Genomic DNA, 144,179 nt, shown 5'->3' with positions numbered 1-144,179 from the left:
TTTTTATTGTGCAATGAGGTTTTTGCCTTTAAAAGTTTGTTATAACTGAGCACATTCAGCCTTAATAGATACGGAAGGCGAGCTTGCTTACAGTTTTACTTTCTCAAATACCTTTATATTGCAAGTGATATGATAATTTTGGCATTTGTGTCATTACCTCATATAGTTCATATATTTTCTTTCAACTGTCATTTCAGAAAAGATTTAAGTTGGCTTATTAAAATTTTAAAAGACTAATAAAAAATGTAGGTTAGTCAAATCAAGACATAGGGTAAAGTGATAGGAACCCAGGAGTGGGGGGTAGACAGAAAAATGCATTTATATTTTCTTAAACATAGCCTTACGTTTCCCTTTAAGATAGTAGCCAATGCAAAGAAGAAACACTATTGATCACATGATTCTTTGGACCCTCCCTCAGTTAACACCAGCAAGGAAATTTATGTTTCAAATGATATCGATGGATGGATTATTTTTAAAACAATCATCTAAAGGCCTATGATATTTTGATTTTGCATAAAAAGTATTAGCATAACAATTGGACATGAAAGATATCTTTGTAACAAATTGACGATGTAGAACACTTTTCCTTTTCAGGTGATCTGATAATTTAGAGGGGAGAAAGGAGAAAGGCAGTTGGATCTGCCAAATTAGGAGTAGGAGGGTCTATTTCTATCAGTTCAAATTTAGAATGCTAATTTCAAGTCATAATGTAGGGGTGACTAGGTGACATGGATATATTATTTCAATAGGACTATGAGTAACTATGTTTATTTTCATTTATTTTATAATTTGAAATTCTTAATTTTGTAATATGCAACTAGATATTCTATATTAATATTACATACATTTCATGTTAACATCTATATATGTACTATAGAAAATAGTACATAGATGAATTTGACATCTTTCTGAAAAATTTAGAATTTTGCTATTGTGGAATGCATTTTTTACAAGTGTGATTCAGATTTTTAAATTCGTCTATAAGTCATGTACATCTGTATCTTGTTACATCCACAGAGTTTAGGTATAAGCACATGAACATTTGAAATTAGAGAGAAAAACAGTGGTGAAGAAAGTAAGAAGCAGGAAAAAATTTTTTTGCAGGAGGTCTGCGAAGAAGAAACCAGCTAACTCATGTTTTCCCAGGACCCATCAAATCTATTCACATGCATCATAGCTAATCATTTCTTTTATTCTCATGTGAAAATAGGAATTTAAAATATTGCTCTTAGAATTATCCTTTAAAGTTGTAGGTATTCATGCCCCATTATAAAATCTCAATCCTATTTACTTTAAAAAGGTCAGTATTTAAAAAAAATCACTGTTTCTCTTTATTTCAGGATGTTAGTGACATTTTAAAAATAACCAGCTCATTGTCTACCTTGATAAAATATAATTTGAACATTAAATAAATTAAAAATATAGTTTGTAAGTGGGTTAAGTGGTTCAGTGAATCATTTTCTCCATGCGATGGTTACAGTGCCTTGACCTAGCTGTCATGTTGCTTATCTGATCCTGTTGTCTAACCATCTTTGTGTAAATGTCTTAATCTCTTTATCTCCTGGTCCCCAGTGGGCAAGTGAGCAGATGCAGCACATCTGTAGCAGTTGAGTTGCCTCTAAGCTTTTCTCTAATTTGTGTTACAGATCTTTTCTCCCTAAATCATGCCCTCCTTTTCCTCTCCTTTCATTTGCCTCAAACAAGGTTCTAGGTTCTAGGTAAGAAACCGTTACTACCATTATATGTCAACAAATGGTTCCATAGCATGTAGGGAAACAGAAAGCAATACTCAAGTCAAATCAAGTACAATGTTTTCTTGAGTAACCTGCTTTGCTTATTGTAGCCACTTTCAGCATTTGTATTTTTCTGTTTTGATGTTTTAATTCTCTACATTATATGTTTAAAAAAGTGAACATGAAAGTACTTAGAAATTAATCTTCACTGTCAATATAAACCTGTATTCCCTGTAAATATAGCTAAACCATGAAGATCCAAAAGTAAACTTTTACTTGAACTGGACAACATACAATGATTTTAATTTTATTTTGGGTTTCTTACAACATCAGTTTTAGTACTTACATCACAGCTGTTTTGTGAAAGCAGAAATAAACATATCTTAATCAGACTTGGAAAATATACTGACTTAATTAATTTAACATCTGCTTCTGTAACCAGTACTAAAGAACCTAGCCTACTTTGTGGATGTCTTGATAACATCTGCAACCAAAGCATTAAGAGGCCTGAGAGAAGAGCTCCGATTTGACTATTTTGGTGTTTGAGCCAACGTTTGCCTAAGAAAGCCAAGCACATGACTGGCCTCCTCTTGGTGTTCATCCTCTGTGATATCTTGTTCTAACAAAAAGTGTTTTTCCTTAGGAAAGAACAAAAAACACTATTAGTTAAACTAAAATTTTACAAAACAAGAGTAAGAGTTGAAATCTTACTAATTTAAAAGTAAAGTTTATTTATTACTATCCAGTAGCTTGTCAGATAAGCACTTGCATTTTTCCCTGGATATATCTTCAATATAAGGATGCCTATGAGTTTTAATAGACTTACTTTTATAGATATCTAATTTCTATTTTCCATAGTGTCCTCCCACCAAGATCTTCTCATAAATACTTGCTTTCTGTAAAGAAACAAAACCTAAGATTCATTTGTTCATGAGCAGGTATGTCTCCAAGTATTCTCTCTTCATACACCAACCTTTTCAACCTGGAATAAAAAATCTCAAATGACTTCTTATGTTTGAATTTGTTGTCTTATTTTAAAGGAATTGTATTTTGATCATTTTCCATCTCTTTCTAGTCTTACAGGTACATTAATTTGACCTTTTTTTGACTTTTTGCTAAATCAGAATAATCTTTCTTCAAAATAATTTTACTATCCCAAGTAAAATCTTTCTATTTCAGTCCTCCATGGTCTCATTTACAACTGGACTCATTTTTTTTCCTAATTCATATTTATAACCCAGCTTAAGAAGTTTATGTAGGTCTTTATATAGAGAGCTAGACTGTATGCTTCCTGTGGACCAGGAACTAAATTGTCTACTAAGTCTGTTGAAATTCTGTGTTTAAATTTTTTATTGGTTGAGTAGTGTACTTACAGGAAACCTCATTTGCTTATCTGAGATTCATTCCAAGATACTGCACGGTGAAGCAGACACAGAGTATTTTCACTTTTCTGTTCACCAACAAGCCTGTTGTTAGCAAATGTGACCAGTAGATGGTACTCATGTTCCAATTAGGAATGTCATTTAGGTTCTGTCCCAGGGATTTCCTTTTCTTAGGAACAGCGAGGAACTCCCAAATTAGCGATTGGCGCTCTAAGAAGAGTTGTATATACAATTTAACATAAACATATAATAAACACATCAGCAAGTTGTAAAATGTCAAATGTTTAATAGGTGATCTTGCACTATGAGGCAAAATAAGAGCTATTAACAGTTGTTGAGGATGAAATATACACTAGGCATTGAAATAGGTATACTTTAGATGAATTGTTTCATTTTATCCTAATGGTCTAGCTGAAACTCAAATTCAAGAGTTCTGCCTCCAGTTACTGTTCTTAACCAGTTCACTAAACCAATCCCTGTTTTGATTATAGTAAATCAATCAAATCATTACAAAACAAAGTGTTGGGTACCAGAGGCAGAGAACAGATCTCATATACAGAGTCGGAAAATAATTTTAGCACAAGTATACAGCAAGATAAAATACCATATTCAAGCTATTCATTGGCAGTTTATGGAATTTTGTATATTCTTTGGGACATATGATTCATTCAAGTAATATTTATTAAGAAATTACTAGTCTAGCATTGTATGAGATGAGTAAATTTAAATATGAGGTTTTAACAAAACGTTTTTCATATACTTCAAAAAAGTAGAACTATATATTCTCTAATTCTAACATTTTGCCTGGATAATACCAGATTCAAAATGCTAAATGACATATTAACAACCCGTGATTTTGGAGGAAAATACATAGTCTTAAAAATAAATGTGTTTTGTTCAGAAGAGGTTATATTTTAAGGTTCAATTTTTTTTTCTTTTTGCCATTGATCCTATTTATATCTGGCTTTCTCTCTTCATAAATTAAAAAAAAAAATAATTTTCCTGTCGCCATGTGAGGCTTAGTCTAGCATCCGGAAATGGGGTCGTATTCTTTCTATCTGACCTACCACCATCCATTGCTCTGCCCCTCCTAACTGGTAATAATGAAGGGGTCAGGACTCTGCTGGAAACTGTTATGGTAAGAGAGGAGGCCCCCATTGAAATAGCTACACTGACTTCACTGCTGACAATGGTAAACGCTTTGTATCTGTGAAATTTTAAGATCTAATTTATAAGCTATGCAAGTACAGATACAACAACAATATTTTATGCAAATAGCACCTTTCTGGGCAGCCCGAGTGGCTCAGCTGTTCAGCGCCGGCCTTCAGCCCAGGGCGTAATCCTGGGGACCCAGGATCAAGTCCCATATTGGGCTCTCTGCATGGAGCCTGCTTCTCCCTCTGCCTGTGTTATGTCTCTGCCTCTCTCTGTCTCCCTCTCTGTGTGTCTCTCATGAATAAATAAATAAAAAATCTTTTAAAAAATAGCACCTTTCTTATAAGGCTCCCAGGCTCGCTTAACATGGAAACGTTAATAGGCGTAGAATAGCAACAAGTCACCACTTTTGTATACCTTTTCATTATTTGCTGTGCCACGTCATTTGCGTACATGCACATACTTTACATGAAAGGAGAAAATCATACACTGTGTGAAGCTGTTGTCAGTTTTCAATTGGTGAAGAGATCTTCCTACAGAGACGAAAATAAATTACTTCAGTTGGCAAACTATAATATAATGCAACTTTATTATTAAATATTAATTGGTTATTAATTATTAGCTTACAAAGGGCTGACAGTTTTGTAGTAAAGTAAAAGGAGTCTATGTTGGACAGTTCCAGGGAAAGCTAAAAGGTTGAACAGGGTGGCATCATGTTAGCTGAGGCTTGTGCTAGATGATAGCTGCTGATTAGGTAGCAAATACTGATAAGAAACCAGCAGCAGAAGAAATCATATCAAAACTCACTGGAAAACAATATGAGACAATACAAAAAAAAATTGACAGTGTTTGCTGAAAAATGACAGCAGTAGTGCTCTGTACTCATAGCAAGCCTTAGGATAATGCTGCCAATAAGGACGAGCCCGGAATGGAAGGGAGTGTGGTCATTTTACAGTGGGATCAGCACAATTTGTGTATAAGGAGCTATTAGTATTACTGAAAATTGCAAGTTTAACTACAAGTTTAAAAACTTTAATATGTGCAAAAGCTTCTTATCTTGATGAAGTCCCAATAGCTCAATTTTGCTTCTGTTTCTTTTGCCTTCGTGGATGTATCTTCCAAGAAGTTACCGTGGCCGAGTTCAAAAAGGGTGTTGCCTGTGTTCTCCTCTAGGATTTTGATGGAATCTTGTCTCACATTTAGATCTTTCATCCATTTTGAGTTTCTCTTTGTGTCTGGTGAAAGAGAGTGGTCTAGTTTCATTCTTCTGCATGTGGATGTCCAATTTTCCCAGCACCATTTATTGAAGAGACTGTCTTTCTTCCAGTGCATAGTCTTTCCTCCTTTATCGAATATTAGTTGACCATAAAGTTCAGGGTCCACTTCTGGGTTCTCTCTTCTGTTCCATTGATCTATGTGTCTGTTTTTGTGCCAGTACCACACTGTCTTGATGATCACAGCTTTGTAGTACAGCCTGAAATCTGGCATTGTGATGCCCCCAGCTATGGTTTTCTTTTTTAAAATTCCCCTATTTGGGGTCTTTTCCGATTCCACACAAATCTTAAAATAAATTGTTCTAACTCTCTGAAGAAAGTCCATGGTATTTTGATAGGGATTGCATTAAACGTGTAAATTGCCCTGGGTAACATTGACATTTTCACAATATTAATTCTGCCAATCCATGAGCATGGAATAGTTTTCCATCTCTTTGTGTCTTCCTCAATTTCTTTCAGAAATCTTCTATAGTTTTTAGGGTATTGATCCTTTACCTCTTTGGTTAGGTTTATTCCTAGGTATCTTATGCTTTTGGGTGCAATTGTCAATGGCATTGACTCCTTAATTTCTCTTTCTTCAGTCTCATTGTTAGTGTATAGAAATGCCATTGATTTCTGGGCATTGATTTTGTATTCTGCCACACTGCCAAATTGCTGTATGAGTTCTAGCAATCTTGGGGTGGAGGCTTTTGGGTTTTCTACGTAGAGTATCATGTCATCGGCAAAGAGGGAGAGTTTGACTTCTTCTTTGCCAATTCGAATGCCTTTAATGTCTTTTTGTTGTCTGATTGCCGAGGCTAGGACTTCCAGTACTATGTTGAACAGCAGTAGTGAGAGTGGACATCCCAGTCAACAAAACTAAAAGACAACCTACAGAATGGGAGAAGATATTTGCAAATGACCTATCAGATAAAGGGCTAGTTTCCAAGATCTATAAGGAAATTTTTAAACTCCACACCAAAGAAACAAACAATCCAATCATGAAATGGGAAGAAGACATGAACAGAAACCTCACAGAGGAAGACATAGACATGGCCAACATGCACATGAGAAAATGCTCCGCATCACTTGCCATCTGGGAAATACAAATCAAAACCACAATGAGACACCACCTCACACCAGTGAGAATGGGGAAAATTAACAAGGCAGGAAACCACAAATGTTGGAGAGGATGCGGAGAAAAGGGAACCCTCTTACACTGTTGGTGGGAAAGTGAACTGGTGCAGCCACTCTGGAAAACTGTGTGGAGGTTCCTCTAAGAGTTAAAAATAGACCTGCCCTATAACCCAGCAATTGCACTGCTGGGGATTTACCCCAAAGATTCAGATGCAATGAAACGCTGGGACACCTGCACCCCGATGTTTCTAGCAACAATGTGCACAATAGCCAAACTGTTTGGGAGCTTCTGTGTCCATCGAAAGATGAATGGATAAAGAAGATGTGGTCTATGTATACAATGGAATATTCCTCAGCCATTAGAAATGACAAATACCCACCATTTGCTTCGACGTGGATGGAATTGGAGGGTATTATGCTGAGTGAAATGAGTCAATCGGAGAAGGACAAACATTATATGTTCTCATTCATTTGGGGAATATGAATAATAGTGAAAGGGAATAGAAGTGAAGGGAGAAGAAATGGGTAGGAAATATCAGAAAGGGAGGCAGAACATAAAGACTCCTAACTCTGGGAAATGAACTAGGGGTGGTGGAAGGGGAGGAGGGCAGGGGGTGGGGGTGAATGGGTGATGGGCACTGAGGGGGGCACTTGACAGATGAGCACTGGGTGTTATTCTGTATGTTGGCAAATTGAACACCAATAAAAATAAATTTATTATTAAAAAATCTTTAATAGACAAATCATTAAATTAGGACTTTTACAATATTAGATGAATAATGGGAAAAATCTTGTTTGCTGACCAAAGAATTACCCTCTTAATAAGGGCAAAAATAATATGATTCCCAGATTCGTGGAGGATTCATTGTGAGGATTGAAACAGTAGAGTGGTTTCTACTCTAGACCACCATGTCTGCTTCCAGGATGGTCTTTGCCCTTAAACGTGTTCTCCTGGGAAAGCAGAGGGCACACATGATGGGTCTCTAAGTTGAGCAAGCTGCTGTGTTCTCATCTTCTCCATACCACACGGGATTGCTTATTTCTCCTTCCCTGTTTTACTTTTCTTTACCTGTATTCCCATATGACCTGAATTAGATTTCCAACTCCTCTGATTCTCTTATACTGATTGATATAAACACAAATCTTATCCTGATTTGTTCTCATTGTTAGTTACTTCAAAATGAAAATATGCTCTTTTTGACAGAATGGAAATGCATTTTCTTTTTAAAGTCTAAATTATTGACTTTGATATATTCTATATTGAATAAAACACATTTGTACATTTTCTCACTAAATCTTTACTGTAAATTGTGTACACAGGTGTTTTTTTTTAAATGAAACACAGGAAATATTTTTTGAAAACAGTTAACATGCCATACAAAATCAGGACACGTTCTTTCTGATACCATAGCTGGGTTTGTCTTTTTAGTGGGGCTACTGTCCTGCTTACTGAGGGTGGAACTGACTCTAGTAGAATGGCCAAGTATTTCAAGTTTATGTTTCCCTACATACCTAAATTTGAAGTTTCATTGGTTTGCTTCCATTATAAACCAGTGTTATGATTATTTCCTGTAAAAAAAAATCATGCTTCCAAATAAGGATCTTCAGTTCATATGAAGAAGTTCAGACAAACTCAAAACAGGTTATTGTTAAAAACTCAGAGCAATTTGGATTTTAACAACAATTAAATTCTCACTTATAAAGCCTTCTTAATATGTAACAGACTTATTAGTTAATAGATTAAAAATAAGGGGAAAGAGGAGTGTTCCAAGTGTTGCTTGAATTATACTTTGTAGGAGTAAATATTTACTCTTTCTATATCCTTCTTGGGGATTGATTTTTTTGTGTGTTAAGTATTCTTTAAGGAAAGAGTTCTGAAATGCATTTTTATTTACAGGATTCCTAATTTGAGGTTGTTTTGTGCTACTGCTACCTATATAAGTGTATTTAAAATTAAATATCTTTCTCTTCACCTGGTAGATTGATATGATAATCAATACAAATTGTAATTGTTTTAATTTACACATTGTTTTAACAAATGTTTTCACTACTGAGTATGTGACACTGTGTAGTATACCAAGGGGTACCATCTCTACTCCCAAGGAGCCTGTAGTTGCCAAGGAACCTAGGTTATAAATGCAATGTCCATAGTGCTTTAACAGAGATATATCCAGGATTCTGTAGAAAAGCATGAGAGAACATGTCTCTGTGTATTGATGGGAGTCCTTCACCAAGGACACACATCTGAAACGGTTGAGAAGAGTGAGTGGGAGAATTGGCCAGAGGTGATTAAAAACATCTATGTCTACAACTATATCTATATCCACATCCACATATTGTGAAGGAGGAAAAATCATTCTCTCTCTACCCTTCTAGGTTTTGGCTGAGACACTGTGTAATAAAAGGACAGATTAAGAGGGAAAAAAAAAACAGAAATTTGATAACCTATATATCTCCTGTACATATTGGAAATACCTAGGAAAACTGAGTAACTCCCCAAAATGGTTGAAGCCGTCACGTGAAATACCATTTTCTGCTAGAGGCAAAAGAAGGTAACTTATAGGAGGAAAAACACAGTAAACTAGAGTAAAATGGTGAAGCAGATTGAAGTCCGTGTCTTCACCATTGATAACAGTTTTCAGAGAATTGGATATCCTCCTCTTTCTGGTGAGAGAGGCACTCTTACAAATAGAGATGTCCCTATAAATGTAAATGTTTTGCAAAAGGGTAACTTCTGCTCAGTTTCCAGAACTTCTGCTGTGTCTACAATTTCTTAAAAATAACCAGGTCAGGATAATCTTTATGCCAAAGATACATATTTTGCGTCCAAAATTCTGCTTCCTTTCTTTTTTTTCTTTTTTCTTTTTTAATAATAAATTTATTTTTATTGGTGTTCAATTTGCCAACATACAGAATAACACCCAGTGCTCATCCCGTCAAGTGCCCACCTCAGCGCCCATCACCCATTCACCCCCACCCCCTGCCCTCCTCCCCTTCCACTACCCCTAGTTCGTTTCCCAGAGTTAGGAGTCTTTACGTTCTGTCTCCCTTTCTGATATTTCCTACCCATTTCTTCTCCCTTCCCTTCTATTCCCTTTCACTATTATTCATATTCCCCAAATGAATGAGAACATACACTGTTTGTCCTTCTCCGATTGACTTACTTCTCTCAGCATAATACCCTCCAGTTCCATCCACGTCGAAGCAAATGGTGGGTATTTGTCGTTTCTAATGGCTGAGTAATATCCCATTGTACACATAGACCACAGCTTCTTTATCCATCATCTTTCGATGGACACCAAGGCTCCTTCCACAGTTTGGCTATTGTGGACATTGCTGCTAGAAACATCGGGGTGCAGGTGTCCCGGCGTTTCATCGCATCTGAATCGTTGGGGTAAATCCCCAACAGTGCAATTGCTGGGTCATAGGGCAGGTCTATTTTTAACTCTTTGAGGAACCTCCACACAGTTTTCCAGAGTGGCTGCACCAGTTCCCATTCCCACCAACAGTGCAAGAGGGTTCCCTTTTCTCCACATCCTCTCCAACATTTGTTGTTTCCTGCCTTGTTAATTTTCCCCATTCTCACTGGTGTGAGGTGGTATCTCATTGTGGTTTTGATTTGTACTTCCCTGATGGCAAGTGATGCGGAGCATTTTCTCATGTGCGTGTCTGCTCCTTTCAACAGCTAGATCTATATCTATACACATATCCATATCTTTCAGTATCCATATTTATATGACATCTATATTGATATTTATATCAATATCTATACCTGTATAGCCCTGTGACAGCAGCACAGTGTGCTGTTTCATGTTTTGCAGAAATTCATTGAAATTCATGAGTATGGATAGATCCTGCAACCCGTAGAAGGTACAGAGCAGGAGATGTCGGGGTTACTAGCAGTTCCATTAGGAAAATACTTACATATCATCTTAAGGAACTGGAACCATTGAAGAGGTTTGATCAGGAGAAGATAATTCTGTATATGAATATGCTTGAATCAGTGAAATCAGTTAGGGAACTATTATGGTATTTGTATCCATGGATCATAAAAATAGAGACTAGAAATGTGGCAAGGTACATCCAGAGACTTCTAGGATAAGGAATCAAGAAGATGTTTGTTTTAGTGAAATACAAGCATAGAGAAAGATTTTAAAAAGTTTCACCTGGTATAACTTTCCTTATTTGGCTGAATTTAATTTGAAGACAATAGTCCTAATTTGTTTTTGTTTTAGTTAAGGTTTTTGTCGATATTATTGTTTTGTTTTTTTTTTTTTCCTGCAGAGATATTTCTCAAACATATAATCCTATTCTTTTGTGCTGTAGTTGCTATTGTTGTTAGAAAGAATATTAGATTTTAGGAATTCAATCACTGGTATCTAATCCATATATAATTTAGATATAAATATTTTGTATATACCCATATACATATATAATAACATTTTACTCTTGAATTTTAAGGACTATTTATTCTTATTTTCTAAGATGTTATTTATTTATTTATTAATGAGAGACACAGACTGAGAGAACAAGGTAGAGAGGCAGAGACATAGGCAGAGGGAGAAACAGGTGTGTCTTACAGGGAACCCAATGTGGGACTCGATCCCGGATCCCGGGATCACAACCTGAGCTGAAGGCAGGCACCCAACCGCTGAGCCACCCAGGTGTCCAAGAACTATTTATTATTAAACAAAAAAGCACACAATAACATGGAGAGTACTGCAATGTGTGCAATATTTTATAGCAATATAACATATCAATTCCCAATTGAGAAAATGTAAATAGCTTCTATGCTTATGGAATAAATTAAAAGCATTGGAAAACTTGCTCATTTAGATTGGTCCCAATTAAGTGATTCTCCATTAAAAAAAAAAAAAAATCAGTTAAGGGATGCGGGGGTGGCTCAAGGGTTGACTGTCTGCCTTTTGCCCAGGGCGTGATCCTAGAGTCCGGGGATGGAGCCCAATCCCACATTGGGCTCCCTGCATGGGGCCTGCTTCTCCCTCCTCTGCCTATGTCTCTGCCTCTCTCTCTCTCTCTCTCTCTCTCTCTCTGTGTGTGTCTCTCATGAATAAATAAATAGATTTTAAAAATTTCAGTTAAGATTAGTGAATACCTAACATCTTAATTTCTTTTTTTAATTTTTTTAATTTTATTTATTTTATTTTTTATTTTTTTAATAAATTAATTTTTTATTGGTGTTCAATGAAACCAACATACAGAATAACACCCAGTGCTAAAAAAAAAAAAACACCCAGTGCTCATCCCGTCAAGTGTCCCCCTCAGTGCCTGTCACCGATTCACCCCCACCCCCCCGCCTTCCTCCCCTTCCACCACCCCTAGTTCATTTCCCAGAGTTAGGAGTCTTTATGTTCTGTCTCCCTTTCTGATATTTCCCACACATTTCTTCTCCCTTCCCTTCTATTCCCTTTCACTATTATTTATATTCCCCAAATGAATGAGAACATACACTGTTTGTCCTTCTCCGATTGACTTATTTCACTCAGCATAATACCCTCCAGTTCCATCCACGTTGAAGCAAATGGTGGGTATTTGTCGTTTCTAATGGCTGAGGAATATTCCATTGTATACAGAGACCACATCTTCTTTATCCATTCATCTTTCGATGGACACCGAGCCTCCTTCCACAGTTTGGCTATTGGGGACATTGCTGCTAGAAACATCGGGGTGCAGGTGTCCCGGCGTTTCATCGCATCTGAATCGTTGGGGTAAATCCCCAACAGTGCAATTGCTGGGTCGTAGGGCAGGTCTATTTTTAACTCTTTGAGGAACCTCCACACAGTTTTCCAGAGTGGCTGCACCAGTTCACATTCCCACCAACAGTGCAGGAGGGTTCCCTTTTCTCCGCATCCTCTCCAACATTTGTTGTTTCCTGCCTTGTTAATTTTCCCCATTCTCACTGGTGTGAGGTGGGATCTCATTGTGGTTTTGATTTGTATTTCCCAGATGGCAAGTGATGCGGAGCATTTTCTCATGTGCATGTTGGCCATGTCTATGTCTTCCTCTGTGAGATTTCTGTTCATGTCTTTTGCCCATTTCATGATTGGATTGTTTGTTTCTTTGCTGTTGAGTTGAATAAGTTCTTTATAGATCTTGGAAACTAGCCCTTTATCTGATACGTCATTTGCAAATATCTTCTCCCATTCTGTAGGTTGTTTTTTAGTTTTGTTGACTGTATCCTTTGCTGTGCAAAAGCTTCCTATCTTGATGAAGTCCCAATAGTTCATTTTTGCTTTTGTTTCTTTTGCCTTTGTGGATGTATCTTGCAAGAAGTTACTGTGGCCAAGTTCAAAAAGGGTGTTGCCTGTGTTCTCCTCTAGGATTTTGATGGAATCTTGTCTCATATTTAGATCTTTCATCCATTTTGAGTTTCTCTTTGTGTCTGGTGAAAGAGAGTGGTCCAGTTTCATTCTTCTGCATGTGGATGTCCGATTTTCCCAGCACCATTTGTTGAAGAGACTGTCTTTCTTCCAGTGCATAGTCTTTCCTCCTTTATCGAATATTAGTTGACCATAAAGTTCAGGGTCCACTTCTGGGTTCTCTCTTCTGTTCCATTGATCTATGTGTCTGTTTTTGTGCCTGTACCACACTGTCTTGATGACCACAGCTTTGTAGTACAACCTGAAATCTGGCATTGTGATGCCCCCAGATATGGTTTTCTTTTTTAAGATTCCCCTGGCTATTCGGGGTCTTTTCTGATTCCACACAAATCTTAAAATAATTTGTTCTAACTCTCTGAAGAAAGTCCATGGTATTTTGATAGGGATTGCATTAAACGTGTAAATTGCCCTGGGTAACATTGACATTTTCAGAATATTAATTCTGCCAGTCCATCTTTATTTCTTTATGAATAACACAAATGAAAGTAACTGAAATACATTGTGACATTCATAATTATAAAATAACGTCCAGTATATGAACATTGTCACTAATTATGGATTATAATAATAAAGGATAAAAATTCAAGTCACTGTTCCTAGATACACATATGATGTCTTATATAATTCCTCTCTAACAAATGAAGAAAAGAAAAGCAAAAGAGTTCTCCACTCAGTCTATACCATTTACTTGGAAATTATTTATTAGAATCTGAAATAGTAAAATACCAACAAAAAAGAAAATGTATTTCAGGTTAATTTTGAGACTTGCAGAACAAATTAAAATGTATCAGCTGTTTTCAGGAAAAAAAGGCAAACAGAAAGTCTTTTTGGGATACATCCCTTTATTCAAAGAATGAACAATGCTTCTGAAATCTTAGCAAATTTTTACTAACCAAAGGACTGGTATGATTCTTAACTATAACGATGTGAATGCAAATGTATTTTTACAACTTTTGAGCTTGTCATAAATTAATCTGGCATATGCATCTTTTAATTCTTTTGCATTTTCTGAAGATGAATATTTAAATATGGTCTCCAAAATTTTTATTTAATATATAAAAAGCTGAGCAGTATTTTTATTTTGATTTAAGCTTGTAGACATGACTTTTAATTAACTCAGCAAGAGCTGATAATAAGATTATTAGCATGTACAAAGTGTGCACTCAATAGAAGCAGAACTAGAGGCAATTAGTAGAATTACTTGTTTTTTTCTATCGAGAAACAGTTTCCTAAATACTAATTGTTTATGCCAGTCCAATCACTGCAAATATCACTAATAGCATCATTAAATCAATGTAACACTATATTATAAGCACTAAATAGACTTAGTGATTTGGTATCAAATTGGCACAGTGATGAGCTTATTAATATTTTCTGAGTTATGTATACATTGGGGAAAGTTTGTTTTGCAACATTTCATTTTATACATTTTCAAAGGACAAAAACATGCTTACTCTGCCATAGGTACCATGTCTCTATATCATACTCTTAAAATCACTGCGACTTGTAAGGTTTTTAATTAATTATTTTCATGCATTTATTTTTATTAATAAAGATCTTGAAAATATCATGAAGTAGAAGTGCTGTGTGCTTTGCAGCCACTATGGAAAACAATATGGAGATACCTCAAAAAGTTAAAAATAGAATTACCCAATGATCCAATATTCACACTACTAGGTATTTACCCAAAGTATACAAAAACACTAATTCAAAGGGATACATGCACCCCAATGTTTATTGCAGCGTTATTTGCAATAACCAAATTATGGAAGCAGCCCAAGTGTCCATCAATAGATGAATGGATAAAGAAGATGTGGTATATATATATACAATGGAATATTGTTTAGCCACTAAGAGATTGAAATCTTGCCATTTGCTGTGACGTGGTTGGAGCTAGACAGTAGAAGTGAAATAAGTCAGTCAGAGAAAGACAAATACCATATGATTTCATTACAGAGATAATATCTGTAGTAAATAGGATGGAGAGGTGGAAAGGCTAGAAAATACATATATTTTTCTTCTTTGTTGTAAAAGCAATTTAAAGAATTTTAAAATATAAAATAAAATAAAAAACACTATTTCAACTTTACTTCTGTCCTTGAATTCATGGTTGTTATTTCAACTTTTTTATAGAAATATTTTATTTTATTCTAGATTCATAGCTATTCTGAAAGATTGATCAGTGTACAACTGAGACTGCAGATACTTTAAACAGTAACTAAAGCTTTCAGCCCCAAGATGCTGTATTTTATGAAGGAGTGGTGAGTAGGGGAGTAGTTTACTATTGACATTATCAAGAAATGACATGACATCTCTATCTCTGTCCCCCCGGGGAGAGTTTATTTTTTAGCTCATACCTCCCTTATAAACTTACTCCTCTCCATACAAAAGAAGATTGGTGGGCATTTCCTTATTTTATGGATTAATGAAACATACAGAATGCAGAGAAAAGACCCTCAGTTTTGAGCTCAGCAGATCAATCTGTTGCCCAGCATATCTGTTTCTAGATTATTATTTAGAAATATGCCAAGAAGCATTAAAGAAGCTTAAATGAATTTATAAACAAAGATCGGAAATTTCAGAAAATACAGTAAAACTCTACCATGGCAATATAAGCAATGTCTACTGATTCAGTTACATAAAAGCTATTATTGCAGGACAGAGTAAGAAACCAGTTTTAATGTATATTTATTCAAATTCACAATATCAAGCAACATAGTAATGAAAGTTCCTTAAAGGTAAACATAATTAATTGAATAAAATGTGAGGGTCTATATATAAAAGGCTAGGGAAGTAATTTTTTTAAAGACGTGAAAGTTATAAATCTTAAGATTAATGATGATTTCTATACCATAGGTGTTAATTGATATTAAGAATCAAATGTGACTGAGATAAGATCTTTATGACATCCAAAATGACCAAGAGTGGATATCTAAAAAATACTAAGAATATCTAAATTAAATAAAAATAACTAGGAAAACCAAGAGAAGATAACCAATACATATTAATGAGTAGTTAAAAATATAAGCCTGGGTGGCTAATAAGCATTTGAATATATACTCTTAACTTACAGAAATTAGAGAAATAAAGATGAAAAACATTTGTGAGATCCTAGTTTCATGTACACAAAAATGTGTGTCATTTCAAGTAAAAGACAAAGATATAGTGAGATGAACTTCAGGCTTTTACCAAGATTATCATATAAGATGACCAACCATTTGTAGACTTCAGTAAAGCAATATTTATCTAAACTATGGACACTGAAACCTGATATGCTCGATACTCATATTTGGAAATAAATTGTAATCTCCACTCTCTTCTGTATTGTCCCATATATGTTTCCTCCAACAAGAAGCAGTAGCATGTGATTTGGAAGGTAGAAACAGCTATTGTGACAAGAGACAATGGTATTGGACTCAGCAGATATGAGGTTTTTCAGCAGATTGAGATGTCCTTCTGTGAGTCACCTACCCATGATCATTAGAGGTAGTTTCAGATCCTCAGCTCTTTTTTTTCTCCTCCTCCTCCTCCTCCTCCTCCTCCTCCTTTCTTCTCCTTCTCCTCCTCCTCCTCCTCCTCCTTCTTCTTCTTCTTCTTCTTCTACTTCTTCTTCTTCTTCTTCTTTTTCTTCTTCTTCTTCTCCTCCTCCTCCTCCTCCTCCTCCTCCTCCTCCTCCTTCTCCTTCTCCTTCTTTTCTTCTTATTTTTCAGATATTCATCTTCTTGATGCCATGGAAGTCAGGAGAGAATCTGAAAGTAACAGCAGTCTTTCCTTATATGATTACTCAAGACCTTCCAAGAGTTTTGTTAACCTAATTTTCTGTATTAGATTCCATCTTCTAAACCCCTAGAAAGATATCTCACAATATATTGGTAGTGATAATGAATGAAAAAAAAAAAAACTTACTTGTGTAAAGGCACATCACATCATTACTCTTTATAACAATGAGTAATCACAGATGTCAAAACTGAACATCACATGAAGAATGCTTAAGTAGAATGTGAGTGGAATACTCCTGAGCAGGAAGAAGCAACAACTTCGAAGCATAAAGAATCATGGCTCTATCTTAAAACATTGGTGCTGAGAACAAAAGGGTAGTAAAATAATATGATTCATATTTAAGTATCATGTCTGCAAATCAAAACACATTTTACTCAACACCAGTCTATATTTCATACACTTTCATCATATTTTCCATTTAACTTAGGCAAGGAGAATAGATCCATGTGTACAGAGTACAGAGAAGAAGACCAGAAGAAAAGGGAAATTAAAACGCAATAAAGTGAAATGGAACAGTATAAAACTAAGTAAATAAAATACAAAAGGGATAACTTTCAGTGGACGTATGAATAGAGTGTGCTATGAGCTATGGAGTACAAAGGAATAAAATTCTCTACAGCTAAAGATCAGAAAGGAAAGAAGAAATAGGACACACACAAAAAGCTTTAGTCAGGGTTGTTTCACCTAAGTTCATGATATGATCCTCAAATTTATTTTTCATTATACATCTTTGTACTGAAATTTAGATTTTGAAAATTTGGTTCTAAATAAATATGCATCTCTTAGGCATATTTTCTTGAAAATTTTTACCTGTACCTGAATTCATATCTTGCAAATACCTATGAATTCTAAAACAATGATTAAATTAATTTAAAATGCAGAAACTTTTGAAATATTGCTGCTCTTTCAACATCCCTTTACAAATGTTGTGTTTATTAAATTCAGGTTTTTAAAAACATTAACATTTGAACATTTAAATATATCAGAATTGTTAAGGTGTTAACACTTAAAGATAATAGAAGAAGCAATATATAGCAGCAATATTAATTTTTTTAAGTACCAGATTTGCCCTCGTTAATCTACAGAAAGTTTATAGCACAGTAAGTAACACAGATGGGCCTTTGGGAGATGTTAGTTAACCTCCCTGTTACATGCCAATATCATTTCTATTGTAGAAAACTAAATGCTTTTCATTTTGTTTGAGAAGTAATGTCTTCAGCGTCAAGGGATACATCATGATTAACCTCAGCCAATCAGTCAATCAGTCTCTAGTGGAGACTAGAGATTGGTCAAGGGATGGACAATGACACGTAAATAAAGTCTGCCTCAAAAACTTTAGAGATGCTTTTCTTCCCTAATGCAGACAAGAATGGCAGGAGAATGCTTTTTTTGTTCCTCCTCATGCTTACCCACGCTTTGAACACAGTCAGTGAAAATGTGTTTTCTCTAACTGTAACAGTCATCTTGTACTTGTCAAATGATAAGGCAGAGAAAGAACTACACCAAACTGCTTAGGATGGTGAAATGCTTAACATGGTGACATGGAAAAATAGGAATATGGAGATAAGAATTCCTCATTGTTTGCTCTCTTTGCTGCTTTATTCAGTTATTTTTTTCATGGAGCCTCTAAAATATTGCTAAAATCTTATCATCAAATAGGATTCCACGAACAAGAAAAGCACATGGATATTGGGTAATTAAAGGAATTAACTTTGAATTTTATGATTCATAAAAATAGAAGGAGCCAATTCTCATATTATCTCCTATATTCATAGATTCTGTCTGGAGGGGGGATTCATCTTAAAAAGATTTATAGTTTAAAGCAGATGACTCATAGTTTCAAAATAAAATTTACAACTAATGTAAAGTATAATAGGCTTAATCTAGGAAATTTATTATATGTTATAATTTAGACAATTGTTGCTTGATTATCAAGTTATTACTAATTTCACAATTGGTTTTTTATGTACTTGGGTAGAGAATCCTTTAGGCCATAAGTCATCAATTGAAGATTATTAAATTAGTAACTAGGTCCTAATCAAATAATTTATTTTTGGAAAATAAGCATGATTAAAATTGCTTTAGGGATTTTTCATTACTCCTGTTACATAGTAATGTAAATTTATAATTAGTAATAAAATTTTTGTAACTGTTTCAAAACTTTAAGTGTTAAAAATAATATTGTTTTTGTAATAACAACTTATTCTCCATTTTTAAATATCTCCTGTTTACTGTAATGCTGACCATTGGCCTCCTCTCCTGCCCTTGTCTAATTTATCCTTTAAGCCATCTCCTGTTTTCTTTACAAACATAAAGCTGATATGCCATTTTCCTACTTAAAATACTCACATTGCCTCTTATTGCCTTTGGATACAATCCAGTATAATTTAAAGCCATTTGTGATTTGACCACGACCTCTCTTTTCCAGTCTTCTTTCAACTCCATCCTCTGTTCACACTCAATACCTCTAGAATTCTTATACTTAAAAGTGATTATTTGTTCCACATTTTTTCTAAACATGGCACTCTTGCTTTAAAAATCAAGAAGGATCTATCAAATATGAAATAACATCTCACTGCAGAGGAAGCTGATCATGTCTGTCCATTTTTAATTTTTGCCCTTCATAGGCATTCTTTACATTTTCTATATCCAGATTATCTGTCAATTATATGTACTACAAATATGTGTTCTACTGTTGGCTAGGTGGAGAGTTCTATAAAGGTCTATTTTATTCTATTGGTTGATTGTAATATTGAATTATTCGATAACCTTGCAAATTTTCCATTTGTTTTATCAGTTATTAAGAGTCTTGATATTCCCAATTGTAAAAGTATCTATTTCTTCCTTTAGTGCCATCAGCTTTTACTTCATACATTTTGCAGTTGCATTGGTAGGTTCATTCATTTTTAGAAGTTCTATGTCTTCTGGCAAGGCTGACCCTTTTAGCATTATACAATGTTTTTCTCTATCTCATTACTATTACTTTTTGTAATAAAATAAATCTTTTTTTTTGGTATTAAATAGTCTTTTTTTGGTATTAATGTAGCCATTCCTACTTTCATTTGATTAATATTTGCATGATATATTTTTCTGTTGTAAACTATGAAGTGCCTATAATTTATCATTGAAATTAGTATTTTGTATAGAGCATATAATTGGGTCATTTGTTTATTTGTTAAAGATTTTATTTATTTATTTGAGAGACAGAGCATGAGGGCTGGAAGGGGAAAAAGGAGAAGCAGACTTCCCAACAAGTAAGGAACAGGACTGGAGCTGGGTCACAGGACCCTGGGATTATGACCTATGAATTATGACCTATGACCTAGGTGCTCCAGCTACTAACTTGGTCATTTAAAAAATATTCTGCTAATTCCTGCCTATTATTTTTTAAATATTTTATTTATTTATTTATTTATTTATTTATTTATTTATTTATTCATTCATTCATTCATTCATTCATTCATTCATTAGAGACAGAGAATGAGGCAGAGACACAGGCAGAGAGAGAAGCAGGCTCCTCGCAGGGAGCCCGATGCGGCACTTGATCCTGGGACCCCGGGATGACGCCCTGAGCCAAAGGCAGACGCTCAAACTCCGCAGCCATCCAGGCGTCTCAGAACTCCTACCTATTAATTAGTGTAGCTATACTATTTGTATTTAATGCAATTTTTGATATGAAGATTAGGCCCGTCATTTTATATTTTTTTCTGATTTTTTACTGTGATTTTTTCACCTACTTTCATATGTGAACATTTTTTAGAATTCCATCTTAACTTATCTAACTTCTTTTAGTGTATCTCTTATTATATATATTTAATGGTTTTTCTGAATATTTCATTATATACACAAAACTTATCACAGTCTACTAACATCATCACTTTACCAATTTCAGTGAACTATAAAATCCTTACCTTTTTCTACATACTTTTACCTTACCACATTTATAATATAATTTTAAAATATTTCCTCTCTGTATAAAACCACCTCACACAGTGCTGCATTTTTTGCTCCACCTATAAAAATATAAATTCACTATTCAAAAACACAAATTAGGAAATTGAAAAAAACCTATTGTATTTAATCGACAGTTTTGCTTATTGTATTCTTTTTTCTTTCTGGTTTCCCAAAATAAACTGACCTTGCTTAAAGGTAGGCTAAGGAAAATTTTCCAAACAGGAAGTGATAAAAAGTTTCCCTATGTCTGTTTTCCTTCACCTAGAATGTCTTAATTTCTCCTTCACTGATGAAGTATATTTTTTGTAGAAAATCAATCAGTTCTGCTTGACAATTCTTTCCCTTTAGCACTTGAAAGATATTGTGCCACTTCTGAGTTCCATGATCTCTGGTAAGAAATCCACTGTCTTCCAAATTATTTTTCTCCTAAGGTCTCATAGGTCTCTTGTTTTCAGGATGCTTTTTTGTTGTTGTTGTTTAGAAACACACAACACAAACATACACACACATTTGATTATGCTGTTTCTTGGTTTGGGTTTCATAAGGTTTATTCAGATTAGGATTTTCTCAGTTTTCTTCATTTGTACATTTCTGTCTCTTGATAGTTTTGTCTGTCATTTTTTTTTTTTTATTAGCCATCATTTCTTTGAGTATTTTTCACCTTGACATTCTTTCCCTTCATCATTTGGGACTCCAGTGATACAAATATTAGATAATTTTTTATAGTGCCAAAGGTTCCTCAGACTCTGTTATCTTCTTGTTTTGTTTTTTATTTTTAAATAGGGTTTCTCTTCTTGTTTTATCTTCTTATTGTTTTCTCTACCAGCTCATTAATTATTTTTTCTAGCTTCCATTCTCACAGTGAACTAGACTGACCCATATATTCTTGTTTTTAGCCCCAGTTGGTTCTTCTTTATGTCTTCTATTTTTATCTGAGACTTTCATTTTTTGGTGAGACTTTTGTTGTTATTTTTGTTTCATTTGTTTTAAGCATGTTCATAATGGACTGGTAGAAAATTATTATTGCTGATGCTTTAAAATCTTAAGTTGATGGTTCTAACATAATCTGTCATCTCAATTTTGACATCTATTTCTTTTCTTTTTTTCATTCAATTTTAGATCTTTCCTGGTTCTTGGTATGATGAATGATTTTTTTATTGACACTTGGGCATATTCTTCTGTTATGAGATTCCTGAATTTACTTAAACTTTTTTTTTTTTAAGCTGGCTTTCTCTGACAATAGTCTGTCAAGAGAAAAGGAAGAATCACCTTGTTACTGCCATATAGAAATAGAAGTTCAACTTCCCCATTCAATTTTTCTTGATATCAGAGTTGGAAAGCTCCTCATTGCTGCTGAGAGTAGAAGTCTAGTCTCCTGACATGGTATCCAGGGACTCCAATGTAGGTGGAAGGGCTTGTTATCAGCCACAAGGATGAAATTCCCTGTTTCTACCGGACTTTCTCTAACATCACCCCCACATAGGTTGAGTGTCTCTTTATAGCCTTACAAGGGCAAAAGTCTAAGTTCCTTACTTGCTGGGTAAGTGGGAATGGGGCCAGAGATTTTTCTGTGGTAGTTGTCTAGAGTAGAATAATCATGATCTAAAATTTTTCTGATCTGCTATGCTCCTTTTGTAACCTGCTCCTTTGGTTAAAGAGAACAGTTCTTTTTGGGCAATATTTTCATCTGTGCTTGTTGGCATTTCCAGGTAGCAGATATCTTTAACTACAAGTCTGGGATATATGAGACAAAAAAAAAAAAAAAACCAGAGAAGTAATCTGCTTTTAAAAAAAATATATATGTATTTATTCACGAAAGACACACAGAGAGAGGCAGAGATGTAGGAAGAGGGAGAAGAAGCAGGGTCCATGCAGTGAGCCCAATATGGGACTTAATCTCAGGACCCTGGGATCAGGCCCTGAGCCAAAGGCAGATGCTCAACCACTTAACTACCCAGGCATCCCAACCACTGAGCTACCCAGGCATCCCAGTCATCTGTTTCTTTTCCTCCCATCCCCATGTCCCTAGCATCTATACTTTCTTTTTTCCACCTTTGAAGAATCTTCTTATATTTTTTTTTCTTATATAATGTTCAGGACTTTTAGTAGTACTCAGCAGAAGAAATCAGTAAAATTATGCCTATTTAGAAGCTTCATCATTGCCCTTTATAAGCTCTAGGTTACTTCCTTTCATATTTATTCTTTTATTACAACCCAATCAAGACATCTTTTTCTCCTGAGTTACCACAAGCTCACTTGTGTGGCAACCATTTTCTTTATTCCCTTTAAAATTTACCTCATAACTGTGCATCCCTGTTGTATCCCACAATTATAAATCTCTTTTACTTTTGCCATTAAAAAAAGCTTTATATAATTAGATTCTCATAGTATGTAGTCTTTCCTCTGTATTATGGGTTTCTTTCCTCAATATTATGTTTTTAATATTTAAAAAAATTTTTTTTTAATTTATGATAGTCACAGAGAGAGAGAGAGGCAGAGACACAGGCAGAGGGAGAAACAGGCTCCATGCACCGGGAGCCCGACGTGGGATTCGATCCTGGGTCTCCAGGATCGCGCCCTGGGTCAAAGGCAGGCGCCAAACCGCTGCGCCACCCAGGGATCCCTTATGTTTTTAATATTAATCTGAGTTTTTACTTGAAATTATTGCTTATATTTTTGTTTTTTCTACAGTAATCTCTTGATGAATAAATGATAATTTGCATATACATTTTACCTTTGATTTATTTTGAACTACTTCTAGTTGTTACCATTGATCAAAATAAAAATGTTATCATACATGTTCTCATACATGACTTATGCAAGTGTGCAGGCTTCTAAAGCTATATATGTTATTGTTGTTGCCATTGTAGTTTTTAACATGAAAAAGTGTTGTATCCACAAATGAAGACACATTCATCTTGTAAGAATAGAATTTGAAGTAGTAAATACATTATTTTTCAGGTTGAATTATTGTGCATGTTCCGCTCCAGTTTTGTTTTCATTTATTGGCTTAGATTTTTTGCATATTATAGGAAATGGTAATAGGATACTCTTTGTTCTTAGGTGTCTCTTATTTCATGCACAGCCCTAGATCAGTTGACTATGTCTATTGAATATCCCTATACCAGTGTGCCAAATATTTTTAATCCTTTTGTTTTTCCTTTTGTAGTGGGTCAAGTTTTTACAATTTTCTAGGTTTCTGAGGTTTAGTTCCAGTCTACACTGTAGAAGAGCTATGTATCTGTTTCCCAATCTAGTTTCTTTATTATACACTGATTGATATTATTTATTATATATCAATAGTTTGGTTGTTTGCAACAAACATGTTCCTCTTCATGCTTAGAACCTCAGATTTCTCTTTCTTGTTTCTATTTTCTCTTGATTCTTATTTTAAACATAGTGTTTGTCATATTTTGTCAATTTCTGTGTGTAAAATGGAGATTTAGAAAACAACTGTCTTGGTCTAACATACTGACCACAATTCTACCAAATAGTCTGTAAAAATTAAGACACAGGGCAGCCCGGGTGGCTCAGCGATTTAGCGCTGCCTTCAGCCCAGGGCATAATCCTGGAGGCCCAGGATCAAGTCCCACATTGGGCTTCCTGCATGGAGCATACTTCTCCTTCTGCCTGTATCTCTGCCTCTCTCTCTCTCTCTCTCTGTTTCTCTCATGAATAAATTTTTAAAAATGAGACACAAATGTGATCTATTATTTCAATAAAACACTATTTTTGTACTATATTAAAAAATCTTCAAGTGCAAATACTATTATTTAGTTTGGTACTACTTTGGAGTCACACATTGTTAAAAGTAGCTGCAGTGTAAATCTGAAGAGTAGTTTTCTCACTGACATGAACTTCAACCTGAGTTACCAAATAATCATTAAACAATAAAAGAGAAACAGAGGTTAAGGAACATAAATTTAAAATATATCTATGTATGACTTTTGGAAAAAAAAGACAATAAGCCCTTGAAAATAACACTCTGAATCCCCTAGAAAAATCAATAATGGTTCCACTGAAAAATAACTTTTTCTACTCCAGCTATGAGCATTAATTATTGTCAAGGTTGAAGACAGAAAAAATACATATACTGTTCATTTTACCAAAAATCATGTTTTTAGCTTTCAGTGTTCTGTTCCTTAGCAAACAATGTTTTTTTTAACTTTTTTTAAAATTTTTATTTATTTATGATAGTCATACACACACAGAGAGAGAGAGAGAGAGAGAGAGAGAGGCAGAGACACAGGCAGAGGGAGAAGCAGGCTCCATGCACCGGGAGCCCGACATGGGACTCGATCCGGGGTCTCTAGGATCGCGCCCTGGGCCAAAGGCAGGTGCTAAACCGCTGCGCCACCCAGGGATCCCTTGTTTTGTTTTTTTAACAATAGCATATGCGAAGTGGAAGAGAGTGAAAATACAGTCTTGAAAAATATTTTAAAATTTCAGTTCATCTTAAAATATGTAAAAGTAGTGCAAATGTGTTAATATTGGTTAACTTCTATTCATGAGTGTTTCATTAAGATGGGGATTTAAATAATGCTATCTTCAATCCAACTCCTTTGTTATAATCATTATTTATCTTCTTTAATTGGACTTCCTAAACTTCAAGACTTCACACTTTAGGGAGTTCCAAGGCAATAAACTGATACTTTCAGGATTTTAAGTTATGAATACTTAACTATTTGTAACATTTTCCCTTATTTTCTTTATATTTATTAGCTTTAAATTTACCTCTATTTGATTATTATTCTGTTGTATCATTATCCATAATAGTTTATTGACCATATACTACAGTCCAAACACTTGCATGCTTTAATCCTCACAATGTTATGAAATAGATGGGACTTGGGGATCCCTGGGTGGCACAGCGGTTTGGCGCCTGCCTTTGGCCCAGGGCGCGATCCTGGAGACCCGGGATCGAATCCCACGTCAGGCTCCCGGTGCATGGAGCCTGCTTCTCCCTCTGCCTGTATCTCTGCCTCTCTCTCTCTCTCTGTGACTATCATAAATAAATAAAAATTAAAAAAAAAAATTTGAAATAGATGGGACTTGATCATCATTGTGTAATTAACCTCGAGACCTGAGGATTTCAAAAACTGTCCAAAGCTACAGAGTTTCAAGTGTCAGCCACTGAATTGTAAGTCATATCTAAATGGTCTTGAAAATTTTTCTTTTTTAAGTTTCACTCTACTACCTCCTTTATTTAAATTACAATTAAATAAACAAACTATCACATCATTGTAATATGTCATTTGTAATGCTGGTATTTATCACTTCCATTCATAATTATTTTCCTATCTTTTTCCTTCACTACACTTAAATTGAATTAGATATAATATGCATATTCACTACTTCACTTTATATATTTTGTTTCTTCACAAGTGTGTATAACATTTCTTCATATAAGTAATAATAATAATAATAAAAATAGTAAAAACTACTTGCCATTACTTTATAAATTGATTCACAAATTTAAGAATTATGTGGCTTCTACATTTGCTCTTCTCTACATATCCAATTTTATTCCTGTAAAATGTTTAATGTATACTTACTTCACCTTTATTTAAATTAATATTTCCCTTTTTGGTGGCTACTCTCATAATTTAGGTAAGAAGTGAAAGGTAACAAAACAAAAATAAAATGTCAAAAATAGCAAAAGACACAGTATCTAAGAAACTAGGATAATGCTTTGGATATACCAGGACTTCAATAAATGCTTAATACTGGGATCCCTGGGTGGCTCAGTGGTTTAGCACCTGCCTTTGGCCCACAGCGTGATCCTAAAGTCCCAGGATCGAGTTCCGCATCAGGCTCCCTGCATGGAGCCTGCTTCCCCCTCTGCCTGTGTCTCTGCGCCTCTCTCTCTCTCTCTCTCTCTCTCTCTGTGTCTCTAATGAATTAATGAATAAAATCTTTAAAAAAATACTTAATGCTAAATGAGATGTTTGTGTATTTAAGATGTTTTAGATATATGTAAAACTTTAAATATATAAATTGTATAAGTTTATAAATACATAGACATTAATGTACTTTATATACAAAATACAAATTAACCTTTAAGAGGTTTTAAATAAATATTTAAGAACAATATCATTGTTATCACAGTGCTTTATATATAATAAACGCTAAGTACATTTGTTGATTTAAATTCCAAATCAATTAACTAATGAAAGAAAAGAATAATATATTGTGTTCTTTTCTTTCATGGTTTCCATGAGGCCAGGAGATTATATTCTGATGTAAATACTTCAGGGTAAATACTTTCATACTCGAAATAGCTTCTTCATTCACCTTGTGTTAATGATGACTGGAAGCAAACATGAAACGGTTGCATGGGTTATGGCGTGGGTTTGTATAAAAATGCCAACTATAGAGTGCAGGTATATGCTTTACAATTTTTAGTGGTATATTAGAAGACGAAGATGAAGACGAAGACGAACATGAAGATGAAGACGAAGACGAACATGAAGAAGAAGAAGAAGAAGAAGAAGAAGAAGAAGAAGAAGAAGAAGAAGAAGAAAAGAAGAAGAAGAAGAAGAAGAAGAAAAGAAGAAAAGAAGAAAACAAGAAGAAGAAGAAGAAGAAGAAGAAGAAGAGGGAAGAAGAAGAGGGAAGAAGAAGGAGAAGAAGAAGAAGGAAGAAGAAGAAAGAAGAAGAAGAAGAAGAAGAAGAAGAAGAAGAAGAAGAAGAAGAAGAAGAAGAAGAAGAAACAATGGAATTGGAGTCTCATCAATCATGTTATCATTATCTGCAAAATTAAATTTCAATGTGACTTCCCAAACTGCTACATCAATTTGTAAGTTGTGCTTTTGTCAACAGTGCTGTTTCTTCCTCTTTAACAAACTATATAGTAGTGTTTTTAGTTTGTGAATGAGTATTCAAGGTGAATATTTATGTCCTAAACTATTCTTTGCAATGTTCTGTATTATTTTTGTGTCACTGTAGACTTTCAGGTAAATTTTTTTCTCATTAGTGTACCTATATTAATAAAGCATTCTGAGAGATTTTTTAATTAAGGGTACTCGTGAAGCATAACCTAGATCTCTAGTTTTGGTTGAAAATACATATTGCAGTTCAAAATGATTCCCCTGTTTTACTCAGCTACTGTACACCTAGACGTTATATTTCTATGGGTTATTTTTGTTCTTCTCTACCATGGAAAAAACAATTACTTATATAGCATCTATGTTCTTGTTTGCTGTAAAATGAATGATTGTTAAAATGTAATAGCAATGTATTTCACTGTAGAAAATATGATTTTTCTGTCTTCAAACAATGTAGTTTGTTGAGTTATATATTTTTAAAAAGGAAAAAAAACTCTGAGAAAGACAACAAATTAATATTGACCATATGTGTCTATTTAACTTTTCATCTTACTAGAGAGATTTTAACCCTGCTTTTATGCCGAAAGAAATTGGTAATCTTTAAAGACACCAATGCTTTGGCTCTACTGCATACAAATGAGGGTAGGCTCCAGGCATTATTTTTTAAGCTCTCCAGATAAATCTAATATGTATTTAAGGAATATTACTGCTCTAGACAGTAATTACCTCTGTTGTGCTGTATATTATAAGAAAAACTATAAAACCGCCCCTTTTGTTGAAAAGCTTCTATGTGTCTGGTTTTTATATATTCCATCACATTCTATAATCTTTACAAATACCATATAAATTCATTATTCTTACTTTTAGATAGGGAAGCAGAGTCAAAGGATAAAGTAATTTTTACAAATTATATAGCATCTAAAAGTTAATGCTGAGATGTGTATTCAGGTCTGTGAACATGATTTTATTATTGCATATAACACATGGTGTTAATAATGATCTACTTCACTTCTAGAGCCCATTTATATCCAATTCCCTTCTCCTTCTGGGAAGAAGGAAGAGTCCACTTCACTGCCTCCTCTTGATTAGTTGGGGTCATATGACAGGTTCTGGAAAATGATGTGAGGGGAAATGATGTGCATCATTCTAAGTGTGGATGCATTATCCTACACCATGCTGTCAGAGAATGCTTCATGTTTGCAGCTACAGGATGGTGGCATCACTGTCACACTGAGATCTTCAATGTTGACATAAAGCAGAACCCCTGCCTGATTAGCTTCGGCTGTGTAGTTAAGAGAGACATATATTACATTAAGCCATTGAGATCTATGTGTTGTTTGTGTCACAGTATCATGTTACACATACTTTTTAACTTATAATACTTTCACCCTTCCAGTCTGTGCCATTTGGGTACCTAAGAAAAATTCCTGGTTAACAAAACATGGATAGATGCTCAATTGATATTGTGGAAGAGACCATTTTTCTTCTGGTTGAATTTTTTTAAAAAGATTTTATTTATTTACTCATGAGAGACACAGAGAGAGGCAGAGACGTAGGCAGAGGGAAAAGCAGGGTCCTTGTAGGGAGCCGGATGTGAGACAGGATCCTAGTACCGTGGGATCACGCCCTGAGCCAAAAGCAGATGCTCAACCACTGAGTCCCCCAGGTACCTCTCTTCTGGATGAATTTAAAGCAGTGTAGGGGAGGAAAAATATTTTTCCCCTCCCCTTTTCAGTTCTTAACTGAGACTGCTATAATAATAAATAAGAGAAAAACAAACAAAAGTTTATGAACATATATATTTCATGTATACATGGAGATATCCAGAGAACAATAAGTAACTAAAAAGATGGCTTTAAATTCAGGGTTAAATATTATCTTAATTTGGAAGGTAGAGGGGAAGTGCAGGTATCTTAGGGAAAAGCAAATGATTTTTTAGGAAAGATGAATAGATTCTTATAAGAATAAATGGTAGGTTTGATAGTTTGTGACATTTGTCTGGGTATGGTATAGAACTTTAGACTCCTCATCAATCTTCCCTGGTTGACGAAACTCTAGGAGAGGATATATGACAATTGAATTCCTTTTGGAGGATCTATCTTCAGCCAGATAAAGAGAGTTCAGAGAAAGCCCTTCTCTTCAGTTACTATTTTCCACGTGCCAACAATTCAGAATAACCAATACCAAAGGGACATATTTGGGGTATCATAATCTGTTATCCTTCAGTAATAAATCAGTTTCTATTTGTATTTTATATATGCTTGAAAAATAATTCTAACAAAAGCTATATATTACTTGCTGAATATTGGATTTTAGTTATTTTCTCCAAAGGATGTTTACACATTTTACAGCACATTCAGTTAGATGAGAATGTTTTCCATAAATAACCACCAAATATTCTCCATCCTGGATCATCCATTCATCCATCCATCCGTCCATCTACCCATTCATCCATCTATCCATTCATTATTAACTATATATTGAATCTCCGTAATAGGTCTGCAACAAGGAACAGCTTCATCACACAGCAAAAGAATCAAGGTGCCATTACCTTTGTGGAGCTTCAAATTCTCTCAGGGAGAGAAAAATGGCTGAAACACTTATTGAACAATAGATGCTTTCACTGGGAGAAACTGGTCATGATTATAGTAGGATTTTTCTTTCTCTGTCTTCTAACCATAGGGTGGTTTTCAAGGAAAGATTGGCAAGGGATCCTCTAATTTAAACAATACAAAATCCTCTTCCAACTTTGTAGGCTCAAAAACTTAAAGGAGTTCTGTAACAAAGGAATTGATTGGAAGCATTGAACTAGGAGCCAAGTATCTTTGCTTACCCTTGAAAGCTTATACTCAATGAAACCAGGAAAATTCATGAAAAACAACTCTGAAGTGGTTAGCAACTATGTGAAAGATGCATTGCCCTGAGAAGTCTACCTTATTCTCTACTTAAAAAAATAAAAATAGAAGTATCTCAAATGAGAAATGAATTGTCTTTGCAGTAAGGTTTATTGTAGAAGAATGATAATTAAAATACTATTTTGTGTTTTTAGTTTATTTTGTTTTTTTCCCTTGTTTCAAGAAGACAGCAAATTATATCATGCTTCTTTGCTATGGGACATCTTTACTTAAAAAGTTAGCCTTCCTGAAGAAGTTTCTTTTTTAATATTTCTTTTCCCAACTCCTTATTGGGAAGCTTAAGAAAAGAATAGAAAGGAAAGGGAGATGAATAACAATTAGGAAATATCAGAAAGGGAGACAGAACATGATGACTCCTAACTCTGGGAAACGAACTAGGGGTGGTGGAAGGGGAGGAGGGCGGGGGGTGGGGGTAAATGGGTGACGGGCACTGAGGGGGGCACTTGACGGGATGAGCACTGGGTGTTATTCTGTATGTTGGCAAATTGAACACCAATAAAAAATAAATTTATTATTAAAAAAACAATTTGAAAATACAAGAAAGTGTGACTGTACTTGGGGAAGAAATACATTCTCTGATCTGGAAAGGATTGGTGGGGATTCACTGGATCCAGAAATAGCTATATCCTACTAATATGAAGGTCCTTAGTGATATGATAGGGTCTCAAATAAGAATGGCTATATGGACAAGGAACCTCTGACTTGGCAAAGACTGACACAGTCAGACAGCTGTAGACATATCTATCTGCCTTTCAGAAATCATGGCAGTATGGACAATGCATGTAACAGTATAATCAATGTGGGTAGAAGACCAGAGAGATTTAATTGTGGGGAGCTTCTGAGTACCTTTACTGGGCCTAAATATAAGGATGCAATAATTATTGTACTTCTCCTAGCCCCATAGAATATGCCATGGAGTAGGTTACATTTGCTATAAATAATTGAATAAAAATCCTATCAGTTCATCTAGAAAACAGGAGAGAGAGGTTAAACAAGCAATTTGTTGGACAGTAGGGAATATTTTAACTATGCTCATGCCCTTTGTAAGCCTTGTAGGTGTCACAAGCACACTTGGGAGAGAATGGGAAGTGGAAAGTGAATTATACAACTCTGTGAATTATCATTGATGAAACATTTTCCATCTCTCATAAGTGAAATTCATCAAGACGTTTTTCCCTAGTTTATTAGATGCTTAGAGATTCTTTACTATTTTTATGTATATGCAGATATTTGAAATGGAACTCATAATTTACTGAATTCATTCCTAATCATCCATAACAAACATACACACACACCATGATACCCCTCATAGTCACTCCTACCTACCTTTTGGCCAATTCTAAGGATGTCTCCCTTCCTACAAGAGCATGCCTACTCATAGAGCTGTGTGAGAGATGTGGAGGTTTGTTTTCAGTCAATTCACATTCTTCCTGAGTCTCCCTCATCAATGGCACATCTAGCACAGTCCTTTAAGGTGGTTCTGACATAGTCCCCTAGCTATAAAACTATATTAGTTGGGGAGTTTACTGGAATATTTAGCTTTACTGGAAGTATAAACAATGAACTTGTAATGGCAATGAAATATCCTCAGAAAGTTTCATCTTCAGTGATTCCTTTTATTTGGTTTTATTTCTATAGCCTGTTACAAGCTATCCTTTCTTGGTAGCCTTGTCTTGCTTCAACGTTAGTATTAGCTGGCTATTATACAGGTCTTTGACTATTTTAGCCTCTTAGAAAAACTCCATAACTTGTAAACTTGTACCTTTGGTTTATAAAGAGTCTTGCCCATCAATCTTGTTATTTTCCCTCAATTTGACAAGTGAGAAATTCTGGAAGAGCTCCTCAGGATAGTCAGTATTGTGAAATTCTTCTTTAGCCTACCTGCTCTTTGTTAACCTTCTCCAGTCATGCATATTTTCATAAGCTCAACAATTTTATTTTTCTTTAAGTATGTATTATAAAAATAAGTTAATTCACCAGTAAATAACATTTATTCTTAGAGTTTACTTTTATTCTTTTTATCTCACATTATTATGATTTCCTTCTTATTTCAAATATGATTAAAAACAATAATTAATATAGTAATAATGAATTACTTTTATGTTCATGGCATTTCCAAGATTGATATTGTATTTGTTTCAGAATGGAAAATTTGGAATATTTATTGCTTTTACATTTTGATTTCAAATATTAGAGTTAATAATCTCTTTCTTTAGTTACTTTTTTATATAAATTTATTTGTATTGGTGTTCAATTTGCCAACATATAGAATAACATATAGAATAACACCCGTCACCCAGTCATCCCCACCCCCCGCCCACCTCCCTTTCCACCCCCCCCCCCACTTCGTTTCCCAGAGTTAGGAGTCTCTAAAGTCTGTCTCCCTTTCTGATATTTCCAACTCATTTTTTCTCCTTTCCCCTTTATTCCCTTTCACTATTTTTTATATTCACCAAATGAATGAGACCATATAGTGTTTGTCCTTCTCGGATTGACTTATTTCATTAGGCATAATACCCTCCAGTTCCATCCTCGTTGAAGCAAATGGTCTTTCTTCAGAGTTGGAACAAATTATTTTAAGATTTGTGTGGAATCAGAAAAGACCCCGAATAGCCAGGGGAATATTAAAAAAGAAAGCCATATCTAGGGGTATCACAATGCCAGATTTCAGGTTGTACTACAAAGCTGTGGTCATCAAGACAGTGCGGTACTGGCACAAAAACAGACACATAGATCAATGGAACAGAATAGAGAACCCAGAAGTGGACCCTCAACTTTATGGTCAACTAATATTTGACAAAGGGGGAAAGACTATCCACTGGAAAAAAAGACAGTCTCTTCAATAAATGGTGCTGGGAAAATTGGACATCCACATGCAGAAGAATGAAACTAGGCCACTCTCTTGCACCAGACACAAAGATAAACTCAAAATGGCTGAAAGATCTAAATGTGAGACAAGATTCCATCAAAATCCTAAAGGAGAACACAGGCAACACCCTTTTTGAACTCGGCCACAGTAACTTCTTGCAAGATACATCTTTAGTTACTTTTTGTTTCTTTTTAGTCTTGACTTTTGAGTGTATGAATATGAAATACATTTAAAATGGAAAAATGAAGAAGCACAAGAACAAAGAAGCACTGCAAAATTTCTATAAAAATTTGCATATAGAATTGACAAATGCAGTCTTTCAACTGTGCTCCTGAAATGTCAGCGCACTGAACTTAATCATTTAAAAATATAAATTTTTTCAATGCATGTTTTTCATGAAATATATATCATGTACCCATGGAGTTTATTATATGTGATATGTGTTAGAATTGTTTGGTATATTTGCTTTATTCTTAAATATTGCAGCTTCTATGTACATTTTTATTATTGTACTTAATTCCGGATGGTACATTTCTGAATTGTGGCATAATCCAGCACTGAGTATCTGCAAAAATGACATAGATATACTCTGGAACCTAGTATATCAGAGGAGAGTCAGGCATGGTTGGTTTGTCACAGTATGGTGGCTTTCACACAGTGGGGAAGCTTTAGAGCACTTTTCGAATGAGTGCTAGCGGGACCAGTAGCTGCTGTGGTTGGCCTTATGAAATTTAATGGGCAGCACAGGCCTCTGCAACAGGCCCTGCTAAGGGAAGAGACAAGAAAAAAATAATAGATGGGAAATGAGCTGATGAAGCTTTTGTAAGATGACAAGAACTCCTGGGGACCACAGGATATGACTTGGAGGGATTAATGAGGACAGTATTGCACAGGGCTGGGGCTCTTAAAGTACAAGTCGGAGTCTTGAGAGTCAGAAAAGTTATTGCTTTTGTAATTTTTATTTTAACCCATCCCTACTTTCTAAATTTGTAAGTCCTGGAGAAATGTTGACTACATCATTAAACTTCTATTTACAGATGTGTGTGTGTGTGTGTGTGTGTGTATACCAAATATAAAATTATCCTCTATATAAATTTATGCAGAGGCAACGTGTTCCTAAAAAAAAAAAAAAAAAAAAAAAAAAGTATAAGCCTTGTCTAATTTGGCTCAACTTTACCAGAAGCTGTAGTGAATGGAAATCTTGGATATGTGTTATTTTCAGTGGAATGCCTTGGCATGATGTTTAGAACACAGATACCTAGACCGATAATCCATTATTAAGTATACCATTCAAAGAGGATTTATTTTTTAAAAATTCAAAGGATAAGTGTACAGTTCGCTGAATTTTATGCTATTATGACATTATTGTATATTATTACAAGTTATAATTTTACAAGATTTATAAGTTGAACATACTCATGTAATCAGTGGTAAGCTAAATAATAGAATATTATTAATATTACTGAATCCTCATTGTGCTTCCTTCCAGTTACTAATCAACACACCAAGGATAATGATTCCCTCAATTTCCAACACCATAAGTTAGTTCTCTGTGCTATCAAACTTTGTATAAATAGAATCTTATATTTGCATTTTTCAACTTGGCTACTTTGTGAAGTTTATTAGGTTCATCCACTTTGTCACATGTGTCAGTGGTTCCATTTTCTTGTTTGGATATCTCGTTTTGAAGCTGTTTGTTTTCTCCTTGGTATGTAAATGTTCTTTGTATATTCTGTATATCAATACTTTGTCAAATTTCTGTATTGTGAATGTTATCTTCTATCTGCCTGTTTTAACTTTATATATTTACTCTATTTTCTCCTTTTTTTTCCTACTGATTTTGTCAGTTCCATTTCCTGACGATGACCTTTGTACCAAACCTTCATTCTGGAATTAACACAACTTAGTCAGGAAGGATTATTCTTTTTTATATATCACTGTTTTACTTACTAATATTTGGCCTAGAAACTATGCATATATTATAAAGAAAATATTTGCCTGCAAATTCTTTTTTTATTTTATTGTCCTGTTTGATGTTATATTATGATAAAATTAGTTCAAAAGTATTTTCTCCTTATACATTGGATTTGTCAGAAGAAAAATTATTTTTCTTTTGTCTTTATCTTATTTATTTTAGATTTTACATATAAGTGAAAACATGCAGTAATTGTCCTTCTTTGTCTGACTTAGTTCACTTATAACCCCCACAGGTCCATCCATGTTGTCGCAAATGGCAAGATTTTCTACATTTTTGTCTTGAGTAGTATTCTTGACTCCTTTTTCTGATATTTCATTATTAATGTATAGGCATTCAATAGATTTTATATATTAATGTTATATCCTGTATCTTTACTGAATAAATTTATTTGTTCCAACAAGGCTTTTTTTTTAAGTCTTTACAGTTTTCTATAGATAGTATCGTATCATCTGCAAATACTGTTTTACTTTTTCCTTTCCAATTTTCATGACTTCTCTTCCTTTTCTTGCCCAATTGCTGTGTTGAGGATTTTATTTTATTTCTTTCAAAGATTTTATTTATTTATTCATGAGAGACACACACACACACACAGAGGCACAGACACAGGCAGAGGGAGAAGCAGGCTCCATGCAGGAAGCCCAAACATGGGACTTGATCCTGGGTCTCTAGGATCACACCCTGGACCGAAGGTGGTGCTAAACCGCTGAGCCACCAGGACTGCCCTGTGTTGAGGATTTTAATACTGTGTTGAAAGTAGAACAGTGAGGCTCTTTGTTTTATGATCTGATCTCAGAGGGAAAACTTATAGCTTTGGATCACTGATCATCATTTGAGTATGATGTTTGCTGTGGGTTTTACTTTGTTGAGATACATTCCCTTACCTATTTTGCTTAGAGCCTTTATCATAAATGGGTATTGAATTTTGTCAAATGCCTTTTAGGTATATATTGAGATGATCATATAATTTTAATCCTGTATTTTGTTAATGTGTTTCAAATTGCTTGATCATAGATGTTGAAGCATTTTTGCAGCCTTGGAGTAAATCCACTTGATCATGGTGTATAATTTCCTTAATGTATTATAGAATTCAGTTTGCTAACATTTTATTAAGTATGTTTGCATTCATGTTCATCAAGGATATTAGCCTGTAATTTTCTTTTTAGGAGATCCTTATCTGCTTTTGGTATCAAGGTAATACTAGCATTATTAAATGAATTTGGAAGAGTTCCTCCCTCTTCTTTTTTGGGGAATAGTTTGAGAATTGGTATTAATTCTTTGAATATTTGGTAGAATTCACCAGTGAAGCCATTTGTTCCTCGAATTTTGTTTGTTGGGAGACTTTTTGTTACTGATTCTATCTTACTGGTAATTACTCTATTCAGATTTCCTATTTCTTCCTGATTTAGTTTTGTAAGAAATTCCTATGTTTCTAGGAATATATCCATTTCTTCTCAATTTGTGAATTTGTATGTGTATATTTGTAGTAGTTTTTATAATCCTTTGTATTGACATGGTATCAGTTATAACTTTTCTTTTTTTTTTGTTTATCATTTTGCTTATTTAAACTCTCTTTTTTCCTTGGTGAACATGGCTAAAGGTTAGTCAATTTTATCTTTTCAAAGAACCATCTCTTAGTTTCACTATTGTGCTTTTATTCTCTATTTCACTTTTTTCTGCTCTGCTGATCTTTATTATTTCCTTCCTTTGACAAACTTTAAATGCTTCTCTTTTTTTAAGATTTTATTATGAGAGACAAAGAGAGAGAACCAAAGGAAAAAATACAAGCTGAAGGGAGGAGCATAGACAGAAGCAGACTCTCCACTAGCAGGGAGCCTGATGTGGGGCCTGATCCGAAGACCTGGGATCATGACCTGAGCTGAAGGCAGACACTTAACTGACTGAGCCACCCAGGTGCCCCTAAAGTCTCCTTTTTCTAGTTCTAATAGATGTAAAGTTAGATTGTTTATTTGAGATTTGTCTTATTTCTTAAGATAGGCCTCTATTGCTAAGACTTCCCTTTTAATATTGCTTTTGCTGCATCTCAACAATTTTGTTTTTATATTTCTGTTTTCATTTGTCTCTAAGTATTTTTAAATTTCTCCCTTTTTAATAAATTTATTTTTTATTGGTGTTCAATTTACCAACATACAGAATAACACCCAGTGCTCACCCCGTCAAGTGCCCCCTCAGTTCCCCTCACACATTCAACCCCACCCCCCGCCCTCCTCCCCTTCCACCACCCCTAGTTCGTTTCCCAATTAGGAGTCTTTATGTTCTGTCTCCCTTTCTGATATTTCCCACACATTTCTTCCCCCTTCCCTTATATTCCCTTTCACTATTATTTATATTCCCCAAATGAATGAGAACATATGTTTGTCCTTCTCCGACTGACTTACTTCACTCAGCATAATACCCTCCAATTCCATCCACGTTGAAGCAAATGGTGGGTATTTGTCATTTCTAATGGCTGAGTAATATTCCATTGTATACATAAACCACATCTTCTTTATCCATTCATCTTTCGATGGACACCAAGGCTCCCAAACAGTTTGGCTATTGTGGACATTGCTGCTAGAAATATCGGGGTGCAGGTGTCCCGGCATTTCACTGCATCTGTATCTTTGGGGTAAATCCCCAGCAGTGCAATTGCTGGGTCATAGGGCAGGTCTATTTTTAACTCTTTGAGGAACCTCCACACAGTTTTCCAGAGTGGCTGCACCAGGTCACATTCCCACCAACAGTGCAAGAGGGCTCCCTTTTTTCTGCATCCTCTCCAACATTTGTGGTTTCCTGCTTTGTTAATTTTCCCCATTCTCACTGGTGTGAGGTAGTATCTCATTGTGGTTTTGATTTGTATTTCCCTGATGGCAAGTGATGCAGAGCATTTTCTCATGTGCGTGTTGGCCATGTCTATGTCTTCCTCTGTGAGCTTTCTCTTCATGTCTTGCCCATTCATGATTGGATTGTTTGTTTCTTTGGTGTGGAGTTTAAGAAGTTCTTTATAGATCTTGGAAACTAGCCCTTTATCTGATACATCATTTGCAAATGTCTTCTCCCATTCTGTAGGTTGTCTTTTAGTTTTGTTGATTGGGATGTCCACTCTCACTACTGCTGTTCAACATAGTACTGGAAGTCCTAGCCTCGGCAATCAGACAACAAAAAGACATTAAAGGCATTTGAATTGGCAAAGAAGAAGTCAAACTCTCCCTCTTTGCCGATGACATGATACTCTACGTAGAAAACCCAAAAGCCTCCACCCCAAGATTGTTAGAACTCATACAGCAATTTGGCAGCGTGGCAGGATACAAAATCAATGCCCAGAAGTCAGTGGCATTTCTATACACTAACAATGAGACTGAAGAAAGAGAAATTAAGGAGTCAATCCCATTGACAATTGCACCCAAAAGCATAAGATACCTAAGAATAAACCTAACCAAAGAGGTAAAGGATCTATACCCTAAAAACTATAGAACACTTCTAAAAGAAATTGAGGAAGACACAAAGAGATGGAAAAATATTCCATGCTCATGGATTGGCAGAATTAATATTGTGAAAATGTCAGTGTTACCCAGGGCAATTTACACGTTTAATGCAATCCCTATCAAAATACCATGGACTTTCTTCAGAGAGTTAGAACAATTTATTATAAGATTTGTGTGGAATCAGAAAAGACCCCGAATAGCCAGGGGAATTTTAAAAAAGAAAACCATATCTGGGGGCATCACAATGCCAGATTTCAGGTTATACTACAAAGCTGTGGTCATCAAGACAGTGTGGTACTGGCACAAAAACAGACACATAGATCAATGGAACAGAATAGAGAACCCAGAAGTGGATCCTGAAATGTATGGTCATCTAATATTCGATAAAGGAGGAAAGACTATCCATTGGAAGAAAGACAGTCTCTTCAATAAATGGTGCTGGGAAAATTGGACATCCACATGCAGAAGAATGAAACTGGACCACTCTCTTTCACCAGACACAAAGATAAACTCAAAATGGATGAGAGATATAAATGTGAGACAAGAGTCCATCAAAATCATAGAAGAGAACACAGGCAACACCCTCTTTGAACTCGGCCACAGTAACTTCTTGGAAGATACATCCACAAAGGCAAAAGAAACAAAAGCAAAAATGAACTATTGGGACTTCATCAAGATAAGAAGCTTTTGCACAGCAAAGGATACAGTCAACAAAACTAAAAGACAACCTACAGAATGGGAGAAGATATTTGCAAATGACATATCAGATAAAAGGCTAGTTTTAAATTTCTCTTTTGGTTTATTTGATGACCTAGCTGTTATTTAATAGCATTTTAATATCCACAAATTTGTATTTTTTCCAATTTTCTCCTAATTGAGTTCTAGTTTTATACTATTGTTGTATAGAAGATGCTTGATAAGATTTTAACCTTGTTGAATATATTGAGACTTGTCTCCTGGTCTAACATGTAATTATGTTTCATGTATGCTTGAGAAGAAAGTATATTTTTTTTTTGGTTCTGGATAGATGATTCTGTATATATCGACTGTGTACTTCAAGTTTAATGTGTTGTCTAAGTCTCTATATAGTTTTTCATCTTCCTTTTTCATTTACATGCATTTTCTTTTTTCTTGCCTAATTGCTGTAGCAATTGTGGATGGAAGCGTCCTATTCCTTCTTGCAAATGAAATGGGAACAGCTCTTTTTATTCAACTAGAACATATGCTCATGGTCCCTTTTCTGCCAAACTTTTCCAGGAACCTCCACTAGCCCCCATCCCAAACCATGGCTCTTTTTTTTTTTTTAATTTTTATTTATTTATGATAGGCACACAGTGAGAGAGAGAGAAGCAGAGACACAGAGGGAGAAGCAGGCTCCATGCACCGGGAGCCCGACGTGGGACTCGATCCTGGGTCTCCAGGATCGCGCCCTGGGCCAAAGGCAGGCGCCAAACCGCTGCGCCACCCAGGGATCCCCTAAACCATGGCTCTTATACAGCAATTGTATTAGCTCATGAAAATGACGGCACAGATGCCCTCAGGCTGAATCTCTAGTACAAGTAAATAGTACTTTTTCAGAGGAAGACTAAGATATGTTTCAGTCTGCTGTCTATGCAGTGATCTCGAGGTGTTGGTTTGCCAGAAACTGTCTTTCTTATTGTTATAATTCCATTGAGTTCAGGAATGCCAACGCCAACACAAGATAATCTATCCCTTGCGTGGATTGATCCTAGTATAGTTTGTGTGCACCTGCTGGGTTTAGTAGGGCATCTGGAAAGTATAGGAGGTGAGGTATACTCATTCACTTCAGAGGAGCAGCGAGAAAATGTGTGCATGGGCTTCATCAGGGCTGTAAGGGCCCCATAAGGGCCTTATCTGAATGCTTATTTTGGGCCCAGATTGGATGCATGGTAATACTGTTATCACTGTACCTGCCAGCCCCAGCCAAAGTGTGTGGGAGCATGACAACTACCTGTGCCTGCCACCTTTAGCAAGGGAGCCGTAGAATGCTGCAACTATTTGCACTCAACTGTTGCAGTCAGGGAGCAGAAGATCACAATGCCTATCAATCTCTCTAGCCTCAGCAAGACAGTGGGACAGTTCCAGGACTCTTTACCCTCCCCATCGAAGTGAAGCAGCAGCATGATGCCTCATACAAGCATATCTTCCAATGCTAGCAGTATAAGTTGGAGAGCACACTAATGGCATATACAAACACCTCCATCTCCAGGGATAGGTCCAGCTGCCCTCTGCTTCTTGAGTATATGCCTCCAGACCAGCAGATTAATCGCCTTCACCTATTGTCTAGGTACTTTTCAAATTGGTATTTTCTACTGGGTCCAGGAGTGAGTAAGCCCACCTGCTAGACCTTTACACTTGATCTTAGCCAAAAGGCCGAGAAGCAACCCTGCTAGATCTTTAAAAGAAAAATCCAATTTCCTATACCACTTTGGGTTCCTTGGATGCTATTCCCATTGGTTTTCTAAGCCAGGCATTTTTTGGAGCTTGTCTCTCCCGTGCAGATCCCAAAGGTTTGAATGTTTGATGTTGGGCCCAACCTGTCACTTCGCTAGAAACACCAGATTAGTGAGATCCTTCCTTGTAGTGTGTTGTTGTGTCATAGGGTTTTTTGCCAAGACCAAGACTGTGTCTCTGCTTCTTCCTCTGCTTCTCCTAATTGTCTCACAATGGTCCTTTTATCTTTTTTTGTGTGTGTGGAAGAGCAGTTCTTCTAATTTTCAGATATTTTTCAGAGAGAAATGAATCACATGTAGCTATACATTTGGTGAGTTCAAGATCTTCCTACACCACCATCTTAGGCTCCTTCTATCCTTTAATTCACAAGCTCTATATGTCCACTAACATTTAAGGTGTGTTTCTGGTAAGGAATATATAACCCACTTTTAAGATAATTCTAGTATGAAAATCTTTGCTTTTTGTTTAGTATTTAGTTTTTGGACATTTAATAGTTACAAGTATACATTTATGTATACACACACATATATAATGTTTATATCTACCATCTTGCTATTTATTCCGGTATATACTCCCCCTTTAAGGCCTTCTTTGGAATTAGATTTGAAATTCTATGATAAGCTTATTTTATGTACATTGTTTTGTTAGATGGTTGCAATAGAAATTAAGCATGCATTCTGAGCTTATTTCATCTAATATAAATTATTACTTCAAGCAATGTCAGTGATGTTAAAATTTTCCCACCTTTGTTTCTTTGTGTATTTAATTTTAATGTATTTACTATTTGCATTATGATTATTGTTTTATTTAGCCATATCAAATATATTTAATCCAAACATTTACCTTTTCAAGTATAATCTTTTCTTCCTGTTTCTGGTGCCTCTATTTAGAATGACTTTCTTTATCCTTCCCAAACCATTCTTTAGTACTTCTGCATATGATAATGATATGTTCCTTAATTTTAGCATTTCTGAAATAATCTTTATTTTGTCTCAGCTTATAATATTTTTGCTGAGTGTAGAACTCTCATAATTTTGTTTTGTCTGTGTTTGGAAATAATTTTTCATGGTTTTCTGGTTTCCAGAGCTCTATAAACAGTCAAGCCATCAATTATACTGTTTCTCCTGCAATGATAATGTGTAGTTTTTACAGCTGTTTTTGTCTTTCTCTTTGGTTTTCATTGATTTTACTGTGATATACCAAGATGTAGATTTCTTTGTATTCATACTTCTTAGAGTACACAGAATTTATTACACCTGTGGTTTGATGTTAGTACTTGGCTTTGGAGAATTCATGGCCTGTATTTCTTAAAATAGTGCTTTTGTTATTCTCTTCTTTTCTTCTAGGTCTCCAGTTAAAAGTAAGCTAGACTTTTAAATTTTATTTCAATATATCATTATAATCTCTTTCTAATTTTTACTCTTTTTTTATGTGCTTCAATATGAATGCTTTCATTACTCTGCCTTTTAGTTTCCTTCAAACATAATTACTTTTTATGCTGTGTACATTCTACTGTCAGAGCCATTTGTCAGGAAAGGATTTCCATAATATATATTTTCTGTATTTTTAACATATTCTCATTATATCTTGTTTAAAGATGTTCTTATAACTACAATGTCAAGTTTACCACTAATTCCACTTATACCTTTTATTCTGTTAAATTTTAGTCTTTGTCTCTTTGCATAATGTATTTATATAATAAATTCTGAGCATTCTATGTGAAAAATTATGGAGTTGCCTCATCATATCATTCTCTAGAAACATTTAACCTTTCCTCTGCTCAGACAGCTAGAGCAAAAAATCACTTTTTTCCATCAAGAAATGAAATGACTTTAAATTCATTTGAAAATAACAAAAACTTCTGTTTCTGGAGCTACTGTTCCTCCCAGGGTGTAGACTTTTCAGGTACCAACTGTGAATCTGAGATGATCACCAATGAGCTCTCTTCCACTGGTCGTCCTTAAAAATGAATCTTTTTCTCCTAAGAATCACAAGATTGTTGAGACTTGCCTTTATTTTTCAGGACAATCTTAGTGTCTTAACTAAGACTTAGTGTCTTAACATCCAACACTAGGAAAGTTCAGAGTTTTATTTTTCAGAAGTGAATGCTCTGATGTAAAAACTGATATGGAAGTGAATTCAATACCCCACCCTTCTTTAAAAATCCTAGAAATCTCTTGTCTGTAGCTATTTACTCTGAAGCCCAGAGAGATGTCATTTCTCTGTTGATTTTTCTGTCTCTTAGTACCAACTGTTGCCTAGGCCCATTCCCAGACCTCCCATCAACTCATCGCTGTAGTTGTTTTTTCTTGATTTTGTCTCTGTTAGGTTTGGTTGCCTCATATTCTTTCCAATTCTTTAGCTAGTTTTTTGGGGGTTTTGTTTGTTTTTGTTTTTTACATTTTCAGCTTTTTTTACTTGTTTTTTTTTTTTAAGTGGGAGTTTTGTTATTCTGTATCCATCATAGCTATAATTGGACCATCATAAATGTAATTAGCTTGTTTTTTTTTTTCATTTTGATTTTCAGATAGAAAATTGGGATGATATGATTTTAAATACATTTCAAAAAGTACCATGTAATTATTATTATTACAATTAGAAAATATACATTTACTAAAAATAAAAATTACATTTAGCAATCCACTCTGCTGGGACTAAGCTATGGAATAACACATTAGAAAATACATTCTTAAGCTAGAAAATTTTTCTTTTATAAACCCTACTTTACCTGATTATTGGAAATGACTAGATTCTTATTCTTCCGAATTAAATAGTTCATGGTGCTAGAAAATGCCCTAAATTCTCAATAATTTCCATACCTGTAGCCCTCTTCATCACATGATCCATTATAGAATTCTCTATATGATATATACACTCAGACCCTTACATCAACAGATTTTTTAAATACCTTTTTATGTTCCTCATCACCATAATAATTCTAGTCACCGCAAACAATATATTCCAAGTATTTACCGGTTGAGAAGGAGTAGGTATTATATCCTTTCTACTCACTGGATGATGATATGGCCAACAGACGCAAACACAGATGCCTTACAAGCAATCCTCTATAACCACATTGGAGACATAGAATTCATTATAGCCATGGCATGGTTCCTACTAAATCTAAACACATGAGATTTTCAACAAATCTTCATAGCAACTAATAACAATATTAATATACCACTAATATACCACTCAATATACCAAAATTGGCCCAAGTAAGCATTATTTTGTAATCACGAGTATTTAATTTAAAAACTTATTTGGATATTATGTATAGCTACACACACAAAGTATCACCTTTTCAGTGGCAAGAGATTTTAATTTGCTATTGAAAATTTGGATTTGAAATACAAAAGCCTAATGTGAGTATTTATGTATGGTGATTACTTTTAATTCTGAGACATATTTTCTATGCAATGTAATTTCTTTATACATATAACTTTTGAATTTAATAATTCATTGCCTATTTATAGAGAGCCTACTGTGTATAGCATGTATTTAAATGATACTATATATTTATAGACAAGAAGGTTTTCTTTTGTTCAATTTTTATTTGGTTATAAATTTTAACCATAAAAAAGACATGAGACTGAGTCTGCAATACCAAGTTCTTATCTGAAGTAATGAAATTCAAATGGTTATCTTTCTGAACACTTTCACCACCTTAGATGATAGATTCTAAAGGATATAGCATCTTAAATAGGCCGTCCAAATAATGTGATAAAATATTTCAAATTTTATGCTGCTGACGTTTTTACCATCATACTTTTTGTTTTGGTGTAGTCTTCAAAAGTCATTGAAATCTCCTCCTTTGAGAAAATTACAAAGACTATGTTAAAACTAAATATTTTCAGGATATTTTTATACTGTAGTTAATAACATTTATATGCTGATATAAGTTATCTATATACTTATATAAGTATGTCCATGTATAGTTACATAACTTAATATAATTATAGTTAATAATATAACTAATCATTATATTTTATTCATTTCTATACTCCAGTATCATATATTATCCTGACTCATGAAGGGTTGACTATTTTTAAATGAATAAATACATTAATTTTATCTATTTATTGATAGTATACATGTAGAATTTAGATTTTTCAGTTCTAGTTTAAGACACACATTTTACTTAACAATATAATAATAAGAAAAATCTAAAAACAGGGACTCCTGGGTGGCTTAGGGGTTGAGCATCTGCCTTCAGCTCATCGTATGATCCTGGAGTCCCGGGATCGAGTCCCACATCAAACTCCTTGCGAGGCACCTGCTTTTCCCTCTGCCTGTGTCTCTGCCACCCTCTGTGTCTCTCATGAATAAATAAATAAATAAATAAATAAATAAATAAATAAATAATAAATAAATAAAATCTTTTTTAAAAAAAGAAAAATCTAAGCACAGTTTACTATAGAAACTTCCATGCTCTACATAATATAACTTCTGACTGTAAGACTGTGGTTAATCACCATAACTAATAATGAGGAATTAAATTGCCTAAAACTCTGAAAATAATCATCTCAAGCAGTATGGCCAAACAGAAGGATGTAGTTCTAGGAGAATAACTGCAAATAGATGTTGTAATGAATTAAGTAAATAAGAAAAATGAAGGAAAGTACAGGTATTTTACTAATTATTTTTATAAGAAATCTACTTTTTTCTAATTAAAAAAATCTTATGTGCCTAATAAAGTTAACTTAATAATGAAGATATATTAAAAGAGCACCCAGTCTTTTAAAGATTAATAAATATTTATTGATGGACTGTTTACATCAGACATTGTTCTACATGCTGGTGATCAAACAGTGAGCAAGAAAGTATACTACACTGGGCTGAAGATAAGATAAAGAAATCTCCCAAATAAACACACAAATGTTAACAAGATAAGAAATTTAAGAGAAAAGATGGGACATAACTGTAAGATAATAGATCAAAGTCTTCAAAATCTTATAGAATAATAGTTTCCTATCTATAATATATATATACACTTAAATTATCCAAAAAAGATGAGGGCAACATAAAACTATTTCCATATTTGCAAGGACTCAAAGTTTATCTCAATAAAATATTTTTAGGATCCACTTTGAGGATGTATTTTAGTAAAATGAGTAGTTAAAATAAGAAAAGAAAGTTATTAAATTCAAGTCCAATGCTGGGCAAATTTAATCAAGATCTAAATAAAACTAGCTCCAGACAAAACTTAGATAGTAGATATGATCTAGACAAAAACTAGAAATTTCATAAAAAGCAAATATAAAAATGGTGATTCCAATACAGGAAAAATAAACCATAATGTATTATGATTTTGAGCATTTTGTGGAGTGTAGGGAGGAGGAAAAAAGCCACTTAAAACTGAAACCATCACCTTTCATTGGCATAATATCAACATCTGGAATCCTAGAGAAGGAACCATTATTACAGTACATGAAATGTATTAGTCAAATGGCAAAGTCTGAAGGTACAGTCCTTATAAGATTGCCCTTGTTTCAGACACTAGTCAAAAGCTTGGGAGCTCTGGGGATGCCTGGGTTTCTCAGTGTGTGAGCATCTCCCTTCAGCTCAGGGCATGATCCCAGAGACCCAGGATTGAGTCCCACATCGGGCTTACTGCATAGAGCCTGCTTCTCCCTCTGCCTGTGTCTCTGCCTCTCTGTGTGTCTCTCATAAGTAAATAAATAAATAAATAAATAAATAAATAAATAAATAAATAAATAAAATCTTAAAAAAAAAAAAGAGAGAGAGAGAAAGTTTGGGAGCCCTGGTACCTTCTTACTTCATACCAGTTGTCTAGAATTCTGGGGTTCTCTACAACCACCCTCAGGTTAAATAGTTTAGTAGAGTGACTCATAGAACTCAGGAAAGTGCTATATTTACTATTACTGTTTTTTAGAATAGTTAAAGTATACAATTAAAATCTATCAAAGGAAGGGTGAAAAAAGGACAGAGTTAGGGCAGTGCAAACACGGAGCTTCTGATTGCCTTCTCTCTGTGGGGTTAGGGGCAGCACAAACTTTCCAGGCCATGATGGTGACAGTACCTGTATTACTAAACAGTGAAGCTCACTAGGCCTCTGGAACCTTTGGTTTCTACAGTTTATTAGGACTTCATTACATATTGCTTGTGTGGCTGACCTAAAGCTAAAGCTGATAGCTGGGGTTCAGGCTAATGGCTTTAGTCTTTAGGTTCTTGAGAGGTAGGGGTTTATATTACATATCCCAAAGCCTCCATCATATATCACACTGTTAGACTTTGCAGTGGACAAAGCTTCCGGGCAAACCAAGACACTCCTATGAGCATGACATCCTATTGGTCCTAGAGATTATCACCCTGTGGCCAAAGGCAAAGACCAGACCTCTCTCTGAGTAAGGTTAACTCTTCGCTGCATTGTGTATTACTTCTTATTGAAAATAATTAGAGAGTTATGACAATTAGATGTTTTCTACTGGCTTTTTACTTACAAAGAGCAACAACAATAAAACAAAAACCCAAAGAAATAGATAAACAAAAACCACAGACCAATCTTAGAAAACTCAACTATGAATTAAAATATGATGGAAATACAAAACATATTTACAACACTGAGATTGGGGGATGGAAATAAAAAACAGTGCAAGAGAGAAGATGAGGGAAAATTAAGTACTGCTATCTGCATCTGACAAAATGGGAAGTCAAGATATAATATCTTTACGTTTCGAACAAGAATGGAAGGTTTGGTACACTGAAAATGCAGATTTGACAAATGGAAAGAGATACTGAGAATAATTGTCCCACTGGATTGAGAGACATAAAAAGGGAAGTGGTATTATAGCAAAGGAGCTAGAGCTATATCTTTTATATGAGAGAATGAGAAGATAATGTTTTGATAATAAATCAAAAACTGATTCAACTGTATTACATAGTAAAATAGAGTTGATATTTTAAGAAGTAAAAGAAAAATAGTATTTGCCTTTAGATATTGGCTTAAGATTGTTTTATTACAGCTTCTCTGTACTATTAGATGCTTTTAAGACCATGTATGTAGGTTATTTTGTTAAAATTTTTAAAAGAAACTTAATAGAACTTCTTAAAAACACTACATATGGACAAAGTAGGTTTTTTTGACATGAACTGACATAACAGAATAAAATAAAAATATAGTCACCCGAACTTAATGTTACCAGAAAAAAAATGATGAAAATTATTTCTTTATAGCCATTATAGTCAATTTTGGATTATTACAGGCAAGTCAATATTATAGTGAGCTACTTATTATTTTCTTAACGATTTTATTTATTTATTCATGAGAAACACACACACACACAGAAAGAGAGAGAGAGAGAGAGAGAGAGAGAGAGGCAGAGACACAGGCAAGGGAGGGGCAAGCTCCATGCAGGGAGCCCAACATGGGACTCGATTCTGGGTCTCCAGGATCACGCCCTAGGCTGAAGGCAGTGCTAAAATGCTGAGCCACCTGGGCTGCCCTATGAGCTATTTATTCTTAAAATGGTCCAAGAAAACTATTCTAGTTCAAAGATAAAGGGAACATTTAAGGGGGAGGAGGGTTGGAAGAGACTTTAATATTATGATTTGATATTGTGATTACTCTACAAAATCTTAAGTTAAGACAAAGGGAAATTATTTTTGGAATATTAGAATTGTATAATTATAAGAGAAAAATGACAAAATTAAGCAAATAGAAGAAAATTTAATTTCCCAGCTTAGGCAAAATCATCTTAACTACTGAATATATATATATATACAGTATATATATGATGGTTATTAAATTGAAATATGTGATAAAATAAAATTAGGAAAATATTTCTGACAGATTGGCATCAAGTTTCCCCTAAGAGGATATTATTAGTTGAATATACTGTATTACATTGTTTCTATATTTATGCAATGAATACATGAATCTAGAAATCTGAAGTAAAATGCAAATGCCATATCAGTTAGCACTATTAAAAACATTCATTTGCCTGACAATGGATTGATTATCTCTCCAAAAGCCTGTGCTACAAAATGCATTTCAAGTCCTTGAGCTAAAGCAGAATTGCCATCCTGTTAAAGAGAGTACAGTAAAATGTGGGTATATTTATTTCCAGATTTAGTGTAGAACTGTATCAGCCTAACCATTCTTTTCAGAGTTCCACATTCTGATTAGAAAATAAGCATATTTTTGAGCTTCTGTTTGAAATAGAGGCATAAATCCATAAAAGTTCATAGTGTGGTTATAGTTAGTTTCCCTAGGCCCCAAGAAAAATGTGTTAACTCCTAAAAATAGTTTGTTATTCCTTGAAAATGTTAGGTTTTTAAAAAATTGATTTTTGAAAATTTAGGGAGAAACATAGAAAGTTGGAGAAATACTTCCTTAAGTAAAGAGCATCCGGTTATAAACAGAAATGGAATATTGCTGAAGTGAAACATTTTGCTAAATGGAATTTCTGAATCTACTGTTTCCTATTTTATTAAATATTTACTGAAAAACGTTTATTTTATCTTATTTTCTAATTACACCTTAAAAGCGTTGAACCTGACCTTTAAAGAAAATAGAAATTCTTTTGTGTTATACTACTGTTTTTCTGTTCTAGAATGGGCTTAAAGTCAGTGAAGTACATACTGGTTATATGGCATCTCTTTGCATTTTCACAGATAACCAAATTCTGTACCACCCTTACATGTCAATAGTGCATCACTCAATATGCTCTCTTTGAAAGAGAGACAGAGACAGGGAGAGATAAGAGAAGTGAATGGGAGAGAAGAGGAGGAGGAGGTGTGGAAACTTGGGGGAGGAAGAATTAACAACACGGGAGGGGTGCACTGATGCCATAAAGTCATGATTTTGAATATTTGCTTAGCAGCCCAGTTTTCCTCTGACTGCATGTAAATCACTTCTTTTTCATCAACTTATTCAATACTTACAAACTCCAGTCTATGTATCAGTCACTGTGTTTGAAGATTATAGTACATAGAGAATTGCTAATCACTATTTCTGCCTTAAACATACAATATACTATCAACATATCAATTTTCTGAGCAAGCTTCTTCATCTTAAAAAGAATAATAAACATATAATTTATCTGTTAATTTTTTCTTTAGTTTTGACCCTGATTCTTTGATAATAATTTCATCTTCATTATGACAGCAATTCAATGAAATGTGATTTATGATGGGGACTTCAGAACACATCATATCAGCTAATGAAATGTATATTTTCATTCCATTTCACAAGATGATAAAATTGAGTTTCTATGTGCTTAATGTCATTTGGAAAATAATGCTGTGAAACAAGCTAAAATCATCTGGGTCCTGGCAGTCCCAAACTGATTCTGATGTTCTCATACTTTGTGTCTGCTGCTAGGATCCATTTATTCAACCTTTAATGCACCTCTATGCATGCCACACAATCCCCTCTCCTACCATTTGAAAGTAACTTTATTAAGCATTATCTGTTTTTTTTTTTAATAAAAAGCTGAAACCCAGAATCATTGGCTATGCTGCCAATTCATCAACAATAAGCTAATAGAAAGCATTTATTTCCATACGTGATATTATGAAATATTAATTTTTGTGCATAATTAAAGAATATCAGTCATCAGTGAACATATAATAAATTATCTGAGGATTTGGGGGTCTTCTAGTACCCTCAAATATTATCATTTCTTACACACTTGTAAATGTAGATTTAGAATGAGTATAAAATTGCCAGTAAGGCATGTCTTTAAGTACAATAAACAAAACTCTTATTCATTCCATCCTTAATACCAAATGTAATTACTACATGATTACTTTTTTAGTAATTGCATTCATAACCTCCTTGACAAATAATAGGTACAGAAAATTAGGCTATAGCTTCTCCAAATCCTCTGTAAGCAACTGCCTCATTAGGCTGCACTTGTTTCTGTTCTAGTATCTATGGTGTCTGAAAAAAATAGAACCTTTTATTGTATAAAGATGCACCTTTTCACAAGTGTAACTCTGTGAAGGAAGAATCCATATTATGTGCTTACTCATAGACCCATTTTCAGCAACTAACTCTACATCACAAAATGTCTGGCATTAGAAGGAGAATTGCACATAATAATTATTAAGTATTTATAGCAAAATACATTTCTTGGTTCTCTTTACCTTTAGTGTCTTCCTCTACCTTTTTATTTTACCAAAACCAAAATATCAACAGCTTTCACAATACATTTCAGATAATAAAGGAAACTGTCACATTTCATGTCCTAAAGAACATTTTACTTTATTTCATTTGCAGTGTTACTGGTTTATTGCCTATTTGTCCATTGTCATTGCAGTTGATATTGAAGTTGTTTTCTGCTTTTTATACTTACTGAATGACTGAAATGTTCTAAGCATCCGAGAGAATCATTCATACAATGCTCAGCTGCTGTTGTTAGAGTGGTGGTACCTTTCTTAGAGAGGAAGTAAATGAACACAGTGGTCTCTAACTATGTAAGTTATGGTGCCTGAACTCCAGGGTCATACTGTTAATTAATATTTCATCCTTATAGTTAATTTCACATAAATTACTCAATTTATTCATTCAATTTAGCAAACAATGCAATAAGGAAGACAAATAGATAAAAGACAAGCAATAAATACTTGTGAGAGTGTATTTTAGAGAATGGAAAAAAGGAAGGGAATCTAACCCAGGTAGTAAAGCCTCATGATAGTTTTCTTAAAATATTGGAAGGTAGTATCCATAAAAAGGCCAATCAAAGGTAAATATTGGAAGGTAGTATCCATGAAAAGGCCAATCAAAGATTTTTTCAGGCAGAAGAAATAACATATATGAGGGCAATGTGTTTAACAAACATGAAAAAAAGTAGGCAGTTTGGATGAGTTTGAATACACACAGTGGATGGTACTGATGAGAGATGAGACTTTTTGGTTTATCATTTAGATTTCATTTTGTATTTCATTTTGTGTAACTAAGAGTGCATATCTTGGGACACCTGGGTGGCTCAGTGGTTGAACATCTGCCTTTGGCTCAGGGTGTGATCCTGGAGTCTCAGGATCGAGTCCCACATTGGGCTACCTGCATGGAGCCTGTTTCTCTCTCTGCCCCTCTCTCTGTGCCTCTCATGAATAAATAAGTAAAATCTTAAAAAAAAAAAAAAAAAAAGAATGGGCACCTTGAGATTTTTCTGTTACATGTGAAGTGACCAAATAATATAATTTATGTCAGTATTGTTTTTCAAATTGTTGCTCCCAAAACGGACAACACTGTACAAGTGACTCATAGCTATTTTTTACTAGTGTAGGAAAAAGGAGCCACATGTGAGTCCCTATGTCTGGAGGGTTAATAGCATTTTCTTTAAAAAAAAAAAAAAGATTTCTTCATTTGAGAGAGACAGAGAGAGCACAAGCATGGGGAGAGGCAGAGAGAGAGAGAGAGAGAGGAAGAAGCAGACTCCTCATTGAGCAGGGAGCCTGACCTGGAGCTTGGCTCCATCCCAGGACTGGAGTTCATGACCTGAGCTGGAGATAGACACTTAACCGTCTGAGCCACCCAGGCACCCTGGGTTAATAGCATTTTCTTCATTCGTAACACTGCACAGCATTATATGCCTAGAAACTATCTTGTAATATTTTTGAGTAATTAGATTGCAATAGTAACCTGCTCTAAATTTTAGGTTTTATTCAGAAAGTTGAACCCCTTGTATTTAGAAAGTGGAACCCCTAATGGTAGGAACTATTATAAGAATAGGACTTTATATAATTGCAGGAGCTGGTAAAGAAAACTATGAAAATATACTACTGTGTATCAGCTAATGAGTCTGTAATTGCTTTAAATCAACAGGACCGCTAGTTAAGAAGAAAAGGTTGGTGTGGAGGAGGAGAGAGTGAGGAGGATACACTGGACATGTGCCAGGTCCCACTGCCTATAACCTTGACAACATTAGATGAATGATAGAGGAAGCTAGCAATCTTTCCTGCTGAACTCTACATATACCGGGCCCAGGACTTGGAGAACAAAATGAAAGAAATTCAGTAGAGGAATTTCAGGCCTGAAATCTGCCATGCACCAACAAGTTGAGATAGCCAATCAGTGACAATTAAAATATTTAACACTTTACTTACACCTTATAAATCTTTTGCCATTTTATTTGGGCTCAACATTATCTCAACATCACCAGTGCATGCTGGAACATTTAGTTCCAGCTTGGCTAACAAATTACCAGTTTGTTACAAATTGGCTACAAATTACCATTGGCTACAAATTACCATTTGGCTAATCAATTACCACCATCAAATCCTCATCAACGTGGAATCCATATGCAATTGCTTTAACAATATTTAAATTCCAAAGAAAGACAATAGCAAATTATGCTCCACATTCCCTTCCCTTGAATATGGACTACACTTGATGACTCACTTCTCATGAATAGAATACAATGGAAACAAAGGCATGTCACTCCAAGATTAGGTTATTAAAAAAAAAAAATGAGGCTTCCCATCTTGGAGTTTCTCTACCTTTCTCTTATATCTAATCTTTCAATACGGAGAAACTGTGTCATTAATAGCCCTATTGAAAAGCCTGCATAATGAGAGAATGAAACCTCTAGCCATGAAACACACTAATGAACTTGGAAGAAGATCCACCAGTCCTTAAGTGCAAAGACTGCTGTCTGCCCTGACAGCTTGATTGCAACTCCATAAAAGACCCTGGAACAGAACCACTCCACTAAGTGCCCACTCCTAGAATATTGACCCTTAGAAGGTGAATGAATAAATGTTTGTTGTTTTAATATGAAAAAGTATGGGATAGATTTTAATGCAGCAATATTTGTCTAGTATCAATGTTTGTATCTGGAAGTTGAGCGCTGCCAAAACTACAATCTAAAATGGGAGAATGGTCTTAGAATGGGCTTTGAGGAGAGTTTAGTGAAAGCTTAGAGTACCCCAAACATACCACCTATGGAGGTTTGGACTTTGAGCATGCTGTAGATAAGAACTCTCCAGGTGAAGAATATAGAATTGGAAACTGGAGAAAAGGAGATCTTTGTTAGATAGTTGCGGAAGGTTTAGCAACTCTGTTGCCTACATCTATATGGAAAGTGGAAAATACTATAAACTGGATGGTCCAGGTAAGATTTACAACTAAAGAAGTGTCAGCTTTTGCTGTAGTCCTTTTTTCCTCTTGCTCTTTAGAGGGAAATGCAAGAGGACACGTGAAAAACTTTTTATAAAGAACAAAGGAAAACTGTTACACTTTTTGTGTAACAAAAAGGGGGTCAAAACACAATTTTGAAGTTTCTCAGCCTCTTTAGCAGGCAGATGATACTAAAATTAAGAAATTATCTTAGAGCAAAGATTACATCTAGGGTATGGCAAGACAACTAGGGCTTAAAGATGAAGCTTAGAGTGTAACTACAAAATATTTTATTAAACTTCCAAAAAAAAAATTCAAGATAGTATCTTAGAGTACCTTTCCATAAAACAAAAGCCCCTCTAAGGAAATTAAGGATATACCTCATAAATCCTCTCAATCAAATAATAGTGCCCCTGAGAAGCTCCAGGGTATTCTATCTCAATTGTCACAGTGGTAGCCCAAGGTACAGAAGAGCTGAATCTTGAAGAGAGTTGTAGTTTATCCTTTGTCAAATGAACTAACACCTAAAATGCACTAGAGGATACCCAAAATATTTTTAGAGTTATATTGGAAGCACTGTCATCCTGGACTGAAATAGAAAATGAATATAACATGAAGTCTATTCCAATGCTGGAACACCTGGGTGGCTCAGTCCATCGAGTGTCTGCCTTTGGCTCAGGTTGTGATCCCAGGGTCCTGAGGTGGAGCCCCTCTCCCTCTGTCTTCCCCTCTCCCTCTGTCTCTCATGAATAAGTCAATAAAAAAAAGAGTCTATTCCAATGCCAAAACTGTATCAGCAGGAAGCAAACAAAAAACTACTCATTTTTATTGTCAACATGTGATTGTTGCCCTTCATGAAAAAGAAAAGACAGTGGGAGAACCAGGAGAACAGACCACAAAACAAATGGTAAAATATTTCTATAAAGAAAATTTCCTTTGATCTACTCTTTAATAGTCATTATAACTTATATAGGAAATACAGGATGAATGTATCACTCTTTCCCTCTGCTTTCTAAATTTTTAAACTAATGAGCTTATGCCCAATATGCAACAATTTCTCCATTTTCTTCCCAAGCAGCATCGTATGCTTCTGATGCTGCAAGAGTCAATTTCTTTCCATTCTTTCTTCAAGGTAATTAAAATGAAGGTAAAGATCTTTGTTTTAGGAGTGTTTAATTGGGCCTTGATCTACCCTTTGAATGTTTTAATACCATATAGCAAGTCAGAATGTTCAAATCTACTTCATGTTACACTCTTTCTACTCCCTCTCTGCCTTGTTGGAAAGAGAAGAGCCCTTCTTGAGACAGAATCAGAATACTCGGGTGTTAGTAGTGGTTTTGTTATAGCTGTTACTACTGTGATGTATGTACTTACATGTCAAAGGCAAGACACATTAGCAAATATAGTCTCATGTGGTTTTCTCTGATGTCATTTCTGTATTTATAATAAAGGACTGTAATAGACTTTCTAAAATTCTGACTCTTTAGTCATAGGACTATTATTTTGAGAACTCTGATACGAATTCTAGTATCTGACTTTCTACCCTTCTTGAATTTATATTTAGCTACAAACCCAAACCAAAACCAAAACCACCCATCGTCAGAAACAGACTGATCCTTTACTTCTAAACTTGCATGCATTTTAAAAAGGCAAAGAATCAAAGAACATTGTGACTAAATATTTCCTTCATTCCATCAAAACTCACTCAAACACTCTAGTAACTTCTCTTACAGACATAGTTCACATACTTTTACCTATTGAGAAATACTCGGAAACTCTTCTGGATCAGGAAGCATCACAAATGACTTTTGTGTTATCTCTAATTGAAGTGCTTCTGAAGAACATCTTCCATACATAGGATTTAGATAATTTAAAACTATTTTTAATATATGTCTTAATTTTTTCTCCTATCACTTTTTATCAACTCTCCTCATTATATTTGTGGGTTTAACTATCATCTGATAAATTTGGTGGTTTTTTTTTTTTGTTTCATTTTTCTTTTACTCAATTATCTCTGTGTATTTACTTTGTCTTGTTTGCTAGTTATATAGACATAGCATGCAAAAGTATTTGTTATTTTGTTTTTAAATATATGGCCATTAGATAAAACTGATATTGATCTGAATAATTCTGACACAGAAAATTCCGTAATATTCCAGAACCTCATCTTACTTTTGCTCTGCTTTTCACTATTGATGAATATTTTTATTGTAGGTTCAATAATATCTGTGATATTCCCTTTGCTTAGAGACAAAACAGACATTAAATAAAAGAAGAAGAGATTCTGATTAGTGATACTGACCATCTTTTCATGTGTCTCTTGGATCATCTGCATGTCTTTGAAAAAATGTCTAATAAGTCTTCTGCCCATTTTTAATTGTATGTTTGGGTGCTTTTGGTATTGATATGTAAAATCTCCTTATTTATTTCAGATAGCAACCCTTTATTGAGTATATAATTTTCAAATTTCTCTCCTTCAGTAGGTTGCCTTTTTATTTTGTTAGTGGTTTCCTTTGCTGTGCAGAAGCTATCTATTTTGATGTATTCCTTTTTTAAAAAAAGATTTTATTTATTTATTCATTTGAGAGAGAAAGAGGGATGCCTGGGTGATTCAGCAGTTGAGTGTCTGCCTTCGGCTTAGGGCAGGATCCCAGAGTACCAGAATCGAGTCCCACACCAGGCTCCCTGCATGGAGCCTGCTTCTCCCTCTGCCTGTGTCTCTGCCTCTCTCTCTCTGTCTCTCATGAGTAAATAAAATAAAATCTTAAAAAGAGAGAGAGAGTAAGACAACATAAGCAGGGGCAGCAGCAGAGGTTAGGAAGAAAAAGGCTCCCTGCTGAACAGGGACCCTAATGCAGACAGGACTCGATCCCAGGACCTTGGGATCATGACTACACTGAAAGCAGACAGTTAACCGACTGAGCCATCCATGCACAACCATTTAGGAATCTATTCCTAATAGATTATTTCTACTTTTGTTTCCTTTCCTTCCTTGGGAGACATATCCAGAAAAATGTTGCTACAGCTAATGTCAAGAAAATTACTGCCTATACTTTCTTCTAGAATTTTTATGGATTCAGGTCTCACATTTAGATCTTTAATCAATTTTGAGCTTGTTTTTGTGCATGGTTTAAGTGGTTCACTTTCTTTCATTTGCATGTTGCCGTCCAGTTTTCTCAACACCATTTGTTGAAGATGTTGTTTTTCCCACTGGATATTCCTTCCTGTTTTGTTGAGGATTAACTAACCATATAAATGTGGGTTTGTTTCTGGGCTCTCTGTCCTATTCTATTGATCTATTTTTGTACCAGAATCACCCTGTTTTAATTATTATATTTTTGTAGCATATCTTGAAATCTGGAATTGTGATACCTCAAGGTTTTTTGTTGTTTTTGTTTGTATGTTTTTCCTCAAGATTGCTTTGGCTATTAAGTCTTTTCTGGTTCCATACAAACTAGGAATATTTGTTTTAGTTCTGTAAACATTGCTGTTGGTATTTTGATAAGGATTACACTGAATCTGTAGATTGCTTTGGGTAGTATGGACATTTTAACAATATTTGTTCTTGCATTCCATGAACATGGAGTGCCTTTCCATTTGTTTGTGTTGGTTTCAATTTCTTTCATTAAGATTTTATATTTTTCAGATTATAGGTCTTTCCCCTCATTGGTTAAGTATATTCTTAGGTATTTTATTATGTTTAGTGATACTGTAAATGGGTTGTCTTCTTAACTTCTCTTTCTGCTACATTTTTATTAGTATATACAATGCTACCAATTTCTGGGTATTAGCTTTGTTTCCTGAATTACAAAATTCACTGATTTTATTTATCAATTCTGATAGTTTTTTGGTGTGGCTTGTAGATTTTAATGCCATCTGCAAATAGTGACAATTTAACTTCTTCATTATGAATATGAATACCTCATTTATTTTCCTTGTGTGATTCCCCTGGCTACAACTTCCAGTTGTACTATGTTGAAAAAAGGTTGTGAGAATGGAAATCCTAATCTTGTTTCTGATCTTAGGGGAAAATATCTCAGTTTTCCACCATTGAATATAATGTTAGCTTTTGTTTTTTTATGTATATGTTGAGGTATGTTCCTTTGAAATCCACTTTATTAAGAGTGTCTAATCATGAACAGATATTGAATTATGTCCTGTGCTTTTGCTGAATCTATTGAGAGGATTGTGATTTTTATCCTTCACTTTTTTAATATGGTAGACACTTGTCAAAGTGGTTAGAATAAAAAAATAAAAAACAAGAAATAACAAATGTTGGAGAGAATGTGTAGAAAAAGAAATCCTTAAACATTGCTGGTGGAAACGTAAATTGATATAGCCAATGTGAAAAAAAAGTATGAACAGTCTTCAGAAAATTAAAAATAGAAATATAACATGATCCAACAATACCAGTACTGGGCATTTACCCAAAGAAAGCAAAAACACTGATTTAAAAGGACATGTGAACACTTATATTTATTACAGCATTATTTACAATAGCCAAGATATAGAAGCAACACAAGTATCCATTGATAGACAAATGGATAAGAAAGGCCTGGTATATACACACAATTGGATATTATGCAGCCTTACAAAAAGATGACACCATGACATTTATGACAAAATGGATTAACCTACAGGGTATTATGTGAACTGAAATAAGTCAGACTGAGACAGACAAATGCTGTATGATTTCATTCATATGTGGAATCTAAATAAACAAACAAAGGAAAAGCAGAATCAGAGCTATAAATACAGAGAACAAACTGATGATTGCCAAAAGTGGGGGAGCATGTGGATGGGCAAAATCGTTGAAGGGGAGCAGGAGATATAGACGTCTAGTTATAGAATGAATAAGTTAAAGGAAAAAAAACACAGCATATGGAATATAGTCAATCATATTATAATAGCATTGTATGGTAACAAATGGTAACCACGCTTGTGGTGAGCATAGTACATCATATAGAAAAGTTGAATCACCATGTTGTACACTTGAAATTAATGTAACATTGTGTGTCAACTGTATTCAAATTAAAAAAATAAAGCATAAAAAAAGATATTCTGAAAGGCAAATATCAATAAATAACTCTTAGAAATCCATGAATTCTTAATGTCTCATAATAACACCAAGATTTTTTAATAATAAATTTATTTTTTGTTGGTGTTCAATTTGCTAACATGCAGAATAACAGCCAGTGCTCATCCCATCAAGTGCCCCCTCAGTGCCCGCCACCCAGTCACCCCCATCCCCCGCCCTCCTCCCCTTCCACCACCCCTAGTTCGTTTCCCAGAGTTAGGAGTCTTTATGTTCTGTCTCCCTTCCTGATATTTCCTACCCAGTTCTTCTCCCTTCCCCTCTATTCCCTTTCACTATTATTTATATTCCGCAAATGAATGAGACCATATAATGTTTGTCCTTCTCAGATTGAATTACTTCACTCAGCATAATACCCTCCAATTCCATCCATGTCGAAGCAAATGGCGGGTATTTGTCTTTTCTAATGGCTGAGATTCAAAGTGCTATGAAGGGAAGCTACAAACACATTGCCATGGTAGTGAGGGAAGGAGTAAAGGCTCAGACAGTTGGCCTTCAACTAAAGACTGTATCAGATGAGGCAAAAATTAACACTTGAGTGTGATAATGGATGATATCCTTTCAACTTAAAAACATTTCTTGAATTCTAAGGATATGATTTTTTTAAACCTACATATTTCAGATTTTGTGATGGAAAGAACATTCTAAATCTGTAATTAAAATAAACAAATATTTGCTCTTGTAGGATATCCAGAGAACACTTGTTGATCCTACAGATAAAAATTACCACACACAATTTAGTTCAGGACAAGATAGATAAGAAGTTAATCTACTTTCTAATCTCATGAATATTTCCACAGAACAGGAAATGACTAGGGCATTATTTGATGAATACTTTTGGCTGACATAAATCCATTTTTGATATTACATTTCTAAAATATCTGAAACACTATTCTAATGCTAAAGGATTCATTACAACACATATATCTAATATTTTCAATATACACAAAATGTATTCCTAATATAATATTTTCAACATATTATTTATCTTTTATTTATTTTTAAGATTTTATTTATTTATTCATGAGAGACACACAGAGAGAGAGGCAGAGACACAGGCAGAGGGAGAAATAGCCTCCATGCAGGAGCAAATGGTGCATATTCCTCCTTTCTGATGGCTGAATAATATTCCATTGTATACATAGACCACATCTTCTTTATCCAGTCATCTGTCGATGGACACCAAGGCTCTTTCCACAGTTTGGCTATTGTGGACATTGCTGCCATAAACATTGGGGGGCAGGTGTCTCAGCTTTTCACTGCATCTGTATCTTTGGGGTAAATCCCCAGCAGTGCAATTGCTGGGTCCTAGGGTAGCTCTATTTTTAACTCTTTGAGTAACCTCCACAAAGTTTTCCAGAGTGGCTGAGCCAGCTCACATTCCCAGCAACGGTGCAAGAGGGTTCCCGCTTTCTCCACATCCTCTCCAACATTTGTTGTTTCCTGTCTTGTTAATTTTCCCCATTCTCACTAGTGTGAGATGATATCTCATCGTGGTTTTGATTTGAATTTCCCTGATGGCAAGTGATGCGGAACATTTTCTCATGTGCTTGTTGGCCAGGTCTTCTTTGGAGAATTTTCTGTTCATGTCTTTTCCCATTTCATGATTGTATTGTTTGTTTTGGGGTTTAATAAGTTATTTATAGATCTTGGATACTAGCCCTTTATCTGATATGTCATTTGCATATCTTCTCCCATTCTGTAGGTTGTCTTTTAGTTTTGTTGACTCTTTCTTTTGCTCTGCATCTTTTTATCTTGATGAAGTCCCAATAGTCATTTTTGCTTTTGTTTCCCTTGCCTTCAGAGATGTATCTTGCTAGAAGTTGCTGTGGCCAAGTTCAAAAAGGTTGTTGCCTGTGTTCTCCTCTAGGATTTTTATGGATTCTAGTCTACACTTAGATCTTTCATCCATTTTGAATTTATCTTTGTGTACAGTATAAGAGAATTGTCCAGTTGTATTCTGCATGTGGTTGCTTGTTATATTCATTTAACTTGCAGATCTGCTTATTAAAGTTGTTGGTAAGCCTTATTATTATTATCATTCTTAATGAAATAGAAAATATTTTATTTTGTGATTTTTTTGTAGTAATGAACTGAATTAAAAGAACTTTTGGGTTTTATTATTAAACAAAGAAACATGGTTGTCATTGGGTATTACTATTGTAAGAGGAAAATATACTTTGTAAATTTTTTTCATTAACATTGGAAAAACTATGATTTATAGATAGACACTACACTTTTAAAAATAGATCTATTCTCAAGGGATTAATTAAGAATAGATTATGACACATATAATGTATGTCTCCTAAAACATGGAAGTATCTTTTCATTCTGTATAATTGGCTTTAAATAGGGTTAAATCAATTAAAGTAAAACTAATATGCAGGGACTTGGAAATCTGTACTTGAGATGACGGCTTAAATATGACATTTTAAAATGTTCTATGCATTTTTGAAAGCCATTATTAATACAGAATACCTGTGCCTACATGTACTTTAATATCTGTTTCTTAACCTCTGTGGACATGATTAACACAAATAAACCCATTATTAGTAGCAGACTTTAGAAATAAAACTCTGATATCTTCATATGAATATGCTGCTATTAGCTCATTTTTCACTTGCTGAAAGATACAGACTATTTAATTAAAAATCAACCTATCCAGGCATAGCTGCATTTCTGTCAGACAGAAAGCTGGTGGGAAGATTTGGCAGCTGTAAAATTAAGATCTATTCTAGAAGTATTTTTCCCATACAAATTCCTTCCAGAAATATGTATACCTCATTTTTTATTAGGGTATAAGAGAAAAAAATCCCTTTGTCTTAGAAAATCACTGTCACATATATTGGTATTTTTACTACATTAATAAAATCTAGGGATTTATTTTAAAGAACATCACATTATGGATTTTTCTTTGAGAAAATACAACAGTGAGCTTTGGTTAAACAAAGAAGTATGTGTCTTCATTTCAAAGAAATTCAGTTCAAATATAGTATTTGAAATATAAGTTCAGGCAGAATTTTAATTAGCATACAAGCCCTGGGATGTACTTCTCAGGAATGCTGAGTGTTTTGAGTCTCTACCTTCAGACATACTCAGTATTAATTTTAGCATGATAAGCTATCTTGTTTTTCATGCTTCTTAAAGTCAAAGAGATAAGATTGTTGTTTAATCTAGTTATTTTATATTAACTCTCTGTTACCTGGATATTATCAGCTGATCCTGAAGTTCAGAAAGATCCAGGATTACATCTGAAAAACTTCCAAGTTAAAAGGGAATTGGAACATGAAGTTGCTAGGAGATAGTGGTTTCTTGGGCAACACATCTCTGTATCCAAGGAAAAAGCTAAGATATTAAGCATTGTCTTTGTTTAAATTTATACAGTGCATTACAAAGACATGGTGTTAAGTAAAGGACAATAGACAGTAGTAGCAGCTCTGTTAATTACATAATATACTAATAGCTACAAACGTTATTGAACATACTTGGTGCTGTGCTAAGCCTATATTTACTTCTTCTTTTAAAGAGAGAGCGCTAGATAGCACAGGAGTGGGTGTGTGGGGAGGGACAGAGAGGAAGGAGAGTATCTTAAGCTGGTCTTGTGTCTGGGTCATAGGACTTGATCTCATGACCCTGAGATAATGACCTGAGCTGAAATTAAGAGTGTATTAGCCTACTGAGCTACACAGACACCTCTATATTTATTTTCTTCTTAAGCATTCACAATTACCTATGTTTTGTACATTTTATAATGAGGAAAATTAGATTGAAAATTTTTAAATAATGTATCTAAGCACTACTCATCTTGGAAATGACACAGAGAAGATTCTGATGTAGGCCTATTTATGCCTAGAGTTTCAAATATTTAATGTCTTTGTTATATACTAACTGACAGTTATTCTGGTAATTTGACAATACAACTACCACTATTAACTAACACTTATTACACATTTGCCAGACACTCTTCTAAATGAGCCTTACTAATTCTTATATAGACTCTCCTATGTGACAAACTATCAATAGGGTATCTATTTTCTTATCAAATATTTAACCTATGTAATATGCCTAAATGTGTATGTGTGTATATTTACATATATTATATATACATATATAATATATATCAATATATAGACAATAAACCATTGAACAATAGGTGGGTTGGGGACTTTGAGCCCAGTGCATTTGAGAATAGTGTGTAACTTTTGACTCCTCCAAAACTTAACTACTAATAGCCTACTATTGACTAGAAGCCTTACCAATGATATAGTCAATTAACATACATTTTATGTATTATTTACTTTATTTTTAAAATAAACTAATCTAGAGAAAAGAAAATATTATTAGGAAAATCATAAAAAAGAGAAAATACATTTATACTATTGTACTGTATTTACTGGAAAAAACACGTGTAAGTGGACTTACACAGTTCAGGTCTGCGTTGTTCAAGGATCAACTGTATACACACATGCACATACAGACTACATGAACACACTTAAATATGTACTAGAATGTTTATAATACCCCTATTTGCAGTAGCTCAAAACTGAAAACTATCCAAATATTTATCAGTGGTTGAATGGATAAATAAATTATGGTATATTGAAAGGCTGCAATACAGCAACATTATATTAAACCTCAAAAATAAAATGTTGAATGAAAGAAGCAAGACTCAATAAGGTGTGTACTAATCCAATTTTATGAAATATAAATGTAGGCAAACTGATCTATGCAATTAGAAGTCTACATAATGTTTACTTTTTTGAGGTGGGAAAATTGGTTAGAATGGAACACACAGAGAAGGTAGTGGAATGCTAATGTGGCTCTTTTTTTTTTGAGTAGTGGTTTTATGAATATGTTCAGCATGTAAGTAATCATAAAACTGTATACACATATACATATATATTTAAAGCACTAATAAAATGTTAAATCATGCTATGATGGGTTTATATTAGTTTGACATTATTGGGCTTCTTTTTTCTGGATTTACTTTCCTAGCATTATCTCCTCATAACCCACTTATTCTATTCCCTTTTTTCTTTATTGAAGCTAGGCATAAACTTCAGCTTGTCTTCTGTTTCTTAAAGAGATTATGTCTTCTGCTCATGAAAATAACTATAGACTTTGGGAAAACCTTTGTTATCATAAAATGTTTAAAATATTCCATTTTTAAAATAGATAACATTTTTATTTATATCTGAATATATATATACATATAATATATATGAACATTATGTCTGAATATTGGTGCTTAAGTTCCTAAACCGAGCTTCAAAAGCATCTTTACATTTTAGTCACTTTCATCAGTTTGCATTTCAAAATTAAAGTTCACTTATTTTCATTCCCTCTGTGACCTTTAATTCTTTTAAGGATACCATCAAAATGCAATTTTAACTTTTAGAAATTTATAATAAAGAGAACCTGAGCACCAAAGAATCTTAAAAAACAAATAAGCATTGATACTCATAAACAATAGAAATACTATAATTATATTTGCAATCTTACCATATTGATAAAATGTTGACAGTACCAGTTTGCCTACTGACTGCTATCACTTAAGCACTTTCATCATGAAACCTGACTTTTCTCCAGATTTTGAAAAATTCTTATTTCAAAATGTTTACTGCTAGCACACTATATAACAGGTCCTCTTCTCATTAGTGGTAATACAACACTGAAAATAAAAGGCAACAGTCACTACCCTCAAAGACCTTGCATACTTGTAAAAGTGGGGGCCATATCCAATAAAATATGGAATAAATGTGTAGTATGTGAGATATTGATAGTTGGGAATTTGTACTAGTGTGGTAAGAATGAGTTGCAATTTTTAAAATATTTTTTATTTATTTGAGGGGGGTATGGCAGAGGAGGCGTTAGAGGCAGAGGGAGAGAGAGAAGAGGAACCCCCCCCCCCCCACTGAGCAGGGCACCTGATGCAGTGCTTCATTCTAGACCCTGAGATCACGACCTGAGCTGAAGGCAGACGTTTAATTGACTGAGCCACCAGGAACACTGTGAGTTACTCATTTAAATAGAGTGTTCAAGAAAGGCTCTTTTAATAAAGTCCACATCATGACAGAGACCAGATGGAAGTGAAGACCGAGCAAAACAGGTATCTATAGGAAAACCAATCCAGATAGAGGGAAGAACAGGACAAAGGCTTCTTGTTGTGAGTGACAGTAGGGAAGAGAGCTAGCATCTGAGTTCATATACTAAAATAGCCAGATACTCAGATCTTGGATGATTTTGTAGGCTACGATAAGAATTTGTTTTTTATTCTGAAGGAGATAGGAAGCCATTAGAAGGTTTTGAGATGGATGGCGCGATTTTTTATATTTAGTTTTAGAAGTCTTACAACAGTATCATTGTTAAAAATAAACCCCGTGTGAGTGTGTGTGTGTGTGTGTGTGTGTATACACATGCACACGCAGGCACATGTGTGTTGGTGATGGTCATGGTAGGAAAAACACTGTAGAGACAAAGCATAGAGATAAATTAAGACATTGACATAATCCAATAGAGAAGAGGTGGCAGTGGCTTAGGCCTGTGTCTTAATGGGGGAAGAGGAGGGAGCAGATATCAAATGTGTTTTAAAAGCACACCTTAACGCTCTGAAGAAAGTCCATGGTATTTTGATAGGAATTGAATTAAACGTGTAAATTGCCCGGGGTAACACTGACATTTTCACAATATTAATTCTGCCAATCCATGAGCATGGAATAGTTTTCCATCTCTTGGTGTCTTCCTCAATTTCTTTCAGAAATGTTCTATAGTTTTTAGGGTATAGATCCTTTACCTCTTTGGTTAGGCTTATTCCTAGGTATCTTATGCTTTTGGGTGCAATTGTCAATGGGATTGACTCCTTAATTTCTCTTTCTTCAGTCTCATTGTTAGTGTATAGAAATGCCACTGATTTCTGGGCATTGATTTTGTATCCTACCACACTGCCAAATTGCTGTATGAGTTCTAGCAATCTTGGGGTGGAGGCTTTTGGGTTTTCTATGTAGAGTATCATGTCATCGGCGAAGAGGTAGAGTTTGACTTCTTCTTTGCCAATTTCAATGCCTTTAATGTCTTTTTGTTGTCTGATTGCTGAGGCTAGGACTTCCAGTACTATGTTGAATAGCAGTGGTGAGAGTGGAAATCCCAGTCTTGTTCCTGATTTTAGGGGAAAGGCTCCCAGTGCTTCCCCATTGAAAATGATATTTGCTGTGGGCTTTTCGTAGATGGCTTTTAAGATGCAGAGGAATGTTCCCTCTATCCCTGCACTCTGAAGAGTTTTGATCAGGAATGGATGCTGTATTTTGTCAAATGCTTTCTCTGCATCTAATGAGAGGATCATATGGTTCTTGTTTTGTCTCTTGCTGATATGATGAATCACATTGATTGTTTTATGAGTGTTGAACCAACCAGGTGTCCTGGGGATAAATCTTACTTGGTCATGGTGAATAATCTTCTTAATGTACTGTTGAATCCTATTGCTTAGTATCTTGTTGAGAATTTTTGCATCAGGGATATTGGTCTGTAATTCTCCTTTTCTCCTCTTTGTCTGGTTTTGGAATTAAAGTGATGCTGGCCTCATAGAACGAATTTGGAAGTACTCCATCTCTTTCTATCTTTCCAAACAGCTTTAGTCGAATAGGTATGGTTTCTTTTTTAAACGTTTGATAGAATTCCCCAGGGAAGCCATCTGGCCCTGGACTTTTGTGTCCTGGGAGGTTTTTGATGACTGCTTCAATTTCCTCCCTGGTTATTGGCCTTTTCAGGTTTTCTATTTCTTCCTGTTCCAGTTTTGGTAATTTATGGCTTTCCAGAAATGCGTCCATTTCTTCTATATTGCCTAATTTATTGGCATATAGCTGTTCATAATATGTTTTTAAAATCGTTTGTATTTCCTTGGTGTTGGTAGTGATCTCTCTCATTCATGATTTTATTAATTTGAGTCTTCTCTCTCTTCTTTTTAATAAGGCTGGCTAATGCTTTTTCTAGTTAATTCTTTCAAAGAACCACCTCCTGGTTTTGTTGATCTGTTCCACAGTTGTTCTGGTCTCGATTTCATTGAGTTCTGCTTGAATCTTTACTAACTCTCTTGGGAAAATTGGATATCCACATGCAGAAGAATGAAACTAGACCACTCTCTTGCACCATACACAAAGATAAACTCAAAATGGATGAAAGATCTAAATGTGAGACAAGATTCCATCAAAATCCTAGAGGAGAACACAAGCAACACCCTTTTTGAACTCGGCCACAGTCACTTCTTGCAAGATACATCCACGAAGGCAAAAGAAACAAAAGTAAAAATGAACTATTGGGACTTCATCAAGATAAGAAGCTTTTGCACAGCAAAGGATACAGTCAACAAAACTAAAAGACAACCTACAGAATGGGAGAAGATATTTGCAAATGACCTATCAGATAAAGGGCTAGTTTCCAAGATCTATAAAGAACTTATTTTTTTTAATAAATTAAAATTTTATTGGTGTTCAATTTACCACTATACAGAATAACACCCAGTGCTCATCCCATCAAGTGTCCCCCTCAGTGCCCGCCACCCAGTCACCCCCACCCCCCGCCCTCCTCCCCCTCCATCACCCCTACTTCGTTTCTCAGAGTTAGGAATCTTTATAAAGTTTATAAAGTTAGGAGTCTTATAAAGAACTTATTAAAAAGTCAACACCAAAGAAACAAACAATCCAATCACGAAATGGGCAAAAGACATGAAGAGAAATCTCACAGAGGAAGACATAGACATGGCCAACATGCACATGAGAAAATGCTCCACATCACTTGCCATCAGGGAAATACAAATCAAACCCACAATGAGATACCACATCACACCAGTGAGAATGGGGAAAATTAACAAGGCAGGAAACCACAAATGTTGGAGAGGATGCGGAGAAAAGGGAACCCTCTTACACTGTTGGTGGGAAAGTGAACTGGTGCAGCCACTCTGGAAAACTGTGTGGAGGTTCCTCTAAGAGTTAAAAATAGACCTGCCCTATGACCCAGCAATTGCACTGCTGGGGATTTACCCCAAAGATACAGATGCAATGAAACGTCGGGACACCTGCACCCCGATGTTTCTAGCAGCAGTGTCCACAATAGCCAAACTGTGGACGGAGCCTCGGTGTCCATCGAAGGATGAATGGATAAAGAAGATGTGGTTTATGTATACAATGGAATATTCCTCAGCCATTAGAAATGACAAATACCCACCATTTGTATCGACGTGGATGGAACTGGAGGGTATTATGCTGAGTGAAATAAGTCAATTGGAGAAAGACATACATTATATGTTCTCATTCATTTGGGAAATATAAATAATAGTGAAAGGAAATAGAAGGGAGAAGAAATGGGTAGGAAATATCAGAAAGGGAGACAAAACATGAAGACTCCTAACTTTGGGGAACGAACTTGGGGTGGTGGAAGGGGAGGAGGGCGGGGCGTGGGGGTGACTGGCTGGCGGGCACTGAGGTGGGCACCTGATGGGATGAGCACTGGGTATTTTTCTGTATGTTGGCAAATTGAACACCAATAAAAAATAAATTTATTATTAAAAAAATAATAAAAGCACACCTTACCAAATATACAATTTTGTGTATTGCCAGTATCTTATGAAATATAAACTGAAAATATTTGCTGATTGAAGACCGCATCAGGTAATCCTTTTATCTTCAGTTGTCTCTAATTGTTTCTTAAGTCACTGTCAATTGTAGAAATTTCTTTGCCATTACTCTAGGTTAGTTTTTCCTTGTGCATGTCCTCAGCATCCTGGACATACTTCCATCATCATTCTCACCAGTATTTTCTGTGCACCAAAAGCATGGTTAGAGAATTTAGAGCAGCACTAATGGAAATTCAATGTAATCTACATAGGCAATTTAACATTTTCTGGAACTAATATTTAAAAAAAATAGTGTGATTAGATTTCTGGTATATTTCATTTATCCTCATTTATCCAAATATTTTCATTTCAACATGTAACCAGTATAAAAAAACCAGTGGGATATTGTACAGGCCTTGCTTTTTATATTGTCTTCCAAATCTGATATATGTTTTATTCTTATAGAACACTTCAAATGCTAAATTTTAATAAGAAAAAATTAGTTTATATTTAACAAAGTATATTGTTGAAAAAGTAGATTTATGTAGTTGAGTTGTCTGAAGCATACTTAAAAGATTTCAAGTAACTGAATTGAGAATCAATTTTAAAATTCAAATATAAAGCAATTGAAATTAAATAAGAATTTAAAATATAGCTCCTTAGCTCATCCAGGCATATTTCTAGTGATCAGGTCCCATATGCAGCTATGGCTATTATATTGGATGGTGCAGGTCTAGAAAATCTGTTTCTCTATTTTAATACAGTTTGTGAATATTTTTCCCAAGCCACATTCAGCTGCACAAATAAAGCCATGAATAGCCAAAAAGGCCTAAGATGGAGATTTTGTCAGGAGAATGAGAAGAAAAGAGAATATAAGAACTTGAGTGCATAAGTAAGGCAGCAGTGATAATAATGGACTATAGAATGATGAACAAAAATATTCATTCTGAATGTAATGAAACATGAAGCCAGTCAGATTTGAAAGGCATATGGTAAGCCATTTGGTTTATATTCTTCAAAATATAAAGGTCATGGAAAACAAAGATATGCTGAGAAAATGCGCCAGATTGGAAGACATTAAGAAGACACAACATCTTAATGCAATATAGAATTCTAAGTTGGATCATGGACTGGGAAAATATAGTGAAATTTGATTTTCTAAGGTGGATTATAGAAGAGTACTTTATCAATTGTAAATCTCTGATTTAGACATTGTACTGAAGTTATGAAAGAGAACCTCTTTGTTCTTCAAATACACATTGAAGTGTTTGGAATAAAAGGACAAAATGTTGTCTACAACATATGATCGATAGATTTAGAAAGAATATGGAGAGAGATAACAAAGGAGAAAAGCAAAAACAACAAGATTGCAAAACAAATGGGGTGACCCCATTGCTGATCTAGTTAAAGTGTAGATAAGACTTGTACTATTCTCATAGCTTTTTTGTACATTTGTAATTCTATTAAATTCACAAAAATATGCTGAATGAGCATTTGTTTATTCACTTATCCATTCAAGATATTTTTTGAGTCAGTTGTGTGCCTAGTTCTGCTATGAACAGTGACATGATAGTGTGTCAGATACATTCCATTTTATGATTTAGATTTCAACCTCTCTTTTGTACTATTACTTATTAATTTTAATTTTTAATATGAAAGTCATGATGGTCCAATAGGGAAAATATGAAATGTTATAATTGCAAGGTATTTACTTACAAGCAATTTTATAAGAAGAATTAAATTAATATATAGCTGTAAAAATTCATCTGTTTTAGATTATGCATTTTTATCCTTTGGATGAATATAGATATCCCCTTTTCTCTATTTTCTCTAATGTTCATATAGTGTCCTCTTAATTTCTATTATACACATTACCCAATCAGAAAGCAATAAATAGGGCAAAGCACCTTGGGCTTTCCACATTGTGTATATACATATAATGGAATATTATTTGAACAGAGATAGAAGTGAAATTCTGATACACGAATGAATTTTGAAAACTTCATGCGGAGTGTTATAAGCTAGACACAAAAGGACAAATATTGTATGTTTTCAATTATATGAATTATCTAGAATTTGCAAGTTCATAGAGCCAAAGTAAAACAGAGATTACTAGGGCTGGTGGGAAGGAAGGAATGAGACTCTTGTTCAATAATGACAGAGTTTCTGTTTGCAATGATGAAAACATTCTGGAAATAGTGATGATATTTGTACAACATTGTAAATGTATTGACACCAGTAAAAAGTACACTTAAAAATGGTTAGAATGGTAAATTAATATTATATTGATTTTACCACAATAAAAAAAAGAGGCAGGTGTGTGTGTGTGTGTGTGTGTGTGTGTGTGTGTGTGTGTGTTGGACGAATTAAGCAATACTTTTAGCCTCGATATTCTGGCTTATAAAATAAATGACAATACTTATTTTTGAATTCTACGTAAGGATTCAATAGATTATCTGTATAATCCATCTCGTCTGTCACAGGGTAAATATTTATTTTATGATAGTCCTTGTGTTGTATTATGTGTGGAGAAGAGTAGGAGTTATTGAAATGCATAGAAGAACTAAAGATTCCCTAATGCAGTGTTTTCTAAGTGTGTCCTCTGAAACACTAATCCAAAGAAAAATGGTTAAGCAACAAAGACCAGTAGGGAAATCTTCTTTGGGAATTGCTACACATACCACCCATCTATTGGGCATTGATGGTGAAAATTGTCTTGTTAAAGCTTATGAAAACCTGCAATACATATCCTGTCTAACCTTTCCTGACTCAACAAGTATTTGAGCATATGGTGATAAAATCTCATAGTGTGGACATACTTTGTAATGCTTCAACGTGGTGTAATTTCACTCTTTTAGTGAAAAGGAGGGCTTTTCTCTTCTACTGATAGCCAAATTTATATTTCTCTTGGAAAGTTCTACATATTCCTTCCTTCTGGAAATTATTTCCTGAAATGGAGCAGATTGCCACAGTTTCATTTTCTTTTATTTTAGAAAACCCCTAGGTTGATTTGATGTTACAGGACCCTGCAACAGTAAATTTTTCTTTACCATTGTTAGATCACCTGACCTGTTCTCTATTTATGATCACTCTAACAAAACTCCTTGGACATAGAGAACTTAAATTTTAATTTCCACTGTTAAAAATGATTAAAAATGGATAGATGGAGCGCAGAACATATTTAGGGCAGTAATTGTATTCTGTGTTATACTATAATGGTAGATACATGACATATATATTTATTTGAACCCACAGAACTGTATAACACAAACAGTAACATCTAAACTATACATCTAAATCAGTAATATCACCATAGAGAGATACCTCTCTATGAGATACCATAGAGAGAACCTCATAGAGGTTCATCAATTGTAACAAATATACTATATTAATGTAAGATGTCAATAGGAAAAAATGTATGTGGAGTAGGGGGAGAGGGTCTTCTGAGCAATTTTAAAATAATAAAAGCAAAATTTCTTTAAAAAATAAATTCTAACAAAAATGCATGTTAAAAATACATACACACGTGTATATTTATACACGTGTGTATGTATAAATATATATTATATATTTCTTCTGAATGCTTGACATATTTTTATCCTGTCATTGAAGTGAGTGCATTTTAAGGAATCTGAACACTTACCATTTAATGCCAGTATCATGGAAACATTTTGATTACCTGAGCAATCATATATCTATAGTGAAGCAACCATTGAATCTTGTTTTTACTAAACTTTCTAGGCAACCTCAGTTCCTGGCTTGTCCATTGATACTGTGATGAATTAAGAGGGAGAATATTGGGTACCTTGGCTTTCTCTGATTACCAATAAGGCATATATTTGCCCTTTTTAGGAAATAAAAAGTTAAAAATGCTATAAGTCACAAAACAATAAACCATAGACATGAATGAGATATCACTGAACACATACAGATGTTACTAAGTTCCTCACAAGAAAAGCTTGAAGCAATAATATAAGCAAGTTGACAAGTTTTTAATAGAGGCAATGACTACTTCCAAAATTCCTTTTTAATGGAAATAAATTAAAATAGTTTATTTTAATGTGTTGTGAAAATTAAGTTTTTGAATGAGTCATTTAGTATATTAAATATGTTTCATTTTATATATTTATAGATCTACCCAGGCCGTTAGAAACAGATAGGACCGCATGAATCTCATAATCCAAATCTAAGGTGAATATTTGCATAGCTTTTCGGACTAACCTAAACATGGTAATAGAGATTTCTTCAAAAGCTGTTTCTGAGACAAAGATTCAAGTGCAAACAATTAACTTGGATGGCGAAAGGTAGAGTATAAGGGAGTGAGAAATAAGACAAATGGGATGGAAGGGGGCAATGTTGAGTTCATTATTGAGCTAAGTATTCCTGTGGTGAAGGAATGCTTGTGTAAGACATGCATTTAAGGTCTATCCTGTCTGCACACTGAGAGAGTTGGAGTTTGTATACCAGTTTCCATCAATTGGATGAGCCTGCTCTCAGATAGCATTGGTTCCCCAATTCCCTGGCCTCGAGAACAGAAGGAAAAACATGTTTCAATGGTAGAAAAAGACTGTAGGGAAAGAAATACGTGTCCTTGTGGAAGAATTTTGGGCTATGTGCTTCAAAGTGGTAAAAACAAAGAGATTTATTGGACACTACTACCATCATCTGCTATACTGATTAAGATCTTACCAACTATAGGGTTAGCAAGTTATCATCATTGCTGTTTTTACTGCTACTATTATAGTTTAAATTTTACTATTTTACTTGGGAATATTCATTTTCCCTTAAAGAACAAATTAAAGGTTTCTTTAACAAAGTCCACTGTGACACTAAGAAATGAATTGAAACAAAATAGAATAAGAGTACTCTGCCACAGAAACAAATGTACTAGCATTTTCACTTAAGCATTGAATGAACGTATTATTCATGTATAACATTTTGGTTTAACGAACAGTTATTCATTTAATTAGTAAAATTCTAGCTTACATCTATTTCATATCATCTTTCTTATAAATGAGCTATGGTGAAGAAAAAGGGGCACAAAACATACCTCATGGAGATTCCTTTGGCCTCCAGGGAGCATAGAAAGTAATTTAGAGCTTGAAAAGAGACCCAGATTAGGTGGATTACAACCTCTATTTAAAATTTATTTTTAGTTGTGTGACCTATGTTAAATTACCCTCCTGTGTCTCAGTTTCTTTATATGAAAATCAAAATATGTTAATATACCTAATTTAGAAATTTACAATGTGAATTAAATGAGGAAAAACATATAGAATACTTAAGACCATGTCTGGAACATATATTTGTAAGATATTATCAAGGTTCATGTATGTGTGTGTAGCCATTTCCATTAACAAATATGTACCTGTTTCCTCCCAAACTGAGTTTATACAGTTGGGTTCAGGTAACTTAAAAAGAGTAGGGTCTTGAATGCCATTTTTGAGGGATTTATTTTAATTTGATAGTTTATTGTTTTGTCAGAGAAGAAAGGAAAGAACATTTACAAAGCTATGCAGATAAATATATTTTGTATTTCAAGGCATTTAACCTTTCTTTGACTCTTTGATTTATCTCACCTTTAATGTTTATTTGCATGACTAATTGTGATAATCACCTTTAATTGGTACACAATAATTTATTAATAACCTGTCTGTGTCATTACTCTGAGATTTAAGAAAAATAAGAAAACACCATCAAGGAGATTATAATTTACCTGAAAATCATTTCCCACTTATATTTATTTGTGTGGTTTGCTTCATAAGTGCAATCATAACTCAGATAATTGTTTTCTTTGTTACAAGATTATTCAATTATAGAATAAAAATTCCCCTCAGAACTTATAGAGTTTGACAAGTAGAATGGCTATGAACATTCAAAACCATTTAGATATACTTAAATTCATTTTCCCAAAGAGGGTATTTTTGTCAATATATTTTTTTCAAGAGTGCTTAAGTGAAATTACTATCAGTTTTGATTAAGAAGAAATAAAAAAAGCAAATTGAAAGCCACAACCTAACTCTAAAATGCTTAATTACAGGAAATTATTCAGCACATTGGGCAAAAAAAATCAGTAACAAAAATAGCATTAGTTAGACAACATGAATTGAGGAAAATCTCAGAAGTATTTGATTACCTTAGAGAACACAATATAGCTATATGAAACAAGAGTCAATTGTAAATTTATAAGTAAATTTTAATTGTAGATTATGTAATATCTTGAAAATTTTATTTAAATTTCATTTATTTTAAAAGAAACTTTAGAAGTATTTTAAAGGTAAACACTTTAACAATTCTGAAAGAATAAAAATATACCTATTTTTATTAAAATAGAGAACCACCCAAGTTCAATTTTGACAAAAAAATATAAGCAGAACTACCTTGGTGGATTAGAATGCACCCAATTTTCTGGGGGCCCAGTCGGCTAAGAGTCTGCCTTTGGCTCCGGTCATGATACCAGGATCTTTATTTTTAATTTTATTTTTATTTATTTTTTAATAATAAATTTATTTTTTATTGGTGTTCAATTTGCCAACGTACAGAATAACACCCAGTGCTCATCCCGTCAAGTGCCCACCTCAGACCCGCCACCCAATCACCCCATTCCCCATCCTCCTCCCCTTCCACCACCCCTAGTTCATTTCCCAGAGTTAGTAGTCTTTATGTTCTGTCTCCCTTTCTGATATTTCCTACCCATTTCTTCTCCCTTCTATTCCCTTTCACTATTATTTATATTTCCCAAATGAACATACACTGTTTGTCTTTCTCCGATTGACTTATTTCACTCAGCATAATACCCTCCAGTTCCATCCATGTCGAAGCAAATGGAGGGTATTTGTCATTTCTAATGGCTGAGGAATATTCCATTGTATACAGAGACCACATCTTTTTTATCCCTTCATCTTTCGATGGACACCGAGGCTCTTTCCACTGTTTGGCTATTGTGGACATTGCTGCTAGAAACATCGGGTGCAGGTGTCCGGGCGTTTCACTGCATCTGTATCTTTGGGGTAAATCCCAAAGATTGCTGGGTCGTAGGGCAGGTATATTTTTAACTCTTTGAGGAACCTCCACACAGTTTTCCAGAGTGGCTGCACCAGTTCACATTCCCCCCAACAGTGTAAGAGGGTTCCCTTTTCTCCGCATCCTCTCCAACATTTGTGGTTTCCTGCCTTGTTAATTTTCCCCATTCTCACTGGTGTGAGGTGGTATCTCATTGTGGTTTTGATTTGTATTTCCCTGATGGCAAGTGATGCGGAGCATTTTCTCATGTGCATGTTGTCCATGTCTATGTCTTCCTCTGTGAGATTCCTCTTCATGTCTTTTGCCCATTTCATGATTGGATTGTTTGTTTCTTTGGTGTTGAGTTTAATAAGTTCTTTATAGATCTTGGAAACTAGCCCTTTATCGAATACCTCACTTGCAAATATCTTCTCCCATTCTGTAGGTTGTCTTTTAGTTTTGTTGACTGTATCCTTTGCCGTGCAAAAGCCTCTTATCTTGATGAAGTCCCAATAGTTCATTTTTGCTTTTGTTTCTTTTGCCTTCATGGATGTATCTTGCAAGAAGTGACTGTGGCCGAGTTCAAAAAGGGTGTTGCCTGTGTTCTCCTCTAGGATTTTGATGGACTGTTGTCTCACATTTAGATTTTTCATCCATTTTGAGTTTATCTTTGTGTATGGTGAAAGAGATTGGTCTAGTTTCATTCTTCTGCATGTGGATGTCCAATTTTCCCAGCACCATTTGTTGAAGAGATTGTCTTTCTTCCAGTGGATAGTCTTTCCTCCTTTATCGAGTATTAGTTGACCATAAAGTTCAGTGTCCATTTCTGGATTATCTATTCTGTTCCATTGATCTATGTGTTTGTTTTTGTGCCAGTACCACACTGTCTTGATGACCAGGATCTTGGGATAGAGCCCTGAGGCAGGCTCCCAGCTCAGTGGGGAGCCCACTTCTAGTCTCCCTCTATCCCTCCTCCTGCCCCTGCTCTCTGTCTCTCTCTCAAATAAATAAAATCTTTAAAAAATATTAATATGTTAGAGTGCAGCCACTAACCTATATATTATAGTCCATAGATCTAGGAAATAAACTTGTAACCATTTTCATCCCATTTCCCCCTCCAAGGCAAATTTCTTTGGAAATACAAAGATATATAACATATGTTATGGTCTTTGCCTTTTTTAATTGATATATTAAAATAAATTTAATCATGGATATCTTAAGTTAATTTGCTTTATTTTCTAAAATAAAACTAAAAGGAAAATGAGATATACGATTTTTTAAGTTTTAGTGGCATAAAGAGAACTGCCAGATCACAAGTGTGTAAGTAAGCATAATTTATTCAGACTGATTCAGGTATACACTACAGGGCAAATAGTAAGGGTGATAGTAAAACCATAACAGCATGATGCCATTCATCTAATTACTTGCCAAATATAGATTAAACACCAATTTTTATGCTGTACACTGAGCTTGGTACTGGAGATAATATAGTTAAATAACCCAGTAGGACAGGCCAATCTAATGGGTGTGTAGGAATGATCAAATTAGGATGGAGGATTTTCAAAATAAATTCACTGATTTTGTTGTTTGCCTAAATCTAGTTGAGCTCCACTTACAGTTATATTTATATTGGTATATTTCTCTCAATTATACAAGTTAGTCATAATTAAGCTCTTCATTGATTTTGTATATACTCAATATATTTGATGTTTTAAATTGATGGCTTCATTTTAACACTTATTCTTATTTGCATATTTTAAAATATTTTACTATCATTAATATGCTTATCTCATATTTTTTTGCTGTCATAGAAATCATCTGGCCAACAATAATTTCTAATACATCTTCAGGCATTTATTAATTTTGAATATTATTAAATGTTTTCCTTCTATGAATAAAAGTCTTCTTAAAATAGCCACTTAAGATTCTTTACAAAACTTCATCATAATATAGCTCTTTATTACATTAATGAAATAGAAAGGTAAATAAGTACTCCGCATCACTTGCCATCAGGGAAGTACAAATCAAAACCACAATGAGATCCCACCTCACACCAGTGAGACTAGAGAAAATTAACAAGGCAGGAAACAACAAATGTTGGAGAGGATGTGGAGAAAGTGGAAACCCTCTTACACTGTTGGTGGGAATGTGAGCTGGCTCAGCCACTCTGGAAAACTGTGTAGAAGGTTCCTCAAAGAGTTAAAAATAGAGCTACCCTAGGACCCAGCAATTGTACTGCTGAGGATTTACCCCAAAGATACAGATGCAGTGAATGGCTGTATACCTGCACCCCCATGTTTCTAGCAGCAATGTCCACAATAGCCAAACTGTGGAAGGAGCCTCGGTGTCCATTGACAGATGAATGGATAAAGAAGCTGTGGTCTATATATACAATGGAATATTACTCAGCCATTAGAAACGACAAATACCATTTGCTTCGATGTGGAAGGAACTGGAGGGTATTATGCTGAGTGAAATAAGTCAATCGGAGAAGGACTAACATTATATGGTCTCATTCATTTGGGGAATATAAAAAATAGTGAAAGGGAATAAAGGCGAAAGGAGAGAAAATGAGTGGGAAATATCAGTGAGGGTGACAGAACATGAGAGACTCCTAACTCTGGGAAACGAACAAAAGGTGGTGGAAAGGGAGGTGGGCGGGGAGTTGGGGTGATTGGGTGATGGGCACTGAGGGGGGAACTTGACAGGATGAGCACTGGGTGTTATTCTGTATGTTGGCAAATTGAACTCCAATTAAGAAAAATAATAAAATAATAAAATAAGTAAATAAATAATACTCAAAGAAGATGTTTCTAGAGTTCCTGGGGCTTCCAAGAGACCCTGAATTGAAAGTGGCTGTCTCAAAATAATTAATAAATAAAATAAATAAAAATTAGAAATTTAAAATTTTAAAAATAAAAATGTTTCTTTAAAAAGGCAAGTGACTGGGTGATGGGCACTGAGGGGGCACTTGATGGGATGAGCACTAGATGATATGCTATATGATGGCAAATTGAACCCCAATAAAAATAAATAAATAAATAAATAAAAAGGTAAATAAGTATTAGATACTCTCAATTACATAAGTTTGACTTGTGGGAACGTATTTCACTTATGTAATCAATAAATGTATCAGAATTACTAATAGTGATGATTTAATGTCCTAGAAAATCCATCAGTAGTAAAAATCAAAACTATAGTCATGAGCATGGAGCATGGAAAATAATTTTTTTCTTTGAGGGAAGGTACTGAAGATTTAGGAATTAACACACAATTCAGGCATAGAAAATCCTATTTGCTTTTTTGTTTTCTTTGGATTTTTTTAAAAGGATATTAGAACCTAAATTCTAAAGGTTAAGTACAGTAGTAAAGACTGTGAGCAGCAGGGTAATTTCTCTAGGAAGACACGATAGAGATAGGTAGACAGATAGATAATATGATATAATAATATTTATCAGAGCCTCATCAATGGAATTTAATAATCTTTGGGCAGTAGTATCTTTGCAAATTTAATAAAATACATTAACCCATTCTGCAGGATAGTACAGAAATATCTAGAGACATGATTTTACAATTAATTTATGTCCTGATTTTAAACTTTTGATCTTATTTCTAAGATCCTTTCATTCTTTAATATTTTATATCTTTATAACCAAAGCATAGAGTTCTACCTCAGGCTATGATCCAATTTTCCAAATAACCTGGGCCAAGGAGAGTGAATAGAGTGTTCCAATGGGTAAGTTTGAGGTTAGCCAAAATCAACATTGTTTATTTGGGGCAGAATGTTAAAGAAGAAAAGCAGATTAAAATTTAAAGATAATTTCAAATATCACAAGTGTATAAGTAAATATGATTTATCATTTCCTAACGAGTAGGTATTTTTAAAAATATCCATTTTAATATATTTTAATAGAATATTTGTAAAGTATATTTCATCCTATGTTAGGAGAGACTTAAAAGAGCAATATATTCTTGGTTCTGGTTAGCTACTCAGAGTATAGAGCTGGAGGGTCTCACAAGACCTAAAAATGTGGACAAACTGCAAATTAATAACTTTTCTTGAATTCATTAGAGAACTAAAGTTGCAAATCAAACTTATAACAAAAATTTGGAAGCAGAAATGTACCTTCAGGGAGGAAAAAGACCAGAACATTTGATTACCTAAGGAACCCCACTGGGTGTAGGGGAATGACAGCCATTGCTGAAATCTGCCCTGGCTAATTTATATTGTCTCTAAAACAAAAAACAAACAAACAAACAAAAAAGCTTCATAAAGAAAGTCCTCAAGACCTGTAGCTTGTGGGTACTGGCAAATTCCTATTACAACTGGGGTAGGGAATGGAACATAATACCTAAAATCTATGTAGGTCCATCTCTCTTAATTAACAGAAGTCTTCATCTTTGAGGGATGGACTCCAACACTGTTACCTGAGGAAATTGGTGGAAATCCAGTACATTTGGAAGAAGGATTTGGAAAATAAAAACAATCTTCGCCCACAGAGAAAGGTCAAGGCCACTATTGTGATTGAAGGAGGGACAGAGATATTTGTGCAGTCCACATCTTCTAACCTGGGCTGAAAATGCCTACCTAAGGGTAAACTCAAGCAGATCAAAGAAATCTTCATCCTCTTCCACCTCCCAGCAATGAGCTAATAGATTAAGTCTTTTGAAGAAGGACAACCAAATAATCTGTTATATGCAATCGCTTTTTGAAGGAATAGATGAGCAAAAAATGCACATAGGACTTGAGGGGCTATGATATTTCATTTTGCCAAATACACTAATGTTCAATCTCATCTTAATGATGTTCCCACATCATGGTGTGGGGCATTGGAGTACAAGTAAACAGTAAAAGTCTTCCTGCTGCTGAGAGAGATTGCAGTTTCATTCCACCAGACTATGATTTCAGAAACACAACCAATAGACGAAAGAGTTATAGAGAAGCACAGAAATCTATATACAGATAGCACTCCATTGTTTTTTTAAAGATTTTATTTTTATTTTTTTAATTTTTTTTATTTATTTATGATAGTCACAGAGAGAGAGAGAGAGAGAGAGAGAGAGGTAGAGACACAGGCAGAGGGAGAAGCAGGCTCCATGCATCGGGAGCCCGATGTGGGATTCGATCCCGGGTCTCCAGGATCGCGCCCTGGGCCAAAGGCAGGCGCCAAACCACTGCGTCACCCAGGTGTCCTAGTACTCCATTATTTCAGTCCTGAGCTGTACATGTGAAAAGAACAACTTGGAGTTACTCAGTAGAACAGAACAGCTGAGAAGATAAAGTGCTGACTAGAGATTTTAGAAACTAGAGGCAAAGTTGCCATATAAGTGGGGATGAGCTTTTACAGTGTGGGCTTTTAGTTGAAAACCTGTAAGACCACAAACTGAGGAAGAGGCATATGTAAAGTTAATTTCCTGTCCCTAGGAATAAGCACTGTGCCTTAAGAGCAGGGGGAAAAACTGAAATAGGCCCATCTGAAAAGCAATCAGTCAACATCAACATGATCAATTATTACTCAATTCCAGAAGAAAGAATAAAGCTTATCTCTCTTTAGAAAACAGATCTACTTAACTTGCATTAAAAGTTTATAGGGATCTCTTGGTGGCGCAGTGGTTTGGCGCCTGCCTTTGGCCCAGGGCGCGATCCTGGAGACCCGGGATTGAATCCCACGTCGGGCTCCCGGTGCATGGAGCCTGCTTCTCCCTTTGCCTGTGTCTCTGTCTCTCTCTCTCTCTATGACTATAATAATAATAATAATAATAATAATAATAATGGTTTATAAAGTCAATGAGTAAGCATTATTTTTCATTATGTGGTTTCTTACCTACTTTATAAAGAATATACTATCTCTATGGCCACAATACTTCATTTGTTTTTCTTTCTTTTTTTTTTTTCTTTTCAAGAGGGAGATGAGAAGGGGAAGAGGGAGGAGAAAGAGAATCCCAAGCAGGCTCCACACCCAGCTCAGAGCCCACACAGCTCTGTCTCACAACCCTGAGATCATGACCTGAGCCAAAATTAAGAGTGTGAAATTCCATCTTTCCTTTCAAGTGATTTAAGAATCCTACTATATGGGGCCACCTATATGGTGGTTGAGCATCTGCCTTCAGCTCAGGGCGTGATCCTGGGGTCCTGGGGTAGAGTCCCAGATCCAGGTCCCTGCTTCTCCCTCTGCCTCTGTCTCTGCCTCTCTCTCTGTATCTTTCATGAATAAATAAATAAGAGGAATCCTCCTAACTCTGGGAAACGAACTAGGGGTGGTAGAAAGGGAGGAAGGCGGGGGGTGGGGGTGAATGGGTGAAGGGCACTGAGGGGGGCACTTGACGGGATGAGCACTGGGTGTTATTCTGTATGTTGGTAAATTGAACACCAATAAAAAATAAATGTATTATAAAAAAAGAACATGTGAATATGTATGTATATATAGCTATCAAAAAGAATAAATCTTGCCATTTGCAATGACATGGATAGAACTAGAGGGTATTATGTTAATTGACATGTCAGGAAAGTAAATTACCATTTGTTTTCACTCTATGTGGAATTGAAGAAGCAAAACAGATGGACATCTGGAAAGGAAAGGACAAATAAAGAAGATGAAAACAGAGAGGGAGGAAAAAGAGACTCCTAATCATAGGAAACAAACTAGGGTTGCTGGAGGGGAGGGGCTGGGAAGTAGGGTAACTGGGGGATGGGCATGAAAGAGGGCACATGATGTCATGAGCCCTGGGTGTTATATCCAACTGGTGAATCACTGAATTCTACCTCTGCAACTAATACTACACTATATGTTAATTGATTGGATTTAAATTTAATTTTAAAAAAAAACATGAAAAAAAAGTTAATCCCTTCATGAAATTGAATTGTGACTACCTTGTTTAGATGACAGTGCCCTCTTTGGGGGCTGAGGCTCTGAGCCTGGGCATGCAGGGTTAGAAGTAAACCTCTTCCAAGAGGAGGTTCACTTTGGTTTCCTCTCCTAGCCTGCCTTTTAGGGCTAAGTGCTTAGCACTGTAGGAAAAAGTTGGCTGCAACATTAATGATGTTCTTAGAGCCAGGGCCCATGGTAGGGACAGAAGTCTTAGGAGAGGATCTGGAGGGACCATGATGCTTATAAGACAATGTGTTCTCAACACCTGCACACCAGCAGGTCCAGATCTACAAAGCCATGGAACTCAACATTAATCATGGTGTATCAGCAGAAAAGCTCATGAATAAGAAGGCATGGTCCTGATTATCAACTCAGACAGGCATGGAGATTCCTGCTTGAAAAGTCACCACAGTATCATCTCATTGGTATTGTGCTTCTTGAAGAGAACTACAGTCTGATAATACAAAGTGATAAGGACCAGCCCCTCTCTGAAAAAGGAGATCCTCAGGCTGGGGTCAGGGATTCCAAAGGTCATCTGATCCAGTCAACTGCCTCCAACTGGACCCCACACCCGTGGACTGGGAAGGACAGGCAAACACAACTCAGGGAGATGAAGTGGGAAGGCTGGAGCTACCATTCCACTCTATTGCATGCTCACCAAGCCCTTTTGTCCAATGAAATAATCTTGGTTGTAACTACAGAGATCTGAAAATTAGGGGAAATTAAGAAGTCAGTTCTCTCTGGATTTGTCATTAGAAAACCCACATTTGAGTTAAAGTCTTTCCTTTTACCAGTGGGATATCTTTTATTAAAAACTCAATCTCTAGGATTCCCTGGGTGGCGCAGCGGTTTAGCGCCTGCCTTTGGCCCAGGGCGCGGTCCTGGGGTCCAGGGATCGAGTCCCACATCGGGGTCCCTGCGTGGAGCCTGCATCTCCCTCTGCCAGTGTCTCTGCCTCTCTCTCTCTATGTCTATCATGAATAAATAAAAACAAACAAACAAAAAAAGGAATCCTCATGGCCATTACTGTCTAATTCGTTTTCTTATACTTGGATCAATTTTTCCATCCATTCTTTGCATTAATATTACTTTATATTTATATAATTCATTATTTTTCCTACTTAACTAAACTGTTTTCTTTGAAGACATATTTTTACTTCCTAGTTTTTCTTTCTGTTGGACCTAGGATAGTACCTTGTATAAATCTTTAATTCATCTTCCCTGGTGAATGAATAAACGGATGAATAGAAAAGGAAAGAAGGAAAGAACAAAGAAATAAACATTTCTTTATTGATATTCAAGGAATCCATAATCTTCCATGTTAATTTCAAATTGCTTCAGCTTTTTCAAACAGCACTATACAATTTGAGTAAGTCATACTTTTCCTTTTTATAGGAGATCTGTCTCCTTTGGATAGAAGGTTTTTTTTTTTAATACATATTTTACCTTTTAATGTATGAGAGACACACACAGAGAGAGGCAGAGACACAGGCAGAGGGAGAAGCAGGATCCACGCTGGGAGCTCAATGTGGAACTCAATCCCGGGACCTCAGGATCATGTCCTGACTGAAGGTAAATGCCCAACCACTGAGCCACCTGGGCATCCCTTAAAAGATTTTTTGAATGAAAAAAATCAAACTGGTTCACATATGCCTTCTTGATGTCTTGATGTCCATAGGTACATTGTGATGCTAAACTACACAGAATCATGTCCTAACCCAATTTTTATGCACCCAGAGGGACTATCCTTATAACCAAAATAGATTTAGGTTGGCTGCTCTTTCCCACTTTGTACCTCTTTCAGTTTCCACTTGCTTTTTTGGCCCATCAATAAAAATAGTTTATTCATTGTGCTAAAATCAGAAGATATAAAAATGAATAAAACATGCATATTTACAAATTTTATAGTCTAGTTCTAAGTATACAGATGATAAAAGTTAAGTCAGTATCTAATCATAGTCACTGTATCAAGCACACAACAATTCAGTATCTAGTTTAATCCATGGATTTAGAATCAGGATTCAAAGCCAGGATAGCTAGTGCCACATCCAGTCACTGCACTTCCCCTGCCTCTCCTAAGTGCAGTGGGAACCCAGGAGAAGTGCTATTGAAGCTGGATCAGAAGCGTCTTTCAGGAAGAACAGACACTTAATTGAGAGGAGTTTCTTGTTGGTTTCTCCCACGTACACCATGACTTTAACTTTTAGTTCATCTATTTTGAACTAATTTGTATCAGCTTTACAGTAATTTGAATCTCTTTAATTTTTTTAGAATTACTGTTTGTAGTTCTCATAAATATGTAAGCTACATCTTGCTTAATTGTGTTTGTTAGATACTTTAATTTTATATAAATTTCACTTCTGTTTTTCTCAAATTAAGTACTAAAAGCCCAAAGCATTTACTCAAGAATTTTTCTTCTTTGACTTTAACTCTTTTATGATATTCAACATTCTCTTCTAGAAGTTTATTATAATATTTGAAAACCATTTGTATTGTGGTACTATCAATAGATGACTTAATCTAAAAGTTTCCATTAATAAAGTAATATGTTTGGAGTTTGAAACCTATTTTGGTCCATTCAAAAACTATTAATATCTATTTTTTAAGATTATGGACCTGTCAAGAGTTGTACTTCAAAAAAGGTACATGACCTGTCCATCCAATCTGACATGCATTCAATCAATACTGCAGCAACAACAGATTGATATCTGGTTTTAAGTCACTGAAAATTAATTTATTTTAGTTTTGCTATCCCTGTGATACTAGAGATTTTTTAAGCTATTTTTGGATTCATAGATAAAACAATGGTTATTAGAGCACCCTTGAGCTCATGCTAGTTCCTTGTAAACCCTTCTATGCACTTTCACTCCTACATATAACATTTTTTCGAAGTTGATGTAGAAAATTATTAACATCACAAAAGAAAATAAGACACTAAATTTTAAATTTCATTGATTAGTATGTGTTTCATGATCAAAACGTATTTACCAGTTTTTTCTCCATTCTCTATAATCATGAGCCTTTATGCTTTTCCTACAGCTTAATAAATATACTTGTATATGATCTTGATCTTATAGAGTACAGCATACATTCATACACAATATATTATTTAAGCTGCACTCGAGCCCTGTAAAATAAGAATTGGGTATTGTTAAATCCTCAACACCAACAGTTGAGTGGAAATCCCCAGTTCCTCGGAGTTTATATTTTCAGTTTTATTGAAATGAAATAATTTAAATGTCCATAACACATATGGGAAACACCAGAGCCTCTCTACCTCAGTATCTGCTAGAATTTTCAGAAAGTTTATGTCTCCCAGTCATGGCCCTTCAGATTACTAACATTTACTAAATGCTCATTTTACTCTAACTAACATCTTACATAGGATACTTCTCTGTGTTCTGCAATAATTCTGAAGAAGAAATACAAGCTTGTTGTATTTGCCTGACTTATTGAAACCTTGAAAGCAGTAGACATAACATGAAATTATACAGCGGAAACTTAGAATATTAGGCAGCTTTGTTTTGAGAGTCCTTTGGTCTTTCCTGCTCCCTTCACTGTGAATGTCTCTTTATGCCATGTATATAGTAATTAACTATACTATAGGAGACAGATATTTATCTGCTCTGGTTCTGATTGTTCAGCAAATATAAAATCTGGCAAAACTTTGGAATTTTGATCTTTACCCCCACCTCACAACACTAAATGAAATGGAGTAGAGCCGGGCAGAGGCCGGGTCCAGTGCCCCCAGGACAGGAAAGCCCCGTCCCGGAGGAGCAGGAGCTGCACCGACCTTCCCGGGCGGAAAGGGGCCCGCAGGGAGGTGGAGCAGGACCCAGGAGGGCGGGGATGCCCTCGGGCTCCCGGGGACACTAACAGGCACCTGCGCCCCGGGAGAGCCCCCGAGCTCCCTAAGGGCTGCAGCGCGCACGGTGGGACCCGGAGCAGCTCGGAGGGGCTCGGGTGGCGGCTCCGCGGAGGGAGCTGAAGGGCAGGCCACGGAGCACAGGGCGCCGGGACACAGCCCAGGATCCGGCCTCCCCTGGGACAGGCAGAGGCCGGGAGGGCCCAGGACAGCGAGGACGCTCCTGCCCCGAGCTGAGCAGATCAGCGGCCCCGCCCGGAGCCTCCAGGCCCTGCAGACGGAGAGCCCCGGAGCTACTGCGGGAGCTGACTCCAGGGCTGCAGAGCTGGCCCCGCCGCTGCGGTTGTTCCTCCCGGGGCCTCACGGGGTGAACAGCCCGCACTGAGCCCTGCACCAGGCAGGGGCAGAGAAGCTCCCCCAAGGGCTAACACCTGAAAATCAGCACAGCAGGCCCCTCCCCTAGAAGACCAGCTACTTGCAGCCAAGAATACTTTATCCAGCAAGGCTCTCATTCAGAATAGAAAGAGAGATAAAGAGCTTCCAAGACAGGCAGGAACTGAAAGAATATGTGACCTCCAAACCAGCTCTGCAAGAAATTTTAAGGGGGAATCTTAAAATTCCCCTTTAAGAAGTTCAGTGGAACAATCCACAAAAACAAGGACTGAATAGGTATCATGATGACACTAAACTCATATCTGTCAATAGTAACTCTGAACGTGAATGGGCTTAATGACCCCATCAAAAGGCGCAGGGTTTCAGACTGGATAAAAAAGCAGGACCCATCTATTTGCTGTCTACAAGAGACTCATTTTAGACAGAAGGACACCTACAACCGGAAAATAAAAGGTTGGAGAACCATTTACCATTCAAATAGTCCTCAAAAGAAAGCAGGGGTAGCCATCCTTATATCAGATAAACTAATATTTACCCCGAAGACTGTAGTGAGAGATGAAGAGGGACATTATATCATACTTAAAGAATCTATCCAACAAGAGGACGTAACAATCCTTAATATGTATGCCCCGAATGTGGGAGCTGCCAAATATATCAATCAATTAATAACCAAAGTTAATACATACTTAGATAATAATACACTTATAATTGGTAACTTCAATCTAGTGCTTTCTACACTCGATAGGTCTTCTAAACACAAAATCTCCAAAGAAACGAGAGCTTTAAATGATACACTGGACCAGATGGATTTCACAGATATTTACAGAACTTTACATCCAAACTCAACTGAATACACATTCTTCTCAAGTGCACATGGAAGTTTCTCTAGAATAGACCACATACTGGGTCACAAATCGGGTCTGAACTGATACCAAAAGATTGGGATCGTCCCCTGCATATTCTCAGACCATAATGCTTTCAAATTAGAACTAAATCACAACAAGAAGTTTGGAAGGACCTCAAACACCTGGAGATTAAGGACCATCCTGCTAAAAGACGTAAGGGTCACCCAGGAAATTAAGGAAGAATTGAAAAGATTCATGGAAACTAATGAGAATGAAGATACAACCATTCAAAATCTTTGGGATGCAGCAAAAGCAGTCCTAAGGAGGAAATACATCGCAATACAAGCATCCATCCAAAAACTGGAAAGAACTCAAATACAAAAGCTAACCTTACACCTAAAGGAGCTAGAGAAAAAAACCTCAAATAGATCCTACACCAAGCAGAAGAAGAGAGTTAATAAAGATTCGAGCAGAACTCAACAAAATCGAGACCAGAAGAACTGTGGAACAGATCAACAAAAACAAGAGTTGGTTCTCTGAAAGAATTAATAAGATAGATAAACCATTAGCCAGCCTTATTAAAAAGAAGAGAGAGAAGACTCAAATTAAAAAAAAATCATGAATAAGAAAGGAGAGATCACTACCAACACCAAGGTAAGACAAACGATTTTAAAAACATATTATGAGAGGCTATATGCCAATAAATTAGGCAATATAGAAGAAATGGACTCATTTCTGGAAAACCACAAACTACCAAAACTGGAACAGGAAGAAATAGAGAACCAGAACAGGCCAATAACCAGGGAGGAAATTGAAGCAGTCATCAAAAACCTCCCAAGACACAAGAGTCCAGGGCCAGATGGCTTCCCTGGGGAATTCTATCAAACGTTTAAAGAAGAAATCATACCTATTCTACTAAAGCTGTTTGGAAAGATAGAAAGAGATGGAGTACTTTCAAATTCGTTCTATGAGGCCAGCATCACCTTAATTAGAAAACCAGACAAAGACCCCACCAAAAAGGAGAATTACAGACCAATATCCCTGATGAACATGGATGCAAAAATTCTTAACAAGATACTAGCCAATAGGATCCAACAGTACATTAAGAAGATTATTCACCATAACCAAGTCGGATTTACTCCTGGGACACAGGCTGGTTCAACACTTGTAATACAATCAATGTGATTCATCATATCAGCAAGAGAAAAAAAAAAGAACCATATGATCCTCTCATTAGATGCAGAGAAAGTATTTGACAAAATACAGCATCCATTCCTGACCAAAACACTTCAGAGTGTAGGGATAGAGGGAACATTCCTCAATATCTTAAAAGCCATCTACGAGAAGCATACAGCAAATGTCATTCTCAATGGGGAAATACTGGGAGCCTTTCCCCTAAGATCAGGAACACGCCACGGATATCCACTCTCACCACTGCTATTCAACATAGTTCTAGAAGTCCTAGCCTCAGCAATCAGGCAACAAAAAGAAATAAAAGGCATTCAAATTGGCAAAGAAGAGGACAAACTCTCCCTCTTCGCCAATGACATGATACTGTACTTAGAAAACCCAAGAGACTCCACCCCAAGATTGCTAGAACTCATACAGCATTTTGGCAGTGTGGTAGGATACAAAATCGGTGCCCAGAAGTCAGTGGCATTTCTATACACTAACAATGAGACTAAAGAAAGAGAATTTAAGAGGTCAATCCCATTTATATTTGCACCCAAAAGCATAAGATACCTACGCATAAACCTAACCAAAGAGGTAAAGGATCTATACCCTAAACACTATGGAACACTTCTGAAAGAAAATGAGGAAGACACAAAGGGATGGAAAACTATTCCATGCTCATGGATTGGAAGAATTAATATTGTGAAAATGTTGATGCATCCCAGGGCAATTTACACATTTAATGCAATCCCTATCAAAATACTATGGACTTTCTTCAGAGAGTTGGAACAAATCATCTTAATATTTGTGTGGAATCAGAAAATACCCCGAATAGCCAGGGGGATCACAATGCCAGATTTCAGGTTGTACTATGAAGCTATGGTCATCAAGACAGTGTGGTACAGGCACAAAAACAGACACATAGATCAATGGAACAGAATAGAGAACCCAGAAGTGGACCCTGAACTGTATGGTCAACTAATATTTGATAAAGGAGGAAAGACTATACACTGGAAGAAAGACAGTCTCTTCAACAAATGGTGCTGGGAAAATTGGACATCCACATGCAGAAGAAGGAAACTAGACCACTCTCTTTCACCATACACAAAGATAAACTCAAAATGGATGAAAGATCTAAATGTGAAACAAGAGTTCATCAAAATCCTAGAGGAAAAGACAGGCTACACGCTTTTTGAACTCGGCCACAGTAACTTCTTGCAAGATACATCCACGAAGGCATAAGAAACAAAAGCAAAATTGAGCTATTGGGACTTCATCAAGATAAGAAGCTTTTGCACAGCAAAGGATACAGTCAACAAAACTAAAAGACAACCTACAGAATGGGAGAAGATATTTGCAAGTGACGTATCAGATAAGGGGTAGTTTCCAAGATCTATAAAGAACTTATTCAACTCAACAGCAAAGAAACAAACAATCCAATCATGAAATGGGCAAAAGACATGAAGAGAAATCTCACAGAGGAGGACATACATGGCCTACACGCACATGAGAAAATGCTCTGTATCACTTGACATCTGGGAAATACAAATCAAAACCACAATGAGATACCACCTCACACCAGTGAGAATGGGGAAAATTAACAAGGCAGGAAACCACAAATGTTGGAGAGGATGCAGAGAAAAGGGAACCCTCTTACACTGTTGGTGGGAATGTGAATGGTGCAGCCACTCTGGAAAACTGTGTGGAGGTTCCTGAAAGAGTTAAAAATAGACCTGCCCTACGACCCAGCAATTGCACTGCTGGGGATTTACCCTAAAGATTCAGGTGCAGTGAAACGCCGGGACACCTGCACCCCAATGTTTCTAGCACCAATGTCCACAATAGCCAAACTGTGGAAGGAGCCTTGGTGTCCATCGAAAGATGAATGGATAAAGAAGATGTGGTCTATGTATACAATGGAATATTACTCAGCCATTAGAAATGACAAATACCCACCCTTTGCTTCAATGTGGATGGAACTGGAGGGTATTATGCTGAGTGAAATGAGTCAATCGGAGAAGGACAAACATTATATGGTCTCATTCATTTGGGGAAGATAAATAATAGTGAAAGGGAATAGAAGGGAAGGGAGAAAAAATGGGTAGGAAATATCAGAAAGGGAGACAGAACATAGAGACTCCTAACTCTGGGAAACAAACTAGGGGTGGTGGAAGGGGAGGAGGGCGGGGGGTGGGGGTGACTGGGTGACAGACACTGAGGGGGCACTTGACAGGATGAGCACTGGGTATTATTCTGTATGTTGGAAAATTGAGCACCAATAAAAAATAAATTTATTATTAAAAAATTAAAATAAAATAAAAAGTAGTTGCAGTCAACTTCAGTCAGATTGATTGTACAAGTGCTTACTTACAGAAACAGAAGGGAATAAATAGTTTTCAATATGTGTGCAATTGACTTGTGCTTCTGAAAAAGGATCCAGGAAAGCTGGATTCTTCATCACCTAAAGCATCCCAAATAAAGAGATCTGAGATCAGAGAGGCCAGGTAGAGGTGCATTTTTCTTCCTAGTGCCTATTTTGTTTCAATAAAAGTAAAAAGAGATGGTGGTAAAAGTATACTATGGAAAGATTGCCTTTATTTAGTTAGTTTTTACTGCATTTTGGAAAGCAGAACACAATGGGAAAAGCTTCATCTTAACCTAATTCATCTATTCCTAGTTAAGAGGTACAGTTAGGTCTCAGATAAAAAGTCATGGGATTTGAATCAAGGTTGGGTGCAGAAGCAACGGGCTGTGATCTGGTCTGAGCTGTGAACCAGCTCCTGAGCTGGTCTACACTGCGGTGTTTGGCAGCAAGGGATTATGTCTTGTTTCTCAAAGAGTAGCCCAAGGTCTACATCAGAGGACTTGGAAGATTCTTGAAATGCATATTTATGACTCTGATATCAGACTCCCTATAGCAGAATCTCTGTTGACAAAAAATTTGTGATTTTTGTGTGATTCTTAGACACTGTAAGAACCATAGTTATAGGTGAATGTTTCAGTAACTTGTGCTTTCAGAAGCACAAGTCAAAGCAGAGCTGGGGAAACAGAAGACCTAATCCTAAATTTACAGAGAAGTACAAGGACATTAGTAAATAATGCCTTAGATTGTATTATAGTCTGACAGGTGAGAAGCAGGTCTGGCAGATTAAAACTCTCAGAATTCCTGAGCATGAGAAACCAAAACAAACAAACAAACAAACAAAAACAAAAACAAAAACAAAAAAACTCCTAAGTAAAAAGCTTGTGTGCCAGAGAGCTGATTAATTTAAATAAAAATTTGTAGTGGGAGTAAAACATTAAAGTTAGATAATGAGAATCAAGTCAAAATTCCTGGGATTTGTACATTTTCCAACAATCTTGTTTAAATTGGTATTTCATTTTCTATACTATTTATGTTGATATATATATTTATTACAGATAATATGCTATATATATAAATAATCCAATAAAATGTTTTATTGGAAAAACAATAATAGATACATGAAAAGCAAGTCTCTGATCTTAATTTCAGTTTCAAAGATGCACTTAATTTTCAGGACTGCATTAACTGATAGCATGGCCTACTGGCACTATTACCCCTAATATAAATTCTAAATCGTTCAATAGAATTACCAAATTGAGAGAAGCACATTTTAGAAATGACAAATAAAAAATATAGGAATCCCAAACTAAAATCTATATCAAAAACAACTAATATTATACGTATCTTATATCAATTTGATATTTAAAGCAAATTGTTTATTTTTCTGATTAAATATAAACATAAGAACAGTAGACTTCATTGTTCTCCCTTTATGTTTAAATTAAAACTGGCAAATATGTAATTTCATATTGTATCATGAATACCTTTATTAACAGGCATATTAATAACAAACATACCCATCTTAAATACATAATTAGCTTAAAAATACAAGTATCAGTGAGCCCCTGGGTGTTCATTTGGTTAAATACCCAACTCTTAATTTCAACTCAGGTCATGATCAGGGTTGTGAGATTGAGCCCCACATCCCCCTCTGTGCTGAGCAAGGAGCTTGCTTAAGATTCTCTTTCGTTCTCTCTCTCTCTCTCTCTCTATCCCCCTCCCCTCCTGTCCTCCCCCCCCCAAAAAAAATACAGTTATCAGTAGACAGACAACATGCCATCATGGGTCTGGACTCAGCTAGGTCTAAGTCAGAACGTCAGAATCTTTTATTATGTCATTAAATATTCTTGACTCAGTACCAATTATTTAAACTTTCCAGATCTGGGTATCTTCATCTTTCACATAGGATTAATAATCCAATTATTCTAGGGTTTTGGTGAGGGTAAGAGCAGTGTATGTGTTCCAGTCAATAAACAATAACAATATTACTATTTTTGTTGTCTGTAAGGACAATGGGTTGATTTATCCTTTTGTTTTTATTTTCTATACTGGGACTATTCAATGACATTTTATTCCGGAGCAAAACAAATGTATATTTGATGTGCAAACATGATCCTATATAGGAAAAAAGTTTTAAGAAATTCCTTAGTCAAAGAATACAAAAGATTCACTCCTTTCATGCCCTTAGTTTGACCCAGTCATTACAGTATGAAAATATACAGACCACAGATTCAGAAACACCACATAGTGGCCTCCTTTCTGCTACTTTTCTGTGGGGGAAGTACCAAAAATATATATATATACATAGGGAGCAGGAGTAAAATAGGCATGAGATGGCTTTATTACTGGCTGGTAATTTCTAATTAGCTACTTTGGAATCTGGGGGATTGTTTGAAAATTCTTGGTAAGCCAAAATAACGTCAGACCAAAGTTGACCATAAAGTTGGATGGCCCTAAATTCATCTCGAATTTTACCACTGTCACCAAGTTAGAATATCAGATTTAAAGAGTAGCCTCTAGTGGAGAAAACAAGGTTTGCTCCCGTGCTACAGCTCAAGGTGTGGATAGACTGGAGCTATGGTTTTCAAACTTTGAAAACAAATTTTCCAAGAAATATATTTATGGAACCAGAGTACACACACACAGACACAGACACACTCACACACACTCACACACACTCATGCACTCACTCTTTCACACATACACACACTTAACTGAATAAAAAGTCTCACAAAACATACTTTACTAACTGTGAAAAATTTGGTATACTTTGTTTCATTTTAATTATTTTAATGCCCATCTCAGCCTGTAATCTAAATTCATAAATCAAGTGGGAAGTGAAGGCATTCTTTTTCTGATTTTATGAACCACCCTTAAGAAATCACATGTGAGGGACACCTGCGTGGCTCAGTTTGTTAAAGTTCTGACTCTTGATTTTGGCTCAGGTTGTGATCTCAGGTTAATGAGCTCCAGCCCCACTTCAAAGTCCACCTGGGCATGGAGTTTGCTTAAGATTCTTTCTCTCCCTCTCTCTGTCCCTCCCCACCCCTCCTTCTCTTAAAAAAGAAAGAGAAAGAAAGAAAGAAAAAGAAAGGAAGGAAGGAAGGAAGGAAGGAAGGAAGGAAGGAAGGAAGGAAGGAAGGAAGGAGGAAAGAAGGAAGGAAGGAAGGAAGGAAGGAAGAAAGAAAGAAAGAAAGAAAGAAGAAAAAAAGAAAGAAAGAAAGAAAGAAGAAAGAAAGAAAGAAAGAAAGAAAGAAAGAAGAAAGAAAGAAAGAAAGAAAGAAAGAAAGAAAGAAAGAAAGAAAGAAAGAAAGAAAGAAAGAAAAAGAAAAGAAAGAAAGAAAAAAGAAAGATCACATGTGATTCACATCAGGCATTTAGGAAATCTCCTCAATAAGCTACCATTTCCTATTTTACCCTTAGCCTAGAGTTGGATTAGCTGTCACGATTTTTATGCTTTCAAAATGAGGGGAAGGGAGAAGAAATGGGTAGGAAATATCAGAAAGGGAGACAGAACATGGAAAACTCCTAACTCTGGGAAACAAACTAGGGGTGGTGGAAAGGGAAGAGGGTGGGGGGTGGGGTGAATGGGTGACGGGCACTGAGGGGGGCCTTGACGGGATGAGCACTGGGTGTTATTCTATATGTTGGCAAATTGAACACCAAAAAGAAATAAATTTATTATTTAAAAAAATGCTCTGTACATTTCTCCCTTGGTGCTTTACCAAATGGCCTGATGATGATTTGTTTGTGTGTGTGTGTGTGTGTGTGTGCGCGCGTGCGTGTGTGTTTCTCACTACTCTATGAGTTCCTCAAAGTAGGAACTTGGTCACAAAGGAAGACAATAAATATTAATTTTATGATAAAACAGAAGGGATTTAACTGGACTTTAATAATTAAACGAGTCTAAATGAGAATTTTTTCTATTTTATATCTATTACTGATATTCCTCTCAATTCTCCAGGACACAAATTAGCTGCTATACACACATTTTCTGTCTCTCAGATAGTGTATATAAGAAGACAACAACAACAACTAGTCATCCCTAAATGATCGTTCATGTATTTAGAATATTAGTCAAGCCAGACCAAATAGGTAATTTCTGTTATGAGCACTGTTATCCAATAAAGTGAATAGTGATCTGCATATATAAATAATCCCTTTGTCACTGAGATTTATTTTTAATTTTACATCAACTTTTAAAGTAGTCAACATACTGACACTCATTATTTAGCATAATAATAATTTAAGAGTTCTAAGGAAATAACATGCATGAGAAAAATGGCACCAACATTAGTAATCCTGGCTTCTTGTTCAGTATGTAATTCACACAAAAATTAAATATTCATTAATGAAAATATATTACCTGCTTAATTTATTGTCAAAAACGTAACAACTTCCCTACTCCTCAACTATGATTTTCTCATGCTGAAAAATCAAAAAGCAGAAGACTTTATTTCTGTCTAGTTTCTGATTACCAGAAGAATCTTAAATTGTCTCTGGGTGTGTGTGTGTGTGTGTGTGTGTGTGTGTGTGTGTGTGTGTGTGTCAAGGGTAGTGTTTAGTTAATCTAGTCAGAGTTCATCTGGGTTTAAAAACGCCAGTGCACACTAGGTTCCAAATTTCTCTAGTGGTACTTCCAAGCTTAGGGTGGTTTGCTAGATGTGTGTCTCTTCCCCGTATGTCTTCAATATCTGCTCCGCTCTCAGCTTTAGGTCTTTCTTTGGTGCTGTTCCTCAGACAGGGTCTTTCTCCAACTTCTTTTCCCTGCTCCCAGAAGTGGAGGCTGTCATCTGTTACTCATTTCTTACTGACTTGCTGGTGGGAACAAGTATCAGTTGGGCAGGGGCTTTCTTTTTCTGACTAAGGCTGAGCCCTAGGCAGCAGCTGTTCTGTGTGCAGGGGGGGAGATGGCAGGTGGGATGGAGGTGGTGAAGCAGAGGAATGCTCTCAATGATCCTCTGACTCCCCCTTCTCCCAGTCTTTTGATCTGTAATAGAGATAGTGAAAATGATTCCCTCGATGTCTGCTGGTTCTCTTCTCTAGGTCTATACCACAAGGAATGCTTTCTCAGTACTGTTGTTAATATTTTTTCCTGGGTGTCCGCAGAGTTCCTTCAGAATAGCCTGTAAGTGGTTGTGGACTCCCTTTGTGTCTGCATCCTTCTCCCAGGAGTTCTGTATTCGTCACTAGTTCATACTCCACCTAAAGAAATTTGTTAAAGAATTTTAGCTGGATACTTCTTACTGGTGTCCAGTGGTGTCTATCTCCTGGACACAAGTGTTTGATCTTCATCTATCCTGAAGGTACCTATCCCTCCATAGACTTTGGGTTAGTTGGTTGGCCTGTGATTTTAGCTTCTTGCTGGATCAAGAAAATTTGTGGATTTGCTGATTGTCTAGCTTGATGTTGTTGCTCTTGGTGACGATGTTGTTAAACAGATAGGGATGATGTTATCTAGTTTTCCACATCGTAAGTGAAAGCTGAAAGTCCTGTATTGGTAATTTTAAAAGTCAAGTTTCCAAATAAAACTCACCATGTTGCATAACTGTATTTAAAGTTAATTATGGGGCAGTATTTATTTAGTCCTTTAGAGTGTCATTATTTCTACAATGGCATAAGGAGAAAAGTTGGGGGATCTCTAATTCCCTAGCATCAGTTAACTCTTGGCTTTATCTTTTAATGAAAGAACAACATATTTGTAATGGATTTCACAGGCTTATTGGCAACTTTTAAATACTTGGTTTTATATTTCCTGTAGGGTTTCAATTTCTTCAATCACATTTGCTACAACCGCATTTTCAGGAACTTAATTCTCATAGTTGAAGAAGGTTTATTTCATGATCTTTGTAGCCATGACATTCAAATATTATTACTATTTGAAATGGAGATATTAATACAATATATGCAAAGACAATTATGATATTTAGACCTATCAATACATTTTATAGAAGCCACATTTATATTCTTTTTTTTTTTAAAGATTTTATTTATTCATTCCTAAGAGACACACACACACAGAGGCAGAGACACAGAGGGAGAAGCAGGCTCCATGTGGGGAGCCTGATGTGAGACTCAATCCCAGGATCCCAGGATCACATCCTGGGCCAAAGGCAGGCACTAAACCACTGAGCCACCCAGGGATACCCCACACTTATATTCTCTTATGATTGTGGTAGCTGATTGATAATATGTTTTAACATATTTTCTGATCATAATATTTCTTCCATATTTAGCACAGTTTTTGGGTATCAGCACAATCACTGTCCATTTGTTTATGCATATTAAGACCAATTTTTGATAGCTAATCTACACATCCTTGTATAAAAACAAATGGAGTTTATCTTTTAATTGTTAAATTATTTCTGGCAAGTTAAATTTTTACAGCTTGATATCAAACATGTCATCATGAATCTTGCTTTGAGAATATGACTTTCTTTCATTAATGTAAAATATTAACACTTTATGAACTGTTAAGAAATAAAATTTTTAACTGACTATAATCCACACTCACAAAAATGTCACAAAATTTTGATATTTTAGAGAGATACTTGAGTCCTACTGAGAAACTTCTGTTCAGTGGAAACTCTTGTTAAGGAGGTTAAGTCTGAGAGCTCAACTTCTTAGAATATATACATCATAATTCTGATTATAAATAGATATTTATTTAAAGCATGTTGTTAAATGTTCTTCCAAGTTATTTAAACTCTATCTCTTTATTGTCACTTCATCTGAACTTTTCTAGATTATAACATAGGACCACTGTGTAAATCCTGTCAGTACATATAGATTTAATTATAAACTTCCATTTTTCCAGAAGAGAAACATAAATGCTGTTCTTCTATCCTCTACAAAGCCAGTAGTGGAACAGCTGTTTATTATGCTATCTAATGGCAATATAAAATCTATATGATCAATATATGTTAGAATCAGTGTCAGGAAAAAGAATAGTCTCCCAAAAATAATTAGTATGATTTGTTGTTTGGAAAATGAGAGCAATATATATATATTTATATTTTCTTTTTTACTTCGTTCACAGGAAACTATAACAAAGTATTGGTAATTTATATATTTTGCTCTTGTGGTGAATAATTTAATGACTCATTTTACTTATATTTAATATTTAGCTCAACATCATAAGTCACGATTTTATTGTTAAATTTAAATTAGTTTATTTTTAAGCAAGCGATAATTGAAATTTTTTATGTAAGCCTATGTAGTTGACATGTCTGATACTTTGCTTAATTGTAATTTATGCATGTCCTTTGAAAGTAAGAGTCATTTAGTTTTTACTGGAACATTCTGCTTCCTCTGCTTATTTAATGATACGGAATGTTTAATGTGAGTATGGGTCCACAATGCTCTTATTGAATTAAGAAAAAAAGTGATGATCACCACTGATCACCTACACAGAGCAAAACTAATTTTGTTTAGACAGGAAAGCTTAGTGCAGTAGGAGGAGGCAGGGTCTCCCATAAGAATTTCTGCTTTTAAGCCTAGCGCCAAAAATTATTTGTGTGTGTTTACTTAATCTCTTCAAGCCACAGTTTAAAGAGTAGCAATATATAGCAGCTGCCACCAAAGGCTGTTGTGAAGATAACTATAAATCTATGCAACACACAGCATTGTGTCTTGCACTTATAGTCTCAGAAATGTTAAGAAGGTACCACAGATTTGACAATGAGAACATGTGAGATCTTACTGTCACTTTAAATTCTATTTAACTTTCTTTATATAATGAAATTTCTTCTGTAAACTGAACATTTTGCAGGAAGGGTTAACAACTTTCTCTAATGTAAAAATGTACATTCAATACACAAAATTTGGAAAGTGTACAAAAATAAGCTGCTAATTAAAAATTATCTTTACCAACATTGAATGATGATAAGCTAATATTTGATGTTTTTAGTCCAGTTTTATTTCTTATATAAATTAAATAATATAAACATTAATAATCAAAAGCGTATAAATAAATGGTGTAATGCGTCTTAGCTATCAGGGATATAAAAGGGATGAAAAGGACAGACGGGGCCCCTAATTTAATGTTGCTTAAAAATCTACGGCCAATGGAAGAAAATATTTGCAAATCGTATACCTGATAGAGGGTTAATATACAGAATATGTAGAGAAGTTCTACAATTCAACAACAAAACAAACAACCTAATTACAGAATGAGCAGAGGACTTAAAACTAGCAAAGGTCAAGTCATTTCACCCTTTAAATGACAATTTTCCTACTTAAAGCAGATTTAATAACTTCAATTATCTGACCATAAGAAGGCAATGCCCCCATTGTCCATGTCAGCACATATCACACCTTAATCCAGATTTATCCAGAGTATTGATTTCCTTTCTCTTGAAACTCCCTTTAATTGCAATGCCATGACAAATGTTGCGTTATGCTCAAACATCTCTTCTGGGTATTAATCAGTAAAGGGAAATTAAAATCCTTTATTGTTCTATAGAGTGCTAAGACTAATGAGCTAATAGTACTAATGCAAAGAATTATTCCCTTTCCAGGGATCAATAGTCTGTTTATTCAATGGCATGATTTTGATACATGTGGATCTGAAATTTTATTTTAAGAAATTTTGGACATTTTTAAGTAAGAAGAAAATGTTGCAATTATTTTAGGAACTGAGAATTCCAACATCTTAAGTGTACTCTCCACCTCATGTTTTAACAAAAGATAGGTTAAGCTTCTTGTATCTTATATATTGTTTATTAAAATGTCAAAATTGCCATTGACCTGACTGACAGTAGTAATATTATATAGACAACCCAATAAATAGCTAGTATATCTTCCTCTTGACCTTTTTATTACTAAAACTCAAATTCATTTTTGAATTGACAAACATATATTGTATAAAAGTCAATTTAAATACAGAGACCTTTTTTTTTACACCTGGCACTGCCATTTGCAAAGCTAAAAACTTATTTTCCAGACCATAACTTAAAACTTCCACTCATCATTTTCTTAACTAAATATGCCTTTTAGTATAGTTTTCTCTATTACTGAATGCTGCTAGCTAGCATTTTACTTTGAGCAACACTTGTATTTACTTTTGACATAGGTTGGCTTTATTACAAAACTATCCATTCAGATCAATAAACTTCACATAACAATTGTTGACTACTCCAATATCCTCCTCTTTAAAACTCTGGAATACAATGCAAGCACTGCATGTTTTTACCAATCAACATTTTAAGTCCCTCTACAGAGACAGATCATAGACTTTTTAGACTTGATTTCTACCATCTTGTGAACTATTTCAGTTACAAGGTGTTGCTTTGACTATCAGAGATCACTGGGGTTAATTATTCTAAAACAATAATAATAAGAATAATAATAATGAATTCTCCCTGTGCCCCAAATAGTTCACTCTGAATATGTTTATATATATACAATATATATTATATATAATATATATACAATATATGTTGTATATTTGAATATTTTTATATATAATATATATTATATGTATATAATATATACAATAATTATATATTGTATATATATTATATATACACACACATATATACATATATATATATACACGTATTCATATACATATACATACACACTCAGATCTATTTCCTATAGTAAAACCAAAAAGAGCTCTCAATGAGCAAAATATAGATTGGTCCAATGTGACAGAAACTATGCTCTATGTTCCAGAACATACTTGTCATGCACTCCACCTTTCACACACTCTGCTGCATCTTTCGCTCTACATAAAATAATAACAGTAATAATACCAATGGTAAGAAGAAGAATTATTAACAATGTTTAATTAAGCACATAGGATATGCTAAGGATGCTAAGGTTTTTGCTTGGATTTTCTTATGTAATCACAATAATCTAAGTTAAGCCCCCCCCCCTCACTGATACACTCTCTCTTCCTCTAAAAACATTCCATTTTGCAAATAAACAAATTTGTGTCTTAGAGGTTGTATGACTTGTCCAAATTTAAAGAGTAGAGTCCATGTTTAAATTTTTTTTTTTTTTTAGTTTTATTTATTTATGATAGTCACAGAGAGAGAGACAGAGGCAGAGACACAGGCAGAGGGATAAGCAGGCTCCATGCACCGGGAGCCCGACGTGGGATTCGATCCCGGGTCTCCAGGATCGCGCCCTGGGCCAAAGGCAGGCGCCAAACCGCTGCGCCACCCAGGGATCCCAGTAGAGTCCATGTTTAATCTAATTCCTGACATCAAAGCCAAACTCTTAGTGACTGCTGTAAATTTATATTTTTTTTACTTTTGCTTCATTCTTCATTATCTTTCATATTACAGGATTCAGTTTGTAACTTCTTTGATGAAACCTTTCCTAAAATATACCTATGCTAAATATATATATATATATATATATATGCTAACTTTACTGAATAAATTTACTACACCTCTTTTTATAATCTCTCTATATAAACTTATTTTGATTTTCCAAAATTCACTCTAAGAGCTTTGTTTTCTTATGCATAAGGTTTTGGCAATTCTCTACTGAAATTAGAATGAATAAAATCAATGATTGAGTATATATAAAGTTACTAAATTGAACATGTTTTATGATGGCAAATACCATTCTTTGTTTTGAGGTAATGATACTCCTCCCTTTGAGATAAAATTTTCTTTCTTGTTTGAAATCATAAAATTTTGACTATCCTTAAAAACCAAAATTAAACACTTATGGGCATCTTCCCTAATTTATGAATATTATTAAGCTATGAAATATAATAATCTAGAAATTTATGGTTTGCATTGAAGTTTTTATAGGACCTTATATTTATTTATATGCAGCTTCTCTTCCAGAGTGGAACTTTTTCAATATGAAGAGTCATATTAATTTTCACAATCCTGGGGCCAGTATGCTTTCTGTTTGCAGTGCATGCTTCGATAATGCAGCTTTTGAATGTAAAGACATACCTGTGAAGGTTTCTTTCTATTTCTAAATTTCTGTAACGTGCTGTCAATCTGATATTTATACCTTATTTATTGCCAGTAACACTACTGCCATTATTACTAAACCTGTTCTCTTATATCATCATCTAAATGTTTCATGTGTAATATCTGCACTCCTTTCCCCTCATAAACACATGTTGCAGCAGATGGGGCAGTCTTAATTATTTCAATCTAACAGAAGAAGAAAGTGAAGCTCAGGAAGAGAAAATATTTGATAACAATTCTTCAACTATTAAGTTATAGAATTGAAGTCAGAGCCTTATTCTTTTGTCAGTCTACTGAACTTCATGCAAATGTTACCATATCATATGCAGATTTCTTCTCCACGAACAAGTTTATAAGCCTCACATGGCAAGGACTACTATGAATATTTTTTCATGGCAGTAGTATAAGTACCCTACATATGATGATTTAAAAAAAATAATGATCAAGGAGGGTTAGATAAAGCACACTGTAGTATATTTCTGGAGAAGCCTAAGTCAAGATTCTCTTTCAGACTTGTCAGATAACTGTCACTTTGGTCAACATTACATCAAATAGCAGAAATGATTTAGAAATAAAAGTTGCTGAGATAAAAGAAATAAAATTTTCTAGCTATTCTCTCATTATTACTGGTATTTAATGCATGGATGTATTGAGTCCTTTTGGAGCTCACAATTACCTTGTTTCCTTTAGAAATAATTTAAGATCAACTCAGAAGAATAGAAAATTTTTAGTAATGCTAAAAGAATCATAGATCCTAGTTAAAATTTAAAGGTATTCTCTACAGGCTTCTGCAATATAATGTCAGCAAAATGAGAGAGAGATATACCTGTATGTAAATTACAGAATAAACATACCTAAATTGTTAATATGTTTTGCCATTTAAATTTTATTAATTAAGAGAAAGACAAATACCATATGATTTCACTTGTATGTGGAATTTAAGAAACAAAACAGATGAACATAGGGGAAGGAAAGGAAAAATAAGATAAAAAGAGAGGGAGGCAAACCATAAGAGACTCTTAACTAATAAGAACAAACTGAATGTTGCTGGGGGGTGGGGAGGTGTTTAAAGAGTTGGGATCAATGAGTGAGGGACATTAAGTTGGGTACTTGTTGTAATGAGCACTGGGGGTTATATGTAAGTGATGGACCACTAAATTCTACTCCTGAAACCAATACTATAGGATATGTAATCTAACTTGAATGTATTCATTTATTTTATTTAAGACTTTATTTATTTATTCATGAGAGACACAGAGAGAGAGGCAGAGACACAGGCAGAGGGAGAAACAGGCTCCATGCAGGGAGCCTGATGCGGGACTCCAGGATCCCACCCTGAGCCGAAGGCAGACGCTCAACCACTGAGCCACCCAAGCGCTGCTTGAATTTAAATAATAATAATAAAAAAAACCTAAAACTTTATTTTTTAGAACAATTTAATGTTCACAAAAAATTAGAAAAAATACCCTCTGGCCCCCACACATGCATAACCACCTCCATTATCCACATCCCTCATCTGAGTGGCACATTTGTTACAATTGTTTTTTCAAAATCATCCAAAGTCCACATTTTACATTAGGGTTTACTTTTAGTGTCGTACATTTCATGGATGTGAACAAATGCATAATGACACATAACCATCATTAAAATATCATACGGAGTAATTTCAATGCCCTAAAAATTTTTTTACACCTAGTCATCTTCTCTCACCCTCAGTCCATAAGGACCACTTATCTTTTTATTTTTCTCTACAGTTTTGCCTTTTTTGAAGCGTCATCCAGTTGGAATCATACAGTGTGTAGCCTTTTCAGATTGTCTTCATCCACTTAGTAATATGCACTTACATATCCTCCAGGTATTATCATGATTACATACCATTTTTTTTTAGCACTGAATAATATTCTGTTGTCTGGATGTGCCAGTTGATTTATCTATTCACCTACTGAAGAACATGATGGTTGCTTCCAGGTTTTGGTCATTATGAATAAAGCGACTATCAACATTCATGTGCAGGATTTTGTGTGGACTGAACTCTTCAGCTCCCTTAGGTAAATACCAGGGAGCATTATTGCTAGATCGTAATAAGACTTTAATTTGTTTTATGAGAAATCACCAGGGACACCTTGGTGGCTCAGTCAGTTATGTGTCTCCTTTTGGCTCAGGTCATGATCCCAGGGTCCTGGGATTGAGCCCCACATTGAGCTTTCTGCTCAGCCGATAGCCTGCTTCTCCCTCTGCCTCTAACCCTACCCCCTGTTTGTGCTCTCTCTCTCTGCCTCAAATAAATTTTTTAAAAACTCAAAAAAAAAAAAAAAAGAAAGAAATCACCAAACTGTCTTCTAAAGTGGCTCTACCATTTTATATCCACACCAGTGATGAATTAGATAAAGTTTCTTTTATGCTACATTCTTGTCAGCATTTGGTATTGTCAGTGTTCCAGGTGCATAGTGATCACTGTTGTTTTAATTTACATTGTTTGATGACATATGATGGTGAACATCTTTTTAAATGCTTATTTCTGTATGCATATTTTCATAGATGAAGTGTCTATTAAGGTGTTAGGACCATCTTTAAATTGGATTATTTTCTTACTCTTGGGTTTTAAGAGTTCCTCATATATTTTGAATAGCAGTATTTATCAGATGTGTCTTTGAAAATATTGTCTTTCGGAAGAGAAATCTGTGGTTTATTGTCTCATTCTCTTGAGGTTGTCTTTCATAGAGGAGATTAAAAGATATTTTCAAAATTTGAAATCTCCGCATGTCCAGATGACCTTGAACCAAGATTTAAAATTCTAACAGTTTCTAGAGATTAATCTCTTTTGTTGTTTTAAAAATTAAGCCACTTAGAATTTAATTTAGAGGTTTAGAGACCTTAGGCGCAAAATTGAAAGTAGACTTAAGATGTAACACCAAAAAGTATGGCATCTCTTTAATAATCATATATTATTCACCCTAAATGTTTCTCCTGAGGTCCATTCTTACCTTTTTTCACTTCACCAGCATTTGACTTTTAGCCAATAACAATTCTGGTTTATCTGATACATATTAATTATGTCACAAAGGGTTATCTTAAAGAGAAGCTGAACAATGACCCAAATAGGAAGAGTTTTAAAAAATTATGAGTCATGAGCAATAATCCCCAAGTAACAGTAGGGTTAGAATCTTTTAAAGGGGACTCTAAAACTAACTTAATCTGTGCATATTTAGAGATATATTGTGACTTCAGTGATCTCTAGGAACTCTTGCCTTTGGGGTCTTTGCTCTATAAAAAATTACTATTTTTTATATTTTATTTTTTAATTTAAATTTTAGTAAATATACAGTGCGATATTGCTTTCATGAGTAGGATTCACAGACTCATCACTTACATATAACATCCAGTGCAACATGTTATGATTGCATTATAATAAGGAGGAATATAATCTAGACTTTATTGACTATCCTACATTCACTATTGTTACATATTTGTTCCTTCTAATCCTAACAGAAGTAAAAATTAAAATATATTTGTGTGTGCCTGAAAGAATCATGGGCCACAGGCACTGTAAAGTCACTACATTGCATATTAATATATTTTATTCATTAGTGTAACAATTTTTATTCTTTTATTCTATTAAACTTTATCCTCAAAACTCAGTACTTTTCATTCTATTAGGAAACTGAAATTTAACGGTATATTAGTACTTTTTTAATGTACAGGCACTCATTCATTACAATACTTATTTAGACATTGTACTACGTGCTTTTACACATATTAGGTCCACCACTCATACTTTTTTGAAAGAAGAGCATAGGCTGTAAAAGGAATTTTAAAATTCATTTAGCACAACTGCCACTTTTAAAGCAAGGGTAGGCAAACTAAGGCCTATGGGCCATATTTGGTCCATGATCCATTTCTGTAAATTATTGGAACAAAACTCCAATCACTTGTTTTCTTTTTATTTGTTTGTATGCTTGTTTCAAAATTTTATTTAAATTCTAGTTAGTGTTAACATACAGTGTAATATTGGCTTAGGTAGTAAAATTTAGTGCTTCATCACTTACATATCATATAAAGTGCTCACCAAAGGACAGCCGCCTTTCTTTTTTAAAATATTTATTTATTTATTATTTATGATAGACACAGAGAGAGAGAGAGAGAGAGGCAGAGACACAGGAGGAGGGAGACGCAGGCTCCATGCCGGGAGCCCAACGTGGGACTCGATCCCGGGACTCCAGGATAGCGCCCTGGGCCAAAGGCAGGCGCCAAACCACTGAGCCACCCAGGGATCCCTTTGATTAAAACTCTTCAGAGTGTAGGGAGACAGGGTATAGCTCAGTATCTTAAAAGCCATCTACGAAAAGCCCACAGCAAATATCATTCTCAATGGGGAAGCACTGGGAGCCTTTCCCCTAAGATCAGGAACAAGACAGGGATGTCCACTCTCACCACTGCTATTCAACATAGTACTGGAAGTCCTGGCCTCAGCAATCAGACAACAAAAAGACATTAAAGGCATCTGAATCAGCCAAGAAGCCAAACTCTCTTTGCAGATGACATGATACTCTACACGGAAAACGCAAAAGATTCCACCCCAAAATTGATAAAACTCACACAGGAATTCAGCCAAGTGGCAGGATATAAAATGAATGCCTTCTAGTTTTGTTGATTGTTTCCTCTGCTATGCAGAAACTTTCATCTTAATGTAGTCCCAATAGTTCATTTTTGCATTTATCTCCCTTGCCTCCAGAAATATGTCTAGTAAGAAGTTGCTCTGACTGAAGTCAAAAAGGTTGCTGCCTGTGTCCTCCTTTAGAAATTTGATGGTTCCCTATCTCACAGGTAGGTCTTTGATCCATTTTTATTTTATTTTTGTGAATCATGTGAGAAAGCAAACGAGCCTCATTCTTCTGCATGTTGCTGTCCAGTTTTCCCAACACTATTTGTTAAAGAGACTGTCTTTTTTCCATTGAATATTCTTTCCTGCTTTGTCAAAGATTACTTGACCATATAGATTTGGTCCATTTCTGGGTTTTCTATTCTGTTCCTTTGATCTATGTGTCTGTTTAAACGCAAGTAACATGCTTTCTTGATGATCACAGCTTTCTAATACAGCTTGAGGTCTGAAACCCTGATGCCTCCAGATTTGCTTTTCTTTTTCAGGATTGCTTTGGATATTCAGGTCTTTTGTGGTTCCATACAAATTTTAGGATGGTTTGTTCGAGCTCTTTGAAAAATACTCATGGTATTTTGATAGAGATTGCATTAAATGTGTAGATTGCCTTGGTAATCTACACATTTTCATAATGTTTGTTCTTTCAATCCATGAGTATGCAAGGTTTTTTTTTTTCCATTTCTTTGTGTCCTCCCCAATTTCTTTCATAAGCGTTCTATAGTTTTCAGAGTACAGATCTTTTACGTCTTTTGTTAGGTTTTTCCCTAGGCATGTTCTTGGTTTTGGTGCAGTTATAAGTGGAATTGAATTCTTGATTTTTCTTTCTACTGTTTCATTATTAGTGTATAGAAATGCAACAGACTACTGTACGTTGATTCTATATCCTGTGATTTCTCTGAATTCACATGTTAGTTTTCTTCTTGGATTTTGATGTCTGTTTCCTTCCTCAGATTAGGGAAGTTTTAGCTGTATTTCACTCAAAATCCTTCTACCTCTTTTTTTCTCTCTTCTTCTTCTGGGCTATGATATGAGTGTTATTTTACTTTAAGAAATCGCTGAGTTCCCTAAGTCTCTTGGTGATCTAATACTTTTCTTTCACTCTTCTTTGCAGCCTCATTATTTTCCATAATTTTGCCTTCTATATCACTGATTCATTCTTCTGCTCATCCATCCTTGTTGTCAATACATTGAGTCAGTTAGTTTTGCACCTCACTTTTAGCAATTTTTATTTAACCTGACTAGTTTTTACCTCTTTTTAAAAATATTTTATTTATTTATTCATGAGAGACCACAGAGAGAGAGAGTCAGAGACATAGGTAGAGGGAGAAGCAGGCTCCATGCAGGGAGCCTAATGTGGGACTCGATCCCGTGCCCTGAGCTGGAAGGAAGACGCTCAACCGCTGAGCCACCCAGGCGTCCCCATAGGTCTTTTATCTCTGTAGTAAGAGTCTCTCTGGCTTCTTCCATGCTTTTCTCAAGCCCAGCTACTATTTTTACTATTGCTGTTTTAAATTCTGGTTCATATACATTAATTATATCTGTTTTGATTAGATTCCTGTCTGTGACCTCTTCCCATTCTTACTTTTGGGATGAGTTCCTCCACCATGGCATTTTGCCTAGGTCTCTGTCTACTGTGTGTTAGGAAAACCTGTTATATTTCCTGCTCCTGAGAGTAATGGCTATTTTAAGAAGAGGTCATATACTGTCCAGGGCCTGGAGCTTCTGGAATTTTTTTGGTATATGTTGTGTACACTCTGCTGCTGTGTTTTGGCTGCTCTTTCCCTCAGGTCAGTCTTCTGAAGTTTCTCCTTTCCTGCAGTGTGGAATGTTTGGTCCTTGTCCACTGTGTGGCAAGTTTTGACAAGTGTGCTTTGGTCTCCTTGTTAAAAGAAGCTAGATCCTATTTCCCCTAGAGCTGAAGCCTTACAGCACTCTATGATTAGTAGATTTGGTGTGTACAAGGAGTTAGTTTTGGCCTTCTGGGGGGAGGGACTTGCTTTAGTAGAGATGCACCTGCAGAATGCAGAGCAGGGTGGGGAGCTTGGTATAAGTGGCTCCAGCCTTCACTGGAGGTGCTGTGTTGCTCAGTGAAGTGAGTGAGTGCTGATGAGTTGGGGTAAAATGGCATCGCCCTGCTCTCTCATCCTTAGAGCCTTTTCAGGAAGCCCTCACAGAAGATTGAACAATCTCCTCTCCTGTGTCCCTGACTTGCCTCAGATCCTTGCCTTCACCCTGTCCCTGTCTGACTTCCAGGTGGCACAATTCTCCTTTGCTTTATGTCAGGCATGTGGCTATGTTTCAAAACACCAAATTTTAAGGAACTGGCACTTTCAGAGGGTCTCACCATGCTGTGATGGTGCCAGCTTGTCCTAGAAAAGCAGTCACATGACCACCCAGTGGTTCAGAGTTAATGGTAAGTAGCAAAAAGCCAGCATTAAGGTTTGCTACCTCAGCAGATGTCTCTGTTCCTATGCTAATGAACAGGGAGGCAGGTTGGCACCCACCAGTCCTTTTGTCCCCAGAGGGGCCATGCCATCGCTCCTAAATGTACTCCAAGAAAGGGAAATCTTTCTTCCCATGCAACCCAGGGGATCCACAGACCATGCTGCCTGCTTGCAGGTCCTCTGCCCTCCTTTCCCACAGAATTACTACTAAGCTTACCAAGCCTGACCCCAACTGCTGGTGCAGACTTCTCAAACCTCACACATTGAACTCCGCTGTTCATAAAGATGTAATCAACCCCTCTCCACCAGTCAGTGGTTTTGGAGGAGAGTTGTTTTTGTACAACCCCTGCATGCTGCTTCCACTCTTTCTTTTTCTCTCTCTTTCTGTCTCATTCTTGTCTCTGTGAGTAGGGCTTAGGGCTTACTCCCCTCTGCATCACCCTTAATTTATTTTCTCCCCAAATCAACTCTCTGCAGCTCCTACCTTTCAAGAACGTTGTGGACATTTTTCTCCCTCTGGATGTTCAGTTTGTTCTTTTAGTGTTCAGACTGAATTTTCAGCTATTCAGAATGATTCCATACCTATATGACTGTGTTCGAGGGGTAAGGCAAACATAGGGTCCTCCCCTACTCCACCCTCTTCACTCTTCCCTTTTCCTGTTTTCATATAGTTTATGTCTCCTTCTTTGTTTCAATGTCAGAGTGTAGTGGTTGCAACAAAGGTCATCTGCCCCTGAAAATTTACAACATTTATTATCTGGCCTTTGGGAAAATATTTTCTATTTAAAGGATTAGATATTAAGGTAAGTGAGAAAACAGATAATTATGATTAGATGATTAGAAAGGTGAAATAACCCAATGTTAATAAATTGGTTAGCATAGGGAATGGTACTAATATACAGGTAGAATCTCTAAAATGGACATTCATATCCATTTTATAATATCTGTACTTCTTTTAGTAATTCTATATATTCCATTATTTAATAAGAGTCACAGTACTGAATACATAAAACTCCAGAAGCATCATGCTGTAGTGTAAAGAACAAAAGCTTGATATTAAAAACAAAATGGAATTCTTCCATTTGCACTAATCAAAAGTTTCTGCTGAGCCTCAGACCCCTGATTTGTCAAACAGGGTTTTTAATTCTGTATATAAAGTACATTGGATCTTGATAAATGTTAGACAAAAGTCCTTTGAGTAAACAATCCACAACCACTGAGATACTAATAAGTCATAGGTATTTGAGGAAGAAACAAGGGTGAGTCTGAGAAAACACCTAGACCCATAGCCAGGATTGAAAGTTAGTACTGTATCTTCAGAAAGAATATTAGTTGGAGAAACTTAGGTAATAATAGTAACAATTTATCAAAAAGCATGCAGTAAAGTTGCATTTGGAAAACCCTGTTATTACAGATGACCGAGGAGAAATGAACGGTAACAAGATGAAAGCAATGAAATCATATTAACCTGAAAATCTGAGCATGTTTTTAGTGAGGTTCTTCACTTTGACTAAAGTTACAGCCCAAGAAACATCAGAATTTGGACATACAAATGAGAAAAGTGCCATAATCCTTTGACAATGATATAATCCTTCTTGTGTCTCAATGTGTAATTGAGACTAAGAAAATTGAGACTAAGTAGTATATCCAAGATTCCAGAACTAGCAAGCAACAGAATTAGAATTTAGATTCAGTTCTTTGTTACTCAAAACCTGTGTACCACCTGATCTACTACCATTAAAGTAAATTTTGCTCCAGAAAACAGAAATTTGGTTATTTGGAATACAAATAATATTGTCTACACACATTAGTTTTATGCTAATAACAAAGCAGTTAAAAATAATAACAAACAAAACCTTGTATTCCCAAAATGGCTGCTAATCTTTGAGTGTAATAATAGTATTAAACTTTTTTTCCTTAACCAATCCTGCCAACCACTTCAAAACCAATCCAGATCTCTGATTTGGATCTCCATGAAAGGTAGTTTAATTATTAAGAGAAGTATATTCACTCTTTCTGGATCTGGCAGCTGTTAAGAATATTACTTAAGTTGAAATTCTAAAATATATTTATCTCATACTATTGTTTGAAAGGTTAAATTAGACAATATATATATATATATAAACTGCTGAATATAGAATTATCACTAGAAAGGTCTTAGGGAATGTGAGCTGTTGTTTTTTGTTTGTTTTGTTTTTTTATTTGTTTTGTTTTTTGAGCTGTTATTATTGGTATTATTTCTCTTGGTCATCTCAGGGAAGAGGTAGAGGAAATTTGGGCAAATAAAAGCAATTTGGAAAGAATATGTTAGCAGCAGCAATGAGAAAAGATCAAGACTAAGTCTCCAGTCTCCAAGATCAAAGACTCCAGAATCTCAAACAGTTGCTGGTGAAGATTTCAGTGGCAAAGGCAAAAATTCAAAGGAACGCAACCCCAGTTGTGATTGTATCATTTGCAGAATGTTTTAAGTTGCTTTTACAAAGGGAATAATTACCTAGTCCAAGGCAAAATGCCTAATTGAAAGCTTTCTAGTTTTCATATTTTCTCTTGGAGAGATGAAGTGAATTTCATGGCCTGCTTATATGATTCTCATAAGATATCTATTTAAATGCAGTGTTCAATTCTATTAAATTGGTATTTCTTTCATTCTTTCTTGACCCATGGAGTTGACCCAAAAAAGAAAAAAAAATCTTTCAAATAGAAAAATATGTTCTGAATAGATACATTTGTCTATAAACAAGATAAAATGTTTTTCAACTATCAATAGGACAGGAAATATAGAATATGAGCTTAAAATTTCTTAAAAGTAAGGAAAATGCTAAGAAAAAAAAAAAAACACTGATGGAGTTCTCAGGGATACAGGAACCAGCTACACCTATACGAGCTCCCAATAACCAACCAGAACAATCTGAGCAACAAAATAAATAATATAGTGTTGAATTATAAACCAAAGTAGAAAATAAATATCCATAAGTACATACTAATATATGTATTTATATTAATAATTATATAAATATTATATAATATTGATAAATAAGTGGGGAAAATAGACAAGACTTCACAAAATTTCAAATAGTGTACATAGATACTCTACTATCAAAGAGGGGAAGCATAACCCCATACTACCTAAGTATGAGCTGCAAATAGTGACATAGTGACTTCCTTCCAATTATAGCATGAAAAGGAGATAAAAAGAGCAACTTTATAGTGGAGAATTCTGACAAATACTGCCTCAGATTGATTAAAATCAACTTTAATAAGTCATATTGACATTATGTAGCTTTGGAATGATGTGATGAAAACGGCACTTGAATTCTTCAGTCTTCCTCACTAAAACTTAAAAAGCCCTTCTAATAAGAAAACATCAGATATATTCCAGTTGAGTGACATCATACAAAATAACAGACCAATATATTTTGTTGTCAAACTATCAAATTATCAAAACAGAGGGAAGTCTGGAAAACTGTCACATCTAAGAGCCTAAAGAGACACAATGAATAAATGCAATGTGGTATCCTGGAAGGAATCCTGGAACAGAAAAATAAGTTAGTCAAAAACTAAGGGAATCTGAATATAGTATGGACTTCAGTTAATAATAATGTATCAATATTGTTTTATTAATTGTAACAAATACACCATAAGATGTTAATAATAATGGGATCAGGGTACAGAATACATGAAAACTCCATGTAGTACCTTTGCAATTTTCTCTCTCTAAAATTGTCCTAAAAATAATGTTTATTTGAAAGAAAACCTGTTGGTTGTCAATTGCATCCTTTCAGAAAAATCACAGATTTTCATCATTGGTTTTCCTGAACTTTAGTTACATTGAAGAGGACATGTTTCTGGTTCTAAGACTATTTATAGTAAGAAATATTTAAAGTTATGTTTTATAAATACTGAAGCATAACAGTGTCTTAGGAGGAAACCATGCATAAATCTAATTATAATAAGCATAATCATAAACAGACTTGGCCACTTGACCAAACTTCTAAAACATACAAAAATACAGACTTAGATAGGCTTTTATTCATAAAGAATTACCTCCTCTGTTTAATTCATTATAGAATATAGGTGATACATTCTTAATTCATTGCATATAATATTCATATAGAATAGAGTCTACTAGTGTTTGCATGTCATTTGTTATTCATAATGCTGCTTCTTTTTTAATAATAAATTTATTTTTTATTGGTGTTCAATTTGCCAACATACAGAATAACACACAGTGCTCATCCCATCAAGTGCCCCCCTCAGTGCCCGTCACCCATTCATAATAAAGTGATGAGATGCCTGGTTTTCCTTTTTGAAGTGCCTAGGGAAGAATATTATGATGAAAACATTCTTCATTTTGCAAAATATATTTCTGATTTTACTCCTATTTTGCAATTATCTAAGTTATGAAAGGCAATTTGTTGTTTTTTTTTTAAATTTTTATTTTTATTTATGATAGTCACAGAGAGAGAGAGAGAGAGAGGCAGAGATGCAGAGATGCAGGCGGAGGAAGAAGCAGGCTCCATGCACCGGGAGCCTGATGTGGGATTCGATCCTGGATCTCCAGGATCGCGCCCCGGGCCAAAGGCAGGCGCCAAACCGCTGCGCCACCCAGGGATCCCATGAAAGGCAATTTGAATTGTCAATCATTGGGCATGGCTTAAGTGATGGATATTGTTTAGAATAGTCTGCGCTAAACAAGTTTACAAGAGTTCTCTCCTTCAAATTTTACAAATATTAAAACTTTATAAGAGGAATTTCAGTTATCACAAAAAATGTGACAATATTCTTTCAGTTACAAAAATGGATATGCCTTTGGAAGACACTAGTTATCTTCACTAGACTGGAAGTAACATTTCATTACTTTCTTATAGTAAAAGCAATTTGAATCATTGCTTTCCCCTGAGAGAATGAACCAAAAATGAGCCTTTTAAAAATCCATCCAGATAATTAAGCATGCAAACAGGCAAGCATAATTATTCAATAAGCCATTTTATGTGCCAGAAAGTTGAATATTTCAAAACTGAATAAGGGAAAATTTTGGAAATATTAATACCTACAGGGCATGCATATATGTGTTTGCATTATTATGAAATAATAAAATTTTAATTATCCTCCTTATACTGGAGCATTATATAGATTCAAATTTTGCCTTTTCCCTCTATTTACATTTACAATACTATTACTCCCGAAATCAAAGTTTTTATCCTTATTTTACTTTTAATAGAGTTTTCTCTTCAATTTAGGTATCGAAAAGGAGTTATTTAGGGGAAGATCTCCTTTGGCATAACAATCTAAACAGTTTACACTTGATGGTATAGTTAGAACCATAGGACCAACTGCTCAGGCTTAACCCTTTCTTCCAGGAACTACCTCTCTTTGCCCATATTCTAATAACCCCGGAGGGAGTTGGCATATATTTACAACCACCCCCATACCTTGACCTCCATTTAGAAAAAGTGAGTCAAATATAGTCATTTGAAAAATAAAGTCAATCAAACGTTCCTGCAGACTTCTGATCTTGAGACAAAGTTGTCCTCTCTCCATTAACTGAATCTGCGATATCTATAACACAGGAGTAATTTTTGTCGTGTTGTAGAAAGAGGTATTCTACAGGTAGAGGGTAAGGAATCTAGAACAAAGAGTGGAAATGAAGGACATGCCCAAAACTTCCAATCAGTGAGTCCCAGCTGTTCCTATGGCGTAACTGGACTTTTATCTTTAGCAGACACTATTGGTTCCCACCAACATCCCCTCAGACCCTTTTCTACCAGTTTTGGGTGCTCATCCCTTAGCTTCTTGTGCTTTACTGCTAATTGCTCCTACTTGCAGTCTTCTTCAGAGAATTGTCTTTGACCTCAGTAGCCTCGGACAACTTGGATAGCTTGAAGAAAACACAGTGAAAGCTGATAAGGCCTGCTAGAGTCAATGCCTGATTAATGTAGTGGTATAAAAGCTGATTTTTTTTTTTTTTTTGCATAGTTGAGAAACAAATGCTGAAATAGATTTACACTTCAGAGCTCCCTGGAGGACCAAGATGATCCTGGGCCTCACCTGAAATCACACTTTTTTAAAAATAAGATGTTATTTATTTATTCATGAGAGACACACAGAGAGAGGCAGAGACACGGGCAGAGGGAGAAGCAGGCTCCACGCAGGGAGCCTGATGCAGGACTCGATCCCAGGACTCCAGGACCATGCCCTGGGCCAAAGGCAGGCGCTCAACCACTGAGCCTCCCAGGGATTCCTGAAATCACACTTTTGATGAACTTCCTCCCTATCCTTCTTTACCCATTTCCTAATTAGTTTCTCCTGTAAGTTATTTTCTTATATTACTTACACCCACATTTCTGGCTAATGATTTGCACCTGGGAGAATGGTACTTAGATACAGCTTTTCCATCCATCTGACTGCTCTTTGTTCATGATCAGTTAGTAGATCCTTTATTCACTTCACTTAACTTACATTGAGTTACTATCACTTGCTTCCAAGGCAATTTTAAGAACAGCAAGACCCCCTAAAATACTATAAACAGAGTTTAAAGCAATCTATGTGAAAAACGTGGGGGTAGCATCACTATGTAGTTAATGAAATTATCTGCATCAGCCAGCTGTAGGCTGGGGCTAATGGCTAAATACTAATATCCAAATCTGATCTATTTCAAATGTGGTATAATGAATTTCACTTTAATATTGACAATGGACACCTTCTATTTATATCACTTTATTTATTTATTTATTTATTTATTTATTTATTTATTTATTTATTTATTTATTTATTTATTTATTTATTTTATATCACAATATTTAGAAAGGCATTCTGGCATATTTCATTTCCATAGATTAAACCCAGAGAGGAATACATTTAAGATTCAGATGATAGTGTAAAATTTCATGTTATATCGAGTCACCATAAAATTGTATATGGAGTCAGCATAAGGTTGGGTGAGTAGTTATCACTGTTTTATCCACAAAGCATAGAGTTATGAAGATTAAAAGGGAGAATCCATGTGAATAACTCATGCATAGCATGCAGTTAACAAATGTTTATTCTTCTATCCTTTTTTTCTTTTTTGTGATCATTTATTAAAATTATCTTTTATATTAATCAATACATATATATTGAACTTCATATTATTTTATCTTTAAAAAGCAGGATTTTTTTTCTTGACACAAAAATGACCAGAAGTATGCAATTTATATTCTTTTTCAGTTTTTTTCCTTTCAGGCAAGCATTAATACTACTTTCTTGTCAAAGTTGGGGAAGTTATCTGAATTTGCCAAATAGTTGTTTGCTGTCATTAAAGATTTTTAAAGGTGGATTAGATAAAATGATTCTTAAAAATAAAAAAAGATAAAAATTCAATTTTAAAATGTCAGTGTATTTCCTTTTTTTTTCTGTTTGATTTTGAACATGTGGCTCTTTTCAGTTTAACAGAAGACAAAATCTTTAAGAAAATGCAGGTAATATTATTTAAGGCTTCAGTAAAATAGAAGGAAGTATTCTGTGATTGTAGGCTGCTAAAATAAACCTACACAGTCATTAGCTTTGCCTCTTTTATTTGTCCTGATTCAATTTGACAGTTATTTTTAGTATTGCTTTTATTCAGGAGTTTCTAGCTGATAGTAGATACTCTCACCACATTCATGTCAAAAATAATTTTGAAGGATTTCCCTCTAGGCTTTCACATCTGTGGCTCCAGATAGTACTTTGGTTCTTGCAGTTTTGCTTCTTTTTCATCCAAATTTTTATAGTCTTTATCAATCAACAGGTGTTAAAAACATTTTAATTATTTAATAGCATCCTGTAAATGGAAACGGATTTGAAATTATACAGAGGTAGATGTGAGTTTGAATTTCAACTTTGAAGTTTATTAATTACATGACCTTGTCAAATAACTCAAGTCCCTGAAACTCTGTCTATACAATAGATCAATAGATACATGCTTCACTATATTGCTTTGAGGCTTAAGCAAGAGGTATGTATAATACTGAACATAATACTTAGCACAAGCCAAGTCATATAGAATCTTCCTTACCACAACCTGCACCATCATAAATGACTCTCCTCTTCCTCTTATTCTCTTTAGGCTGTTATTGTCAATCTTGTTGTAGATTCATCTGTATCCATACAGTCTCCTAATCAACATTATTGATTGCTATGCTTCCTTAATATGCCCCATACATCATTATGTTGACATAGCTCTTATAAATTCTTTTGATGTCAAATTTTGCCATCATTGGAATGGGTCTTTATTTCTCTCCATAAGCTAAACAGCTATGGAGATTCTATAATTTGAGGTCTTTATAAAAGATTTGACAATGAAAAAGAATATTTATTGATAAAAAATCCCATTTCAGAAATACCTGGGTAAAATATATTCTATTCCATTTAAAACAAAATTAGTAGAAAATGTAAAATCAACCATAAAATTTTATCCAATTTTATCTATTAAGAATAGAAAATATTTTCATCACAGGCTTAACATAAAAATAAAGCAAAGGAGAATAATGACAATTATTGTAATAGACTGTTTGCTATTTATGTGAGTTCAGTTGGCTCTTATTTTTAACCTTTCTAATTAGATAGATCTTTGATATTCAGGTGTTCTTATTTACTAATATAAGCACTTAAGACTATAGGCAACTCACTATCCCTGGTTCTAGCTATATTCAACACACTATTCAATACCACATATTCATCATGATACAAAGCAGAAACCAGTACTGATATTGTAAAACTGTAAATGATGAATTGCTGGAAGCTAGAATTTGAAAGTTAAAAATTCTAGGACAGAGTAATATGATGTGCATCATGCTTTTGTGATTTCTACCTCTAGGAGGTCTCTCAGGTTCACACAGTGAATATTAGAGAAAAATCCCCTCATGCTTCCAATAGGGAGAAAGGAAAAAGTAACCATTTTGAAATATATCTGAGAATTTTGTTCTTCCTAACAAGGCCTGTGCTCAGGTGAAATTATTTACTAGATTTAACTCATGTGGGGAAAGGGAAATACCCAATTCCATCTCTCTCTAGCATCCTGTCCCATCTAAGACTGAGAGTTCATCATAGGACTATAAAATGTTACTCTTTCTCCTACATCTTACCATTATATTACTAAAGACTATTTACTACAGTTTCTTTTAATGAGAACATACATTCATCTTTCAATAGAAATTACAAAGCATACTAAAAGTTACAAAAGATAGTATGAAGAGACTATAAGCAGCAGAACTAGACTCATATAAATTCTGGAATTATCAAATCATAATATTTTTAAAAATTGAATATAATGCTAAAGGATTTAATTTAAAAATTAGACAACATTCAAGGACATATAGACACTGAAAGCATGGAAATGGAAATTCTAGTAAGGAATCAAAAATAAATTTTAGATACCACAACCACTGCCAACAGAAATGAAGAATGCCTTTGATTGTCTCATTAATATCCTGAACATGGCTGAAGAAAGAATCTCTGAGCTTCAGTATATGACAATAGAAACTTCCAAAACTGAAAAACAGAACAAAAACAGTAACAAAAACCAAATAAACAAATAGCAACCACAAACCCAGAGCACAATATCCAAGAACAGTGGGACATCTACAAATGATGTAGCATCAATAGAATAGGAAAATTAGAATGAAAATAAGGAGATAAAGGAAGAAAAGAAATATATGAAGCAATATTGACTGAAAATTTTCTTGAATTAATGTCGAATATCAAATGTTATTTGACATTTGACAACAGCTCAGAGTACACCAAAGAAGGAATGAGCATGGTGCCAACACTCCTTACCTCACTTATAACATTTTATCTTGCTCCCCACCCTCATGTTCCCTGAAGACACAGTTCATCTAGCCAGGCCTCAGCTCCAAGTCCCTTCCCACAGCAGACCCTTGCAAACCTTGTTAAAACCACATCATCCACCCCAGCTGTTTCTGCGGATCTGCCTCATCCAACTCAGCCTGCTGTAGTCCTGGGTAGCTGCAGATCCCCTCCTATAGTGGACCAGAATGATCTTGTTGGCATATAAAGCCTACCCCTATGTTTTGTTTTGTTTTGTTTTTGTGGACCTGCCTTCTCCAATATGCTCTTATCCATATTCCATCCAAAGAGGTACCATGGACCTGGTAGTGTGCAAGTAGCCCTAACAGGTGTAAGTACCACACTGAAGTAACTCCTGCCCCAGAAGGAGGGGAAGATAACCATACATTAGTTAGACGGTGTCCCCAGCAGTGAGCTCAGGATGGATATCTGGTGTGGTGACAGGCCCTACCCACCAATAAAAGCATCTTAGGGGGTAATGTAGGACAATTGTGCAGTTTGGTGCTATTGCACCTCTGGTGAATGCCTAGTCTGACTCAAGTTATGCATACGGCAGCCTCCAGATTGGCCCACTAACAACAGAGGGACAAAATCCTGCCAACAACAAGTAAAAAGAGCTATAGTAGATGACTGCATTAAAGGTATAAGTGGCTCAGCCACAACAGTAGGGTGCAAACAACAGAAATAGGCGATACTCCTGAAGTGATAGTTTCTGGTAAATAGGGGACATTGTACTGCAGGGCTCTGAAGGACTTCTGTTTCATAAGGTCACTAATTTCAAAAGCAGGTGACATAGCTGACTTTGCTAACACATACAAATAGAGATAGGAAAAGTGACGAGATAGAAGAATATGTCCCAAATGAAAGAAGAGGACAAAATCAAAGCAAAGGATCTAAATGAAATGGAGATAAGTGATATGTCTGATAGAGAATTTAAAGAAATGTTCATAAAAATACTGGACTTGAGAAAAGGAATGTACGGCTTCAGTGAGACCCATAATAAAAAGATAGAAACCATAAAACATAAAAAGAACCAATAGGAGGTGAAAAAGTCAAAATTTAAATTAAAAATAGATTAGATGGACTAGAAGAAGCATAATAACAAATTAGTGACCTGGAGAACAGAATAATGGAAAACAATCAAACTGCACAGGAAAGAGACAAAAATAATTTAAAAATGAAAACAGGGATCCCTGGGTGGCGCAGCGGTTTGGCGCCTGCCTTTGGACCAGGGCGCGATCCTGGAGACCCGGGATCGAATCCCACGTCGGCCTCCTGGTGCATGGAGCCTGCTTCTCCCTCTGCCTGTGTTTCTGCCTCTCTCTATCTCTCTGTGACTATCATAAATAAATAAAAATTTAAAAAAAATGAAAACAGACTTGGGAAAACTCAGTGAAACCATCAAGCATAGTGATACTCACATATGAAGATTCCAGAAGAGAGAGAAGAGGCAGAAAATTTGCTTGAAGAAATAATAGCTGAAAACTCCCCAAATCTGGAGAAGGACTCAGAAATCCAGATCTAGAAGGCAGAAATCAAAATAAACCCAAGGAGGCCCACGCCCAGACGTAAATTAATTAAAAAGGCCAAAAAAAAAAAAAAAAGTGACAAAGACAGAATTTAAACAATGGGGAAAAAAACGATTACATACGGTTACATACAAGGGCAACCCCATAAGGCTATTAGCAGCTTTTTTTAGTAGACACCTTGTAGTCCAGGAAGGAGTGGCATGATATATTCAATATATTCAAATTCTTAAAAGGAAAAAAAATCTGTAGCCAAGAAGAATGATACCTTCTATGAGCAAGGTATCATTCAGAAAAGAAGGAAGGTTAAGGAATTTCCCAAACAAATGTTAGAAGAATTCGTGACCACTAGCAGCCCTACAAGAAACATTAAAGGGGACTCTTTGATTGGAAATAAAATAACATAAGTAGGATTAAGAAAAGTAGGAACCACAAAAGCAGTAAGAATAAGTGTTATTTATAAAATTCAGTCAAGAGATTCACAAAATGAAAGAATGTAAAGTATGACACCATACATCTAAGATATGGTGGGAAAAGGAGTAAAGAATGACTTCAAACATTAGAGGAACATCAACTAAATATACACTACTATATGTACACATAAGATATATGCAAAACTAATGGTAATCACAAATCAAAAATCAGTAATAGATATGTAGAAAATAAAGAGGTAAGAACTCAAGTATCTCAATAAAGAAAACCAACAAATCATGAGAGAAAGAATTAAGAAAGGAACAGAATAACTACAAAAACAACTATAAAATAAGTAACAAAGTGGCAATAAATCCATACCTATCAATAATTTGAATGTCAGTGGACTAAATAACCAATCAAAAGATACAAGATGATGAAATGGATGAAAAAGAAAGACTAAATTCTATGTTGCCAAATGATACTCATTTAGACCTAAGGACATGTGTAGCTTGAAAGTGAAGGGATAAAAAAGCATTTATCATAATAAATGGAAGTAAAGGAAAGTTGGAGTAGCAATACTTATATCAGACAAAACTGCCTTTAAAACAAAGACTGTAGTAAGAAACAAAGAAGGATACAATCATAAAGGGAACAATCCACCAAGAAGATATAACAATTCTAAATATTTACTCATCCAATATAGGAGCACCCAAATACATAAAGCAGCTAATAACAAGAATAAAGAAAGCAATCAACAATAATACAATAATAGTAGGGAGCTTTAACACCCAATTACATCCAAAAAGAAAATCAACAAGGAAATGGTGACTTTGAACTACACGCTGGGCCAGATGGATCTAACAGATATATTCAGAATATTCTATCCTAAACCAGTAGAATACACATTTTTCTCAAGGCATGTGTAACATTCTCCAGAATAGATCACACATTAGGGCACAAAGCATAAAGATTGAAATCATTCCATGCATCTTTTTTTTTTTTTACAATAATGCTATGAAAATAGAAACTCCACAAGAAAAAATCTGGAAAGAACATGAATATATGGAGGTTAAGTAACATGCTGCTAAGTGAAAAATAGGTCAATCAAAAAATTAAAGAGAAAAAAATACACGGAGAAAAATGAAAATGGAAACACAACAGCCTCAAATCTTTGGGATGCAGCAAAAGGCGTTTCCCAAGGGGAGTTTATAACAATATAGGCCCACCTCAACAAGTATGAAAATCTCAAATAAACAACATAATTTTACGCTTAGGGGGGCTAGAAAAAGAAGAATAAAGAAAACCCCAAACAAGCAGAAGGGAAGAAATAATAAACATAAACAGAAATAAATGATATCAAAACTAAAAACAACAACAGCAACAATAGAGCAGATTGATGAAACCAGGAGCTGGTTCTCTGAAGATCAACAAAATTGATAAATCTTAAGCCAGTCTCACCCAAAAAGAAAGAAAGAGAGAGGAGGCTCAAAAAAAAAAAATCACAAATGAAAGAGGAGAAATAACAACTGACACCACAGGAATACAATAGATTATAAGAGAATATTATGAAAAATTGTATGCCAACAAATTGGACAATCTAGAAGAAATAGATAAATTCCTATAAACTTATAACCTACCAAAATTGAATCAAGGATAAATAGAAATTTTTAATAAAACAATTATCAGCAACAAAATTGAATCTGTAATCAAAAAACTCTGAACAAATGAAAGTCCAGGACGATAGCTTCACAGGTGAATTCTACTCCACACATTCAAAGAAGAGTTAGTATGTATTCTTCTCAAACTATTCCAAAAAATACAAGAGGAGAAAAAGCTTCCATATTTATTCTATGAGGCTGGCATTACTCTGATACCAAAACCAGTTAAAAAAAAAAACACTCCAAAAAAGAAAACTAAAGGCCAATATTTCTGACAAACACATAGGCAAAAATCCTCAAGAAAATATTAGCAAACTGAATCCAACAATACATTTTTTAAAAAAAAAAAACATTCACCACAATTAAGTGGGACTTATTTCTGTGATTGAAATGTGGCTCAATATTCACAATTCAGTGAATATGATATGTCACATCAACAAGAGAAAGGATAAAAAATCATTTCACTAGATGTAGATCATCTCATTAGATGGAGGAAAACACTTGACAAAGTACAACATTCATTCAGGATAAAAACTCTCAAAAAAAAGTAGGCTTAGAGAGAACATAGAATAGTTAAAGTGATCTTAAAATTGAAGAATGAAACTGGAGGTGTAATAGCTGAAGATTTCAAGACATGGTACAAAACTGTAGTAATTAAAACATCATGGTACTGGCACAAAATTAAACACATAGATCAATAGAACAAAATAGAAGAGCCCAGAAATAAACCCAAGATTATATAGTCAACTAATCCTCAACCAGGAAGTAAGAATATGCAATGGGAAAAAGTCTCTTCAACAAATGGTGTTGGGAAAACTGGGAAGCCAAATGGGAAAGAATGAAACTGGACCACGTCATTATACTATACCCCAAAATAAATTCAAAATGTACCTAAATGTGAATTTGAAACCATAAAAATCCTAGAAGAGAACACAAGCAGTAATTTCTCTGACTTTGGCCATAACAATACCTTTCTAGAGATGTCTCCTGAGGCAAAGATACAAAAGCAAAAATAAACTACTGGAACTACATCAAAATAAAAAGATTCTGTTTAGCAAAGGAAATAATCAACACAAATAAAAGACAGTCTTCTGAATAGGAGAAGATATATGCAAATAATATATCCAATAAAGGGTTAGAATCCAAAATAAATGAAGAACTTACACATCTCAACATAAAAATTGAAAAATCCAATAAAAATAAATAAAAAGACATAAATAGACATTAAGATATCCATAAGCAACAAACACATGAAAAAATGCTCAACATCACTAGTCACCAGAGAAATAAAAATCCAAACCATAATGAAATATCATTTCATCCCTGTCAGGAAAAATTAAAAATAAAATTACCATACAATCCAATAATTCCATTACTGGATATTTCCCCAAAATACAAAAACACTAACTCAGAAAGATATATGCACCCCCCTGTTTATGGCAGCATTATTTACAAAAACAAAATTATGGTAGCTACCCATGTCCATCAATAGATGAATGGATAAAGAAGTAGTATAAATACACAATGGAATACCACTCAGCCATAAAAAAGAATAAAATCTTGCTGTTTGCAACAACACAGATGGATATAGAAGCCATAATGCTAAGCAAAATAAGTCAGACGAAGACAATTACCATATGATTTCATTCATATGTGGAATCTAAGAAACAAAACAAAGGACAAAGAAAGAGACAAAAAAAAGCACATTCCTAACTAAAGGGAACAAAGTGATGGTTACCATAGGTGAGGTGTGTTGGGGAAGGAGTGAAATAGGTGAAAGAGGTTAAGAGTACACTTCTCATGATGAACACTGAATGATGCATAGAAATGTTGAATCACTATAATTTATATCTCAAACTAATAAAGTAGTATATGTTAACTATAGAATAATTAAAAAATAAAAATGAAAAGTGAAGTATAAAGACAACCTTAGACAAACAAAAACTGAATTTATTGCCAGTAGACATGCCTTTCAAGAAATACTTAGAGTTCTTCAGAGCAAAGGAAAATGATACTGAAACTTATAAAGAAAGGAAGAAACTCTAATTTATAAAGGAAAGAAGAGAATTAGAGAATAACTAAGTAAATGTAAAATAAAAATTTTCTTTTTCTTAATTGATCTTATAGATAACAGCTTGTTTAAAATAATTACAGCATATTCCATTATTTATGCCTATATACATATATAGACTACTACAAATTTAAGAATGTTTATATATAAGCAAAATTAATGAATATACATAATCTACATATATTTAATATATATTTTCATATACTATGTATACTGATAAATATAAATATACTTAAACTTATATATTTAATATATATTAATATATTTAAGTATGGCTATATATAAGCAAAAATTAGAGCAATACTATAAGCTATGAGAGGGAACAGTTAAGAATATTTTGTTTTTTAAAATACCTGCACTATCCATGAAGTATTACAGTATTATTTGAAAGTAAATTCGGATTACTTGTAAATGTACATTTCAAACTCTAATGCAACCACAAAAAGAATAAAATAAGAAGTGTAATTGATGTACTAAGAAGGAGAAAAATTTATATATTAAAATCCTCAATTAAATAACCACCGCAATTACAAAGAATCATGGGAGGCAAAAATAACAAAGAACAAGGGCAATAAATAGGAAACAGTAACAAGTATAGTCAACTTTAATTATGCCAATGTTCACTCTAAATATCAGTTGTCTAGAAAAAAAATCAGTTGTCTAAATATATCATATAAAATACACAGATTACCAGGGTGAATCAAAAAACAAGACTCAACTATAAATTGTCAAGAAACTCACCTCAAATATAAAAGTCATATCAATTAAAAGTTAAGGGATGGAGAGAGATATAGCATCCTGACAACAATAATCTTGATCACTGTTTCTAAAACATTTAATTTATAACAACAAAAATGTGACCAAGGGAGGGTTTAGCATTTAGTATACTGTTACAGGCTTAATTTTGTCTTTCTTCCTTCTCTATGCCCATCAAATTCATATGTTCAAGTCCTAACCTTACTGCAGAATGTGACGTGATTTAGAGGTCAGGCCTTTACCTTTTAGTAAAGGTAATTATAGTAAAATGAATTATGAATTCATTCAATAAGACCAATGTCCTCATAAGAACACATTTGGACACAGACACATAGAGAGGTAAGAGGATGTGAAGACACAGGGCGAACACATCCATCTACAAGCCCAGGAGAGGTCAGAAACAGTTTCTACCCTCATGGCTCTTGGGAGGAATCAATGCTGTCAGCACCTTGATTTCAGATTTTTAGCCTACAAAACTGTGAGATAATAAATTTCTGAGTTTAAGTCACTGTCTGGGGCAGGCCTGGCGGCACAGCGGTTTACCGCTGCCAGCAGACAGGGGCGTGATCCTGGAGTCCTGGGATCGAGTCCCACATCGGGTTCCTGCATGGAGCCTACTTCTCCCTCCTCCTGTGTCTCTGCCCCCCTCTCTCTCTTTCCCTCTCTATCATAAATAAAATAAATAAATAAATAAATAAATAAATAAATAAATAATAGTCTTTAAAGAAAAATTAGTCACTGTCTGTGGTGCTTGATTATAGCAATACTAGTAAACTAATACACACACAAAGTGCATTTCAATAGCAGTTTAATTTCCTGATTTATATTCTATTTTGAAATATGTATACCACTTAATATTTTAAATAGTCAACCAGTAATCACATATACACATTATAATAATAAATGATGATAAATATGAGGAGAGTGATGGTAATAATGATAATGATGACTGATAATAATGACTGCTTATAGTATCACGGGCAATGTTCTAAAGGTATACATTAATTAATCTTCAAGATAACCCCGGAGGTAAATATTTTTTTTGGTTTTACATTATATTAAATTTTGCATCTCATTTTACGGATGGGGATGATGGGGGAAAACAGGGCTAGTCGAGGACAAAGCCCGAACCTGGGGCAGCACGTTGACAAGTCCTTGAAACAGGCAAAGGGGGGAGGGGGCAAGACGGCGGAGGAGTAGGGTCCCCAAGCCACCTGTCCCCACCAAATTACCTAGATAACCTTCAAATCATCCTGAAAATCTACGAATTCGCCCTGAGATTTAAAGAGAGACCAGCTGGAACGCTACAGTGAGAAGAGTTCGCGCTTCTATCAGGTAGGAAGATGGGGAAAAAGAAATAAAGAAACAAAAGGCCTCCGAGGGGGAGGGGCCCCGCAAGGAGCCGGGCTGAGGCCGGGGCGAGTGTCCCCAGGACAGGAGAGCCCCGGCCCGGAGGAGCAGGAGCTGCACCAACCTCCCCCGCGGAAAGGGGCCCGCAGGGAGGTGAAGCAGGACCCAGGAGGGCGGGGATGCCCTCGAGCTCCCGGGGACACTAACAGGCACCTGCGCCCCGGGAGAGCCCCCGAGCTCCCTAAGGGCTGCAGCGCGCACGGCGGGACCGGAGCAGCTCGGAGGGGCTCGGGCGGCGGCTCCGCGGAGGGGGCGGGGGCGGGAGGGAATCCAACAGCGCAGGCCCCGGAGCACAGGGCGCCGGGACACAGCCCAGGATCCGGCCTCCCCCGGGACAGGCAGAGGCCGGGAAGGCCCAGGACAGCGAGGACGCTCCTGCCCCAGCTGAGCAGATCAGCGGCCCCACCCGGAGCCTCCAGGCCCTGCAGACGGAGAGCCCCGGAGCTACTGCGGGAGCTGACTCCAGGGCTGCAGAGCTGCCCCCGCCACTGCGGTTGTTCCTCCTGGGGCCTCACGGGGTGAACAGCCCCCACTGAGCCCTGCACCAGGCAGGGGCAGAACAGCTCCCCCAGGTGCTCACACCTGAAAATCAGCACAACAGGCCCCTCCCCCAGAAGACCAGCTAGAGGGACAGGGGAAAAACAAATTATTGACCAAACAGCACTGGAAAGTTCCGGGGAAGTCGAGGGATTTACGGTATACAGAATCATACGATACTCCCCCTTGTTTTCTGTTTTCTGTTTCCGCCCCCCCCCCCTTTTTTCTCCCTTTTTTCCCCCTTCCTTTCTTTTCTCTCTTCTCTCTTTTTCTCTTTTCCCAGTACAACTTCTTTTTGGCCACGCTGCACTGAGCAAAATGACTAGAAGGAAAACCTCACCTCTAAAGAAAGAATCAGAAACAGTCCTTACTCCCACAGAGTTACAAAATCTGGATTACAATTCAATGTCAGAAAGCCAAATCAGAAGCACTATTATAAAGCTACTGGTGGCTCTAGAAAAAAGCATAAAGGACTCAAGAGACTTCATGACTGCAGAATTTAGATCTAAACAGGCAGGAATTAAAAATCAATTAAATGAGATGCATTCCAAACTAGAGGTCCTAACGAGAGGGTTAACTAGGTAGAAGAACAGGTGAGTGACATAGAAGACAAGTTGATAGCAAGGAGGGGAACCGAAGAAAAAAGAGAAAAACAATTAAAAGATCATGAGGATAGTTAAGGGAAATAAATGACAGCCTCAGAAGGAAAAACCTACGTTTAATTGGGGTTCCCGAGGGCGCCGAAAGGAACAGAGGTCCAGAATATGTATTTGAACAAATCATAGCTCAGAACTTTCCTAACCTGGGGAGGGAAACAGGCATTCAGATCCAGGAAATAGAGAGATCTCCCCTAAAATCAATAAAAAACACTGCTCAACACCTCGATATTTAATAGTGAAACTTGCAAATTCCAAAGATAAAGAGAAGATCCTAAAAGCAACAAAAGACAAGATATCTCTAACTTTTATGGGATTAACAGCAGACGTCTCCACAGAGACATGCCAGGCCAGAAAGGGCTGGCAGAATATATTCAGGGTCCTAAATGAGAAGAACATGCAGCCAAGAATACTTTCTCCAGCAAGGGTCTCATTCAGAAAAGAGGACAGATAAAAAGCTTCCAAGATAGGCAGAAACTGAAAGAATATGGTACCACGAAGCCAGCTCTGCAAGCAATATTCAGGGGGATTCTGTAATAGAAAGAGGAAGTCCAAGGGCACAATCCACAAAAACAAGGACTGAATAGGTATCATGATGACACTAAATTCATATCTTTCAATGGTAACTCTGAACGTGAACGGGCTTAATGACCCCATCAAAAGGCACAGGGTGTCAGACTGGATAAAAAAGCAAGACCCACCTATTTGCTGTCTACAAGAGACTCATTTTAGATATAGGGACACCTACAGCCTGAAAATAAAAGGTTGGAGAACCATGTACCATTCAAATGGTCCTGAAAAGAAAGCAGGGGTAGCCATCCTTATATCAGATAAAATTTATCCTGAACTGAGGTGACAGATGAAGAGAGTCATTATATCATACGTAAAGGATCTATCCAGCAAGAGCCCCTAACAATCATCAATATTTATGCCTCGAATGTGGGAGCTGCCAAGTATATCAATCAATTAATAACCAAAATTAAGACATACTTAGAAAATAGTACACTTCTATTTGGTAACTTGAATGTAGCGCTTTCTACAATTGACAGGTATCCTAAGCACACCATCTCCAAAGAAACAAGAGCTTTATTTATTTTTTATTTTTTTAAAGATTTTATTTTTTTATTCATGATAGACAGAGAGAGAGAAAGAGAGAGAGAGAGAGAGAGAGGCAGGCAGAAGCACAGGCAGAGGGGTAAGCAGGCTCCATGCCGGGAGCCCGATGCGGGACTCAATCCCGGACTCCAAGATCATGCCCTGGGCCAAAGGCAGGCACTGAACGGCTGAGCCACTCAGGGATACCCGAAACAGGATCTTTAAATCATACACTGGACCAGATGGATTTCACAGATATTTACAGTACTTTACATTCAAACGTGACTGAATACACATTCTTCTCAAGTGCACATGGAACTTTCTCCAGAATAGACCACATACTGGGTCACAAATCAGGTCTTAACCAATACCAAAAGATTGGAATCATCCCTTGCATACTTTCAGACCGTAATGCTTTGAAATTAGAACTAAATCACAAGAAGAAGTTTGGAAGGACTTCAAACACGTGGAGGTTAAGGACCATCCTGCTAAAAGATGAAAGGGTCAACCAGGAAATTAAGGGAGAATTAAAAAGATTCATGGAAACTAATGAGAATGAAGATACAACCGTTCAAAATCTTTGGGATGCAGCAAAAGCAGTCCTGAAGGGGAAATACATTGCAATACAAGCATCCATCCAAAAACTGGAAAGAACTCAAATACAAAAGCTCACCTTACACATAAAGGAACTAGAAAAAACAGCAAATAGATCCTACACCCAGCAGAAGAGAGTTAATAAAGATTTGAGCAGAACTCAATGAAATAGAGACCAGAAGAACTGTGAAACAGATCAACAGAACCAGGAGTTGTTTCTTTGAAAGAATTAATAAGATAGATAAAGCATTAGCCAGCCTTATTAAAAAGAAGAGAGAGAAGACTCAAATTAATAAAATCATGAATGAGAAAGGAGATATCACCACCAACACCAAGGAAATACAAATGATTTTAAAAACATATTATGAACAGCTATACACCAATAAATTAGGCAATCTAGAAGTGGACACATTTCTGGAAAGCCAAAAACTATCAAAACTGGAACTGGAAGAAGTAGAAAACCTGAATAGGCCAATAACCAGGGAGGAAATTGAAGCAGTCATCAAAAACCTCCCAAGACACAAAAGTCCAGGGACAGATGGCTTCCCAGGGGAATTCTATCAAAAGTTTAAAGAAGAAACCATACCTATTCTACTAAAGCTGTTTGGAAAGACAGAAAGAGATGGAGTACTTCTAAATTCGTTCTATGAGGCCAGCATCACCTTAATTCCAAAACCAGACAAAGACACCACCAAAAAGGAGAATTATAGGCCAACATGCCTGATGAACATGGATGCAAAAATTCTCAACAAGATACTGGCCAATAGGATCCAATAGTACATTAAGAAGATTATCCGCCATGACCAAGTGGGATTTATCCCTGGGATGCAAGGCTGGTTCAATACTCATAAAGCAATCAATGTGATTCATCATATCAGCAAGAGAAAAAACAAGAAACATAAGATCCTCTCAATAGATGCAGAGAAAGCATTTGACAAAATACAGCTTCCATTCCTGATCAAAACACTTCAGAGTGTAGGGATAGAGGGAACATTCTTCTGCATCTTTAAAGCCATCTATGAAAATCCCACAGCAAATATCATTCTCAATGGGGAAGCACTGGGAGCCTTTCCCCTAAGATCGGGAACATGCCACGGATATCCACTCTCACTACTGCTATTCAACATAGTACTAGAAGTCCTAGCCTCAGCAATCAGGCAACAAAAAGAAATAAAAGGCATTCAAATTGGCAAAGAAGAAGTCAAACTCTATCTCTTCACCATTGACATGATACTGTACATAGAAAACCCAAGAGACTCCACCCCAAGATTGCTAGAACTCATACAGCAATTTGGCAGCGTGGCAGGATACAAATCAATGTCCAGAAATCAGTGGCATTTCTATACACTAACAATGAGACTAAAGAAAGAGAAATTAAGGAGTCAATCCCATTTATATTTGCACCCAAAAGCAGAAGATACCTAGGCATAAACCTAACCAAGGAGGTAAAGGATCTATACCCTAAACACTATGGAACACTTCTGAAAGAAAATGAGGAAGATACAAAGGGATTGAAAACTATTCCACACTCATGGAGTGGAAGAATTAATATTGTGAAAATGTCGATGTTCCCCTGGGCAATTTACACATTTAATGCAATCCCTATCAAAATAATATGGACGTTCTTCAAAGATTTGGAACAAATCATCTTAATATTTGTGTGGAATCAGAAAAGACCCCAAATAGGAGAATATTAAAAAAGAAAACCATATCTGGGGGCATCACAATGCCAGATTTCAGGTTGTACTACAAAGCTGTGGTCATCAAGACAGTGTGGTTCTGGCACAAAAACAAACACATAGATAAATGGAACAGAATAGAGAATCCAGACGTGGACCCTCAACTTTATGGTCAACTAATACTCGATAAAGGAGGAAAGACTATCCACTGGAGGAAAGACAGTCTCTTCAATAAATGGTGCTGGGAATATTGGACATCCACATGCGGAAGAATGAAACTAGACCACTCTCTTGCACCAGACACAACGATAAACTCAAAGTGGATGAAAGATCTAAATGTGAGACAAAATTCCATCAAAATCCTAGAGGAGAACACAGGCAACACACTTTTTGAACTCGGCCACAGTAACTTCTTGCAAGATACATCCGAGAAGGCAAAAGAAACAAAAGCAAAAATGAACTATTGGGACTTCATCAAGATAAGAAGCTTTTGCACAGCAAAGGATACAGTCAACAAAACTCAAAGACAACCTACAGAATGGGAGAAGATATTTGCAAGCGATCTATCAGATAAAGGTCTAGTATCCAAGATCTATAAAGAACTTATTAAACTCAACACAAAGAAGCAAACAATCCAATCATGAAATGGGCAAAAGACATGAAGAGAAATCTCACAGAGGAAGACATAGACATGGCCAACACGCACATGAGAAAATGCTTTGCATCACTTGCCATCAGGGAAATACAAATCAAAACCACATTCTCACACTAGTGAGAGTGGTGAAAATTAGCAAGGCAGGAAACAACAAATGTTGGAGCGGATGTGGAGTAAGGGGAACCCTCTTGCACTGTTGGTGGGAATGTGAACTGGTGCAGCCACTCTGGAAAACTGTGTGGAGGTTCCTCAAAGAGTTAAAAATAGATCTGTCCTACGACCCAGCAATTGCACTGCTGGGGATTTGCCCAAAAATAGATGCAGTGAAACTGCCAGGACACTTGCACCCCAATGTATCTAGCAGCAATGTCCACAATAGCCAAACTGTGGAAGGAGCCTCGGTGTCCATCAAAAGATGAATGGATAAAGAAGCTGTGGTCTATGTATACAAGGGAATCTTTCTCAGCCATTAGAAACAACAAATACAAAAAAAGAAAAGAAAAAAGAAACAACAAATACCCAATATTTGCTTCGACTTGGATGGAACTGGAGGGTCTTATGATGAGTGAAATAAGTCAATCGGAGAAAGACAAACATTATATGTTCTCATTCATTTGGAGAATATAAAAAATAGTGAAAGGGAATAAAGTGGAAAGGAGAAAAATCAGTGGGAAATAACAGAAAGGGAGGCAGAACATGAGAGACTCCTAACTCTGGGAAACGAACAAGGGGTGGTGGAAAGAGAGGTGGGTGCGGGGTGTGGGTCACTGAGTGACGGATACCGAGGGGGGCACTTTTTGGGATGAGCGCTGCGTGTTTTGCTATATGTTGACAAATTGAACTCCAATAAAAAAAGAAAGAAAAATTTTAAAAAATAAAAAGAAACAGGCAAAGGGACATCCGTCTATGTACTCAACTGCCTCAATGTTCATACTTTGCTAATGGCAGATGGCAATCTTAGACCAAACCTCAGGAGCCTGTAAGTCTACTTTAACATATAACAATTCCTTTAGAAATGTCCTTTGATCTCTATCCCCCAAGATAAATATTGGCAATCATCCCACAAGTACATGGCCCCCGATAGACATCTGAAGGGTCTCACGATTCAGCTTTTTTAGACGATAACAAGTGACTTTTTTCCAACAAGAGCCATCCCCCTCAAGGTCCTGGAAACCTTGCTTCCAAAATTCCTTAGAGAGTATGCTATCCCCAGACCCTCCCAACTCCCAGGTATATAATCAGCCACCCCTCACAGGCTCGAGCAGCAGCTGTTCCTGCCCACAGGTCCTGTCCCCATGCTTTAGTAAAACCACCATTTTGCACCAAAGACATCTCAAGAATTCATTCTTGGTCATTGGCTCCAGATCTCATCTACATTCCAAAACTTCATCAGAGATATGAGACACAAAAAGATTTAGAAACTTTTCCAAATTCACAAAAGTAGTGTTTGAATCAAGGAAGTCAAGATTTTGCAGCTCACATAGTATCACTTTTAGCACTTTCTATGTTTGTGCATCTATATTTTAAGATCCATATGTAATACATACATACATACACATTATACATATGAATCCTAAAATATATAAATCTTAAAACATAAATGCACATTCATGTAAATATATAAAAATGTGATTGCATTACACAGAATTATATTGTATCATGTTTTTTTTACATTGTGATAAAGATATTTCCCTATCAACACATTGAATTCACCTTATTTCCAGAAGACTGCATAGTATTTTATAATTTACATGTATCATATCATATGTAAACCTTCAACTAATGGTTATTTACATTGATCTTAGCTTTTTTGTTTTCTATTACAATCAAGTCAATGCAATAATGATCAACATGGAATATATCACTCCCCCCTACCCCGTTCATTGAGTTTCTCCTTGGAAAATATCAATAGTAGTGCAATTGCTGGGTTAAGGGTGCATGCATAATAGATTTGGATAAGAACTGCCAAATCTCCCTTCAAAATCTTGAAGCAATTTAAAATCCTTCCACAGCACACAGCAGTGTCTTCTCCAAAGGTGAAGACTTTTAAATATTAAGATGATTTTTTCCCCATCCAAACAGATTGTAATGGTTTATTGGGATTCTACAAAGCCAGTTTTTGAGAAGTACACTAAAATAAACAGCACATCGGGGGTCTTGTTGATTACTTACAGTAACCTTATTATCAGAAGATTGGGCTGTAATTATTGTAATGTTAGTTGCTTTTCTCCCTTTTTTGATTATCATAAGAAAAATATAGCCTCATCCTCTTTCTTCATATGACAAGTTAGCTCCAACATAACCTATAACTAAATCAAATTCATGATCATGTCTCCTTTCTAGTATTATTATATCCCTTTGCATGGGTAATTTTAATATGGATACACATCTTCATTTTCTCCAGGAAATATATTTTGGCAGCATATTCTAATACCTTGACCCAATGTATATTTATACTTTGATTTAATCTTTGTATTCTTAACCTTGATCCCTATTACTTCTTTCAGGATTCTTTATTATTGCCAAGGCACACACTGAATTCTGTTGGTGTCATTAGCATAATATTCCTTCCCTTGGGAATCTTTAGTCTTATTTTGTTTGGATGTGCATATTTGCATATGTGTACCTGATAGTGTTTTCTCAGGAACTGTGGAATTTTCATGAAAGTGAAACAAACTCAGCCATAAATGCAAATCTGTAAGACCGACGAACTCCATTTGAATTGTACTCAAGTTAGTGGACAAAAATATAAGTAGCAACACTTCTGAATCAATGATCTACATGGGTAACTACTATTCAATAATCCATGTGATGAAAAGTGGGAATAATCCCCAGATTCATGTGATCACTTTGCATCATTTCCAGCTGATTGAAAATTACAAACATTAGAGCTGCCAATAATAAACTAGCTTTAGGCCCTATTTATTTCAGTGAAGATTTATTGAGTACTGATTTTGGGGAAGGTCCTCTGAAAGTTTTGTGAGTAGATTTGTACCAGGAGTCATAGCTTTCCTATCTTCCTACCAATAGGGCTCTTTATACCAGATTATATGCACAGTGAAAAAGTCTATTTATAGATGCTAACCTTGAAAAATATCAATCAGATTCACACACAATGAAGGAAAACATCAAATAATCAAAAGTAAGATTTTTTCTATATTATAGACTTAATTTTGATCCAAATCAGTCCCTATTCAGAAAGCAGAGTAACAACCCAGTAATCTATTGTATACATATTTATTGAAATCTTCCTCAATAAATGGACAGCAGGCACTGTTCTTGGTGGTAGGAATTCAATGGTAAACAAAAATGTTGTGCCTACATAATGATGTGGGAAAGACAAACAAAAAAATAAAATGTCAAGTGGTAACATATTCTATGGAGAAAAATATTTCAGGGATTCAGAATAAGGAGGATGGGGGTTGCTTGCTGCATTTTATAGGGTGGTTAGGGATATTTTTCCTGGTAAGTTTGCATTTAAGGATGGATATAAAGACATTACAAGTACCTATCATATGCCTTTCTTTCCTCAGAAAGACTTGTTCACCAGAGACAAGCATGAACATGGAGTCTTACCAGTAGCAGTAAGGTTTGAGAGTTAAGTAACAGCAAAGAGGCCAAACTGTACTCCAGTACAGCAGGCAAGAGGGAGATTGGTAGAAGATGAAGTTAGAGAAGCAGTGAGTGAGAAGTTCATGTAGGGCCTTGTGGACAGACACTGTAGTGGTCTCGTAATAATCATGGTCTTTGTAATATTCATATTCACTTTTCAAAAGATGCAAAAGAAGATGGCAAAGATGATGGAATGTCACTCTCCTTACTATATTATGATTTCATATGTGTACACACACATATATCTGTATACACACCAGATACTCTAGAGGCTCTCCTTCATTGTTGGCTTTGAAGAAATAAGCTATCATGTTCTAAGAGGGTCTACAGGCAGGCTCACATGTCGAGGGATTGTGGGTGACCTCTTAGACCATAGAGTAATCTGCTTGTGACAAGCAGGAAAAAAACAAAGGCCTCTGTCCTCCAACCACCAATAAACCAGAGGTGAATTATGCCAACGACTGGAGGGAGCATGGATGCAGAACTTTCCCACCCCACCAATGAGACTATCTCTGGTCATCACCAGGATTTCATGTGGGTGAGATCTGACATGGAGAACCCAGATAAACTGTGTCCAGACATTTAGTTTATGGAAATTGTGAGATAATAAGTGTGTGCGGTTGCAAGCCTCCTAAATTGACACAGTAGTAGAAAATGGATACAGGTATAGGCCTTGTAGCTATTTGTCTGTCAGTGCTTTACTCAGAATAAGGAACATGGAAACATCAGGAGCTTTTGAGCACTTACAGCACATGACCTGCATGTTAAAAGAATTACCCTGGCTGTTATGCTGGGTAAAGACAAGGGAGGAAAGGTAGAGATGGAAAAATTTAGAAGATAATGCAATCATGTAAGCATGAGATTCCACTGGTTTAGGCTTGTGTGGTAGCACTGGAGGTGATGTCAAGTGGTTTGATTTTGAATTAGTTTTTGAAAGTAGAGCTGTTGGTTTTGGTTACATGATTGTGAGATAAGTGTCAAGAATGCTTCCAAGGTTTTTGACCTGAACAATTGCAAGTTTTAATTACCGTTGGATATGATAGATAATACTGAAAATTATATTAATCATTTATCCCTAAAGGTGAGTAGCATGAAATCCATAAATAAACAACCAATAATATCTCTCTTTTCCCTTATTTCAGTCCTTTCATAAGAGAAATATTATGGGCATCAGGGTGAAAATAGTCTGAAGCATTATTGTAGTGTTCCAGTCCACAGTTAGCCTCATTTGTTACTGTCTACCAAACACTCAGCTTCTGTAAGTTGCATCAGAAGTCTAAATAACCAAGGCTCCTTATCTAGTGCTACTAGTCAGGTACACACTGCTAAGTAAAACTGGTAGAGTGTAATACAAACCAAGTGATATTATAGCTGTTAACTCAGTTTTTATCAAGTGGTTATGTTATGCTTGACTAAAATCTCCCCGCTTTAGTCTCTCCAAAAACAAACCCAAACAAATCTTACAACAAAAAGTTAATATGCATTCTTATAGTTTATTAAAACAATGAGGTATTTACCAAAGGGTTTAGTAATCAAAACAATGTAATAAAATTTGTGTATTTAGAAGAGACTTGATATTAGGTATTCTGCAGACTCTTGTAATAGAACACAGCAGTAAATAGTAAAAAGGATCCAAATCACTGTACTTATTTCTAGCATGGAGAATTAAGATGTTTGTCTTTCAGAAAATATAAAATTCTTGTCTGAATTCAGACACCCTCACAGATGTTGAGTTAGTATAGTTTTTACACCTGTACAGAAATAGCACCACTTAGTGATGTCCATGACAATGATGGATTGTATTCTAGAAGATTCAAATTTAAAAGAAACAATGAAGACAACTGCTTTCGAACACTGTAAGAAAAATGGCTAATTACAACCAGCAAGAGTTATATCTGATAAATTGGGGAAATTGTCCTATGTAGGGAGTAAAAATTGCCATAATCATTTTAATGTGTTATCTTATTCTACTTATCCAGACTGTAAATTCCTCACTCAAAATAGCATGTTTAAAAATTATTATTTTGTCCTTGTGATTAAATGATTTTTATAGATAATGTTTAAGCATAATAAACTATATTATCGGACTTGCAAAAAATAAAGTTTTTTAAGCAATGAATTCACTGTAGATATGATCATAGTTTTTTTTTTAATTTTTTTTAAATTTTTATTTATTTATGATAGTCACAGAGAGAGAGAGAGAGGCAGAGACACAGGCGGAGGGAGAAGCAGGCCCCATGCACCGGGAGCCTGATGTGGGATTCGATCCCGGGTCTCCAGGATCGCGCCCTGGGCCAAAGGCAGGCGCCAAACCACTGCGCCACCCAGGGATCCCTGATCATAGTTTAAATTCTAGGTGACACTAAATCAAGAGAAGTTATATTTTTATTGGTTTATATTAATGCAAATCCATTATCACTTTATAAAATGCTAACCTTATGCCTGATAAAACCATTGGGTTAGAACTTCATGTATATAAATAGCATATCATTAGGAGCTTTTAATAAAACAGTTCTCTAAACATTAAAAATAATTAGATTTATTCATGAGAGATACACAGAGAGAGGCGGAGATATAGGCAGAGGGAGAAGCAGACTCCCTGTGGGGAGCCTGATGCTGGATCCCAGGACCCAAGGATCATAACCTGAGCCAAAGGCAGAGGCTCAACCATTGAGCCACCCAGGCATCCTTCTCTAAATATTTTAATATTCAATCAGAAGTCCCTGAAACAAATGCAATATTTGATTTCAGGGAATTTCCTCCATACGACAGATTCTTCATATTCCCTGTAATTTTCAAGAAGGATATACGGATTTTATTGTTACAGCTGCTTCTGCTCAGCTGCAGCCTGTGTTGCATATATTAGAAATAGTCATAATATCTAGTCATAGTTTAAAAAAGAGCTCCTATAATTCCAGGGGAGGGGAGAGAAAGAAAAGAAAAGAAAAAGAGGGGATTCACTGTCTTCCTGGAAGAACTCACATTTGTCCACTGAAGAAATGGACACAGAAACAGTTTGATGACTCTACTAACGAACGAACCTATGTAATATGTTTTGGGCGAGGTAATGGGGGTGATTATATTTGGAAGGTTGGATTAGATTATGGGTGGGTTAGAAAGGCATTTGACTCATCCTGAAGTGCTCAAGATGGCTTTGAGTATGTGAGGTCTAGGCCTAGTAATGAAGGATGAGTAAGTGTGAGCTATGTGACTAGATATCTAGAAATGAGCAAAAGAAGGGATAAAAGCACGAAGATAAGAAACAACCTAGAGTGTGTGGTCAGATATAATAAGCAGCTCTTTGTTAACAAATAGAGTAGGGAAATAAGAGAAGACTGAAAAAAAAACTGAAAGAAGGAGCAATGATCCTATAATAAAGAATCTTATTTGACATTATAAGAATCTGTATTTCAGAAATAAATGCTTTTTTTAAAGATTTTTATTTATTTATTCATCAGAGAGAGAGAGAGAGAGAGAGAGATTGGCAGAGACACAGGCAGAGAGAGAAGCAGGCTCCACACAGGGAGCCTGCAAGACTCGATCCCGGGACTCCAGGATCACGCCTGGGCCAAAGGCAGGCGCTAAACTGCTGAGCCACACAGGGATACCCTGTATTTCAGAAATAAATAGGAAACTGAAACATTTTTTTAAAGATTTTATTTATTCATTCATGAGACAGACAGAGAGAGAGAGAGAGAGAGAGAGGCAGAGACACAGGCAGAGGGAGAAGCAGGCTCCATGCAGGGAGCCCGAAGTGGGAATTGATCTTGGGTCTCCAGGATCAGCCTTGGGCCAAAAGCAGGCGCCAAACCGCTGAGTCACCCAGGGATCCCCGGAAACTAAAACATTTTAAGCAAGAGTGATATGTTTTCATTTTAGTTAGAAGACAATTTTATAAAGGGTTAAATCAGAAGGAAAGAAGGCTAGTGATAAAACTGTGTTAAGGCCCAGGATAATGATATTACCACTCAAGCGGCATCAGCAGATATAAAGAATATTTCCGTAAAATTTGTTGGAGGAGAGCTAGAGTAGGGAGACACATTGGAGATACTAATTTGGGAATTATCTGCATATAGGTAAGTGGAGTGAGGAATGTTGTGGATTCATCTTAGAAAACTGACCTTTTGAAACAAGGACAATAAGGTCATAAGTTGGGCAATATTAGTGTTTAAAAGACAAGGAGAAGAAGTAGTGTGAGAAAGAGGGAACTAGAACAAATGGACAGAGAGGAAGAGGAATGATGATAATGTGAAATTGTGGACTCCAAGAGATCATTGACTTATGAGGGAGGGAATAGTACAGAGGGTCAAATAAAGAGGAATCTAGTGAGTAAAGGTTGAAATGTTGTCTGTCATTGGCAAATATGAATCTTTGGTAACTTTAGTGAGTAAAATGCCATAATCTAGTGAGGGAAGGACTCTGATGATAGTGGTTTTTAGGATGCACTGAATGATTAGGGTGAGACTAACAATTACTACGTAAATCAGAACACTTTGAAAGCGATAGTGAGAGCTGGCAACAACTTCAGAAGGCAAACAGATATAATCAACTATCTTAGCCAACCCAGGTCATATGGTGACCCTAGAGATGAGGAAGTGTAGTCTACCTTGTTGAAAGGGTGGATGATATAGAAAGAAGAGAGAATAGATATTTGGAATGCAGAGTATAGAATGTACTTTCTATGATGAACATAACTTGAACACATAATAATATCTGAATATTAAACATAATATCTGAACATTAAAATAATTTTAAAAAGAAATTCCCAATTCTAGAGTCAAATGACATGTCATAAGAAATGTCTGAAAATATAAATGTGTGGAAATTCAGTCTGGCAGACAGTCAGTGAGGATTAAAACATATGAGTAGTAAATAACACAGTTAATCTTTTAGCATCAAAGACAGGCAGGATTGTGAAATTCAGGAGCCTAGTGAAGAAGATAATCTACATAGGTAGATAACTACTATTAAACCGAAATAGATTTTATCCCAACATTATGCTGGATACTAATTTTATTGATTTAAACATTTTCCACCTTGAGAAAAGGTAAGCCTATCAAATTGGAGTCTCAAGAAGTAGAGAACATGCAGGAACTCAGTTACCAAAAAGAGTGTAAGGACACAGAAAAAGGTGAAAACAAAGTTAATGGAATGGCAGCATGTTACAACAAGGCAAATCACAAGATAAGTTTCTTGGAGACGCATGGGTTTGTGTCAAATGTATACATCATGACTTTTTGTATTTTATATTTTCAGCACACAATAGGGCTCAACATAATTAGCATTTATTATCAGAGAATATTCAGATCCAGAGACTCCAATTATTCAATGTGGGGGGCTGTTTTAACAGAATAGCATGAAGCTATAGGATTTGATTTTTATAGATGCATATTTTTAGTGATTTCTAGGAAAAAATACTTAACCTTTTTGTTACTTCGTTACTCTTCAATTCATCTTTTGACATAAATAAACACAAACACATAAAAGAATGCTGACAATCGTGAGTTTGTATGTAATGCTGTGCAATTCCTCTATAATTTTATAAGAAATATTCTTTATTTTTACTAATATATTGTTATGTACAAGGATCACTCTGCAATATCTTATTTAGATTATAAAAATAGTTTTTTAAAAAGTAAACTTTTAACTGGTAACATTCAAACATATTTATTTTTAATTAGCACTTCAATGCTTTAATAGTAGAATGAGAACTCATATTGTTTTAATGGCTATAAGGCATCCGATACTTTGCAATGTTTCTACTAGAAAGGAAAAAATATCCTGACAGAATAATATATTTCAGTGATTGTCATTTTTTAAAAGATTTTTTAAAAGAGTATCCTCTTGATTTTATTTTATTTTTTAAAGATTTTATTTATTCATAAGAGACACAGAGAGAGAGAGAGAGAGAGAGAGAGAGAGAGGCAGAGACACAGGCAGAGGGAGAAGCAGGCTCCATGCAGGGAGCCCGATGTGGGACTGGATCCCCTCGATCCCAGGATTCCAGTACCACGCCCCGGGGTGGAAGGAAGGTGAGCCACCCAGGGATCCCCCTTTTTAAAGATTGTATTTACTTATTTATGAGAGACACAGAATGAGGGGCAGAGGGGCAGAGACATAGGCAGAGGGAGAAGCAAGCTCCATGCAGGGACCCATGTGACACTCGATCCCAAGACTCCAGGATCAGCCCTGAGCCACCCAGGCCATCCCAGTGATTATCATTTTGTAATAAAGGAGAATGAGACTTTATAATTAATTTACCCTTAGATACCACTAGATATTTTATTATATGGAAGCTCCTCTTAGTGAAGATAAATATCCTTTGAATAAAATGTCTTAAAAGCATAGTAAAAGTTTTAAATAATGACAAATGGTATCCCTAGGAGTTCATTTTAAATAGCAATAATGATGATAATAATAATAGTAAAAATAGCAACTGATATGTTTTAAGGTCTAATATATGCCATACATTGGGCTCAGAAATTTATGTTCTATGTTATCGACCACTTCCGAACACTGTGACATATAATTCATTTTGTTTACCAGTGAAGAAACAGAAGTTAACAAGATGGAGTAAATTGTTCAAGGTCACAGAGCTAGTAATGGCAGTCAGATGGTGTTTCAACTTCTGTCTGACATCAAAGTCTGAACTCTTAAGCAAATTGTTGTATACTACCTGTTTTTTACCCTAAAAAAATAATTTGTGTTGAGTCTTTATATTTTTTTCATTTTATATTCATCTCAACTGCCTTTGCTGTGTCCATAGCTCTGATCCAAACCCTTTGTGCTCTTGCAGTGCCTAACTACAAATGTGAATACTGCTGAAGTGCCTTTTGTGCCATTATGTAGTGTCTGGCTATCCCTAAGTGGGAGCTAATTGTCTAGCTAGAATGCCTTTATCCCCACAAACAGATTATAATAGTTCAAAGAGAAGACAAAAAAAAAAATTAGAGAAAGAAAACAATGAAAGAAAGAGATGCTTTCTTAGATGTGGGTATCTAAGTAAAGGAGACAAAATTTGTGTGAGTGGTCAGGAAAGTTATTTGTTTCATTCTGTTTTTGGTTTTGCTGTTTGTCTGTTTGTTTTATCCTTTGGGGACGGCTCCACAAACCATACACTTTTATTTGACTTAAAGAAAAAAAATGTACAATAGTCCTTTTTCTTAGAAAACACTCTGACAAACAGCCATGTGGAATGACAGGCACATTATGGTCATTCTACATTTTACATGGTGCTGGTGCTTGTCTAGGATAGAAGCAATCATTTGTTTCAATCTAACCAAAACTATACTCTTTTTCCAAGAAAGTATATCTTTGTAGCCAAATGATTAACCCTGAAATCCCTAGTTTAACTCAAACTTTCAGATTTATGAACAATGTTAATATTGAAAAAATGTTTAAACCATGTCCTTTTAGGGATCCCTGGGTGGCGCAGCGGTTTGGCGCCTGCCTTTGGCCCAGGGCGCGATCCTGGAGACCCGGGATCGAATCCCACATCGGGCTCCCGGTGCATGGAGCCTGCTTCTCCCTCTGCCTGTGTCTCTGCCTCTCTCTCTCTCTGTGACTATCATACATAAATAAAAAAAAAAATAAATAAATAAACCATGTCCTTTTAATTGAGATAGAAAGATAAGTAGACAGATTAATTGCAGATGAGTAGTAATGATTAGCCAATCATTGTATATAGAATAAAGTAAGTGAATTCTTTTTATGCTTGAAACATTCAGGTGGGGGGGTTAAGAACCTAAGAGCCTGTCTGCACACTCATTGATGATCTACAGTTCTTTTTTTTTTAAAGTCTTTATTTAAATTCCAGTTAGTTAACATACACTGCAATATTAGTTTCAGGTGTACAATATAGTGATTCAATACGTCCATACAACAGCGAGTGCTCATTAAAAGTGCACTCCTTCATCCCTGTCGTCTATTTAACCCATCCTCCTCATGCACCTCCCTTCTGGTAACTGTCCGATTGTTCTCTATAATTAAGAATCTGTTTCTTGGTTTGCCT

The sequence above is a fragment of the Vulpes vulpes genome, chromosome 11 (genome assembly GCF_048418805.1).
Source record: "Vulpes vulpes isolate BD-2025 chromosome 11, VulVul3, whole genome shotgun sequence".
Taxonomy (NCBI): domain Eukaryota; kingdom Metazoa; phylum Chordata; class Mammalia; order Carnivora; family Canidae; genus Vulpes; species Vulpes vulpes.
Note: the sequence above shows the minus strand (reverse complement) of the source record.